At 38.6% G+C, this 134,323-nt stretch overlaps 4 protein-coding genes across 4 annotated transcripts; 1 reads left to right on the plus strand and 3 right to left on the minus strand.

Annotated features, from left to right (window-relative positions):
- Nucleotides 1-719: 719 nt before the first annotated feature.
- Nucleotides 720-39,098, plus strand: LOC119909215 (probable serine/threonine-protein kinase kinX). The gene is made up of 32 exons (XM_038727320.1): nucleotides 720-1,210; nucleotides 11,373-11,588; nucleotides 13,406-13,456; nucleotides 14,525-14,650; nucleotides 14,838-14,864; nucleotides 15,662-15,688; nucleotides 16,088-16,629; nucleotides 16,798-18,223; nucleotides 18,631-18,774; nucleotides 20,176-20,376; nucleotides 20,450-20,512; nucleotides 20,966-21,004; nucleotides 21,220-21,261; nucleotides 21,385-21,453; nucleotides 22,052-22,087; nucleotides 22,719-22,760; nucleotides 22,868-22,921; nucleotides 23,435-23,482; nucleotides 23,576-23,860; nucleotides 26,913-26,960; nucleotides 27,068-27,106; nucleotides 27,284-27,316; nucleotides 27,501-27,554; nucleotides 27,647-27,697; nucleotides 27,836-27,883; nucleotides 28,053-28,100; nucleotides 28,210-28,254; nucleotides 28,421-28,543; nucleotides 28,681-28,716; nucleotides 29,730-29,774; nucleotides 32,906-32,950; nucleotides 33,556-39,098. The coding sequence occupies exons 1-32, from the start codon at nucleotides 1,192-1,194 to the stop codon at nucleotides 33,705-33,707; spliced, it is 4,224 nt and encodes a 1,407-aa protein (XP_038583248.1). The 5' UTR covers nucleotides 720-1,191; the 3' UTR covers nucleotides 33,708-39,098.
- An 894-nt stretch (nucleotides 39,099-39,992) lies between these two features.
- Nucleotides 39,993-80,676, minus strand: LOC119908423 (clavesin-2). Its single transcript, XM_038726081.1, has 5 exons — nucleotides 79,409-80,676; nucleotides 75,924-76,098; nucleotides 51,265-51,375; nucleotides 48,284-48,516; nucleotides 39,993-46,931 (listed from the first exon to the last, which is right to left on the minus strand). The coding sequence occupies exons 1-5, from the start codon at nucleotides 79,795-79,797 to the stop codon at nucleotides 46,838-46,840; spliced, it is 1,002 nt and encodes a 333-aa protein (XP_038582009.1). The 5' UTR covers nucleotides 79,798-80,676; the 3' UTR covers nucleotides 39,993-46,837.
- A 14,494-nt stretch (nucleotides 80,677-95,170) lies between these two features.
- On the minus strand, nucleotides 95,171-104,630 carry smpdl3a (sphingomyelin phosphodiesterase acid like 3A). The gene is made up of 8 exons (XM_038726822.1): nucleotides 104,411-104,630; nucleotides 103,461-103,674; nucleotides 100,861-101,005; nucleotides 100,221-100,317; nucleotides 99,616-99,779; nucleotides 99,265-99,445; nucleotides 98,169-98,293; nucleotides 95,171-97,650 (listed from the first exon to the last, which is right to left on the minus strand). The coding sequence occupies exons 1-8, from the start codon at nucleotides 104,499-104,501 to the stop codon at nucleotides 97,345-97,347; spliced, it is 1,323 nt and encodes a 440-aa protein (XP_038582750.1). The 5' UTR covers nucleotides 104,502-104,630; the 3' UTR covers nucleotides 95,171-97,344.
- A 2,464-nt stretch (nucleotides 104,631-107,094) lies between these two features.
- LOC119908904 (fatty acid-binding protein, brain) lies at nucleotides 107,095-109,310 on the minus strand. Its single transcript, XM_038726823.1, has 4 exons — nucleotides 109,149-109,310; nucleotides 108,805-108,977; nucleotides 108,217-108,318; nucleotides 107,095-107,372 (listed from the first exon to the last, which is right to left on the minus strand). Exons 1-4 carry the CDS (start codon nucleotides 109,219-109,221, stop codon nucleotides 107,322-107,324), a joined length of 399 nt encoding a protein of 132 aa, XP_038582751.1. The 5' UTR covers nucleotides 109,222-109,310; the 3' UTR covers nucleotides 107,095-107,321.
- Between the last annotated feature and the right edge of the window lie 25,013 nt (nucleotides 109,311-134,323).

Here is a 134,323-nt window from a genome sequence, read left to right on the forward strand (position 1 = left end):
ATCTGACAACCATGGGGTTCAGAGCCTTCAGACGCTCTGCACCTCGTCTCTGGAACTCTCTTCCACTAATCTACATACACAAGTAAAAGACAGATTTCTTGAGAAGTGGGGGAGGTAGTGTGATGAGATGATGCATGGAGACTCTGATGGAAGGCTTTTTGTCCCACCTTCTTGTTCTTCAAGCTTCCTGATCAGGCCTTTGCATCGTTAAACAGTCCTGTTGTTTACCTAAATTTAATTTAACCTAGAGTTCATTGCCTGCAGTAGCCTACAGCCATTCTGATCTTCCCTCTCTCTCTCTCCACTTGATGACAGCTTTGCACTGAGCAGTGGGGTCTGGAGGGGGGGATTAGTTGACATGGTGGGGGGGGTGGAGCGGGGTTTGGTGTTAAGGTCACGCCTCTGGCCTAAAAAGGCGAAGAAGAATACCAGCGGCAGCGAGCTGGTCCAAGAATAACTCAGGGCTTCAGGCTCAGAAACATGGCATGAGAGTAACAGTACAAACTTACATTCAGAGTTTTATTCGGACTAATCCAGAAAATGTAAAACAAGAGCAATAAAATGGAATGCTAGATTTAGATCTAATACATTTTTAGTGTGTTTAGAGTGAAACAACTGTCCACACTGTGATCACGTGACTTCAGCAGCAACATTGGCTGGTGGGATAAAGTTACAGTGAAGGGCTCTCTCCCAGTCTCTCTTCTCTCTTTCCCTTACATCGTCCTTCAGTCCCCGTGGTTGATCTAATTCTGTCAGAGCGGGTGGGCGGGGGGCCAGGCTCCTCTATCTACAACCCTCACTCTAACCTGGCAAAAGGCAAGACAGTGACCACCTTAACTTGGTCTCTGTCTGTCTCCCCAGCCTCGTCCACTGGGACGGAATTCAACTCTCTGGACCGACTCGCAAACATTTGGACCCCTGAAAAGTTTTTGACTTCTGGAACACGAAGGGAAAATGCAGATTTAAGTAATGGCAATGGAAAAAGGGGTGTAGTGTTACCAGCAGTGGCCAAAGGGTTCCAGTTTTCACATATCTTCAGCACCAGTCATTCACAGGAAGTTGCTAGACTGGAATTAAACACTGGGATTAAATCGCGCGGAGGAGTTGAGGATCTGCCATAAATATTTCTTTTCATGGCAACATAATCTGTTCAAGGGATTTACTGTGGAATAGAACTTTTATTTTGAAACTATGACTGAAGCAGTTGAAGGTAAAGTATCATCATGTGATGTATTACAATTAAATTTCAACAGTTTTTTTATATAATATACATATATTCATAATATATATGAAGCTCTTGCAGTGCTTTGAATGTTTTGTTTTGCACACAGTCCCTCTGATGTTGTGCTGCCTGGTGTGTGGGGGAATTTCATGACTGGAAGTATCTAAAAATACGGCGCTATCATGTATCAGCTATTTGTAATGCAACTTTAAGACCCCTGCGACATCTACAGTGCTGTATAGGATCAGTCAGCATCAACACTGTGCCTCTTGTTGCATGAGGCCAACTGATACTGTTTTTATATGACTTTTTAACAGTTTTTGTTAAAGTTTATGTCCATGGACAATGAAATGAGACAAACAATAGCAGTCTCAAAGAAGCTGTTGTTGCTATTAAAACTTCACAACTTAATTATACATCCATGATACACAGCCCACACACAAACATGCACATATTAGAGTGGGACAATTTAAACATTTATAGTTATTTTTCCAATTTATTCTTATAAGTAAACAGAGTTTGGTCACCACAGCATAGCTCTGACCACCTTCTATTGACAAGATAGCTAATCAACCTGTAAAACTGAAAACACCTGTGTGGGTGTGGAGGCCCCTTAATTAAGATAAGGAGATAATAGCTTATTAAAAGTGGCTATTGACATTTTTCCACCTCTCTTACTACCAACAGTGGTGGATCAAATTGGACCCCCTTTCCGGCTCAGTACCTTTCACACAGCGCAGGGAGCCGGCATATTGGCATAATAATCCCGGAAAATTGGGCAGTGTGAAAGCGCCTAATGATTATCCTTGAGCTGACACTGTTTTCTTGTGATCACAACATACATGTAGGTTCCAATTAATAGCTTTTCCGGAGCTTTCAAATACATCAGCGTATTACATTGGAGATGACAACTGAGAACAACATGATAACTGAACAAACTCCCGCTGTTGATGAGGACTGTGACATCTGGTTGAAAGCTCTGGAAAAAGCTAGTGAGTGGAAAGATTTTGTCAAGCTCAAAAATGATGGTGTTTATATTTATTTTTGAAGAAAGCTTTCTCAGATAATGTAATTATCATATTATGTTAGGATATCCAATTGTTGGTTACATCTTAATTATCTCCTTATTACATGAAAACAAATGGTGGGAATAGGCTTACTTACTCTTGAATTTTTGTATGTCATCCTGTAGGATATCTCCTCCCTCTCACATGGTCTGGTATGGAGGACTGACTTGGACAGACTGTAAAAGTGTGGAAACCCATTATCCTGTTAGAGATAACATTGAATAGGTATCTCATTATAGTGTGCTTAAAAACATGTAAATATGAGATTATGGGTGACTTGAGGTAATAACTTTCAATTAAGTCAAGATCACAAAATCTCATATTTTGAGATCTCAAGATAATTAATATATTATCACATGATAACAGACATTGCGATTTTAATTCAAGAAAGATCTGAACAGTAAAATGTTTTGGAAAACCTATAATGTTTATCTTGATTTTGCTCTGGAAATATTCGATCTGCTGAAACTACAATGCTTCTTGCATTTCTATTTAAAAGAGTGTTTATGTCAAAGACAACTGAGTATATTGTTACTTGTGTCGCTTTTGGAAGTACGTCTGTTTAGGAGTAATAATGGGACTTATGACAGTTCTGTCAGTATACATGTCAGGTCAGTCAGGAGTGTTTACAAAGCTGTTGGTATGCACTTGGGGAAGTGATGTCTGTGAGGCAGAGAGCAGATGAAGTATACATTTGTGATTCCAAATTCCAGCTGTCTTGTACACTTAAAAAAATTTACACAAATAATTAGTAAAATATACATGGGATCTATACATGGAGACTTTTTCCTGTGTTGGAGAAATAAGATTGTGATGATTGGACTTTGTATGTATGTTGACTTGTAATTAATTATCAATACTCAACACTCATTACTGCATCCTAAACTGGCACTCATGCTAGTAGAGACATGGAAACAGTAGCTTGAATCAAGCTCCTAACCTGATTAATAGCATCACCATGCTCAACCAGCCAGATCGTAAAGGTCTCTGCTGCACTTAGTTCAGCTCTGTGCACTCATTAAGGAAATGTTGTGACCACACTTCCCTGTATTCTGACTGAACAGGCAACCACTAGCTCCTAATGACTGCCCCGAGCAGAGCTGTCATGGATACCCAGTGAGAGTAACAACAGAAATGTCATCCACTGTGGAGACAGGTCAGCCATAAAAGGAGGAATCGTGCATGGATGGCTGGTCAAACCATTTAGAGTTGGGTTTAAAAAATGTCAGAAACACCAAAGTAAATGGGGAAGGAAGTTTTAATGTCTAGTCATAATGTCCAAAAAGTGCTTTATTTATTTAATATCTTTAATTTTCAGAATCAGCTTTTATTGCCTGGTATGTGTACACATACAAGGAATTTATCTCTGGATTGTACATTGCTCACAATGTGCTAAGTAGCACCGTAACTAGTTTAACTGCATTTCTCAGTAGCTTGGTGGTAGTGTCACTATTTTCTGAATCAAATAGCTTTTCAGTAACAAAGCTCTTTTATTGGCCGAGTAGCATGGTAGCGTCCACACGCGCTACATTGGACTTGTATGTGCAGCCGAGCTTCCTGTGACGGTGACATCACGTACCGATCCTTGGGGTGATGTCTGCAACTTTGCTGCAGAGGAATAAAGACACGCAAGACTGAGTTTACTTTCTATTGCGATAGTTACTGTAACACCTCTTGTGAGAAGGATCAGGGTCCAGCATGGACACCTCTTCCTCTAGTGAAGAGGAAACTTTGACATGTAGTGGTAGAAACTTCCATGAGATGAGATCTCTCTCTCTCACTCTCCCTCTCTCTCGCCCATTGCCATTAATGTTTAGGTTGTTTAGGTTGCAATGTTGCCAGAGCAGAAATTCACATATAAACAATAAAAAAAAGATAATTAATTAATAATGTGATAATTAAGTTACTTTATATAAACAACAATGGTTCTCTGTTTGTTGCACGATAAAATACATTTAGCTGCAATAATATGACAGTAAGTAGGAGTTGTTTCTGTGTGTCTGATTTAGCTCTCTTGCACACACACACACTGTTTGTATATACACACTATATATATAAATAAATGACCAAACTATAAAATATAAAAAAATTAAAAGTAGTACTAAGCTACTTTTTCCACGTTGCTGTAGCTTAGCTGGCTACATTTCACTGGGGGGTAGCATCTGTGTAGTGAAGCTTCATTTAATGTAGAGTAGCTAGTAGCTTAGCTCACTACATTTTCCAAGTAGCTTGCCCAACACTGGTGCTTACTCATACAAAAAATGCAAAATCACAATAATAAAACTAAAATAAAATCAGACACAGGATTCAGTGTAGACAACACAAATATACACACTATGAAAAAAAATAATATAGACATATTGACAAATAGTGCAGTGAGCAGAGTTCCTGCCTGTTTCCTGAATGTATAAATGTATGGAGGGCAGGTTGGCACCAGTGATCTTTTCTACTGTCCTGACTGTCTGTTGTAGTCTGTCCTTGTCCTTTTTGGTGGCAGATCCAAACCAGACAGTGATGGACGTGCAGAGGACAGACTGGATGATAGCTGTGTAAAAGTGGATCAGCAGGTCCTTAGGCAGGTTGAGCTTCCTGAGCTGGCGCAGGAAGTACATCCTCTGCTGGGCCTTCTTGATGATCGTGTCAGTGTTGGGCTCCCACTTCAAGTCCTGGTAAATAGTGGATTCCAGAAACCTGAAGGATTCCACAGCAGATACAGGGCTGTTGAGTATGGTGATGGGGGGCAGAGTGGGGGGGCTCCTCCTGAAGTCCACGGTCATCTCCACAGTTTTGAGCGTGTTAAGCTCCAGGTTGTTCTGACCGCACCAGAGAGCCAGCTGATCAACCTCCCGTCTGTAGGCTGACCACCGTCCCGGATGAGGCCAATGACCGTTTTGTCGACAGTTTGACAGATGGGTCTCCTGAGGTGCAGTCGTTGGTGTAGAGGGAGAAGAGCAGTGGGGAGAGCACACACCCCTGGGGGGCGCCAGTGCTAATAGTCCAAGTGCTGGATGTGATGTTCCCCAGTCTCACCTGCAGACTCCTGTCAGTCAGGAAGTCTGTGATCCACTGACAGGTGGAGGCTGGCACAGTGAGCTGGGTGAGTTTGGTGCTGAGGATGTCCAGGATGATGGTGTTGAACGCTGAGATGAAGTCCACGAACAGGATCCTTGCATATGTCCCTGTAGAGTCGAGGTGTTGCAGGATGTAACGCAGACCCAAATTGACTGCATCATCCACAGACCTGTTAGCCCTGCAGGCAAACTGCAGGGGGTCCAGCAGGGGGCCTGTAATGTCCTTCAGGTGGGCCAACACCAGTCTTTCAAAGTACTTCATGACTACAGATGTCAGGGCGACAGGCCTGTAATCATTTAGTCCAGAGATTGAGGGTTTTTTGGGGACCGGGATGATTGTGGAGTGTTTGAAGTAGGAGGGAACTTCACACAGCTCCAGTGATCTGTTGAAAATCTGTGTGAAGATGGGACATTTACTGAAAGAGAAAACAAAATGAAAATGACAATCCCATGACAATCTGGGCATTTAGATTTGGATATTTGGATTGGAAATGTTGTCCTGATGGTGGCACCTGAGGAAAGGTTAAAGCGTCAGTGGAAAAACTAAACCATGGTTTCAAGGTTTCAGGGTTTGTTGCTGTACTATTAAAAGAGGGCTAGAAAGTGGATTTTGCCTTAGTCCAGCCCAAACTGGTAAAAACATAATATATAAACAGAAAACATAATATCTAACAAGACTTTTCACGTTGGTCAGTCGAACTAGATGAAATGTCATTCTTAAGGACTGAATACTCAAGCAGCAGTAACCCCACAGGTTAGAGGAGTACTACATTTATACAGGTAGACAGCACATGGTCAAATCTATCAATAAAAAGACTTGACCATACTACCATTGTTGAACTTGGAAGTATCCAATCAGTTTGAGTCAAAAACTGGTGTTTGTTGTTAGAATTGAACTACAAAATTTCACTTGTAGCCTAGTTGTCTAAAGTAATGTGACTGGAATCTGTAACCTTTTTTGTGTGCTTTTTAAGAACTTTACAAGCTCTTCATTAACTTGCAGAGTGACAAATGAACGTTGAACGTTTAAATGTTTCCAGAGTTTGGGTTAACAGTGCTTGAAGTGGGTCGGTACGCACCGATATGCAGTACCGGCACCTCGACAGGCGGGAGAACTGAAGCCCGGGTGCCTTTCAAGCCGCCATGTGCTGAATGTATCTCTTCTCAATGTCACTTTTTGTGAACCGACCAATCACAGCCTGGATGTGGTGAGACATTTAAAAATATTGAGAGATAGGTTTCATTTACACTGGGGACACGTCAGAACAGTGTCTCCATCACTTTTTGAAAGCTTTTGTTAAAAATGTTCTGAAAAACAGCTTGCAACAAGAAATGTTAAATAACAAATGAAACAATGCACAATAAGAACACCATCCATCCATCCATCCATTGCCAACCGCTTATCCTGCGTGCTGGGTCGCGGGGACAATAAGAAAACATGCAAAGCAATTATAATATAGAAGAAAATAATGTGCATTGTCATAAAGCTGATTACTGCATTACATTCCATTATATTTTTATATTTTGAATTGTCACCTGTCATCTTAATTTTGTTTCCCTTCATATAAATAAAGACATTTCCACTATAAAATGGTGCAGAAAATGTCTCAGAAAATGTCTCAGAAAAAAAAGTGTTTAATGCTCAAAGTCGTCCACTTCAAGCACTGTGGGTAAATAACATATCCTTGCATGACCAGTCAAGGTACACTGTTGATGTTGTAAGCTTGATTGTATGTTAGCATTGGCTAGCTAGCATGAAATCTGTCAGCTAAAGAAGCATGATATGACTTGATTAGATTGACCAGGTCATTATTACCACCAACTAAAAAAATAATGAAAATAAATAAAAATGTGCTAACACACAAAATAAAGGTACATTTATTAAACCCAGTTACTTTTATTCTTATTACATTTTAAATAAGCTACAGTAAGTGTTACACAATAGCTTGCCCAACCTTATTCTCTATACTGTCTATGCAGCTATGAGAACTACTGATGTCTTAGGTCTAAGGTTACGAAACCAGTGTTGGTCAAGGTGAAAATATCACAGTGAAGGTGAAACCAGAAAAATGTTTAGGGCTTACCAAAATCCCCAGGAATCATGTTTTCGGTACGGAAGCCCTAAGCGGCCATCCATTCAAATATTTTTTTACTCCGTTTTCCCATGATAACGGGATAATTTTCTTGTGATCTCGAGATAACAAAACAGTAGTTTAACACGTTTCTTAATGATAAAGTTTCTTAATGTTAGAATTTCAATGTGGTTTTCAGTGTTACTGGTTAACTCGAGTAGTAGAGCACAGGTCACATAACCTCAGGGTCGTATGTTGTCCTCACTGAAGACAAACTCTTTTTCATAATCCTCTTCAACAAAGTTCTTCTGAAGACACTGTTTCAATAAAGCACTTGCCGGACTATGTGCATCCCGGTGATTGGTCCACATCCATCAACCTGTGCTCTCTTCTTTTCCCCATCATTCCCAGGCAGAGGAAATTCATCTGCTTCTCATTCATGGGAATCTGCCGGCTATTTCTGAACCTTTGAAATAGCTGTCGGGAAATGTGTGATTGGATTCCCCTGAATCTTTTCCTAACAACTTTGTTGAAGAGGATAATAAAAAACACACAAAATAAGAAAAAAAAAGTTGTTGAAAGCAGGAGTCAAACCCACAACCCTTAGATTACACTCACCGACCCATCCCTGTATTCAGCTATTGTTTGTTATCTCGAGATCACAAGAAAATTATCCTTTTATCATGGGAAAACAACAGTCGTTATCTCAAGATCATGAGAAAATTTTCCTTTTATTACGGGAAAACGGAGTAGCAAAATAATATGAATGGATGGCCGCTTAGGGCTTCTGAATCATGAGACCAGGAGTATATGTACTGAATTTAATTACAGTGGGGAGAGTAGTTGCCAAAGTATCTTATTCTGGACAGGAGGAAAGACTGACATCCTTAGGCCATAGTGCTAGTGGTTAAGAAAAGAAATATCTAAAGCAGAGAGTTCATCTGTTCATTCACCATCGAGAATTTTTAGTGTTTGAGTGTTTGGTACTCTTTAATAAGCATGATTCACAACATCATCATTTTCCAGAACATTTTGTTACACTTACTCAAATCTAATGCCATGACAATCGTCCCACATTCTCCACTGGGAGGTTTCGTCACTCATATGTTGCACTGACCTATTGGAGTTAGAGTAATGAGGTTAGACAGAGGTGTGTGTCTGTGTGTTTAGTGCTGCTAAGCTGTCTGAGTCAGCTGTAACAGAGTAGCCTGCAGTAGCTGCCAACAGGGAGCTGAAGAGAGTCAACAGGTGGCCTCAGAAACTAAACTGTAACTGATTTTACGTGACAATCTTATTCCATCGTCTTGTATCTTCATGACAAAGAGTCAAAAATAGAATGACATTTTATTTTATTTTTTATTTTATATTACATTTTATTATTGTAAACAATACAACTGTAATTTTAAAGCCAGATTGCATTGGTTATAGTTACTTGGGGATATTTGTTGGAAATGTAACGTTCTTCTGATCTTAATTGGTCCTCGACCCACTTTCCACTCAGGTTTGGCATGAAATGTAACTTGAAGTGTGGATCAGAGTGCTTGATTTGTACACATACTTAAAAAAGTGCTTGTGTGCTGAGGAACCTACGCTAGCTAATTTGTTTGCATAATCAAAGACAAGGCTAGTTAGCATTAATTAATACTTATGATATTTATTTTGAGCAAAACCACTCTGCATAATTCTCTTCTGCCCTCACTCTGCACAGCTATACAACCAGCTAAACTATTAAGGATGAAAACTGGAGTTTTGCCTAAAAGCATACATTAAAGTCACAGAGGTAACCATCAGTTTTCCCTAAGAGTCCTAAGTCCTCCTGATTCTAAACACAATGCTACAAGAAACAGTAATGTCAACAGTCAACCAATTATATTATAAAAATGCATCTGACAATATATCTAAATAAATTAATCCTTTACAAGTTAAAAATACAGCCAGTGACCCAAGAAACAGCAACATCTATTTCTTTCACCATTCGACCAACTTTTGGCCCTGATTAACAGCTGGTATGCATTATCACAATAAACAGCCTTATTCTCATTCCCAGGGTGCTTTAATTTGTCACGTCCTTTGGCGTCTGGTACCAACACACATGAGAGCCTTTAGCGTTATAGTTCAACACACTGGGGGAAGTACTTTTGGCTCCACTGTTCAACTCTAAAAGTACTTTAAATAACAAAAAAGTCAGAGTAAGGAGGTGGGTTGATGGGTGGATCAGAAACTGTGCTTTCACCCAGGAGAACAGTGTTCGTTTCCATGTGAAACAAAAAGGTAATTGGTGGTTTTAGTGATTTTACATAAGTTCTGAAAGTTGCAATATTTAACATATTTTTTAAGTCACATAAATAGCTTAGTACTTTTAACCCAAACCATGATGTTTTTCCTTGAAATTGCGAAGTTGTACTTGTACTAACTGCGTGCCATTTCAAGTTAACCACCTTGCTAACTTGACTGCAGAGCCCTACACATACAGAAACAACGGCAAAGGGTACCCAGGGCGTTAAAAAGCGACGCCCAGGAGTCTTGACAAAGCGTCCATAGGTGACGCCCTGGATTGAGAACGGGTTGCAATAAATGAATATGGAACCTGTTCCATCTATGATGTACCATAGCCAAATCAATAAGTTGCTGAAGTCACAATGGCCATGAATGGATGATCCTGGTCAACTATCATAAGTAGTTAAACGGCCTGATTTTGCTAAAGCACATTTCAAATAGTCCTTCTTGCTCATGATGTTTTGAAACTCATCAAAGTTCATATCAACAGTGAATTTAATTCAACAGTTAATTTGATCCCTTTAATATTTTATGACTTATTTCTCCACAGTTGTTTTATTGTTCCCCTGCTTGGCCTTTGTTTCTCATCTCTCCTGTCTGCTGTTTACTGTTGTTTATAGTTGCCACCTGCTGGTTTGTGCAGTTTGCTGCTTTTACTCCAAACACTTTGTACTGTGATTTAAAAAGGTCAACAAAAAGGTATTTTTCTTATTATTATACCCATTATATAATTATATAGAAACTGTCTGTGTAACTGCATATTTGCAAACAGAATAGGAAAAAAGGGATATTTATTTTTCTTAAATAACAAGGCCACTTACTCATATCTACAGGAACTCATCACAAGTAGGTCTGAAAGAATTCTTAATTTGGTTTTCTTGTTATCATTAGAGAGTTATGTTCTGGTAGCTCTCTTGTGATCATAAAATTATTATTTCAGAAAAACTAAACCAGAAAAAGAAAACATGAGAAATAAACTCAGTTTCCTGTTAGATTATGTTGGTGGTTGGTGGTTGTAGTGTGTTGCTGTTGAATTGTATTCCTTCCGAGGTGTTAATATTTAGCTTACCCATATTGATATAAATGTGGTGGAGAAAAAATTAAAATAAAGACCTCTCTGTGCACCGCAACACAAGTCAACATCAGAGCAAACTACAGCCTCCAAACTTACCATAAAAATCAATGAAGGCCTCTCTTGAATAGTTTCACCAAAAATGTAACATTAAAATGTTTGTAGGATTTATCACAGGGCTGTTTCTTAAAATTTGCATTAGTTTTAGCAGGTGTACCTAAAAAACTCACAACCATAATCTTTCCCGACAACTACCACCTGTACTACTGCTACTATTATTACTGATAACAATGATAAGAATTATAATGATGATAATAATGACAGGAGTAATGAAGTAATAATATGTAGAATAGTGTGTTTAACTAGGTGACACAAACATGTTCAACATAATGTCAGTTCCCATTGTGTGACAGCAGAAGACTGTGGCCGCTACCAATGTTAATATTTGGATATGCATTAATAAGAAATAGTGTGTTGAGCATGCAGATTGACTTGATTTTCCTGGGATATTAGGAATTAAGAAAAAACTGTAGACAGGAGGCCACATTTCGTGCACTGTATTTGATCACCTTTTCTTTGTGATCTTCTCAGCGCGGTCGTCGACCACCACCACCACCATGGTCATCGACAGTAAGGGTGGCGACGCCGGCTCACCGCCTGTGCGAGGGTCCAAGAAAACTTTTACAGATGACCTCCGCTCTACCTTCAGCTCTCCACTGGCCTGGATCTTGGTTTTGGCTCTCATCATTACATGGTCTTGTGTTTTTGTCATCATGTTTGATGTGATGGACTACAAGACCATTTCAGGTAAGAAGAGGTTTATTTGCACTTCTGCCCTCTCAACTTATCAGTGTCAGGTACAGGTGTTCACTGGAAGAAGACATTGAAGAAGGGAGATAGAGGAAACTTTTTAGGCTTCTTGACTGAAATGTTTATGTAAATGTATAACCAGAACAGAGCAAACTTTGTCAACACTTTGCTCTGTTCTGGCACCAGAGGGCCAAACGTTCTGGCACCAGAGGGCCAAATGTTCTGGCACCAGATGGCCCAATGTGGGCTGGCTCTGGCTCATATAAGGCTGCCAGATTGGCTCGGTTTTCAGGGTTAGAACTGAGGTGAATTTGGAAAGGAGATTCATCTCCAATAAACAGCAGTCAGACCTTCTTGGGGCAGTGTTGCTGCACAAGTAGCTCACAGTTTAGCATCCTGGTAGTCTGGGAACCAGGCTACAAATATGATGCATATGGTGTAAGCTTATTGTATAAAGATGTGATTTTTTTTATTTTTTTATTTTTTACAGCTGTTAAGTAGATCAGTCTTCTACCGCAAAGTGCAGATTATTGAAGCAATATATTGTATATTTCTGTCTGCTGCAGTTTATTGTTGTGAGCACATGGTAACTGAAGGCAACTCAGATATGCATGTGAACATTTTTATCAACTCAAATTGTCTCTATCTATATATCTATACCATCTAGATCTCTGCAGCTGGGCGTTAAACTATAAGAATTGTTAATGTCAAAGATTTGGCTTTCAAACTATTTAAAAAGATAGATGTGAAGAAGGAAACTGTGCAAACAGCAACAAGAAGGCAGCTGTCTATGGAGGAGGTGGATTCTAGTAAATCACTAATATTTTTCTTGAACAATTGTCCTGCAAGAAGAGAGACTTGCTCCTTTTAAAGTGGCCGTCGGTCAGTTGTCCATCCAGGCTGAGCAGGTCTTTTGTGTAATACACGGAGGACTTCTCTGTTAGAGTGAATGTAGCTTTAGTTTTAATGCACCACTACTGACCAACAAAATAGTTTAGTGCAAATTAGTTTTCTGTTTGACCATGCAGAGAAGTGATCAGACTTCATGACAGTAAATGGTGGAATACTGCAACACCAAAATGGGTTCAATTAAACAGATTTTGTAGTTGTCCGAAATAAAACCAATAAACCCCTCTTTTCATTTTAACAATGTTTATAAATGTTTGTATATATAGTTTATTGCATCTTTATTTTTCTTCATTTCAGTTTGATTTGTTATCTTAATGTTTTTGTACAGGAAATTTAACTGTCCTGATGTGAAATTTACAAATTTTCTCCATTCATGTGTTTCTTTGACACTAACTACATTTCAAGCATTGGTTCCATTTCTCCTCACTACATCAAAAACAAACAATCCTTCCAGAACTTTCTGTTGTGTTCAACTCTACTCTTTTTTAACAATTGTTTCTAACCTTAACAAGAACACCTTCATTCCCTAAAATATTTCACATGATTAAAGTGAAACTGCAAAACACTGAAATAACCCAATAAAACCAACACATAGCAGTCAATTAGATACAGTATCTCTCATATTCACCATTACATCCAGAAAAAAAGGATAAAAGAACATTAGGACAAATTAATGTGCGCGCTGATATTTATATATATTAAATATAATCTCTTTTGTTCTTTCTGACACAGTATTCATTCAAATTCATATTTTGTTACCATGTCACCAGCTGAAGTCGTCATCATGCCATCACAATGTGAACACAGACATCCAGCACCTCTCTTTCATTACTTCCCCTCTCCTTTTTTGCTTCACCACTGTGCTCGTTGCCTTTGCTTATTGCCACTGTTTCTCATCCAACCAGGTCGTCCACCTCCTGCTGTCAGGAAGGTTTTAAAGGAATCAGGTCGTGGAGGCAAGGCATCTTATCTGCTACTAACTCCTCATACCAGAAGCTTTTAAAAGTCGCTTACACAAACTGATTACCTAACATTGACTGCTAATATGAGCTAACAATGTTACATTCAATCATTCAAAGCCAAGTCTTTAGTTATAGTACACCCTTCTGCATTTCTGCATTTCTGTCTAATGCTGTCTTCATTCTATTCAGATAGTAACATGACGTTAGGGATAGTTCGTAGTTTCATTTGTGTAGAAGAGACATTTCTGTAGCATGTTTATTCTGCATTTTTACGTCAGCTATATTGCGTGTGAAAAAATGAATGGTTTAAACATTTAAAAAAACAAAACAAGTATTTTGATTCCAACCAGGAAAAAAACAAAGCCTTTTCAATGTTTGAAACTACTTCAGGTGAGCTTGATTTACAAAAGTGGTCCTGGAAGATAAACCAAGCTCATCAGAAATCTGTATGCATTTGCACAAATGTGTTTTACTGCCGTATGTGTTTCTGCTCTATTGTTTTTCTTTTTCTATGTTTATTGTGCCAGTATGCTTGTTGTGTCGATCTGGTTACATTTATTACTAGAAAAACTTTGAAATATGCAAAACTCTTCTCCATGGACAACGTAGTTTAGGTTTATTAATGCACAATAAGATAATCATGTAATGTCTAAATAAGGAAAAATACTTTTGGACATTTGTTTAACTGTCCTGATTACAAATGTGTTTTTGCACGGGGAACACCGGCCCTCCTCCATCAAACTGTTTCAAACTTCTGTAGCAAAATGCCCACTATTGACTAGGACATATTAAAACATATATAATATTCTTAAATATTTAAAAACAGAGTACAACCCACAAATAATAACTTGATGAAAGAGGGTCAATGTGCTTTTTAAAATGCTTTTGGCACAGCAAAATGTTATGTACAATGCTTTTTGCAGTGGTTAAATGAGTAACAGTTCAGAAACTCTTAATGAAATTGGATATGTTAGGCCAGGAAAACAACTTCAATCAAACTAAATGAGTGAATAAATCAAGTGGTGTGTTTGTGTGCCTGTATTCACATCCCTACTCCACTAGGAGGCCTCAGCAAGATTGGCTCAGACCCCATGAAGGTGGTAAACGAAGCCATGGACAAATCAACAAATGTCTTCAGTGTAATGTTGAAATTTGCTGCCAACCTGATTGCTCCTGAAGAAGATGAAGGTACAGTGACTATACACATGGTAGAAATACAAACAATGTATCCCATTAAGCTTAAAAAAAAAAAACTGAGCTATTTTGTAAGCTTGTTGGTTTTATTGGATAAGTGAACAAATACTTTGATTACAGTTTATCTGATGAAATTATGACATTACAGTGCATTTACTCATTTTCCTCTCCTCTTCTCTAGGAAATCTATACGCAGTGAGAAAAAAAGGTTTGTACTGATGCAAATTCGGAAAACTTCCTGTGCAATAAGGGTTCTGCTGCAGATAAGGAGATGGAAAGCAGTGCTCGCTGCCATGAATGTCTTGTTCATGCTGCAGTGTGTTACATGTACAAAACAGCTCATAAAGGCATATTACTGCTTTAAAGCCATTCATTACACTGAACTGCACATGTGCTGCAATCGGTCTTACTTGACTAAGGCAAAATCTGAAATATATGGATGTAAATTCTTCAGATGATAATGATCCCACTGCAAGCATCTTCTGCATTCATGGACATAGATTATTCACTATGTTGTTTTATTAAAAGCCACAGAAATACATAAAATGTGTGGAGGGACTGTAGGAAGGCAAACATGGATCAAGGTGACAACAGTGCCAGAGACTTGATTGTTATTATGGTGAAAGATTCAAGCTGACTTGATCTATGAATGATCTCAAAGCTTCAAGATGGTTGGAGGAGGAGGATGAGGGGGAGGAAGTGGAGGTGAAGATTAAGAAAGCAAAAGGTATTTTATGATTACTATTTTTACATATAGATTAACTCTAGATGGATATAATCGGTCCTGACCCTCACCCTTTTAACAGCAGAGTAATGGAGGCAACAACAGTAAATCACTATACTAGTAATAGTCAATAGTATGTGTTTGTTGGTCACTGCTACCACTAATCTATTAAACGTCTACTAAAACTGACATTACACTGTACGTGAATCGACATCCAAACAGTAGAACGTTTTTTTTTTTTGTGAGGTTGATGATTTTTTGTTTCTCTTTCTGTGTTCCAGGTGAATTTCTTCCATCCCGGAGTAAAGGTATGTGCCTCTTGTTTGGCATATTTATATTTGAGCCTGGTTGTTAGCAGACAAGAAGAACACGGACACTTTTTTTCACATTTTTACTGAGATAGGTAGATTGGACGCTGATTTCCTTTTCATAGCTCCTTCACGAGCTATGTGTCTGTCTGTATATGCTGGATGTGTAAATAAGCTACAAAGTTTTTTTGTATTGCTTTTATAATGAGAAAATTTGTCAGTGTTTTGCAGCTGTACAATACACATGTGTTACATCACATATTTCTAGTTGGAGTAATTCCACCACTTTCGCAGATTTATATTTTATTACTTCAGTATATTGTTTAGTGTTAGATTGTTTATTGTTTATTTATATATATAAAAAAAATTATAAAAATTATATGAACATGTTTCTTACAGTTATAGAGATGCAAGCAAAGACAAAACCACCTGCGATTGAAGTCGTGGAGGAGGAAGAAGAGGTGGGAGAGGAGGAAGGAGAAGTGGCAGACGGAGTGGAGGACGCTGGGGAGGAGAAGGAGGAGGAGGAGGAAGAGGAGGAGGAGTATTATGAGGAGGAAGAGGAGTATTATGAGGAGGAAGAGGAGTATTATGAGGAGGAAGAGTATGAAGAGTATTATGAGGAGGAAGAAGAATATGAGGAGGAGGAGGAGGAGGAGGAGGAGGAGGAGGAGGAGGAGGGAGTAGAAGCTGAAGAGGAAGAGGAGGAGGAAGGAGCAGAAGTTGAGGAAGAGGAGGAGGGGGAGGAAGGAGCAGAATTTGAGGAAGAGGAGGAGGGGGAGGAGGAGGAGGAAGGAGCAGAAGCTGTGGATTTGGAGGAGGAGGAGGAGGGGGAGGAGGAGGAAGGAGCAGAAGCTGTGGATGAGGAGGAGGAGGAGGAGGAGGAAGGAGCAGAAGCTGTGGATGAGGAGGAGGAGGAGGAGGAGGAGGAAGGAGCAGAAGTATTGGAAGAGGAGGAGGGGGAGGAGGAGGAGAGAATAGAAGCTGTGGAGGAAGAAAAAGAAGAAGAAGAGGTAGGAGTAGAAGCTGTGGATGAGGAGGGGGAGGAAGGAGCAGAAGTTGTGGAGGAGGAGGAAGAAGAAGAGGAGGAGGGTGTAGAAGCTGTGGAGAAGGAAGATGAGGAGGAGGAAGAGGAAAAGGCAGAAGGAGCACAAGAAGAGGAGGAGGAAGAAGAAGTGGAAGGAGAGGTGAAGGAGGAGGAGAAGGAAGAGGAAGAAGGGCCAATAGAGGAAAAGGAAGAGGGAGTTGAAGCAGCTGCTGATGAAGAGGAGGATGAGGTGAAGGCAGAGGAGGAAGAGCAAGAGGAGGTGGAGATAGCTGCTGAGGTAAAGCAAGATGAGGATGAAGATGAGGAGCATAAGAAGGAACCTGAAGCAGCTGCAGCTGACATTGATGAAGACGGTGACGAAGATGAAATCAAAGAGGCCGAAGAAAAGGCTGACAAAGACGATGATGAGGAGGAGGGAGAAGAAGAGAAGGCAGATGCTGCTGATGAAGATGATGAAGTTTCTCCTGAACCCATCTCCACTTCTGAGGATGAAGAGTCGGCTGTGTCTCCCGATTCTGATTCTGACGCACCCGTTGACGACAAAGACAGTGACGAAGACGGAACGCTGTCTGATGAAGATGAACATGACGATGACGACACCAGTGACGACCTGTTCACTGACACCTCAGATGTCAGTGAATCTGCACTTCTTTCCAGTGAGGAGGAGGAAGAGGTGGATGATAATGACGACGATGAAGATGACAAGTTAGCTGAGGGTGTCACAACATCTGATAGCGATGACGTCATTGCGGAAGACACCGGGGACGACCTGGAGCTTGAGCTCTCTCCTATTCCTGCTGCTAGTGAGGATGATGAAGATGATGAACTTGACGATCAGAAACTCAGTGAAGAGGAATATCTTCCTCCCTTACCCGTTGTCAAAGATGATGAACACCTGGAAGAAGACGTCAAAGTTGCTGAAGACACTGATGAGGATGAGGATGAGGATCTGGACCAATCAGACGAGGACATATCCGTTGCCTCGTCTGAGCACTTTGCAGATGATGAAGATGATGACAGTGACCTCAAAGATGAGGACCTCGACTTTGACCTTGACAAAGACGTTCACGTTGACCTGGACGATGCTAAAGAAGATGATGATCATGATAAAATTGAGGATGTCATTGAAGGGGACATCCACGATGATGATGATGATGATAAAGAGGAGGAGGAGGAGGAGGAGGAAGTCGATGTCCCTCCCCTCGAGAGTACAGACAGCGGACTCTTAGGTGATGAAGATGATGATGACCACATTGCTCTTAAAACAGATGAAGAATCTGTCTTCAGTGATGACAGCTCCTACGACACAACCGATGACGATACAGATGACGAAGACGTCGATACCAGCTCACCTGAAGAAAAAGAGTTCACTGAAACATTTGTTGACACTGAAAAAGATGAAGAACGGACAGAGTCCTTCGCCAGAGAAGATGAAGAAAAAGACGACAATGATGATGATGATGATGTTGAAGAGGTCTTGCTAGCAGGTATAGTCCAGCATAAGTGATTACTTTCATTTTGAGTTATATTACAGTGTTGCATAGTCAGAGAAAACACTTGTTTCTGATTGGTTGGCAAATGATCTTCATAGACAACAAATAAAAGGAAATGTCAACAGTTAGATCATGCTTCTAAATCATTAGTAAATCAACATATATTTTATGTCAAAGTAATGCTAATAATAAATAAAAATAAGATTTTTATCAGGATAATGTAGGATTTTAAATAAATCAATGCATTTTATTTTATTGGTGTGGTGCATTTCAGTCTTTGTTTTATTTATTTTTTCTTGTGAAACTCCCTAACGTGGGCTGCGTAGCATATCACAACACATAAATAAGTAACAACACATATATTGGTGCTCTGGCTATGTAATTATTCTGTGTATTTGAAGCTACCACTGCAGCAGCGTTCGCCGTCCAGGAGGAGACAGTGAAGGCTGAGGCTGATGAGGATGAGGAGGAGGAGGAGGAGGAGGACGACATCAAACAGGCTGCTGATGAAGAAAAGACTGAGGAGGAGGATGAAACAGAAATTGGTGAGTATCACACATCCATTGCACCTGCTGTGTTTTTACACACTGTTAAACAATAAGAGCTTATCAGAACTCAGTTAACAGTCACTTCACTTTTTGTAAAACCTTTAAGATTCACATCATTTTAGCTGAAGGAAAATGTGTTTGTTGTTATTTACGGTTTTTAAAGGATATATAAAGCCAGTCATAATACAGCAATTCAAAATGTTTCTTTTATAAAATCAGAAAAACAGTTGTTACAATACAAACTAATGTTAAAAGATGGACAGTGGAAACTTGCACATGAGTCGATATATTGTATAAAATTCTACCAATTCAGAAGAAGTTTTACATATAACTTGTTACTTTGTGAGATTTCCTTTTTACAGTCAGAAAATTACAAAGAATTGGGGCTCAGATTCAAGAAGTTAATTGTCACATGCACAGTAAAAGCAACTGCAAACAACGAAAATCTTACTCTCCCTTACACAAGGGAAACAAAAAAACTGGGAACTAAAAAACCTGTGTGCAAAAGGTGAGGCGCTCTGTTCGTTGTACTGCAGACAGGGTAAAAAGTCAATAGGAGTGATGAGGAGTCGGGGAGGTAGTGTTGAATGTATTGTCCAGGAGTCTGACGGCATGTATGTAGAAGCTGTTTGAGAGTCTTTTTGTCCTCGTGTTCACACTCCTGTAGCGTCTCCCTGACATCAGAATTGTGAGGAGACTGTGTTGTGGATCTGTACTGTCTTTGATGATGCTGCTCCAGAGATGAACTGTGCAGTTTTTATCACACGTCTCTCCAGCGTGTGATAAAAACTGATGATCAAGCCAACATAATGTTTGCATTTGTTTTTCTTTCTTTCTTTTCTTTAAAAACGCTTTAGCACTACACTGTTGATATTTCTCATTCATATGTATATTACATTCATGTACCATTTATTTAAAAAAACAAATAAATGAAAGAGATCAAAACCTCGCCACGCTTATCTCTTTAACACCAAATTTATAATCCAAAACCATCAGATCCTTTTTCTTTGCAGTTTTTTGTTCATCCAACACATTTTTGTTTTGTGGTAGTGTGCGGTAGAATAGGGAAGTAAAAAAAGAAAGAAGAAGTTGTTGTTAGATTGCTATGGAATAATTCAGCTGAATTGTTGTTTTTTTGCACTTGTCACATATTTTAGACTTGTCTTCTGTGAACTGAGCCTAAAGCTGCTTGTCCAGTATGAAGAGAAGGATGAATGTCTGTAAACACGAAACCCAATTTAAAACTATTCCTTTAATTTCTTTCTTACCGCAGTTAAAATGGAAAACATGGACTGCTGTCCATTCATAGATGTATAACTATGAGGCATGAGCATAATCAGCCACTTTACAAATTAATGCAAAACTAAGTTATATTTCACTTCCTGCTTTCACCCTCAGCTATCAATCAGCCTGCTGCTCTTCAGGAGGAAGATGAGGGAGAAGATAAATATCAGACAGCTGAGCTAAAGAAAACTGTAGACGAACCCGAAGACAAAAAAGAGGAGTTCGATGAAGATGACGATGAGGAGGAGGCCACGGTGGATGTAATCAAACCTGTGCCTGCACCTGAGGAAGAAGCAGAAAAGACTGAACCCACAGGTCAGAGATAATTACAGCTATTATACCACATTTACCGTCACTGTAACTTCACCTTTATGCTTTGTGATTTCAGTGTGTCCCTGTATGCACTCTGCAAAGGCCAAAGAGTCTGTAGCCAAGACTACAGTCAAAAAAGGTTAGTGATCCTCCTCTGATGTCAGGAATAGAGTATTACATTTTTATTTTAACACACTGTAAGTGGAAGTCTAAAGGGTGTTAAGTATTGTTTAATATTTAAGAACCTCTAGTGGAGATCAGTGTGATTTCAGAAAAATGTCATGTTGCTGTTTACTGTCAATAGTGGCCTTAGAATAACAAATCAGAAAAGTGCAGTTTTACAGTACAAGTCACAATATCATAGTGTAAAAATCCTGAATTCAAAATTGTACTTGAAGGAGACCTATTATACTACATTCCCAGGCCTATACTGTAGTTCTGTAACTCCTGTATAGTAGCTTTGCTGATTCAAAGTTCAAACAAATCATTTTCTATCTTATACTGGCTCTCATTTCAGCCTCTGTCTGAAACAAGCTGTAGATGCTCTACCAGTCTGTATGTAGCTTAAAGTCTGTGATGTTTGTGTTTTCAGAAGCTCCCAGGAGGGTTTCAGCTGTGAGAAGGAGAAAAGGTACTGATAACAGTTTGAGGTTTTCATACAAAACTAATCAAAAATATTTTATTTGAGTCCAAATACAATTAAAGCTAATGTATGATAATGAAGTAGATGTTTTAATGTGTTTGATTGATGGAATAGGCTAGAAGACAATTGTACTTAAGAGACTCTAGTCGGTGTTTTTGTTTCAAGATAACATTTGTAATTTTGTTAATTTTGTTAATTTTAAGATCGTGAAGCTGTAAAGACAGATGAAAAGCCAAAGAGGAAAGGTAACATTGAACATTGTAATACACCATTTTTATGCCATTGGTCTTGGAACTAAATGTAATGTAATTAGTCCTTGTTCTTACTGTGGTGCAATGAATTGATTTATGTACTTGTGTTGTCTCCAGGTCTACCCAGATTTGCAGGTCTGGGGCCACAAATCAGGAGGATCAGAAGAACTCCTATTATTCTCGAAGGTGCTCAAACTTATGGGCATATAAAGGTCTTACTATGAATCAGAAAGTTAGGACTGAGTTTAAATAAATAGGTCAACATTTTCAGAAATACACCGCTTCCCTTATCTGTACATTAAATGTAAGACCACAAATATGAGGCTACAGACTATGAGACGAACTTTCATCAAGACCTGAAACAGGGGAGAACAGCTGGTCTGTATCTGTTCAGAGGTAATTAAATGTGCCTTACAGCAACAACAACTTTCACACATTATATCTGTTCAAAACGTACCAAATCCAAGCTGTGCAAAGCAACAATTCACAGGGGGTTGTGTGACAGACAAACAAACTAGAACTAGATATAACATGTTAATTAGAGAGCTTTTGTACCTGTGGACAAAGCCACTGTTTCCAGTCTTTATGTTAAACTAAGCTAATTGGCTGCTAAACAATCCTATGAACAATTACAAGCCGCTGGCTTTAAAATAAATATCCAGATCAGTTGTTGTACTTGACATGTGTGTCTGTCATTAGTTCATATACCTCTCAAATGACACATTTTCACAATTTCTGTCACATTTTGAATTAATGGGATATTTTCTCCTTTAATTTTCAAAAGCCAAGAAAATGGAAAAGACCAAGACTTCCAAAACAGGTAAGTGAATGAATCAGGTCACATTCATACTCATTCTCTTGTAAGAGCCAGTAAACGTGTTTTAATTGAGATGTAAACCACGTAAATACTATTGTTGTCAAATCAGTTAAATTTATTTAGCACAAATCACAAATAACAAATTTGCCTTAAGGGGCTTTACAATCTGTAAAGCATAAAACACTCTCTGTCCTCAGACCCTTGATTCAGATAAGTAAATCTCGCCCCCAAAATAGAGTAGAACAAAATAGTACAATATAAAGCATGTCCAAACTTTTAAGGAGGTTGTAAACATATGTGAAGAATGTGGATCCAGGAGTATGTTGAGCAACTCCAGGCCCTGCCAAACAGACCTGAGCCACATGACCTCCTCTCCATCATGGAGACCGGGAAGAGGACATAAACACTCAAGCACACCATTCACACAGATAGGAGCAAGGAAACAGAGAGAGAAAGAGAGAGAGAGACCTCTCAGGAGGGTCGATGGTCCAGCACAGAGAAGCCTGAGTGAAAAAAAGGAGAGAGAGAGAAAAGAGAGTGGCACACTGCTTGGACACTTGTCCTTGTGTGACCACAAATTAATAAAGTGTTAGAGAGACGTTGTTTTTTTTCATGGGGTTATTTTCTTTGACAGAGACCAAAAAACAAGAAGCAGTCTCAGAATCTGGACAAGAAGGTACAAAATCTGTTGTTTTCATTAAGACTGTAAAAATGTTTTAAAAGTACATATATAAGTGTAAATATACAGGGTATATCATTAGTAGTATATATCATTATTTTCAGTTGGCCCTTGCAGACCTGCACCGGTCTACTGCCCATCTCCACCTGGCTGGTACGGTAAGTGGCATAAAATTTGAAAAGTTATGTGGAAATAAAGTTATAACTCTGGAGATGATGATCTAATCTCTTCTATTTTCCTTCAAATGCCAACCTGCTTAAATGTCAAAATGTCAAATAAGTTGTGCATAGACTTTATTTTGTCAATTGTGCAATGCGTAGGCTATTGGATTGTTTATTATATCATTTATGCAATACGTAGACCATTAGGGGTGTGCAATATCTCATTGTGCAAGGACTGTGCTACACTTACTGCAGAGAATATAGCCGACAGGGTTGTTCAATCAAAAACTGCCATTGGAAGAAGGAGTTAATATGCTTTTATATAGGTACCTGTCTAATGTATATGAGAGCATGTGTCGTGCTGCATGAGAGTATGTGTTGAGAGATGTTTATTTTCTGTATTTTGTGTTGTCTTTGTAAAGCTGCAGAATGGACAGAGTCCAAAACAAATTTCCTTTCAGGGACAATAAAGTATATCTTCTCTTTTCTTATAAACTCTTCATCCTCCAGTTCATCACATCGTCACAGACAACCCGTACCCTCCTCCCACCATGTCAGGTATTTACACTAGTGATATCAGTAAAAGACAATTCCTTCAACATGTTTAGACTAGTGCGTTATACATCTTTCCATGTTTTTGTTTTTTTTCAGCTCCATCTGCTCCTGTTCTGACTGCTCACCCAGTCCAACCCGGAGCTCCACCACTGCAGCCTCTTTACCAGCAACCTCCACCTCCGCCGATGCAGCCTTTCTATGAGCAATACCAACCACATCCACAGCCAATGCAGCCTGTGATGCAGCCTCAACCAGAACCAGTACAGCCAGTACCACCAGTGGAACCAGTACAGCCAGAAGCCACAGAACAAGAAGCTCCTGTTAAGCCTGAGATCCAGAGTCCAGCTGCTGAAGCTAAGCCTGCTGTAACTCCAGTCCAGGGTGAGAAGATTTAGGAGATGATTTAATTTTTGATTTTTTTTTTATTATTTGTCCAAATCAAAGTCTGTATTGAATCAGATCCAAACCAAAACATACCCCTCTTTTTTCATACAAAAAACAAAAGTAGACTGACTTCATTTCCTCAGTTTTGTCACATGAGAAGATATAATCAAATATTTACAAAAATGTGAGGGGTGTGCTCACTTTTGAGAGATACTGTAGATTTCAACCTTTCAGTCAGTGTGATGTAACTATTATCTTTAATAATATCAGTGCTTGAAGTGGGCTGGAACGCCCTGGTACGCAGTACCAGCACCTTGACATTTTACTCTTTGGCGTACCGGGACTTCTTCCAAGCTGCCGGTCCTCTCCTCTGCCCTCTCCATATCAGGTTCTCTGGGCCCTATGTGACGCTCACCTGTTCCCGTTCTCGCCTGCCTGCTAATCTCTGTCGGCAGAAAGACACGAGGGAGAAGAGAAGCTTGGGTGCCTTTCAAGCAGCCGTCTGCTGAATGTAGCTCGGCAATGTCACTTGTCGTGAACTGACCAATCACAGCCTGGATGGGGCGAGACATTTAAAAGTGTTGACAGATAGGTGTCATTTACACTGGGAACGCTGGGGACAGGTCAGAATCAGAAAGACATCACCAAACTGTTGCATTCTTCATTTGTGATGCTATTCCAGGCTTTTACTGCAGCTTCTTTCAGTTCTTGTTTGTTTTGGGGTGTTTCTCCCTTCAGTCTCCCCTTAAAGAGGTGAAGTGCAGCTCTATTGGGTTAAGGTCAGGTGAATGACTTGGTCAGTCTGAAACCTTCCACTTTTCCCCCTGATGAAGTCCTTTGTTTTGTTGGCAGTGTGCTTTGGGTCATTGTCCTGCTGCATGATAAACTTCCTCCCCGTTAGTTTCAATGCATTTCTCCGTAAACTGGCAGACAAAATGTTTCTGCACACTTCTGAATTCATTCTGCTGCGACCATCATCAGTTACATCATCAATAAATAATGAGCCTGTTCCAGAAGCAGCCGTGCAGGCCCAAGCCAAGACATCACCTCCACGATGCTTCACAGATGAGCTTGTATGCTTCAGATCATAAGTTCCTTTCTTTCTTCACACTTTGGCCTTTCCATTACTTTGGTACAGATTAATCTTGGTCTCATCAGTCTATAAGATTGTGTTGCAGAACTTTTGCGGCTCATCTTTATGCTTCTTTGTAAATTTCAATCTGGCCTTCTGATTCTTGCTGCTGATGAGTGGTTTGCATCTTGTGGTGTGGCCTCTATATTTCTGCTCTCTGAGTCTTCTTCCAACAGTGGATTGTGATACCTTCACCCTGCACTGTGGAGGTCGTTGCTGATGTCACTTACTGATGTTTGGGGGTTTTCGTCACAGCTCTCACAATATTTCTGTCATCAAATACTGTTGTTTTCCTTGGCCGACCTGTTCAACGTCGGTTTCTGTCTTTTTCAGGACATTCCAAATTGTTGTGCTTGCCATGCCCAATATTTGTCCAATCTGGTCAATTTTCCTTCTTTTCTCAGCTTGACAATGGCTCGCTTTTCTCCCACAGACAGCTCTCTGGTCTTCATGTTGGTTTATCCTCTTTAACAGGAAATGTAGTCTTTATAGGTTTGAACCAAGGATGAAAACTTAGACTAGTCATGCAGAACTATTTAATGTTTGGACAATCAACCTAAAAGGCAACACCTGGGCAACAAGAAACATCTGTCAGTCACATGCTCCAATAGTTTTGCTCACTTGAAAAATGGGTGGGTTCAAACAGAGGGTGGTATGTCCTAAGTTGTTTAACACATCTGGATATGAATACCAGGAATGTTATAATATTTACTAGTTTCATGTTGTGGTTGAGGATGTGGGGGAGGGAGGGGGAGTACTGGCACCTATTTTTTTTCCACTTCAAGCACTGAATAATATAATATATAGATTTTATGAGAAATACAGCTTGCCTGCAAATTCGTGTGTCCCAAAATGTGCTCTACAATTGTATGTATGGAATTTGGTTTGACATTAAAAAATGTTTAGGAAATAGGAAAAAGCGCAGTCAAACATTTATCAGATTTGACCAGATAATGCTGCAGAGCTGTAAGATGATAAACCAGACTTACAGATGACTGTATGATGGAAAAAATGCCACGCTTTAGAGATAAAAAAAACATTTTCAAGTGTTAAATATAATGTCAAACATCAATACCAAGCAAAATGGTATAAAATCCTCTTGCTATGCACCACAGAGGTAGAACAAACTTCCAGAAAGTATAAGACTCCCCAAAGACCAATAACCAATAAATCCAGGTTAAAAACTTTTATTTACATATGAAGATTAAGCACTGATTATTTTCCACTTGGCACTTCCATCTTGACCTTAGTTTTTGTCTTTATAGTTTATAGTATAGCTTTAGCTATACTATAGTCTTTATAGTTTCTTTTTAAATAGTTTCTCTTATTTAAGTATTTACTTTAACATTTACTTAATGAACCACTTTGACTTTGACGAAATGTTTTCTATAAATAACCTAAGCATTACCTTCCAGAGGTTTAGGAAGGAAATCTAAAAACTCTGAACAGAAAAAACTGGTAACACTTTCTATGAAGGTCATCACTATAATGACTCATGCATATATTTATAACACGATATAATGCATCCATTAGACATTATAACAGTTGTTATAATCACTTACAAACATGCATTAGGCGCTATAGAAAAGTTCATAACGTATTATGACCTTTTGATTTAATGTTTTATTACTAATACCAGTTTATATCAATGTGAAAAAGTGAAAAGAGTAAATTATGTTTTATTTTAATCAAGATATTCACCAAACTGAAAATGCACCTTCAAACTGTAATGGCATAATGTACTGTTAAAAACTTGTAAACACTTTTGAAGTAATCTTTGGAAACTTTATAATTTACAATATAAACACATAGCTAGAATAGATAGAATATGAATGAATTAAATAAGAAATGTTTGTGTAGTAACATTAAATTCAGTCCTTGCTTTTGAAGATAGAACTAAAATCTTTTCTTTTAAAGAACCAGAGACTGTTGAGGAAGAAGAGAAAGCTGCTCCCACCAAGAAAGGTACAAACAATTTACAATTTATGTTAAACTCTCACACATAATTATTTTTCTCTTAATTACTGCAGTGAACAATATTTAAATTTATATTTACATAATGCATTTTCCAGCTGCAAAGAAAAAAATCAAGGCGGCTGATTCAGAAAAAGGTACAGTATGCTTCCACTTAAGGCTTCATTTGTTAGTACTAAACTGGAAAATTCTCCTTTAACAAAACACAGCTGCAGTATTTAACAGTGATGTACAATGACATAATGTGCTGTATGAATGCATCCATTCAGGAAAATTAACTCTGCATGGCCATTTCACTCTAATTATCCCCCCAGAGCCAGCAGCCGGCAAAGAGAAAACAAAAAAAGGTAATTTATGTTTACAGCTCCGTAATTTAGTGTTTTCAATTGCGTGTGAAAACACTAAATTACAGAAATTGTGTTGTTAAAAATGATAAAGACAGCAATACGAGCTGTGCTTTGCTGTAAATATACAGACAGAATCACACACTTCAGTATGATATGAATAACGTTATTGAACACATTTTGCCAGTTCTAGATGCTGCTGTTTCTAAAGACAAAACCAAAGCTGGTGCTGCAAAGAAAGGTAAATAAAAACTGTAACTTACTATGGTTATCTTATGGAATATTAATTTTAACTGAACATATACTGCACTTATTAAATATTTTGTGTTACAGAACCAACAGCAAGAAAAGAGAAAACCAAAAGTCCTGCAGCGGCTAAGAAAGGTAATGAACATTTTGTTTCTTCATCACATAAGTAAAAACAAGGTCCTTGGAAAGTTACGATACTTCAGGTGAAAATGACTTTCAGACTGTATTCATTTATATTTTGCATCTTTGAGTCAGTTGCATTTGTTTTCACAGAGCCAGCTGTAAAAGGGAAAACCAAAACTGCTGCAGCTGATAAGAAAGGTAAACCATCATTAGGCCAGAGGGTGACATGGAAATAGTAAAAGTTCAGATATGATATGCAAACTGACACACACAAACTTCCCTCCCTCATTTGAAGGAGCAGCGAATATTTCACTAACAAAACTAATTATTCAGGCCACTAATCGGATCTCTTTCCTCATTATGTTAGAGCCTGCAGCTGTACGGCAGAAGAGGAAATCAACCTCTCAAAAGATAGGTAACCACACACACTGACATTCATTCATTTGCATAAAGTCAATCATCATTCATCATTCACCGCCAGTGACATGAAGAATGATTGGAAACTAATTGCTTTTGCCTCCCAGTATCACCTGTCAGGAGCAAATCTAAAGCATCTACAGCAAGGAAAGGTAAAACTCTTAACATATAGTACATGAGTTCACATATAATAAGTTTAAGATTTGGTTTTGATAATCCAACTTAGCCCAGTTTCTCATTTGAATTACTAACATGCAGATGCCAAACCAGAATTTGGGTATATAAATATAAATCTAGGTATCAATTTGTCTTGAACAGATCCAGATTCAGAACCACGTCCTCAGCCGATCAGACTGAGAACGAGACTAGAAGCTGTGAAGAGGGCGAATGTAACCTCTCAGGCAAAGGAGGAGAAACCTGCCAGATCTTCGTCTGAACCAGGTAACACGTCAGGGAGTTGCTTTACTTATGCAGAATATCTACCTTGAGCATTTAGGATTTCACCGACCTGTGGAGCAGAGCAGGACTCTTGTAATAGTGAAACCTGCAGCTCTTCATTTGTGTCATTTTATTTTCAGCCAAGGCGAGATCAAAATTATTGGCAGAAAAGAAAAGTAAGTGTACATTTTGATATATGTATGGACACTTGTTGGTTTACTTTTGGATTAAATCAATATTTTACAGATAAAAAACACCACTGTTTTTTGAAATGCCAACGGCCACAGGCGTCACGTACTGTTTAACGTTTTAGAGGCATTTTCCTTTAATTGTCAGTTGACAGGGAATGTGTACAGGGAGAAATAGGGAGTTACCAACCAGGGATGCTACGGTTAATGTGGTATGCATTTTAGCCCCTAGACTGCTGTGATGCCTCAAAAGTTTCCATAAATGTTTTAATAAATCTTTTTTAAGCCTTTTTGTTCCAACTATGACACTGAAATGCAGCAAACAAAATCATTCATTTAAAGACTAATGGCAGCGTCATCTACCTTTTTATCATTCGTCATGTTCATTAATGTTCTTGTAAGTTGTCTATTCAACTTCCTGCATTGAAAAGACAAAATCCTGAATTAAATTTGAAGGATAATTCTACATATATTGAAATGATGATGACTGAAATGTCTTCGATTAGTGGATGCACATGAGCAACCTTTTTATTTAATTGATAGTCATGTTATAAGGATTGTGTGCTCCTCCTCAAGATATTAGAATCAATTTTCTGATCATGTTGACAGCTTGACAACATGTGAAGCAATTTTTATAAAGTGTTCTTTGGCTCTGGAAGAAATTCTAAGAAAATGAACAGATGAATTAATGTCATGAGCATAAGTCTAACAGTGGATGAGCAGGCAAGGGGGTGGATTTTTCTCAAAACAAACTATTTTATATTTGGGATGTGGTAACATTAAGTCTCTGCTGACATCTTTCAGGACAAATCACCTCTTGGAAACACAGTTGCACATTATGAGATTAAATGGGATGTTTTATGCATGATAAAGTTGTAATTAGGAACATGTCAAGCTGTATTACACCGAGAGGGGAATAATATTGCAAGAATATTAAATGCAAAACGCAATTATGGAGAGTTATTTGGCAGGCTGTAATAGGGCTGTCTCTCCTCTTGCAGACAAAGCAGAGAAGGCTGAAAAGAAATCTGTCAAAGACGCTAAAGGTATGGATTCAGAATGAGAAAGTGAATCTAATGTGTGTCCTGTACATTTGATGTTAATCAGTCTCTCTCCACTGCCTCCCACTCTCACTTATTACATAAAGAGAAACGACCAACACAATCTAGTGAGTATGAGAGCATCGAAGTTTGAAGATGTTTCATTACAAGCAGCCTCATCAGTTCTATTGATTGGCCAGGATTGGTGTCACCTGTCAGATGTTAAGATCACCTGGCTGTTATGTCACAGTCACATGATTAAGAAAGAATTAGTGTCAAACTGCCCGTCACACGGTGTGAGGCTCTATTGTTTGAAAGAGAGCTTTCTTCTCTCCTTTCAGAGAGTAAAAAACTAAAAGCTATAATGTTTCTAGACGTGCTAATTAGTGAACCTTCAAATCTCTCATTACAGCAATACACGGCTGCATAAAACTGCAACCTAGAGGCAGCATTCTCTGCTTGGCTTCTTTTCCTGGTGCCTCCACTGAACCCTGTCCCCATGAATTCCATTGATCAGCAACTATTTTGCAATGTTGTTAGTGGCAACCTTTAATTTAATTGGAGGAAGTGGTTTGAGGGTTTCATAGTGCAGCGACAACCCAAAATTCAACAAAAATAAGTGGTCTGTTTATGCCCTCCAGAACAACTGATGAAAGCATTTTGTGATCTGATGTCCTCATTAGTAGAAAAAAAAACTTTTTGAAATCTATTTTATGTTACCTGACAACACTGTGATTGAGGTTTGGTTAGCTTAAGGTAAAAAACCCTGTTAGGTTTGGAGTTCATGGTCTTGGTTAAAATAAGTACTTTGTTAAGTTTAGAGGAGCTTTGTTGTCACAGTGCAAACAAAGACTTGGTTATGATAGGGAACCATAGTGGTCATGCTTAAAGACAAAACAGCTGATATGAGATATATAGAGCTGCCTCCAGTGCTAAAGTCTGATGTTTTGGTTGACCCATCAGACTTTTGCCGAAACAACTGATGCTGTCTTCTTGGGACACAATGCCTCCAAAGAACAACAGACAATTCTGCTTAAAAAAAACTGACTGAACATGTCTGTTGCCCGTGTATATATCCTTGCAAGCTAATCAGAGAAATGACAGGTAGGTGCATAGGCAGATGGAGGTCAGGTGACTGGGGAAGAGCAGAGAGAGCTGAGGACAACTGAGGGGGAATGACAGGAATGGTTAGTGGCAGGTAAACAGGCAATGGGTAATAAGTAATTCAAGTGATTGCTAGATACATTAAATCATGCTTAAGCAAGTGCAAAAACATTGTTAAAAAAACAAATGAATGAAGAATGCTTTGTATGTGTTGATAAAAAACATAACCTGATCAATAAACTCTGTGTACTGATAAGAATGATAACGGGGTTAAGTTGTTCCACAAGTGCAACAGTATTAATAGGAAAGTTTGGAAGATATCAATCATGCCCACACAGCCCTGAGAAGACTACTCAGTGAACATAAGTGCACCTGTGTAGGTGGCTGTACAGTGCATTATGGGAGCTTTAAGATAATGCCTAATAGTTGCATATGAATGCATTTGTTTTGAGATATAGTAGTCTGTATTAACCATCAATCAATAAAACTGATAAAGCCCCTTGGATAATTATATAACCATATTCAGTACTAAAACAATGAATCAAACTTAGTCCTTCTAGCTGTACTATCACCTGGATGACTGAGAATCGGCAGAGACATAATGTAATGTTTGATTACAGTAATGTTTAATACCATATGCTTGTTGTTCATAGAGAATGGAAAAAGAGCTTCCTGTAAAGCCTAAGGTATTGAGTTAATTTCTACCATCTTTCCACTGGTTAACTCAATACGAATAGACATTCGCTTTTAATGACATTAGGAACATAAGTGATTAGAATTTAATGAGATGAGCCGATTGAGACGAGATTATGGCCGAAATTTGAGCTGCCTTGAGTCATTGCATGAGATTATGGCCTTTGATGAATATAGCAACAATAATACTTAACTGGATTGATTAAGTCCATGAACCAAAACCCATTAGATTGGGGTATTAGTGTTCTGTTCTTATTGAGTCATCCAGTGGAGCATCAACACTCCCCCACAGCCCAGAGTGACTCTACACTGTCCTTATATTAACGCCTGACACAGAAGATCCTGTTTCTTAGGATGTGATCAAAAATAGTTTGACTTCTTTGACCCAAACTTACATTTATAGGGTTGCTTTGCTGGATTTTTTTTGCTGCAACATGCGCCTGTCTGAATGAAGATGTTTATTTGTTCCTACTTTGTGGACACCACCAATCACTATTCAGATGGTCTGTAGTATTTGAAAGATTTCCACCATGAATCAGAAAGTTAAAGTCAAACTGAAATGGGAATTCTCCTCACTATTTGTGATAATATAGCTGTTGTACATTTTCATTGTATTTGTCAAAAGAGGATAAAACTGTTTTGATAAAACAATGCGATAGCCTCAAAGCCTCTAAGTGGGTGTTTCCCACTGCATTGATTGACTGACACCTAGTGAGCTGGCATTGCTAAGAGTTGGTGTGGTGAGCTACTGACTGGAGAACAGGTAGAAATGAATATTTATATTCAACATTTATCTACAATTAGCAATTTAATGGTGTCCCTGTACAGCATTCAACATTTTGGCAGACCCGTTGTGCTTTCTTTCCATTCAAAGAGTGGAAGCCAAGGTTGCTAATATTATGTTAGCACTGAATCCTAATAATTGTTACTCTTCATGCTGAGTACCATTGGTGAACTCAAACGTGCTCAAATAGGAGAACATGAAAATAAGGGACGCCGTCATTGCAGAAAAACATTATTTAAATGTTTTGTGTTTGTTAGTGGCACACTAAAAGGAAGCACACAAGTCAAACAAACATCAGGGAAAATTATGTTGACTGCTAGCAAACATTCAATTTCAGCTGGACTTTAACAGGAGAATGAAAGAGCACAAGAATACAAAAGAACCGCACAGCCTGTTGTTTGTATGAAACCCTTTCTTCTCTTTCCAGGCTCTCTCTCCTCCTTTCCCCACTTACATGCATGTCCACACTTATCTTTTGTCTTCCTTCTCTCCCACACAAACACACATACCAACAATATATCAATATATTTATATATCAATATCCTATTTCTTGCAGAAGAGCCTCTTGCTGATGACAATACTACAGAAAAGAAGAAACCAGGTATGAGTTGCTGAAATTTCACAAGACATTAAAAAAAAATTGTAAGGTGGTTACCAAAAAAGGTTTTAAAAAGTAAGTAAAGTAAAGTTGTTTTGTTTGAACTTGTGCAAACCTGTATCAAAATGGAAAGTACTTAGATGCATATGTTTTAATGATAGCTGACAGAATAGTGAGGGAAGAGAGACATGCAACAAAGGTCCCCAGCTAAAATTAAAGCAGGGCTGTTGCGGTTACATGGCATGCACTTTAACCATTCAGCTACCAGGAGCACATAATGTAGGTGTTTCTTTGCCTGAGCCATAATCTACACGTAGGCCTAATGGGGATATTCTTCTTTAAATTTTGAGTAGCTGTATTTTGTATTACTTTTTGGAACCAGGAACTCCTAGAGGTTTTGTTAAATTGTTATCTCAGTTTGGTTTCAGTCAATACTTATTTTACTTTGGGTTAGAGTTCAAAATTGACATATTAAGAGCTCCATATTAAAAAGTGGAGCTCCCCTTTACCACCAGTATAATCCACCATCATCCTCTGCCTATATTCATTTTCTTGTAAAACATCCCCAATCTGACTCATCTATCCATCTCACCTTGCTGTCTTCACAGGCCAAAGATACTTCCAGTGCATTTATGTCCCTGGTAAAAATGCACAGTACCCCTTGCGACCTTTTACCCCAGCCATGTCCCCCACCATGATCTCTCCTGCACTCAGGTCCATGTTGGAGCAGCAGAGAGCAGCGAGGGCGTCGGGGCAATAGGACAACCTGAACTCTCGCCTCATGTTTAATAGCACTGCATCTCCCAGTCCAGCAGGGGGAGATATTTTAAATCTGTGAAATCCTTAAATTCTGAGGAAAACCACAGACAAACAGTCAAGAACAGAACTATTTTGTCTTTAATTTATTTATGTTTTTTTTTTATTGTCTGTGTGGTTGAGCTCCTGGGGTTTCTGTTGATTTTTTTTGCATTTTCGTCTCAGTTGATGCTTCGTCGTGTTTTACTTCACTAGTTGTCACTGCCAGGCCTTGCTTAAGTCTTGTGTCTTATAATGTAGTATAAAATCACAAACACCCAAACATGAAGCAATCATGTGAATATTTTTTTAAGTTAGTATAATGTACATAATGCCTATATCTATAATTTAAGCTGAAAGATACATACACACTGTTGGCATGATGTTTTTCGGTTTACTTTTGCAGTCCAGTTTAATATATACTTTCTGTTTAATTTAACATTTATACTTTAGTATAAGTGAACAACATTATTTTTTAGGTTTAAAAGATATGTCTTTTCAGCTGCACATCATATGTGGAAAAGGAAAAAGAGTGTGATAATCACAAAAACTCCAAAAACTCCAGACACTATTTTAATTTAAATGTTAATGATGAATTGAACTTGTATTGGATTTGAATAGGATTAAATACTACTTGAAAAGGCACGTTGCATATTTTATCTATTTTTTTGTTTATTTTTTTACAATAACACCTATACATATCGGTCCAGAGAATTACATTTCATGAACTGTAACTCAACCACTGATTTAAAGCACCAGTATCCTGCGTACCGTGACAAGACCAGTTAGCAACGCGTTAGCATGCAAATGTCAAATCCCAGGAGCTCCCACAGTTGATCCAAGCAGCCTCCCTGTCTCTGCTCATGAGTGTGAGCGTCCATTGGTCTCATCAACATGTTAAATGTTGTTGAGAGATGAATTATGACATTATCTTCTTAGATGACCTAATATCAGGCAGGAGTAAAGCTTGAGCTTGTCTCAGCCTTATTTGCTTGAAACTGCAGTACATACTACAGTATGTACCTCACCTTAACATGCTTCGTTTAAATTAAAGGCACTTCAGTTTACTTAGTTTAAACTGATACTTTGACATGTTAAATGGAATTGTTGGGTGTTTTTCATTTCCAGACACAAGTTTTGTGTGTTTTAATGTCTGTCTTTAGAATAAGTTGCTAAATTAACTTGAAGTTTAAGTTTTCCGTATATGGTCCCCTCATCTGATATTAATAATCATTCAATACTTGAATACTGTTGTTTTTTTGATTGGCCTTTTGTTTCTTTTTCCTTTGCTAATCTTTAAACCTCAAATGTTCTTGATGATGTGTCAGCTTTATGAATGAAGTGCAGTCCATTGAATCAATGGAGCACATGTCATATTGCTGCATATTTGATCACGTAGGATCTCAAACTGTCTTAGACACAAATAGCCTACCAGTTATTTTGATTTAGCATGCTCAGAGACAGGGAGTCTGTACATGACTTTGATGTGACCAACTAATGAGACACTGTGATGTCTACTACAGTGGATAAATGTCATTTGTTTCATGTTAATCATCAGCTTCTTTACTAAGTCTGATACATTGTCATATTTTCAGTTACCTCACTCGCTCTGGTTTTGTACTTTACCAACAAGGCTCACTTGTTGTTGCTGCAAAACTGTTGCTGAGCATAAACGGCAATTTGCTGTTGTCTTACTGAATGAAAACCTCAACAGAAAAGAACCAAAGGGGGTTTTCACACTAGGATAAATCCTGTGATAAGTCCCACATTAATACAAGGCCTACTGTAGTGTTCGCCCTCAGCTAACAGTTTATTCACACTTAAAGGTCCTGATAATCCACGAGGTGTCCTGATATAATTCCTCCATGTTGATGAAGTTCAGTTTCACCTGTGAGTGACATGGTGACATATCATAAGGCACTCATAACTTGTGGACTGACTTTGAGCAGTTATTTAACTGCAGGCTGATGTTTGAGGTGTGGCAATAATGTAGGGCTACCGTACCTTTAGCCTACGGCTTACTGATACTCATTGTGTTGCAGGTCTGTCCACAACTTTTCAGGGTTATCCCCAAAAAGTCTTAAGGTGTGTTCAGACTGAACCCAAAGCTAATGTCAGAGGTGATGCAAATGCATACAAAGTCAATGGAAAAATGTGAGTGGATATGGAAAGATGAAGATTCAATCTAGGTAAAGCAAACTAAGGTGAATACGCATCTGAAAATGCTTCCACTCCAAACTTATCCTGCAGCTGCAGAGACAAGAGGAAATTAAGAGCAACTTGGGAAAAAAATAACAGAGAACTTGAGTTCCTGTTGAGTTTTAATTGGCATGAGTCCGAGTCTGAGCTTATTGCTATCAAGCTAATAGCACCAGCTAACCCCTGCAGAGTTTGTTAATTGTACAATAAAACGAGGCAAAATTGCTTTATGTTCACTCTGAATGCACCTTTAAGATCACTGGTGTGAATCTGAGTTAGAACCAAAGCAATGGGATGTCCAATTACATCTCTGCTAGTTGTTTGCTATTAGCATACTGAACACGTTAACTAAGGGCTCTGATGTTTGAGTGTGAATATTTAACCTGAGGCTTGATGTAAACTCTGGATTAATAAGTCCAAGTGTGAAATGAGGTTAAGCTAGCCCTGAGCTTTCTGTCGGTCTGCTGGGTTAATGTCAACAGGCCCAGGCAGAAATGTTGTTAAGAGTCCTCATGTTTCTTGGCCAAATGAGTTCTGCCAACCATTTACAGTGGCAAACTACTGAGTGTGTGTGGTTGTTGGAGTGGCATTTGAAAGACACCTGGCGTCTGTTTACTTCAGGTGTTGTTATTCATAGATGAATAATTTTTATAATGAATTCCAGTGGGGAGATGCAGCAGCAGGTTGGTGCTCTGTGATGTCTGGAGGTCCTAAAATGTCAGCTGCTCTGCAGCTGTGTGATATTAACAGACAGTAATTACAACATACAGCAGCAGTTTTGTGCTGTAATTATGTTTTTAAATCTTAACTAATCTAATCTAATCTCAAGACTATATACAACAGGTTTCATAGCTTTCATTAGTATTGGCGTGAACCTTAAAAGTGGAATACTGGATTTGCCCTTTACTATAAATCTGTGAATACATGTTCTAAATATAGGTGCAGAAATTTGTACATTGCTGTTATGAGCAAGGCAATTTCCCCCCTGCATGTTGTCATCTGCTGCAGTTTGGAAAGGGTACAGTGTGTGCTCTTATCAATATGTTTGATTTTAGTTTTTCAATAGTTGCTGAACAAGTTACACAGAGACCATGTTTTATTTAGAAAACATTTTGGACTGGGTTTCCCATATTTGTTTATCAGTGACTTAGTATATTTTCATAATTTTATGTATTTTCACAGTCTAACGCTCTTAAAGTCAATACTAGTTTTTACAATTCTTCAGTACTCTCCACTTAATCAACCTGACCACTTGCCATTACAGGTTTTCTCTGGAGTTTTTGACCACTAGGAGTGCTGTAGAGCAATATTTCAAGGAAGACATACAACACAAATAAAATTTAGCTTGAAACCTTTTGCTTGCTATTAAGTCAATGAATCAAAGCTAATATTTTTGGACATGCGTAACTTGTTACATGGTTACTAGTCTAACTAGTAGGTTAACTGGGTTCTCTGAGAAGTGAGTGAGGTTTGAAAGAGAAATACCCAGTTTCTAGCATGGCTTGCCAGTCACATTACCTTATGTTATAGAAAAGGTATTTATTTCCTTTTAAATGACAGAGACGAGTAATGCTCTGTAATATCCCTGATTTCACATGATTCCCATTAGAAGAAACACAGCAATAAAAGAGGAGAATACTGCAAGTTGATGCAAAGAACACAGTTTTTAAAACATTAAAACATTAAAATTATTCATTGAAAACTGTTCAAAGTATCTTTAACATACCAACTAAACCTATAGCTATATTTAATTTACTTTAACATTAGCATAAACAGATATCAATCAGATATGACATCTTTGCTATTGTTCTTTGGAGCATATGGGTCGATTAAGAAACGCGACCTGTTTAGAGCAAAAATGTCACAGTGAAATATGATCTAATGATTAAATTGGATTTGAGCATTAAGTTTTGCAGTAGAAGGCATCTAGTGAAGTTAATTTGAGACCAACATACTTGATAGAGTGATAGAATAATATAAAACCCAAATCAACTCATAGTGCTTTTTTCATTAAGACATATGGTGAAGACTAGCAGTGTAAAAAAAGGGAAACAAGCAGTAAATGTTGGTATCATGCAGTATATGATATGGCTCTTGTTTATAGCACAGTGTGACAATGATTTGCTGGTTTTCTTCCCTTCCCTAAGGAGGAGTCAGGCGATTTTAAACCAGATTCATGCCATGTGTGAACCCTGGAGGAAAATGTATTTTAGTTTCATACCTGCTTCAGAGTAAATGTTTTTAAAAATACCTTTGTAATGGGTTTCACTAAAGAGGTGTTACTAAATGTCATTTAAACTCTTCTGTTCACTTCATATTTGCTGATGTTTAATCACCAAAAACGGTGCCATCATGGGCTTGTTTTTGTGAATGAAATCTAAAGTATTAGTCTGAAAGGTTTCAAGATTTGAATTCAGTCAGAGATATGAAGATTGCATTTTAATTTCAGCACTAAGAACAGATTTATTGCCGTGGTGTTTTTGAAACAATTTATTTTACACTGAACAAATACAGTTTGAGGTTGTTTGGTTTTTTCAGAATGATCAGTTATTTTGTTAATGATTTCTTATGCAGTTTGCATGATGGTGTAATTTAAAGGAAGACAGCGTTACATTTTTGAGCTGTGAGCTCAGTTGTAATTCAGTTTCACACACAAACACCTCTCTGCAGTGTAAAATACACATTAGCCAACAGTCAGTCAGATGCTGTAAAAAGACTGTAGATAATAGTTTATTTTATTTGTTGCACTGGAGACTGATCACCTAATTAGGTCTCACACTGAAAGAGATATAGATTAATTCACTGGTTTGCTCAGAAAATTACAAGGGATTTTTTTTTGTTCAGTATCATCAGACTGTCATGTGGGTGATCATTTTAACTAATTTTCAAAAACAGACAGTATAAACTACCAGTTGCATGTATTATAAATCAGGGGTGTACGATGTAGTCACATGTTAAGCCTAGCAGCCAGACTAAATCGCAGTTTTAAACATTTCTGGAGCCAATTAAATGTCATAAGAGGCAGTGTAGGCTGCTAAAATGGCACTTAAGGGACTCTACTGAGGATGTCTGCTGTGGTAATATGTAGAATACAATCACCAAAATGAATTTTGTGAGTCATAATTTCAATAAATACTTGCCGAAATTTGTGAGGCTATTACTGTGTCTTTTGTTGTTTTTTTTTTTACAAGCTAGAATAATTATTGAAATACTGTTGTCATGGGGACACAGATGAGCATTTCAGCCATTTCAACACATTTAGTGGGCTAAACAGAACAACAAACATGACAAATTAAAACCTGCCTGGTCAGGGTATAATGATGCAACCCTGTCTCCTGTGAAATACAAATACACACCAATTTACTTTGCTGCCTGAAATACATTTTTATCAACATAATGATAAAATTTTCATGTTGACATCCACAAGCATTTAACACCAAAGTTTTAAATCTGTTTTCCCTACAAAAAGTAATATATATATATATATATCAACGTAAACATTGAGCTGAAGTGGATGCACTAAGCTTTTGACTTGAACACCAACCGCCTCTTTATGCTTATTGATTACTTCATACTTCAACAAAATATTGCTAATAAACAAACGCTGGGCAGCAATCCCTTCAGTCCACCACATATTAGCAATAGCAAATTAAGGTCATGAATGTACTTTTTGTACAAGTGACACGTCTCCCCATAAATCAAACCTATATTTCAGTGATGTTTAAAAGCCAACAGTGTTAGTGAAAAATAATAAGCTCATGGCAAAGCATCTCAAAGTGTTTGAAATTGTGGATTCAGCAGCAGGGATTGGTAGCATTGTAACGACAGAGGTTGTGTTTAAGTTCTAAAAGATTTTGGGATTAGAATGGTTTCAATATTTTTGAGAGAGAATAAAAACCAGCCCGAAACAATCATAATCACCGAGCCTTGTCACTCCAAAGGCCAATGTGGACTTGAACATGATCAAGTCCTCTTTGATGGGAAACAGTCACCAGTCAGCTTTCACAATAAACTCAACTCAAGAAAAATTTAGGTCATTTGTTTGGTTTTAAACAGTTTTTATTCTTTCACAATTTTATTTTTTCATTTGATATTTGAAAGATTTTGCACAATGATATTGAAACAATTCTAGTCCCATTTCTATGACACAGGTTTAAAAATATCAGATGTACTTTCCATGTAAATTGTGAATTATATATTGCTGCTACTACAACGACTACAATTTAACATGGCTTTCAGCCTAAAGCTGTTTATACACTGCACGATTTGGGTCCATTTTTGACCTGATTTTCGAGCCCCACTACTAATTTTAGAGTCGGGCTGAATTTCAATTTTGTCCGGCGTTGTTTGCCTTGCATGTCAGAAATTTCGGTCGGCTGTTGTCAGCCTGTCGCACAGTTGAAGCAGAGCAACGATAACGATGGACAAGCTATACAGTCCACATCATCCTAGCCACCTACGCCTCTGTTTTATTTATTTATTTTTGTACGTTTTGGCACACAGGATGGCACAGATGATCAAGGGAGTACATTTCTGCCTTGTTAGCATTATTGCTAGCAAACAAACTTCTACCTGCATCTGTATCCAACGAAGGTTAAAATCAAGGGCAACTGGACTTGGTTGAAGATACTGGAAGACGTTTCGTCCCTCATCCAAAGGACTTCTTCAGTTCTGACTGACTGGCAGGGAAACTCAGCTATTTAACCTCAGTGGGGTCTTGGCCTGCATCTGGGCTTTCAAACAAATCTTTATTGACAAATGTCAATAGCCAGATTGTCTGCAGGGCTGACAGGCTGACAGCCTATTTTATACACGTACAGTGTGAGCACTCAGGTCATGGCTTGACAATAAGATACGTATGTAAATTCTGACCTTTGGCTTTACATCACAAACAAATTACTCGTTACTTCTAAAATTGTACAGTGCCTAACTTAAGTGACTTTAAACAACGGGAAACAGGTAATAGTCTTGATTAGGGATTCACTGTAGCTGCAGGTAGGATCGTTACATCTCAAGCTCCTGTCTCTACTGCCAAATACTATGTACTGATTGTTAATGGACAGAAATAGTTGAAGTGGTGAGACAAGTCTTAAGACACCAAAATAAGAGAAATGAGATAGTAAAAAAGAGAAATGAGAAAGAAAAACTGCGTGTGTCCATATTTATTTTGCTTGTTTCACATAATGCATTTCAGCAAATTGTCTTTGAGGACATTTACACATTTAACACCTGCTAACTGAACAGTATTTGCTCCTAAAATAGACTGGCTTTCCATAATAACTTCACAATTCAGTTTTGAGTTTGGTCTCCCTGCAGCTCCTACTGTAACTATACAATCAAAGAACAGTGATATGGAAATTAAATAAATATATCACCAACCGAAAGTTATGCATTCATTTTCTGAAAATTATTAGTCATTAAAAAAATGTCATTCAGTGTCAAAATCCTCAAAGCACATATACTTAATTATGATAAGAAGCAATACATTGGATTTTTAATGGAAGAGGTGGCTTTGGTGGAGATAAATCAGACATTAGTCAATGAGAAATAAATCTCAAGTCCAATCTCTTACAAGAAACTACATCGTTGTAAAAACTGCAGTACATTGGCAAGGCTTGTGATAGAGTTTGATTCCATAATGATGCAGTATTGTGAAGATAAGTGCTTCAACATTAATTAATAAATCAGATAAATGGGACTGATTAATTGAAATTTTCCATGTGTGAAATTATTCGCACAGTTGGCGTTTTTTTTATCACCATAAAAACCTCTTCATGTGAACATTTGAACACTAACTGATCTTTCCAGTGCATGAACTGTAACTGGTGCCAGTTTTACAGTACACATCTGTCAATTTGAAAATGTAGTTCAGCGTAGTTTAGGTTGGCTGTTAGACTCAAAACAGTGTGTGTGCATGTGCATAACTGAAATTAGACATTGACTTTTCCCCTTTTGACAAATGAACCATATGAATGCAGCACATAGGATTATTACATATATATATCAGTATACCAAAATAAAGTTAAAATGAACAGAGTAATCATATTTAAAAATACCAAATCTATATTTTCAAATACTGTATTTTAATCATGTGTTAAAGAGCATGCACATCCAAAAACAATTCACAGCTCCTGGATGAAATGTAAAGTTTGTCGTTGTTATTCTCCCATACAAAGTAATTCAGTCCCACCAACAAGATATGATGTCAATATAATGTTTTGGGCTACAGTACATACTGGAGAAGGTGAGAAAGCTTTGGCGTAAAAGCAGTCAGGTGTGTTTAGATGGACCTGTTTTTATGCACATTTTCAATTTACATTACATTTGGATGGAAACAGAAAGAAATAGGTGTGAGTACTGGTCTTGGAATGTAATATTTAGTGTGGTGTGGATATTATTCCTGTGATCACGTGCTATGTTGGTCGGAATATAAGTTCAGTTTTCTGTGCTGTTTGTAGTCTGAAGGAAAGTGTGGAGCTGGAAACCTCACACCAAGCAATAACCAACAAGGCTGAAAGTTGAAATTAACATATTAGTACCTTTAGATGTGGTCACTCTGACTGTATTAAAATTAGTGGCTCGGTCTCAGAATAAAAAAAGCAATAGTTTCACACATCAAGGTGATGTATAAAAAGTTAATTTCACAATTTATGACTTAATTAAGAATTAATATTACATAAGGAAGCTAATAAGGCTTAAACCAGGCTATGCTTGGGGTGAACCTGTTTGATTTATACGTGTTTTAGTGCTTTACCACTGCTTGCTCACCACAGAAATATGAATTTTCTTGCTCCAAACAGCTGACCAGGCCCTTCTCACAAAAGCGATTTGTGAGCAGGTAAATCTGTCCTTCAGGGCTCCTGTTTGCCCATGCATGGGTCAGTGAAGCCAAAGTTAACGGAAGCAGAAATGACCTCAAGCTGCAAATCTCAGCTTGCATGTTGCATTAATATTTCTCTGCAGTCTGTACGTGATTGTGACACCTTATTTTGAATGGAAGAATAACAGTATGTCGGCTTTACATTTCCTTTCATCTAAGCTGAAGTGAAAAATCAATGTGTTTATTATAAGACATTGTTGTTTAGCTAAATAAATGCAAAGACAAAAGTTTTGGTGACAGAAATGCAGTTTCCACTCAAAACCAGCACAGAAATGCATCATTTGTGTTCCCTTTTGTTAAGATTGTTGAATCAGAATTTTAGAGAAATCATTGAGGACCTCCAGGATGGCTTCCTGGGTGGCTTTTAAAATGTGAAAGTCATCAATACTGGTTTCAAAACATGTTTCTGAAATGTGTTCAGCAATACTTTGATCCAGGGTCAGCAAGAAAGACATTACAACAGCACAGAGAGAACATTCGAAATGCTGAATCTATTTTTTGTAAATAAAAACTCTTTACATTTCATACAACATATACCAATCTGTCACCTGTGTATTAAACAAGGTAGACAACAGTTTCAATAAAATACTGACAAAAAAAACCATTTTAAAAACCTTAAAGCAAAAGCATCACCCGATAAAATATATTTGTAATAAACTTAAAATCTTTACCTGTGTGTAATTGTGTTTAAGTTCCTCTACATACAATACGTTTTACAACAGAACAAAGCAGCCTCTGATATTAACCTCTAGTACTGCAACCTTAAAATAATCAGTGAACCTGCAGGACGTTCTCTGTGAGACTCCGCTAAACTCAGTTTTGCTATATTCAAGCAATATACAGATGTTTATTTAATGTAAACTTTGCATCCTAACAACTGGAAGCATCTACAGTGGCTGTGTGTATGTGTTTGTGTCCCTGTTTATGGTACTAATCTGTGGTTTCCTTCACGTTTACTTCTGACTGACATCGATACTGTAACAGCTCAACTGAAACCTGATTTTGCTGCCTGTAAATGTTCAACTGCATGTGTGTTATAACTGGGAAAAATTACGTGTCAGATATGTACTAATGCACGGAAATCATTTTAAAACACTTGATGAACATGATTTTCTGTTTTCACATTTGACGCACAGTTTATTACAGTCTCTCTGATGTGCACAAAACTGGCAGTTCTAAATTTCCCCTACAGTAAGTGCGAGATTGATTTAAACTGAAACAGTAATGGCTCTAATGCAAAATGAGAAGCCTTTATTTATTTATTTATTTTTTTATAAAACATGAATACGATTAATCATCTTAATGTTAATCTTAATTACATTTTAGGGGTGACACTATCAGGCAAATTCAAACAGAACATTCATTTCAAGATAGTTAGGGTGGCATAAATGGTGGCCGACTCATTGTACTGGACTTATTCTGCAGCCTAACGAGTAACACAAATGAGCCAACAAGTTTCCCAAACTGCTCTCTTTCCTCAGAGGACTGACTGTATTAAATAATATGACAATATCACCATCACATGTGGCAGATTGTTATCTCCATCTCACTCTGATTTAAATAGCGGTGGAACCAGACAGATCACACTGAGCCACAGAAGGAACCACCGAGGCCGCAGTCTAACTCGACTCCGTACAGGGTAGAGCCTCCGAGCTGTTGTAAGTGGGGTTGACATGTCATGTACGCTGGTGTGATAGTTTAACATTCCAGCTGTCTGCTCTCGTTGCAGCCGGCCACCTCACCCTTCCTGCCCGCCGGCCTTTCTGTGATCTGCTCGGCTGCGTGCCTGTCAGCCTGAGTGGCTTTTCCTCTGCTGCTCTGGCCATTATTGTCGCAGTTTTCCTCTCTGCTGGCCTGTCTACCCTCTTAACATTCGGTTGTCATACCTTTTGCATTTCACAAAATAAACTTGTAGTGAAATGTTGATTTGAAGGAGCCTAAACTACACTGTCTCAAACACCTTCACCTGGTGCCAGTTTCATACACAGATGTTTTTTTGGGAAGTCAGTACAGCATAAAAAAAGTGCGTGAAGCAAACAGAAATAACGTCGGTCATGTTAAATATCCTACTCTATCTACCGTTGCAGAAGTAACGTGTTTGGCTGCAGAATTTAAATAAAAATGTGATAGTAATAAAATAGTTAGATAAAACTTAACCTAGACAAAACACCTCTGTATAGAATTAATGATAAATGCACTGAAATAATGCTGTCAGAAAGCTCTGATGTTTGAGACTTAAAGGTGCCCTGTGGAGTTTTCTTGTAAACAAACAAGTTATATTTACATACAGTGTGTTTGAGTTCAAACCAACGTGTTGAGCGCTTTTCATTCCTTGTAAAATGTGCAAAGCCGATTGATTATTTGAATATTTTAAATTGCTCAACAAGAGTTCAAAAAGCCATGTTTGAACAGACAAAGTTCTTTGTTGGTGCATTACTATGCCTCTCTGTGTGTTGCCTTGCCAACTGTCGATAACTGGAGTAGTGTGAAACTAATGGCAGGAATGTGAATCACATCACCTGATACAAAGAAAACAGAGCTGCTAGTGGTCATAAACTCCACAGGGCACCTTTAAGAGTCTGCTGCCAGAGAGCATTTGCATATTTACTATTTTTATATGCGAGTTTTCTTCTTGCACTCAAATCACTCTGGAAACTAGTTTGCCTGATGGTGGTACAGAAGTAATTTTCTTATCAGATGATGATACTACATTTTCAGTTAAATCTGTGAATTAATAGTTGAAGGTGAGATGTAGTTCAGCTCAGGAGACAGCTAATAAGTTAAGATTATAAACTAACACCAATACTGATTTGCTGCATTATGAAACACCAATAACATACTGAAATAATGCAAATAAAGGAGTGTGATTTTTAGTAAATGGTCTAAAACATGCAAAATATACCATTACAATACGTACTTCTTTAAATCTTAGAATACTGACATGTTTAAAAGCAGATGTTGATAATGTGGTAAAGTTTGACCATTTCTATTCTATTCTATTGCCAAAAATATAACAAAAGTGTCACAAAGACACAGGAGAGGGTGATATGTTTGCCCTTTCTCTGCATTTATAAAATAAAATTTTGGCTTATTTATTTGTCTGGCTTGACAAACTACCTATATAAATTTTGGTTATCTTCAGCCAAACAAATATGTGATGATGTAAGTCACTGTTTAAAAAGAGGCGGAGAGAAAATGGGCAAAAGAAAAAAAAAACCCTACATAATTCATAGAGCCAGCTCTTACAGTAAAGGGGGGTTTGCTTTTCTTAGAGATAACTGGACCAGGTTCAGATAGTTAAGACATTATTTTCACAGGAAAGACACCCACTAACCCCTCAGTAAACTCCCAATAAACCCAGTGCTTGCCTGTCTGCCAGTTTTGTGTCCAGGAGGTTAACCAAGCTTGTAATTGTCACTTCTGCTAATCCTGAGCCGTGCTTCTCGATCATATGGGGTGTTTTCTTCAAATTACTGTACAAAGAAGAAAAAAGATTGCAGCTTGGAAACTGTGGCCCCAAGCCCTCTTTGAAGCATCATTTTCAGTTTTTCATATTGCCCATCACTCATATACTATACAACTCGTAGGAAACATTGTTTTTGCACATATGTGGCACCTTCACAAGTCTTTCTCTTTGCACTTATGTTTGTTCTGCTTCCTTGCTCCACACTGAAGGGCTGGATTGTTCAAATACGTTAATTTACAGTTTTTTCGAATTGGCACTTGACAAATAACAATAAATAAATATATAGAAGACCATCAGTAGCTCTTAGGATGCTGTTCTTTGTGTAGAAACGTCTTTCCCATCTCTTGCCATCTGTCTGCTCCGTATTAGTTCATTTAGATTTCCTTGAGTTCAAGAGAAACAAGAATTTAACTCCAGCAGCAACATTTTCTGGAGGAAGGTGTTTTCAGGGCGCGCGAGTCGCTTTCAGCAGGTGCACAGGTAAGTCAGTGTGTTTGTGTGTGTAAATATTGATTTGGGTATGCTTTTGACCTGTTGTTTAATTTGTGGTTTAGTCCAGCGAGAGCAGTGGCTGCATGTTGTCCTCTTCACTCTTGACTTTGTCTGGTCGTTTCAGGACGCCTGGTTCCACCACCGACTGAGACCTGCATGGAAACAGAACGACGATCAGTATTAGTGTGTACCAGAGGTCTTCACGGCCCTGACTGAGACCAGACCTGGGACATATCGGTTCAAATTTATATACTTGTGTCCTGTTCTGTTAACTGAACCGAAGTGACTCAATCAGCTCCGGTTCATAAGCATAGAATGATTTATTTGGTGAGACGGAGAGTGTAAACTGTGAAGTGAACTGTATTATTCTCTACTGCAGTGACAGTCTGCTGTCTGAGCTCATATTGTTATTTGTCCTCCATAGTCTAAAGGTCTCCATAGTCTAAATATTTTTGAGTGAATGAGTCAGTTGGTGTCACATAGTGGTCAGATGATTTACTGTCACTGTGAATCATACTGCATGGTGGCCTATAGGGGGGAATGATACTCAGTTAAATGTCAAACATACTCACAGCAGCAGGGTGCCTGAAACCTGGACTCATCTCTCAAGTTTGTGTCCACAAACACTATAATTTAACACGCATGTTTTTTTAAAGTCAGACATTAATAGTTTTTGAAGGCCAGTAACTCATTTACATCATTCATTCATCATATTTTTAAACAGATGCTTGTAAGCTTGTAATTGTGTTACAACTCTTTATATGTGATATTTAGTGACAATATTAATGTCAACAAATGCTGAAACATTATATACCATTCAGTGTTAAAAATGATCAAAATCAAAGAGACAATAAGTAATATGTAAAAGATATGTAATATTGATGGTGTTGTTTCTTTAAGTTTCATTATCATTTAGTTATTTTGCTTACTGTATATTTATTTAAGTCTATTTTTAAATGTTTCCTTTTTAATTAGGTATGTTCTCATTGAAGGCATGTACAGGAAATCTGAAGAAAAGGCCCACAGAAGCTCATAACACTATTTAGCTATGTTTTTCTTTCACAATCAATTAGACCATGGTTGTCTTCTTCAGTCAAGCCAACGATGGCAGGTAGTGGGAGAAGACAGACAGTGAGATTAAATCTGCACATCAGCTCTATCTCACTTGTTTACACTAATAATACAAACATAATATAATTACTTTGACAATATATTGATGTTGATACACTGATGCGTACTGTAGACAATAAGGGGCTTACTGTAATACATATTTTATGCCATTTCCTGCAACACAAGCACTATATGTTCTTTTGGTTTATCTATCTATTTTTCTGCATTTGTTTTTTAAACCCGTCTGGTTCTCTTAGTGTTGTGTTTAGAAAGACATGTTACCAGAAATGAGGCATATCTTGGATGAAGAATCATTTCCTTCCACAAACATGTGCTGTGGGGCTTTACAAGATTTTTTTTTAAAAACATAAAAGTAAAAATGTCAGTAAATGACCTCTTCATGGTTTTTGGGGACAGGTTTTTCTCCAGGTCTCTCTCCAGGTCTTGTACTGACAGGGTGTAAGACTCCGGGCAGTAGTCGGTCTCCTCGTCGTAGGCGTGGTCCAGCAATGTTCGCGCCCACGTGCCCATATCGTACGGCGGCATCATCCCGCCAAGCTCTGACGGCAAGATCTCAGGATGGATCAGCTGGTGGAGGCTGTTCAGGTTGTTGCCGTGCATGAAGATCTGCAAGGAAAATTAAACACACAGGAAGACAGTTTAGATTGACCCGATGTTTGGTCTTTGGCTTTTGGTCTGACATATTCTCTGATCCTTTTCACCTTCACATTCACATTCAGATTCTGTTTTTAGTCTTTTTTTTAACTGTAAAAAACACGAAGAAAAGCTTAATAGTTTAGTGTGTAAGATTTAGTGGCATCTAGTGGTGAGGGTTGTGAATTGCAACCATCTATCCAGTCTACCACTGCCCCCTACCCTTTCAAAGAGCGCAGGACAGCTGACGGTGTCTAACACAGGACAAAAGATGTCTCTCTCAGAGTAGCCAGTCAAGAAATGAGGTTTCTTTAGGTATATTTATTAAGAAATTATATTTGCTTAATTATTCAGTAAAACCATATGTTATTGTGACTTGGCCACTGACAGATAACATGGAAAATGTAAGCCAAGACTGTCCTCACATAATCACTTCCTCTTTAGTGGTTTTGGCTACAAAATAAAAGTGCAAGAAGCTTGTGTATTGTACTGCAGTATTTGGAGTTGTCTGTAACCTGCTTGACACACCTCTGAAAGAGCCGTCAGAAATCGTGATTCCCCTAAATGTCCTCTGCCTGGAGATACTGGGGAATTGCAAATGCGTCCGTAGGCTGATGATGCGGATCAAACACCGAAACAAAAACAATGCAGCACATGCCGTGATCTGAAACATTTGCTGCAGAATCCAGTTGTTGAAGAGAAAAGTTGCCCCAAAGTAGGACTGAACACTGAACCCTTGGGTTGCAAGTTGTGCACTTTACCAACTGAGCTAACCAAATAACACACTTATGTTCGTCAATATTATAGCTTATATTCTCATCCACCATCTAGTGGTTGAAAATATTGCTCCGATGCAAAGTTATTTGCAGACATCTGCAGTATATTAGCACTACTTTTCCTTCTTCTAACGTACGTATTCAACATAGTGATGAGTGCCTGAATTGTACCAGAAGTAGAACAAGAAGAACGTAGTTTCGAAACGTGCTCTGTAGTGCTGTTTGTCCATTTTCAGCTACTGCAGAAACATGACGATGCAACATGGCGACGTCCATGGAAGAGGGGACCCGCGGTTATGTAGATATAAATGGCTCATTCTAAGGTAATAAAAACATAATGGTTTATTATGTAAAGTCTTTACACACCACTGAAAACATAGTTATGGATCTTATATTGCAGGGGTATTCAATTAGATTTCAAAGAGGTCTACTTAGAGAAAATTTCCTGAAGCAAAGGTCCAGAACATCAAAACGACGAACTTGCGTTATCATTCAGTACTATAACCTATAGTTGTATCAACACATGTTTTTAGTCAACAACGGACTGTCAAATCAAATAATATTTCAGTCAGTTTTCACATCAAACTGGAGGGATAATAAATAATAACTATTCAAATAATAAATTCTAAATTTAAGTAAACTAAAGTGCCTAATTTTTAGAAAAAATGTAATAAAAAGTGTAGCTTGAAGTGATGAAGTGTAGTCTTAACCAATTTTATAATAAACACTCAACACATCATAACAAATGAACAGCTGTAATGCCTCCTCTTCTCTTTCATTTCCTCTTACAGAGCTACCACTTTCCTACTTTCTGTTGTTCAGTGAGAAACGTGAGCTCCAGCTCGCATATTGGAGATCTATGAGATATTCTGGTTTTGAACTGCCCGTGGGAGGAACGTACATGTAAAAATCTGTAAATTCTTGATTAAAAGTCATGTGAAATCTCTTTTATCTTTCGTCTCCTCAATTCGGGTGTGTTTCCAAAACGTCTCTGGTGAATCTCGCGGACTCGACTCGCAAGCATCGGTATGCACAGATTTGATTGGCTGAGCAGCGTCACATGAGACGATTGGAGCACATGCGATTGGTCTGTGAGTTTCCTGGTCCTCTAAACCAGTACAGTAAATGCTAGAAAAGCTGCGCGGGTTAAAATAGAAACGCTCCGTCACGAGGTAGTAAGTCTCAATAATAAATGTGCTGTAGGTCGGCGGTCCGGAGAGGACGGCGGCTGGGTCCGGATCCGGACCGCGGTCCGCCTATTAGTGACCTCTGTTATATTGCATTTCTGTCAATAAATCCTCAGAAATATTACACACTGAACCTTTAAGCAACTGGGGGCCTGTTTCAAGAGCAAATGTGGGGCCCTACCCAACCTCGTGATGGGGCTGATTGGCACAAATGCACAACATGAGTTTCATGGATCGTACATTTTCGAAAAAATGTTCATGTTTTTATATTAATTTCACTTTAACATCAACATCCTGTAAATTCTTGCATGTTAGTCAGGGCCCTTTGGAGGGCAGGGCCCGTTTTTAATTTGAAATGGGTGAAACATAGCTAAGTCTGCCAATTGGCACATGTAGCTCAGTTAATGCAATTGTAGATGTTGCTGAATGGGTCATGACATTTTGAGTAAGCAATTTAACCAAATTACTTTGCAATTACAATGCAGTTCAATCTGCATCAGCAGCAATATTCAATCTCCTTGGAGCTCTGCTTTTGGTCTACACCAACCCCTGAGGGAAATATCTGACTCTTTAGCTGCTTAGTTGTGGGCTGTAAAATGAGAGATGCTATAAATACAGCAGAGCTGAGAGTAAATGTAGAGTCAGGTGATGATTCAAATTGGTTCATGACCCATTTCACATACAAGTAGGCGTGTAATCCATTGTTAATATATAAATATTGTTTATAGCTGCTTTTATGTAATGTCTTCTGGCCATACCCTCTTCCTGGTCTTGTCTTTGAGGAAGGGTCGTATCACCGTGTAGAGAGCGTGGATGTACCAGGGCTGGTTCACAAAGTGGATTCCTCCAAATCTGGCAGGAAAACTGTCCTGTTCCAAAAACAAACAAAACAATACATGTAAATACAGGCAAAGAGGATAATCCCATCCTGTTGATCCATGTTTTTTTTCTTTGTAGAGGTAACAGTAAAATGGTGAAATGGGATATGTTAGAGGTTTGCTTCATGATGATCACAGCTGCAGGTTGTATTTTACTTTCATTTTCACTGTAATAGAAAATAACATATCATCAAAATATGGCTTTAATATGAGTATAGCTGGTAAGCACATAAAAAAATCCTCAAAAACATAGTATAGAAGATATTTTAATTAAAAACAGACAACTTGCAAATCAACATCATTATAAAATTGCAAACTGGTGGTGGGTAAGCAGATGTGAAACTCAGCAACTCACTCTGAAGTAGAAAAATGCATTTTAACATGATGATACATGGAGTTTGTACAGAATGACTTCATAAAATGAAGTAAGTTGCTGACTGTTTTTTAATTATTGAATAACTGCAGAGAATGTTGTGGTTTGGCCACAGAAACAGAGAGAACTAATTATTAATTGAGAGACATTTTTAATTGTAGGACGGGCAGGCAAGCAGGCAAGTATCCAACATCTTCAACTGCAAAACTGCATATGGCGGCTTTAACAAACAGACACGGACACAAGCAAAGTGCTTAACACAACACATGCTGTATCTGATTGAGAATTTCAGTGCTGATAACGATTACTGAATAACCAAATACAAAAATGTGGAGAGGACAATATATATTTCTAGATTGACAAGATTATGTTTGTAATGAAACATCAACATTTAGAGAGCCTTCACCATGCTTAACGAATACATACATTTATTGTAAACTTGTAAATTTGTTATGACATTAATTCATCTTTTGAAACTTGTGGACTAGTTTTTGTCAGTCACTATCTTCTTACTGACAAACATACAGGCTACAAAAAACATTAGAATAACAGTTACCTATAACAGTTGAACGCCACTGTTTAGAAGGCTGCAAGCCTTTTACAATAAACTGACTAGCAGCTCTGTGGCATCATTGATCCTCAGCTCTGTGCTCCTCCCTCTGCTGCTGATATGAAGAGACAAAGTACCCGCAGACAGGTAGTAAGAGGAGAAGGGGCTGGTCAGTATCAGATCTAATTTGCAGATACATAGATAATTAGTCTCAACTGTTACCTACAATTTGCTTTGGTTTTTAGCTCATTCACAACAATTTGCTATTAGCATAACTAGCTCCGTGTGGTTATGTGGACAAATTCATTACGTACCACTGTATATGATGCATTTTTCTAACCACAGGATACAGAGACTTTATGACATGTGCAATCATTACGGCTCACGAAAACAAAGACTAATAATATCTGTGTTTGATCAGAAATAACCAAATAGCCAGTCCCAATCAAGAGGAATTTTTGTCTTCTTTAAGTTCCAGCAAATGAAAAAGTAGCTCTGAGAGTTTCCTGTCCCTTTCCATTAAATTAGTTTTTGTAAATGGGCTCTAATCTCATAGTCAATAGGAAATGGTCCGGTCTATTTTGGAGTCACCGCAGCACAACGCCTGAGGGAAATGAGTCCTTGTTCATATAGGTTAGTGTGTGTCTGGGCCTGACACAGTGTTTCCTAGAATGCTGGACACAATTATGATAATTACAGTCCACTGTGTGTGTGTGTGTGTGTGTGTGTGTGAGATTATATTGTGATGGAACAGAGCTGGCTGATGAAAAGTGGCTCGGGGCAGACGTTTATATAAAAACTGTTAGTATTGTGTGAGAGAGATGGAGACAGTGAGAGTATCTAAGGTCGGACCAGGTTTGTAAATTAGGGTTTGACCGATATGAATCACCAAGCCCTAAGTAGGTCAGCCAGTGGTTTTGCTCTGCTGGCAGGAAAGTTAGTAATCAGACTGTCCAAGGCTTTGGTCCATAGCAAGATACTGTATCTGTATCTGCGGCCATATTTACATGAAATTTTATGTGAATATTCACGATCCCAAGAGGATTTTGGTGACCCTCTGAACTTGCATCTAGCACTACTGCCTAGCCACATATTCATATTTGTTGGCTGTCTAATGCTCCACATTTTATCCAGGTAACTAGGGCCTAAAGTGTGTTTTTATTCTTCAAGTTTATGTTCTCCAAGCTTATGCATGTAACTACGCAACGTGACATACATCTATAATTTCTACCAATTAAAAATATGCCACATACAGACACACAACTTAGGAGGACCGTCAACAGTCTTACTTTAGGATTTATACCAGTTTTAACAGAAAATACCTAGATTTTCAAAGAGAAAATCAAAACAAAATATTTCCTGCTGCAAGAACACCGTTTATTTGTCAAAAACTTATTTGGAATAAACTATTGTTTCATCAGGGACTAGGGTATAAAAGCACACACGCGGGACATTTCCTTATGATGGCCACAACGAAGAATATCATGCAGTTATAGAAAACAAAGATAAAAATGTTAATAAATTAGCTGCTGATTATAGACCCTACGTCCTCCAAGTATATAAAACTAAAAATAGTTAATCCAATGATCAAATTGTCAGTCAGATTTTTGTAATATTGATTTTTGCAAAGGATTTGAATGCTACGGATGGTGGTGACCTGACCTTCTGTGTTGCTACAATCTGTCTACATTTTTCAGATTTTGTTTTTACAGAAAGAAACTTTGAAAATAGTTTATTTTTCAAAATAAATACATCCAAATAAATATAAATAAATAAATGTATATAAAACCCAAGAATCTAAATATAGATACTGAATATTGGTGCAAAATATCAGCAGGATAAGCAGGTTTCCAGACTGTCAATACTAATAAAGAGGCTTATATTGGTTAAACCGCGGTCAGGCAGCCTCTCTCCCTCTCAGCTGTCAGATCCCTCTGACTCTGAACCTCCGGCCTGCCCTCTGCTCTGATAGACATTTTCACTTTGATGAAGGGACCTGCTGCATTATATATGAAACATGAAACTGAAAATGGAATATGAGCTGCAGGGCCTCTGCTACTACACTGGAGGCACTGAAGAACGAGGAGGAGGAGGAGGAGGAGGAGGAGGAGGAGAAGAAACAGGAGCTAAAGGATTGATCTGCTGAAGGAGGATGACTGGGTATAAGGAAAATCTGTTCAAACAAAAGTGGAGGCGCCATAGTGCGAATAATAAAAAGTACAGGAGATCCAAGAGGGAATGAAAGATTAAATGAAAGATGTTAAGGAGCTGGAATTATGGAGGGAAGAGGGAAGCAGATCAACTTTAAAATGATTTCCACAACATTGTTTCCCTGAGAGGCAGCAATAGGAGGACTGAAGAGTGATTTAAAAGAAGATCATCAATACTTTTTAAATGCACCATTGTTTCCCTCCAACAAAAATCCCCTCAGAAGGCTTTGAACATTTGCAATGAACGAGCACACCAATAAGCCTCACTTATTTTGTGGTCAATATTTTCAGAAATTGAAGTATTTATATTCTCCTCCAATCTAAAACATATGCAAAACACATTAAAATTGCAACAGCGAAAACAAACAAAAGTTACTGGTTAAATGGATATTACAAATTGGCAAAAAACCTAATAGGATTTAGAGAAATTTTGTCCTTTTGTGACAAGTGTTGTAAATATATACTAGTTGCTAAGTAAACAGCTGAAATATGAAGTAGGTATAAACTGCCAATTCTAGAAACCAGCCACTCAAAACCATTTGAGCATTTTCTTTGATGTTTGGCTTCTGGAGGCAAATGTCGACTTTAAACAAATGAGCTACTGTGGGGATTTATTTTTGGACTCGCTGCAGGTCACTGCTGGGCGTGTTCAGTTACAGCGAAAGGTTGAACAGAATTTAAGGCGACAGAAGATGGAGAAATGTCCATCAACACCAAAAGGACAATGTGTAGAGCTGAGGAGTCATTTTTAAAACACAATCAGTTTATATATACATTTAGTATTTTCTATAAATCTCCCTTAAACCCTGTTGCCTCATCTCTCACCTCCCCCTCCTGGGAGCCTGTGGCTTTACTGAAGAGGATAAACACATTAGAGATGATTTTCTCTTCAAAGCTTGGTTAGCTGTAGAAAAACTGCGCCCACCTCTCGCTTTGTGACACTCCAGCAGATTTTCCTCTAAATCTGACCTCGGGCCATAACGAGTAAAATATAGTGAAAAAGCAGCAAATCTCGTTGGTGATGGTTTTTTCTCTTCTACTGTAATTACACTAATGACTCAGAATCTTTTTATTGTTTTAAAAGGAGGAGACTTCATCGAGGTGAAGAGGGAAACGCCTTTCTTTTGTCTATTCATAATCAGCTTTTCCACAGCAAATTTGGGTACCAATAGTTTCACTTCTTCTAATGTATTTCTTAACGGTGAAAATTGAGTGGGAGTGTACCGTGATTGCCAGGTGTCTCATATCACATCCTATTACCCAAATTGTTTATCTGCCTATAAATACTGACGAGATAGCAGTCATGGTAAACCTTTCTCCAGGATTTAAATATCAGAATCATATGACACATTAAAGTGTATGTTTTAGTGGCATCTAGTGGTGAGGGTTGTGAATTGCAACCAGTGGCTCAGGGTGCACACGTTCGAGTTGCAAAGTGTTCTTACGACTTCAGTGTGTGTTCATGTCGGAATGTGTGAATCAACATGGATGCCACTACAAAGATGTGTTGGATTAGCATTATCAGAGTGTATAAACAACACACAAACATCTAGTTCACTCTACATGGACTAACCAAACTAACCATTTTAGCCATATAACAAACTGCATGTTTGCAAAATATGTATATGCAATATGTGATTTTGCACGAATCAAAGGTCTGTATACTCCTTTATGTCACATGTACTCTTTATTTATCCTCTTGCATGTAATATTTAAGGAGGAAAAAAATTCTGATTGTTCCAACACCACATGAATGCACTGCTCACCCCTCCCTTTCTAGGCGCCCAGGAGAAGTTACGGTGGCCGACAGGCTCTGTCAGCTCTCGTGCTAAATAATACGTATGGGCCTCCATTTGTCCAAATGTCTCTTCTCTCCTTACTTCTAATGAACCATTCGACTACTACTACTAACGTTACTTCTTCTTCTTATTCCTATTCTTCGTTCGTATTCGATGTTGTGACGAAACCCACTCTGTTTGTCCATTTAGGCTACTGTACAAACACGGCGGCATAACATGGCGACTTCCATGTAAGAGAACCTGCGGTGTGTGTAGATAGAAATGGCTCATTCTTAGGTAATAAAAACATAACTGGTCATTATATGAGGGGTTTATACACCCCTGAAAACATAGTTATGTATATTATATTGCATTTCTGTCAATAGATCCTTCTAAATATTACACACTGAAACACACATAAAAATATGCATCCTGTTGAAATACTGTACATTATCAAGTCAGTGTGTGAGGTTAGCATTATGCTGCATTCATTATTATCACATAGAAGTTACATCACATTTATTCATTTAGCAGACGTTTTTATCGACTTACAATTGCTATACATGTCAGAGGCCGCACGCCTCTGGAGTAACTAGGGGTTAAGTGTCTTGCTCATGGACACAATGTTGTCTCACAATGGATTTGATCCCAGATCTCTCACACCAAAGACATGTATCTTATCCACTACGCCATCGACACCCCATACTATATTTATGTGTTTCACAATAACATCTGAGTGATAATTACTATCTATGGCTCATATTTTTGGTTTTATAGTAAAAGTTTGTAAAATGGGTTTCTTGCATGCATGTTTGGATGCATGGAGACATTAAGTCTAGGCGAAAGTTTAAACAATACAAAACATTTTTTTCAGTGAAAATCAGTGAGCTTTGGGAAAAGCATTATATTATATTATATCTTATATTATACCTTATTTATCCCTACATGACAAACTCATACAACCATAGCTCAATTATAATTTTAATTCATTATTGTAAATGAAACTGACAATGACAGTTGCCATCTTGGGCTGTTTGATGTCATGTCATAAACATGACAATCCTTCCATCACTTCCTTCTGTCCCACAGGACTTGAATGCAGCATCAGTGTAGTCTCTCATGTGTTGCTGGTGTGCTGCTGTTATAAAACCACACAGATCCAGAGGGGAAGCAGACAGGCTGCCACCAACACTGTGGGTTAAACACCGTGAGTCTGTTCAAAGGCACACAGATACTCGGAGGTAACAACATGTGACGCGTTGACATCCCGTCGATGGATGAAGCAAACGTCATCAGCCACAGCTGCTTCTTTACTGAAATGTCTGTCCACCAGGATTAAAAGCTGCAGTCTGACTATTCAAGCAGTGACTCCCTCCTTCAGGATACTGTGTGTGTCCTTTAACAGATTACCACGACCACACAGCCTACAAGCTTTGCTCCAAGCTTTTTTCGCATTATGATTTCTGTACTGGCTGCACAGGACAAAATACAATGTTTAAGTGACTTTAACAGAAAAGTATGACATTTTGGGAAATACAATTGTGCAGATTAAAGAAAAAGAGTTAGCTTCTGAGCTGGTGGTAGGCAGATTTTTGTTCCATTTGGACAGCGTCTGGCTCGCTGTTTCCCCCGGTTTACCAGTATTTGTGCTAAGCTAAGCTAACTGGCATCTGGTTTCATATTTGACAGAATGTTATATATATTGAAATTAAACTCTCTCCCACTTTTGTTGGGTAACAAACAAAATAAACAAAAGATTAGTTTAAAGAGAAAAGCAACAATTGATATTTGGCCCCATGAAGACCAAATGTCTTTAGATTCTTTTTTGTTTGTTTCTACACAAAGCCAGTATTTTTCTTTCTAGATCAGTGTGTTTTGCACATGGAAGTATTGTTCTGTAGTTTTTAAAGGACAAACAACTTGTTTAAAATGTACAAAATAAAAACCTGAAAAAATCAGACTGCTATTGTCTGAAATTAACTCATCACACATAAATTAGAGGCCCTGCAATGGACTGGCAACCTGTCCAGGGTGTACCCCACCTTTCGCCCAATGTCAGCTGGGATTGGCTCCAGCCCCCCGAGACCCTGTACGCAGGATAAGCGGTTGATGATGGATGGATGGATGGAGATAAATTAGATTAGCACCTCTATGTCGGAAATTTAAATAATGAGCACTGAAAAGTCATAACAGCTCTCTAGAGTGAAGTGAATGAGCATCTGATGTATGTGCAAAAAATAAAAACCATCTCTGATTTACACATATTTACAGATGTTGCCAAAGAAACAACCACTGCAATGATTCATATAACCAAACCAAACCAAAGGCTGTAATGTAAACACATTTTCTTGCAACATAAAGAACAAAATCTATTAGACCTCTGTCAGGAGGCCACCTTTCACGCAACAACAGGAGGAAGATGGAGTGAGGCTTGTCTTTGGTGTGTAAAGTGTTTCTTATGGCTGAACCTGCTGAAGTAACATCAGTTCAAACAGAGCTACAACCTGTGAGGCACCGGCTGCTCATTTATTATTTAGTTTATCAAATGTTAGGTGTTGCAGCAGCGCGAGGCAGGATGGAACCAGATGATGGGAACCAGATTCAGATTTGTCCCTCAGTAAGCCTTTATCAACCCAGCCTGTTCTCATGCTCAGGCTAACCCTACAGCTGTGCACATCGGCCGTGAGGCATCCAACTGCAGCATATCATATACACGCAAAATTGCCGTTTTGCGTACAATAGACACGGCTTTTCCAAAGAGTGCATATGTGACGCATGAGATGCGATTGATCAACCACACAGTGGGAAATATCGAGGTCGAGACTAGAGCTGGGGAAATGGGTGAAGACATTTGTAAATTTGACTCTACCACTGATGACACATCAGCTGAATGCAGGCGTGACTCAAAATGTCTGCCTGAAATCATTTCACATATTTCATTTCAGTTCCCATTTCTAGTCTGTTCATGAAGTGCACCTTACATAAGCCTAGAGTGACCTGAGCCTGACTGGATTCTTATTCCCTTTTTCCCCCCCGTACAAAATTAATTAAAGCTGCAAGTCCACTCCCCTTTGCACTCTGTTTTGGTCTCCACCAACCCCGGACAAGTTGCTGCAAGAGTCCTTCTACAGTATTTCACTTAGTTAGCTAGTCACTAACTTTGTTCACCTGCCATTTGCTGTTGGGCAGGGAGCGTACAGTCCAGGCTTATTTGATAAGAGCGGTGTAAGTGGACATCACTTTGCTTGTATTGTTGTTATGAGGTTTTCATATTCAGGTAAAAGACGGTTCCCCGCAACTGATGTGAACAAGCTCAGTGGCTCCGCAAGCTACGTATACATCTACACCGGAGCAGGAAGTGTCAAACAAATTGGCGTGTGCTGTCTGTTAGCATAAAGGAATGGGGAAGATTTGATAACGTTTTCCCAGCCCTCTGTTGAATGTTTGTACCCTTGGTAAGCAGAGGGAGGTACGTGCGTATTTTAAATGTTGTGGAAACTTGATTATGTGTAAGGCAAATGTAAGTAGTGTTGAAAGATGTATCGTTATTAATGCATTGTTTTAATGCAATGTATTTTTAAGGTTTATTGTGGCTTTATTTGTTTTTAGTTTCATGGTACTTGATGGAAAATAAAGATATTTCAACAGCTGAACTCAATGCGGGTTTATTGACGCCAAGGGCTGCTGCAAGCGGAGAGAGTGAAATGTGCCGAAAAATCAAATCAATTTAAGCTACAGTGAGTTGAAGAGATGATAATTCATCGCTGAGTTCATCGCAGTGAGTAACCCTCTTCACACAGTCATTTAATTGTTGATGTACAGAAATGTTGAACAATGGAGTGCTTTAAACCCACAATATGTCTTATTTTTAAAACATCTCATTTGGTGCTTCCAAATTAAATTGGCATGGACTCATTTTTCTACAAACAAAAAACTCAGTAATCTCACATTAAAACTCCACACACAGTGGCTAAAAAAAGCAACACTATTGTGGTCATGCATCTCAATCCAAATGTCTTTGTGTAACAACAAAAACATTTATAATCATCTGTTCTTACTGAGTGAAATGTAATTTCTTTGCTGGCACAAATTTTTCACACAACTTTATTTCTACTCCTACGCAGCTGTACCAAGTGTGAGTTACAATTAATCTTAACATGATTTGGTCAATTAACCCACATTCATGTTTTAGTGTTGTGCTGCGAGGATTTGCTGCCTTTGTGAATTTAATCTGTTTGGCTTTCAGAAAAAAAACATTTTTAAAGTTTTGTTATTAATCTTTTTTTTCCCTTTATGTATGATTTTAACAAATACACCAAAAATGCTACAAACAGAAGCCGAGTTTTTTAGGAGTCTATTATCACTCCGCTAGCAAGCAGCTGATGTTATATCATCTGACATGCGTTGTCTACCACTCTATACGTGTCTGGGTTGTGGTCATACATCTTCTCTCTCTGTCATGCTCTTTCAGTCTTTCTACAGCACATCAGGTTGATGAGCTCTCTGCTCTCTGCTCTGCTCCTGTCACTTCCCATCTACAGAAGGATGAGTAAACGTGTCCTCCAGTAAAAAAGGGGGAAAAAGTGAGTTCAGAAAAAAAAAAGGACGACATCCATTCGAGTGCTTTTCTTTTCTGGATATAAAGTGTAGCCTCGAGTGATGACATTGTACTGCTGCCGGCTTGTTCCTTACAAGAAAACACCTTTATGAGAAGATGTCTGAAAAAAAGGGGGGTAAATCAACAGTGAATCTTACAGTATGTGACAGAAAATAGAGAGCAGTGCAGCCTCACTCTGCTCTGTGTGTTGAAATTTTCCGCCACACTTCACTTCTGGTCACAAAATCCACAAAGATGTCAAAGACATGCGGCCTCTCTGATAAATTAAACCTTTTAGTTCACTTTTCCAAAGGACTAATGCAGCATTAGTTCAACCTTTGACTCTACTTCCATCACTTATTTCTCTGTAGCTTTTTATCCAATCTGTTCACTCAACCTTCCTCTTCGTCCTCCTGTTACTCCACATCCAGTCAATACATTTTCCTCTACGGCTTTACTCCCAAACCTTTTAACCAATCACACCAATTCCCTTTTCCTCTATAGTCAAATAATTGATCCCATTTGTTCCTTTCTGGGGTTATATATAGTTTTTTAGATATATATTTTTTATTTATTACAATCCCCATTACCAGCTATTCTTTATTCAATCATATATTTTCCTTCATTGTGTGGAATATTGTCTTTGGCTTCACAATGCAATGTTAAATAAATACACCATAAGGCACAATTGTTACTTGACTGGAGCATCAACAAGCATGCATACATACTACAAACATACTGTAAAAAGACAGAAATACAGTTAAATACTTAAAAAAGAGGTTGGATTTAATTCTATTCTGTCGAATTGCATTTGGTAGGAAGTATTTTCTGTTCTGTCCATTTCAGATTCCGGGTATAACTGAATCCTCATTCAGATTGATAAAAACCTGCCACAAGCAAAAGCTACTTTTATTTTTACCCATTGCTTTTTTACATTTGTTCTTCAATCAGTTTGGTGTGCTAACATTGTTTTATGGGTCTTTTTCATGACAGATATTTCATATCACTATAAGAACAAGATGACTGTAATTTATAACATAATAATAACATAATAATGGCTGCATTCGATCTAGATGTTGTGATTGCTCACTAACCGATCTCGCTTACTGAGGTATATAAAGGGAACAGAGCCTTTGTTAATGTTATTAGTAACACCTGCCATGGACATGTCAATGTCTGCCTTAGAAAAGTATGACTACATTGAGTTATATAAAAACATTTTATAATAAAAAGCTACCTATTAACATAGTGCAGCAGAAGTCTGTTTGTCAGAGATTAAATGACTTTTGCACAGTGATTACAAAATATCAGACTGCAGGTAAATTGGTTTGCTCTAAGAAATTATCCTTTGAAGTCCACAGTGCCTTTTTTAAATGTAAAGGTGCAACAAGCGCAAATGTTTTGGTTGATACTTTCCTCATGCTGAAGGCTCAGCCATCGCGAACCTCATTTAATCAGTTAACAGTTATAATGCCAGGTGCACATAATTAGAACAAATCAAATCACAGCACATAGAGGAGATAATTAGGAAAATATATGTCAGAACATAGACTGTACATTTCTCAGTAAATTAAATTAAGCAGTTAGACTGTTATCTTGTGGCTCATGCTTAACTCTAACTCTCTTCCTGTCTACATTCGAAAACAGCAAGTTTGTCACATATTTCGAGAAGGTAAAACACTTACACAGTATCTGAGGTATCAAAAATCAGCTTTCCAGCTGAGAGAGGAAAGGAGGGTCACACCAATTAAATTGCAGCCTCTGCAGGTTATTAAAATAATGCCAACTCCACTTAGGACCTCTGAGAGGGGAGGAAGCAGAAAAAAATTCTCTCCAAGGTTTCTCTCCAACTGAGAGATTGCACATAAATGTGCATATTAATTTTATTTTAACTGCCTGTGGAGTGCTATAACAAGGGTTGAACCTCCTTGTGAACTGAGCAGTCATGTGTCCTTTATCATATGTTAAGTTACGATTAACTTAAGCAAAAGGTTATGTTTTTGTTTGTTTGTTTGTCTACTAGCAGGATACATGACTAACTATGGACGAGTGACAAGCTTTTTTCTTTCATTTATTACAGGATTTCTCAACATTGCCAGGTTGCTGCCCCTGGTCTGGGTCAGTGTGTTCATCCTGTGTGTTTTGTGTGTGTTTGCTGCAGTTGACCTGAGCCTCAGGATTGTGGGCTCAACAGATCTTGTCTTCCTGCCAGGCACACTGAGCAGAGGAGAGAGATGGGGGAGAGATATGCAGTGGCAGAGGATTGATTCGGCCCATCCTGTCTGCGTCATGATCCCTGAAGCTTCTGAGCGGGAAACATTACACACCGCTCATCTTGATAGAATCATAACACTATTTCAATATTGACCCTAGCCCCTAGCTGTAGGTTTGATAACTTAAATTAGCAGTATCAGGAAAAGCGCAGGTGGAATTCATATAATGAAAAATGGCTGCATTCCACTTATGGGAGGTCCTGGCATTTTGTGTGCTGTCACACTGTCTGGGACACTTAATGGAACAGAGCCATCCTAAATGTTATTAATTCTACCTGTACTTTTCCTGCTATGATTAATCAAAATGTCTTTTGTGAAAAAGATTTATTAGGTTTAACGTTGGGCCAGTTTTTACAGGCAGGGTGGAAACACTGATCTCTACTTGCAATATTTATTTCTTTTAATTTAAATAAGAATTGATTTGATTTATTAAACTGGTTATTTTAGTACTGAATCTGAGAGAAGTGAGGACTAATACTGGGTTCACACTACGCAACATAAGCCTGAAAACAGTCTCATCTGACAGGCGTTTGGTGTCAGACACAAAAATGGATGTTGGGCGTGACAATTATCATTTTATTCCGTGTAGTGTTCATAGTGGACGACAACTGACGCCCCATCCGTGACACGGCATGACATCCCGATAAAAAGACAAGCGTGTCCAACATGTAGTCCGTCTTGTCTCTCAGCCAACTCACAGGCTAATCTGACAGTGACCATCTTAACAGACAAAACATTTGTGTAATACTTTAGAATTAAAACTGTTTGAATACAAGGTTTACATGTGCCATTTAAATTAAATAGATTGTATTTTTTGATATTATTCATCTAGAAAGTTCAGACTTCATTTCAGTAAAAGGTACTTTTCAAATGGCCTTTCAAATGAGGCAGAGTGGCCGAGGTATTTATTTATCTACATGAGCCAGTATTTGCATTGTTTTCGACAGTATATTTATTTTAAAAAGTGTGTCAAAGGCTTGATGTAAATCATGAAAGGGTAAACTTCAGCTTTCATCCAGAGGCCATATAATTTAGCAGGAGAGCCAGTTTTGGCCCAGTCGCCGCTTTAAACATTCAACATGCAACATAAAGAAACCACTGATTGAACCTGGAAGAATTAGAATTACAAAAAGGACCTTTACAGAAATAAGCACTTTCCTATCTGCTGTCTCTATTGTAGAAATGTTTGGTTAAAGGAATAGTTTGACATTTTGGAAAATACGGTTATTCGCTATCTTGCTACACACTGAGGTAGAGCCAGGAGGCAAACAGCTTATCTTAACCTGGAAAAAGGGGGGAAACATTTCTATCCAACTTCTAGCACATACCAACTTTTTCTTTAGGTTAAGGCGAGTAAAACTACTTGGTTAAGGTCAGGGTAAGATCACGGTTAAAAGCGTTGGTAGGAGACAAACAGCAGCCTCTGGTATCAAAGTCAGATACTTTGTACACCTAACCACCAACCACAAGGACCTTCCTATTTTCTGGTGAAGACACATTCAACAAACAAAATTCTAAAATAAGATGATCTTGAATATTGGCAAATACTATCAACTGTTGGCAGCTTGTCTTTAAACCGGCTTCAAAACCTCATATCAGTAAAACCATGTGAAATCTGTTTTATTGATGTGGGACAGCATTCGCACAGACAGATGGTGTCTTCTTCCAGCTGCAGTTGAAAGATAAAAGGCACAAGAGAAACAGTTTAAATCAATACTAAAGTGTTTGTAAAGACAAACCTGGCCAACCGCCTGTTTATTCACAACAAACGAGTTTCCTGTTTACAGGCATCACCTCTGACTGATTCTCATCGTGACTGATAAAATCAGCAGGTAACCTGGAAGGAAATCTGATGAAAGAAGTAAATAGTAATAGTAAATAATTTTCCTGTTAACTGATTTCCTCATTTTTAAGCATATAATGACACTGATGTCTTAATTATACTGCTTATGATAAAAAAAAGCCAAATTATAGGGTGCTTAGAAACCTTTTATTACATGGTAATGATGAGAAGGCGGATTATAATTCAGTAGATTTGAATAAATGCTCCAGGATTTCAAAGAGCTTCCTTTTATTAGGGAGGTGGTATCTTCTAAGTGATTACCTCTGAAAGAATTAAAACGTGTTTTTACACAGAAGCTGCTGCCTGAGATGGTACAGTAGGTTAAAACTCTACTTCATGCATTTTCTGCAGACACTGTTGGCACAATTATTCTGGAGCAGTCTGCATGTTACATAACAATGCTAATTCAGAGTAAATCCATAGAGAGTTCACTGACTGGAACTGTGCTACTGTATATGTTAATGTGGTCTACATATCTGCAGATATTCAGGCTCTCTAAAGAGACAAATGCACTCCTGTTGAAAGGCAAATGAATAATAAATTAATGCCAGTATTTTGGAAATGGTCACTGTTGTACATTTTTCAAAAATCCCCAAAGAAAAATCTATACAAATAATGTTAACAGTAAAAACAGTTCACTGATTTCACTACAGCTTCTTTTCATTATAGATCATATGAATATTGTTCTTTTTTATTAAACAGTTAATTATTTAGTTTAAAATGAAAACTGTGAAAAATAACTGATAATAATAATTCATCAGAAGTAGATTTTACAGTGCCTGAAGGCATAAATTAAACTGTGTAATAATCAAAGTTAATGAGAATTATTATTCGTTTAGGTTGCATTAATTGATTTTTTTGGCTACAGAACAAGCTATAAACACAACATTTACATATTATCAGCTGAAAGAAAGATGTCAAAGCAACAACACCAAAAAAGGTCAAATAAAGAAAAAGACAAAAAGCATTATGTTTGATGTAAGCTAAATGCTAAAATTAAAAATTAAATTAACACGCTCACAATGACAATGCTAACATGCTGAGTTGTAGCGGGTATAATGTTTACCAAGGTTTTCCATCTAGACTTCAGTTTAATACTTTACACTGTACTGCACGTTTACTGTCTTGTTTTCGAGGGGAAGTTTTATTAAAATCAGATTTTCCTTTTGAAACTTCGTTGGCTTCTCCTCGCTCATACGTAGTCAGACCAAGTATTAACAGGGCCAAGTAGTTCTCCTCTGTCCGGGCAGGGCCGAGTAGAGCTAAACATTTTTCTCTGCTGTTTTGACTATCTTACCAGGGCCAAGTAGAATTACAAGTACAGTTTTCGCCGCTGATTAGACTGACTTGAGGTCTGAGCAGGGCTGAGAAGTAGTTTTTCTTCGTTCTTCTTCTGTCTTGACTGCTTTTACCAAGATTGTTACACAAACAATCTGGATTCATAGTGACGATCGCAAATACGAGGAAATAAATATCGTACGATGAAGAGCATAAGATTTGACTGATTTGATAGATTGGAAATCAAAAAAGCAATCAATGGAACAGAGAAAAGCCTGAATATTCGTAACCCATTGGAATTATAGGTAAACAAAAAGTTTTATTTTCTATTTGACAATTTTTAAAATTGTATTTGAATCTCTTTTTATATATTTCCCTATGTTGCTTTTATGTAAAGCACTTTGAATTGCCTCGTTGTTAAAATGTGCTATACACCTCACAGGTGTGGCATATCAAGATCAGACAGCATAGGTGTTGCCTTAGGTTGGCCATAATAAAAGGCCACTCCAAAATGTGGTGGGTAGATTATCTCGACAAAGGAGAAATGCTAACACAGATTTTGACACTATTTGAGAGAAACATAGAGAAAGTCTTAGATCTTTGAGTTCAGCTCATGATGAATGGGGGCAAAAACAAAAGTGTTGCGTTTATAATTTTGTTCAGCGTTTAAAGATTGTCTGTACAAAATTAACAATCCATCCATAGTTGTAAATAGTACCATTTAATTAAAAAACTAGAATATTAACCTCATTGGGGATCCTAGAGAAACAACTTACATTTTCTTTGCTCTGTTTCTGTATTTATCTTCTGCAGAATTGACTGGACAATTCCCCTGTTAATTATACATCGCTCAATTACACAACACAACACTACATTTACAGCTTATTGTGGTGGACTCGCTGACCGACCTGTGAGCGTCTTGGAAGAAAAACAGAGCAAGATGGAGAAATGTGTTTCTGTCTGCGCGCACGAACAGGCAGACACACAACAAAAGGAAGCCCATCTGGAGGAGAGGGCAGAGCAGATAGCGCGGCAGTCCAACGTGTTGCCGTGGCAACGTGGCGAGGGTGGGATGTAGCAGGAGGGAGCCGGGGAGGGTGGAGGAAAAAAGAAAAGGAGGGGTGGGGGTACGACGAAGCCGAAGAAGAAGATGATGCTTCTGTAACATCCGAAAAAATATATTTTAAAGGATTTTGGATGATTTCTGTTTTAGTTTAATTTAGGACTTTATTATGTTCCATTACTGATTATTACTAATTATTTCTGATAATTGAGCTCATTTTGAAACAAAAACATGAACATAAGGAGGATGATAAGGATGATTATGTTGTTATAGAGAGAGGGGGAGGGTAAAGAAAACAAAAGTGAAAAAGGTTGGAGAGAGAGGCCAAAGAGAGACGAGGAGAAGAAGGAAAAAGGACATATTGACTCATTGTACATTACAGTTTTAAAATAAAGATGTGTCTGTGTGGCTGATGCCCTCTTTCTATATTCCTTGAATCAGTGAGTTCATTTTCATTTTTACTTTCTTATTTAACACTTGGACAGCGAAGTGGAATTGGAGGTCTGAGAAAAGGTCAAGATGTCTGTTGAAAGGGCATCGCATAATTATAACAGGGAAAGTTTTAATTCTATCCTGAAAATGTTGAAACACATCTTGCACACTTTTTTGCTATCAGATTAACACATTTTCAATCAAATGAACATGAAATATGAGATGTCATGTGATCACGAAACCCATTAGGGGTTCATCCTCTGGAGAGCATAATTGTTTATACCAAATCCAATAACAGCAGATATATTTTACTCTGGATCAAAGTCTTGGACCAATCCATCAGATAATTTTAAGTGCATCAGTGGATAGTAAGACCTGACAGATTCACATGACATACAGTTTATTTATCCGTGTCATTACTGTATAAAAAGCAGCTATGGGACCAGTTATATTCATTCATCTGGAATGAAAACCTGCTGCCCTTTCGGCTCTCATTGGGCACATGATTGACCACCCCTGTTGTTTGGGGTCAGCTAACATTCCCAAAAACATTTTAAAGGTAAATGTTCTGCACTTTTCTGCACAAAACTAGTGTAGGAAAGTAAGTAAATCTCCCTCTTTTTATTTTAATTTTATAAATGATGTGAAGTTTCAGCCTCATGTTATTCAAGAACAATCCCAAAGAGTTCCACACAGATTTAAAATTTTGGAAAAAAGAAAGGCTGGTATAGGATCAGCAGATATTACCAGTTGGAGGTATCAGGAGAGAAAAGGTCGAATTGGTGCATACATACCTAAAACGACAAGGTCCTGCATGTTTTGGAGGTGGTAAGTCTTCACAGGTCTAAAACTTTACATTTGGAAAACCAATCTTTACTGAACGTGGATGAGTTCATGCTCAGTAAAAAGAGCCAAGACCCAATCTGAGGATTATTAGACCCGTTTCTAAATGTGGCTGACCCCAACAGACCCAAATGGAAAAGAAAACGCCATGGTCAAAAAGAGCAGCACTTTCTTGCACTTTCCGTCTGCCTCAAAAAATGATATTTTCCATGATGCACCAGAGCTGATATTTCACTCGTTATACATATTAACACAGACCCACAAACAACAGGACAGTTTGAAGCTCATTATCCTCCTGATTTGCCAAAGGCACATGGATATAACTCCTGTTATCATCCCAGTAAGAAGACCCATATATTGCACTTTTCTATGAGCACATGAATTCAACACTAAGGCCATAACAAAAACTAGGGAAAAAAACCCAGATCACCACCAAAATTGAATCAACTGGCTCCTGTGTCATGGCAGAGCTGCCAGCAAATTTTAGCTAAATCCTGCCAACAGACAGACAGATGTTGCCGTAGCTCACATCATTATTAGGACAGTAAAAACTGCATCATTAAATGCAGGTAACACAAATGAAGCTGCAATGTTGAGTCTACTGGCTGTCAGCAGCTGTGCAGTTGGTTAACTTACTGTGTGGAAGGTAGCTGATGTGAGTTCAGATGGTTGCTCAAGTCTACATCCAGTATGTTCAGACATCTTGTATATTAACAGTAATAAAAACACTGTAGATATTAGATGGAATTTTAACTAAAGAATGAGAGAAAAATACATTGATTCATGCCGTAGATTTCATAACATGACTGGTGAGTTATAGTTTATTAGATGTGAATTCATTCAGCTGCTGCGTTATTCTCTACAGTATAAAAATATATATGTTGAATGCTAGCCAGTAATTGTGTTGGATTAGATCTGCTGTCATTTAGGAGAAACATGTTAACATTTAGAAAAGACAATGGTGACTGAGGACATTTAGGGCTCAAAATTGACTTTTTATCACCGTCCTGAAACCAAGGTGGGAGGGCTAACATCGTTCTACAGCAGCCACACTGACGAGGCTGCCTGCAGGTATCTGCTGATTATCTCAAAATGCAAGATAACTGTGAGATCCAGTCCAGTCTAATCTAGTGGTTGTTGTAAGAAAAAAAATATAATAACAAGAAATTTCTTTCATAAAAATAATAATAAAAGCTTTAAAAGTTCACATAGCCTTCCGTTTAGTCTTTCATTTATTTTGTTTGATGTTAGTTTTTTTCTTCTTCTTTGCTTTGATAATCCAGAAGTGAGGTTGTTTTTTGGACTCCTGAACTGCTGACATTTTGAAAACACAACTTTACCATGTAGAAGCTTAACAGAGCATTTTCTTATACATCACTTTAAATCCTGTTTAAAAACATTTGTCAAACTTGTTTTGAAAAGAACAACCCAAAAGAAGGGTTTGCAGACTTAAATCCCTTTGTAACATTGTAATCCTGGAGGATTATGACTGGATGGGTTTGTATCCCATTCTGTACACTGTCTCACCTCCTTAATATAATCTCTTTTATGAGAGTTTAAAGAAATGTAAGTGGAAAAGTGCTTTTCACACACGGAGTATGTTCTGTGTGTAGGCCTACTGTCTGGACTGTATTTAAGTTACAGTCTGTGGCACAATTAGGTGGCACATTAAGAGCGCGACTATAAAGAGGGTCAATTTAGATTTTCACTTTGTCTTGCTGTTTTCTGATATAAATTAGTGATCAACTACGAGACCTATCTTTAACTTTGTAGCAGCAGAGCAAAATGATACCAATGTAAGCCAGTCAGTTGGTTTGTCCAGAGCAGAATAATGTATCTTGACAACTTTTGGAGTAAAGTAAATGTGTGTAAAAAAGAGATTCATGATACCCAGAGGATGATTCCTAAAGCCAGGAAGACACCCCGTGGATTCGGCCCCACATTAGGCCACGCACTGGTTGCCACCTGTCAGATTTTAGAATTGGGCAGCATTTCTGCCAACTTTTCTACGAACACGTGAATGCAACACTAAAGACATAACAAAAACTATCTAATGGGGAAAAAAAACAGATCACCACCAAAATCAAATCAACTGGCTCCTGTGTCACGACAGAGCTGCCAGCAAATTTTAGCTAAATCCTGCCAACAGACAGACAGATGTTGCCGTAGCTCACATCATTATTAGGACAGTAAAAACTGCATCATTAAATGCAGGTAACACACATGAAGCTGCAATGTTGAGTCTACTGGCTGTCAGCAGCTGTGCAGTTGGTTAACTTACTGTGTGGAAGGTAGCTGATTCAGATGGTTGCTCAAGTCCACATCCAGTATGTCTAAAAATCAAAAGCCGGGGAGACACCCCATGGATTCGGCCCAGACTTTAGCCCCGCATTGGTTGGCACCTGTCAAATTTTTGATTCGGGCAACATTTCTGCCAACAATGGTTGTGAATGATAAACGATGTGGTTCTGGAACGATCAGAGTGAGCTTGTTTTAAAAGTCTTGACTGAGGCCACTGTGATATAAACTGAACTTCATTGCAGCCAGTCTGTGGCTCACAGTACCCAAAGCATGAATGCTAATGTTATCTCTGTGACCTAATCAAGCCAAAATCTATATTAATCAATTGCCAACATTTAGCAAGCTGATGGCCATGACATTTGCCAAGCACATTCACACTCCCCAGCGGATAAACCCTTTCCATTTCCAGCAGCTTTCCTCCAGTGCCACATCCAATTAAAACATCCTTTTTATACCCAAGTTTCTTATTTATTCCCCATCTTTCTGTCTCCTTAGTTCCTGTCTGCCTGTCCAAAAATAATCCTTAGAAAAGACAAAAAACAAAACAAGCAATCAAAAAGCTGTTGAATATTCTGGGGTGTAATAACCATTGCACCCTCTAAGGGGCCACCAGCAGGGATCCAGACTGACAGTCTTGCTTCGGCTGTGATCTGCACAGCATACTGTGCTAGAAATTTGGATCCCAAGGCATGTGGCCTACATGCTATTTGTATTTGCTCAAATCTAACATTGTCAGGGTTGCCATGACAAAGAGTAAATCACAACTGAGGCAGTTTGAGCTGCATTAACACGGAGGATGAGACAAAGGCAAAGCAAGCAGATGACTCAGTACAGGCAAACCTGCAAGACAAAAAAACTTGAAGGATTTTCGCATCTTTCATCACAAAAAAGGGCTATTCAAGAATGTCATATTATGTTATTTTCAAACATTTAAGTTAGGTTTTCCCTAGTCGAGAATAAATAATATTGTCAAGCACAATTTGAATTAGATTATGCACTTATTATACACAAGGTAACTAGTCCTAAATTTGTCATACTAACAGTCAGTCTCTTTTTTTGCTTATAAAAAAGTGTGAAAATAGGATTGCATAAAATCCCAGATATTAAGCAGTAACAGAAAGATAGCTGGCTTATTTTAAGAATTAAACTTAAGTCATAAAGCTTAATTAAACCATACAACACAAACCATCTTGGATGATCTTATAATTAAACAAAAACTTTAGTTGAATTTTGTGGGCTATTAAAAAATAAATAGAGTTTTGAGATTGATAGTAAATCTCTCTAGATAATGAAACATTTTGCATGTTTTGTTTTTTTGAAGCATTCTCGCTATTGTTATTTGTCACATTGCTGTCAGTTCACATAGACATCACATAATCCAGCGCAGAGATATGGAAAGTCTTTGGAAACAAAGAGAAACAAGAACAGCAGCAACAGCAAATATAAAGTTGCTGATGCACACAGACGTTAACTGAGTGATGTGTTCACTGTAAATCAGCCATCAAGCTACATCAAATCCTCATGCAGAAGATGAACGTTGTCCGACTGCCCTGCAGATGAGTGTGACTCAGCTGCTGTTAAACACTTGCAGGTTTTCAAATTCGTAACCAGACCTGCTTAGACTGAAGTGACTCACTGTGGCTGTTTTACAATATTTAGATCTCGTGTGTGGGAATGACTCAGGTGCAGCTCTACTACTCTCACATACTGTACACAACGTGAAACTTAAAGGGGCATTATGGAGTATCCAGCGGCCACTAGCGGTGTGGTTTTAAGATTGCAACCAGGCATGTGCTCGTACGTGTGCTCGGTTGAAATCACGAGCGAGCATAATCAGAAACACAAACACTTTCATACAGAAATCCTGCAATAAATGCAAAAACAACTGCACGCCGGCTGTGGCTTTTCACACAGACATGTTCAGGCTCTGTTACACCGGCATATTGGCAAGGTGCTCCCGAAAAAAGGCAGAGTGACAGCGGCTAGAGAGAGACAAGGAGACAGCTTCACACAACATGGTGGAAACTCAGGTAAACTCCAACTGCAACGTTACAGTGATATTTTTATCAGCTTGATGTTGAATTAATCCATGCTCATTACACGATAACAGTACAGTGACTGCATTTAGCCGACGTGCTACAGCATACTCGCCTGCTGCTTTCAGTCACTATCTTTACTATCTGTGTATCTTTCACCGGAGGCTCAGCAATGTCAGCACAGCTACATGTATTGGATGATAATGAAACAGTTGCTGGACTGAATATTATAGTGTGAGTATCGGTAAAAAGGCAATAAATCTAAATTGAACGTTATGAAGCAAACAGCGGCGGGTCCGAGCTAATGTAGCATTAGCTGGCTGAATCACTATAGGATAGTAAACACCAGGCTTAGACACTTTGACATAATACCAGTGGTAAACAGGAAAGTAACATGGGTTGCGTTGGTGGTGGAAACAACTAAACAACTGTGACCCGGATAACATTAGCCACTGCTTGGCGTTAGCCTGCGAGCTAACCTGACTTTGTTTTTACTCGACATCATCTGAACCTGTCTAATGGAATAAAATAAAGATATGAATCGATGGTCACCTAGGGCTTCCATAACACGCAGTACTTGTTAGTAGGATCTTGTTTTTGTGTGATAATATAAATAATAAAGATCATTACCAGCCTTAAATTGGTTTTCGCATCTTTGCATCCAGTGGAAAAATAAGATTGAATTTATTGCCACAATCTTGATGATTTTAGTAATGTGTGTTGTACATTTTATTTGTAGCATCAAATCAAATCAAATCAAGTCAAATCACCCTATTATGTGTCTTTCTTATGTTTTCAGAACCAAATGATGAGCAGCCATTTGTGTGAGCAGTTGCACAGTTGGGAATGACTCAGGGCTCAGCTAATAGCTCCCATCAATAATTCAGGCTCTAATCTGTGTCTGGAGAGCCGTCGGAAATGTGTTATATATGGACTCGTCACAGTGATGCACTGGCTTGCATCTACAGTTGTTTCCTCAGTTTGAAAAATGAGAAATATTTTTCCTTTGTCAACATATTCCACATCACCTGTGTGAAGAAAGCTAATGTTTAGAGAAAGTGGAGGAGGTGGAAAAAAGTATTAAAGCATCTTATAGACACATGATATTTTGCTGGCTGGGGCTTCTGTAGAGGACAAATTAGTCAAAGAGAGTATATTCTATCATTTTAACACAAATACATTACAATAAGCTTCTCTAATGGATGAATTTGAGAATCTCATATTCCTGTTAAAAAGGGAGGATTACTGGGCATGTTTTATGGATTGGTGGATGGATGTTAAAGGTGCAGAGCAATGTTCCATGACTGGGTTTCTGTTTTGTTTTATTGTGCTCTTTTAATTACATCATTTTGTTGTGTACTCTTCTTCTGCAATGATTTAATGGCAACCAACAGTAAACCTGAAACCAGCTGTTTATCTCTATGAACCTAACTCCTAAGATTCGTGTAACGGCTGTGGATGGAAACGCACATTCATTTGCAATGTCTTTGTAGATTTTCTTGAAATTCAGTTGAAATTTGTGCTACATTTGAATGGAAAGTCATGTACTAATCGTTACACTGGAGGGCTATTTCTACACCTGATTTCCACAACATGCTTTATTGAAAGTCACACACTGTAACCTGCATATTACCTTAAAAAATGTCCATAAAGACAGCTAGTGCCCTGGAGAAGACACTGGATGGTGGCTTTTGGTACTTCACAGTTTTTTGAAAATTTGTGCTGTGGACACACTTCATTTGGCACTAAATAAGTAATATTGACAAAATTATTTGAAATTTAAAGAAAATATATGCATGTACATATATAAATAATTATAATTGCTTTTGTTTACCCTCTAGGATAAGATCTACTGCTCTTATTTTTTCTACTTTAATACAGAAATATATGATTGAATTTAGTGCAAAATTCAAGGGAAGCAACTTTGACAGTTTGGCATCCATCACAAGCACATCAGATAATCTTTTAGACCTCGCTGCATCTTACTCAACACTTCCCTCTAGAAACGCTTCCCCTTGGATTTCACTTTGACTAATGGAGCACATCACAAATTGGCAGATGATTCACAAGGGTTGTTGAGAAAGCAATACCCCCAACACGCACGCACACACACACACAAACATCCTCTATCCCTATGGGGACATCTCATAATGCATTCCCTGGTCCCTTACTCTAACTTTAACCATCACAACTACATGTCAACCCCTAACCCCTAACCCTACCACTAACCGTAACCTAATTGTAATCCAAAACCTAAAACCAAGTCTTAACCAAAACGTGTCTTTTTATTCCCCACAGTCCTCACCGGCTGGTGTACATTCAGGTTAAAGTCCTCGCTGGCATACTAAAAAGTGAAAAAACACACACACATAAAACATACATTTCCTCTTGGGTTTGGCTGGTTACCAGAAGACAGCTGTACAGGCTGCCTGTGAGCCTTTTCTCCTATAACTCATTTCAATAATGAGGGTAAAGGTGTCCTGATGACTGAGAGAGGACTAATGTGTTTTCATGCCATGAAAAAATCCCCAATACACAGAAACACATCCAGTGAGCACTGTCACGTCTCATTTCTCTGTTTTCTATATGCTATGTGAAAGAAACTGGAATACTAACTCTCATTAGAGAAAGTAAGAACTAACAGAAAATCAAAACTGACAACCACAAAAAATCCCCTTTTTTGCATCATCTACTGTATTTGCCAAACGATCCTTGAAAAAACCACCCAGCAGTGTGTAATCGAAATGGAAATGTCATTATTCTTTTCCATTGCTTTTTAAACAAGCTCATGGATTTAACACGGTGCTTGAGTTGTTCTTAAGTGGAACATTTTTACTGCAGAAAAGATGATGGGAAAGGAGCTCTGCAGTGGCAGAACAAACCTCCAGCACTTTGGAGTCAAGTAAGGTAAGTTTTTCTTTTCAGAACATCAACAAAGTTTTCTGACAGCTGAGCGTCTTACCTGTAGCCCCTCAATGGCCAGGCGCAGCATGCTGGGAGTCAACTTGGACGCCTGCTTGAAGGTGAAGTTACTCCAGTCGATGATGAGGATGAAGCCATTGACCTGCAGCTCCGGATCTTCTATCATAGATTCCAACGACAGCAGGATAGCCCTCAGTATGTCAACAAATGTGTATCTGAGAAAAAATTATTGAAACACGATTTTTATATGCCAGCAACCTGGAGAGCAAATTAAGGCATTTAAACAAACAAAGACAAAAACACACACACACACACAATTTAAAATTATGATTGCAGCTATATTGTATTGGTGTACCTCCATGCCAATAAGAAATACAGTGCAGTACAGAAACAGAGTCACTGTTACATTATGTAATTTGTCCACCAGAGAGCGCTGATAAATTGTACACTGCAAAATGTCTTGCACAGCACTTAACTATAATAAAAAAATAAAAAATATATATGTATATCAACATTGTTTGTTTATGTTACTTTTAAAAAATTACGATCAGCCAAGAAATTGTAATCTGATTTTTCATGCTCTCAGATATCGATATCTGCCTTAAACATCCAGTATCAATCGGACTATAAAAGTAATAAGCAACTATTTTGATATTTGATTAATTGTTTCAGTCACTTTCCAAGAGAAAATGTCCAAGCTACAGCTTCTCAGACATTGACCTGGCTGCTTTTATCTGTCGTATATCATTTTAAATTGAATTTATTTGGAGTGTAGAGTTGGACAAAACAAGCTTTATGGAGACACCAACATGGGCTGAGAGAAGCTATGATGACCATTTTTTGACATTTCATGCACTCAATCCTTAATGAAGTTTAATTAGTTATAAAAATAATGATTAGTTGCTGCAGCCCTAGACAAGGGTCATAAATTGTTGATCATATATCTCATAGTTGAAACTGAATATTTAAGTCTAGATTGTCAGTAGAACTCACTGATAACCTTCCTTTCAGTGTAATCTATTCTTGAATCAATAAGGTGGTCTTTAGAATCAGTTGTTTCTGTGTCACAAGGTGATTGTGGAACAGCTAAACTGCATCTGCTGGATGTTTTTGTTGCATGTTATTGTGTAATTGCTTTCGGCATTGTGTGGTTGCTGGTGCTGCTAGTGATGAGGTTTGCTGCTTCAATGGGTTTTCATCCACCCAATTCCTCAGATACTTTGCTGTCCTTTTCAAAAGTTGTGTTTTCTCTTGTATGCTATTTGCCTCATTGTCTTGTGTCCCTCTACATTTTTCCTCTGATTCTTTTATCATGAAAAGGTTTGCCTTGCTCTTTGTAGAGATAATAAATACTTCTTTTGCAAGCAAGAGCTGAGTTTACTGCAGCTATATCCAACATAATAAAGAACAGCTCTACAAGTATTTGTAAAGTGTGTTGGATAGAAGAGGAATGATGACAAGCACGACATGAAACAACCCATTAGATTTCACAGATTGATTCATGTTCAGAGAGGAGAAACTAATCACAAAATGCACATGATCTTATGCACCTCATGGCACATTATTCCCTATTACATAATGATTTTGTTGTGTGGAGTGGAGTCTTCTGTAGTTAGTCTACATTTTCTAGAAGAATCACGATAAAGCTAGATGGCTCCATTACGGCTCCACACTTTACATGAATAATCCAATGTTTATAAATTGAGTTATGAGGAGAGAAAATGTCCATGCACTTAGCAGGCGTGATCCCTTATTAAAGCAAAACAAGGTTATGTCTTGGCCTTATTTATACCTTTAACATTATACTAAGGTACTATAAGATACTAACCCTCACCAAGTCACTGCAGTACTGTTACTTACAAGCGTGAAAAGCATCAGCAGTTGACTATCTGAATGAACAGTGAATGGTTTATTTTGTATCTCCAGTCAATCAAGATAAAAGAAAAACCCTAATATGACCGATTTAATTAATCTTTGAAAGATTTGTCATTTGAATGATTTGATATGATATAAATGATTTGATTTTTAATTCAAAACATTTGAACTCACAACAAAAGTTATAAAGATGATGCATTCCCTCCAATTTATTTTAGGGGGAAATACTGAACCTTTATAAAATTTTATTTCTTCCCCTCAACATGATGAGCAGTTTGTAGTTTAAATCAGTGGTGTGCCAACCTTGCAGTCAGGATCCCACTAAGGGGTTACAGGATAAATCTGAGCGGTCTAAAGATGATTAATATGGTAGGACAGAAGACACACTCCTGCTACACATATTAGTGGGTTTGTTTCTGACTTTTCTCCAATGTGTGCCTTTTTGTGAATCTGGTTACTCTTAACTCATTATTTGGAGGGACCACTTAAAAGTCACTGACATATGCAACATGTGATGGGTGGACAATGCTTCATTTTCAAGGATTAAAAGGTTAAAATATTGGGAAACAATTGTTTCAACTACTTAAAACTATATGAATTAGTCAGATAAGAACAGTGTAGTGCTAATTCTTGTTTATTAAAATAAAATGTTAAATGAAGGTTCACTTGTAAAAAAAGTATACTATGTGGCCAGAGTGTGGACATGCTGAAACCTGTCCACACTCTGGTCTGGGTCTATTGCTCATTGTTTGGGCTGCATCTCTTCCAATGCAACACCATGGAATGACATTTTAGACTGAAGTGTGCTTCCAACTTTGTGGCAGCAATTTGTGGAAGACCTTTTCTTTTATGTTTCAACATGATAATGCCCCCATCCACATAGCCAGGTCCATAAATAAATAGTTTTAATATTGTGATTCTGTTTCTCCATAGTGTCAAAACATACATCGCATGTCTGACCAGACTGGAAGAGTGACGTCTCCTATTTTGCTCTTCCTAAGGTTTATCCTTTTCTCCTGTAAAGGATATTTTTTTGTATCAAGGATCTAAGGATAGATGATGCTGCGTGTTGTTTGGACAGTGATTTGGGGGTATATAAATAAAATCTACTTGACTTTTTGACTGGCCTGCACAGAGCCATGACCTTAACCCCATTAAACACCACTGGGATGAACTGGACCTAGAACTAAACAGGAGCCAGATCTTCTAACCCACATCTGTTGAACCTAACTAATGCTTTTGTGGCTAAATGGAAACAAATCCCTGCAGCCACGTTCAAACATCTGGTGGAAAGTCTGAAAGCAGCAGAGTGGAGGCTGTTATACCAACAGATTAATATACAGGGCTGCTATGTCTGGGTCCTCACATATGCCTTCTTTTGGCCATGTAGTGTATTTTATCCACAACTGATTAAAGAAGAAAGATTGTTTGAAGAAGTTTGTTTTCTGTAGTTTTCTAATAAACGTGTGTGGTGCTGAATGGACAGCTCCGTCAACCAGATCCACTTAATTATAATATAGCCTATTTTTAAACACCGACTCTCCCCTAGTCTATATGTGTCATGTGTCTCTTTGTATGTCTGATCGATAATCTAAACACAGACTTCACAGCCCTGCCACCACCAGCCCCAACCCTCTGTCTCTTTATTACCTGCTCTGGTCCCAGTTGGCTGCGAACAGCACCAATATTTTCCTGCCGTATCTGTCCAGATTGGAGAGCACGCCGGGGAAACCATCCTTCAGGGCCTGCTTGATACCCGGGTCTGTGGCTTTCAGGTTTTTGAACATGTCCAGGTTCTGCTGTCGGTATTCAAAATACTGTGCCAGCAGCCGGAACGCCTCGAAGTGGTTGAATTTCCTTGCCCGGAGGAATCTGAGGATAAACGCGTCGTCTGTCCTGAGGAAACCGATGTCCGGCCGGGTGATGATCATGTCCCGGACCTCCTGGATGTCCTGGTGTAAAGTCTCAGGGTTTTCTTTCAGCTCCACCTTGGCCTTCTCCAGGGTCTCTGGAGAGAGGCCAGCCTGTAAGTGAGTCATCTTTTGCAACAGCTGTCCCTCCACGGGGGACCACAGCACACCAGCTTCCAGTGAAACAACAGAATCAATTGTTACCACCAGCAACAGGGTGAAGTATATAAAATGATTTTCTGTATTGTTTCCTGATCAGAAGCTGACTTCAGATGGAGGCCTGCTGCTCTGTAGACGTAATCCACCCTGAGCTGGCACAGATACCGCTGCTATGATGATCCAATGATGCATTATCAACAAATGGGCCATTCACTTTTACGCACAGAAACATTTCAATTCAACCTTCAACAATTCAACTTTATTGTAAAATTTCCACCATGTATATCATGACTCAGGTCCTCCAGGCTTCAGGCGGTACATCCAACCTGCAGATCCGGGCGGCCTGGGTTCAGAGCTGACAGACAGTCGCGTCCCTCCATGTCAAAGCCTCTACTCTCTTTCTGTGGCACAATGACGACGACAGCATCACCGTCTCCCCGGCGTCGCCCGCAGCGGCCAGGCAATGCGGCACGACCCTGCAGCACCTGCTATATCATCATCATCACCACCCCTCCGCCTTCACAACGCATCTCCATCCGCCGACCGACTGCTGCTGGTGCTGCTGCTGGTGGTGCCGCCGACCGCTCTGTCACCGTCAATCGAGGCAGATTTGGCTGCTTGGTTGCTCGTCTACATCCCCGTCTTAATAATAACTGCTTCTCATCGTCATCATCTTCATCATTATCCACAATTTGGGTGTGAATTTAGATCCTAAATCATGCTTAGCCCCAAAGGGGAATTACAGGTGTCCCACGAGGTTTTGTTCCCCTCCTGCCACCAGTTTCTGGGTTTTGGAAAGGGGTGGGGTGGACTGGGGGGGGGGGGATTACCGTCTCCGCTCCCCCTGCTGCTGCTGCTGTTGCTGCTGCTGCTTCCGTCTGTTCGCCGGGAAAGTGACTGACAACAAGAGAGTCTGTGCTCCGGTCGATGTACGGGCGCCACCGGCGGGGGGAAGGGAGGGAGGGAAAGAGGTGGTGGGAGAGTGGTAGGAGGGGGTGGGGTGTAAAATGAAAAGGCAACATGTAAGAAAAAAAGGGATTCAGGGAGAGAGGACAAGGTGGCAGGCAGAAAGATAGAGAGATGAAGAATAGCTAGGATGGCAACCTTAAACTAACAGGGAGGAGGGCTATAAGATGAAGTAATAAACCTGAAAGGGTGGAGTGGTTGGAGATGGGGGTGGACTGGAGGCCTGAGTTACTTAAGGGGCTCCACATCACTCTTATCTTTTCCTGTTTTTTTCTTAAAGCTTTTTAGCTTCATTTAATTTTCACAGTTTTTATGGACCATTTTAAATTGCATTCTATCGAGATTTGTTTGCTGTAATTGTTCCAACAGCTCTGATATTTCATCTGTGAGTAAAGAACCATGAAGGCATCTATCACTTGAGAAACATTCAACAGATAAAGTTTATGGTCAGTATAGAAACAAACATTTACCCTCTTGTGAGCAGTGATTTGGTGATTTGCAGATCAAACGACATCTAAATTAAAATGTTGATTCAACTGTTGTTTCCTCCTCCGCACTAAAACAGATTTGTATTTGTTTTAGTACTAAAAAGACTAAAGGTTAAAGGTTGTAACACTGATTGCACCATCGCAAACCTAACTCAAATTTCCATGTTATTTATGTTTACACTGTAAACTTCTTCATTAGTCATAAAAATCCCAAATTTTCAGAAAGAATGCTGAAGATATTGTTCTCATTTATTTGGCCTTGCAATGAAATGTATTTAAAAAGTGTAGAAGCGGCATATAATTATATCCAACCTAGATGTTTAAAAACTTTTATAGAAGTGTTAAAAATAGATAACTTAATGTCTTTTGACATACAAATCATCAGTTCACTGCCTACTCGTATCGATGACATGAAAACACTGACTGCACCTGCTTGCTGTTGTGTGTCTGGGTTCTGTCTCATAAATAAACATAAGAAAAGAGTGGTGTTGGGTTAAGTGTAAAACCATTTTGTCACTATCACAGACATGAGTTATCAATTTTAAAATTAATATATAGAGTAGCAGCATGAGTGCTAAGAACAAGCTGTTCTCTCTTTACCTTCTCACATAATAAATGTTTCTTTTTTCATGTCTACCACCAAATGCCTCATTAACCTTCCTCAAATTGTCTCTTGCAGATGCACATAAACCTTTTTTTCCTTACATCATTTTTCAGCATATGCTGAGTCCATGCCTGTTGGGGGCCCCAGGTGGGTGTCACTTCTGCCTGACGTTAGAGTCTGCTTCTGGATGGAGATGGATGGATAAAGTGACAAAAGAACTGGAGGGGGGATTAAGTGAAAGAGGAGGATTGAGTGTTGATTGTAGCTTCGGATGGAAAGATGGAGGCATGGACAATCAGGGAGGAACATTTTCTGTCCACCATCACCATGAATCAGTTAGATCATAACTCATAAAGAGAAACAGGGCATACCTACTATAAGGATTTATTAGATAGCTGCTGAGTCAGATGAAGTATGGCTGCAATAGAAACCCAGATGAAAAGGGTGAATGGCAGGCTGGAGAGAAGGGGGGTGGGGGTGGGTGTGGGTGGCACCTGCTCCGTGGTGACCAGACAGCTGCACTTAAACATGCTGAATTAATTTCTATTGTATCTGCCTACTTATCTCTCTTCTGGTTTGCTGTTATTGCACATGGCTGAGTGGTGAGCATGCAGCTTGGTTACCTTCACTGTGGTCTGCTAAATCAATATAGTGAAACTTTAAAACAAACAAGTCAAATAAGTGGAAGGAATACTGAGTGTAAATGGGCAGTTCTGTTTTTAGCCACATTACAGAGTGAAAATAAATCCTGTAGACAGAGGCACCTCTTGTCTTTTATCTACACCTCTCAGGTCGTCTGGGGCAGGTCTGCTTTCTGTCCCCAGAGTCAAAACTAAACAAGGAGAAGCAGCGTTCAGTTATTATGCTCCATATATTTGGAACAAACTTCCAGAAAACTGCAGGTCTGCTGAAACTGTCAGTTCTTTTAAATTAAGACTGAAGACTTTTCTTTTTACCACTGCTTTTAATTAAATATTTAAGATTTTTCTTTTTATTGATAACTTACACTGCACTGTAACTTTCACTGTCCTGTTTTCTTTTTCTTTGTTTTTAGCTTTTTATTATTTTCCATTTAACTCTTTTAACCCTGATTGTAACACTGTAACTTTTATTATATTTTATGTTGCTTTTAAACTTTACATATTTCCCTGTTGCTTTTATGTTTTATGTAAAGCCCTTTGAATTACCATGTTGTTAAATTGTGCTATACAAATAAACTTGCCTTGCATTGCCTTACATTAAGATTAAATAAGTTAATATGAAACTTTATTGATCTCCAGGTGGAGAAAGTCAGGTGTCACAGCAGCACAAGGACAGAAATAAGTACAGATCAATAGAGAAAAAAAAAAAAAAGAAATAAGAACATAAATAAAAATAGAAACTATGGAAGAGTAATTAAAATCAGAATCACAAGGCACGCAGTATACATGCAATACACATGGCCAGTGCTGTACTTAAACTAATATGTACTGTTTCAAGGAAAGTGACATAGTGGTGTAATTAGTAGCCATAAAATCAGCAAAGTACAGTATAAATACAGGTAATATGATACCATCTACTATAACAACAAACACCAATTTAATAATAATAATAATAATAATAATACCAATAATAATAATAATAAAATTAATAATACATGTAATTTGTAATGGACTTTATATTTAAGCAAATCCCAAAGTGCTACATGATAAAACAGGTAAGTGCTAAAAATAAAAATACATAGAGAGCACGACAAATAAGAACAGAAAAAATAAGGCAAAGGAAAATGGCAAGAGTTCAATCAAAAGCTCTCCTAAAAAGGTGGGTTTTAAGGCATCCACAGACTGGGAGCATGAGCAGAAAGGACGCTCTCCAATTGTACGGAGCTTTGTCCTGGGAGGTTTCAGGAGATACACTGAGGCAGATCGGAGGGCACGTGTGGAGGTCTGTGGGGTGAGGAGTTCCTTGAGGTAGGAGGGGGCTTCACCATGGATGCACTGGTGGGTGAGGAGGGAGACCTTGTATTCAATCCTGATCAGACAGGAAGCATGTGGAGTGATTTGAGGATGAGGGTGATGTGGTCGTGTTTGCGCACCTTCAGCAGAATACTAGCAGCGTTGTTCTGGATAATAAGTAATTTGAATAATTATACTTAGTGTTCATCTGTATTAATATTGTAGTACATTAAGTGATAAAACATATTAACACAATATAGTTTACTACAGTACAGTACAGTATTATATACTATAAAATGTAAAATATATGGTGAAATGTAGAAACATAGTATAATATAATATATACATATATAGGACAGCAATATAGTATATAATAGTAAAATATTGTAAAGTTTAGTATGAGTATATTAAAATACAAATATTACATCTATTAGTATTAGCACTTTATTATTACTCACATTTTACTTTTGCTGCTATAATTTGTTACTGCTGATGACCATAAAAGTCAGTTTTGTTAAGAAAGTTGTGGGAATATTTTTTTTATTATTGGTATTTATGAATATAAAAGCAGGAATAACAAGAGCTCCTTTGATTTTATTATGTCTTTATTTAATAATTCTTATATAATGAAATATGTTGTGGACCTTTTTCTTTCTATCAATCCTTTCCCTTGTAAAATCATCATCATAAAGAAAGTAGGAAGGACAATAAGACATGATGAAATGATCACACACACACCTCAATGTATCAGTACATTTATGTAAAATTCAGAAAAAAGATGGCATGATGGCGCTTACCAATTTCTTTTTACGTTGCCAGAGAGTGCAGAGTTTTACACAAGGAATACATGTTTCAATGAGCACCTTTCCTACTGAATTAAACACAAAAGAAATGACCTCGCGCTCACAACAGAACAGATCCAAGCCTGATATGATGTTGCAGGAGAGCGGGCCACTGTTGACATTTACTTTGTCTCAATAATTCAAAGACACATCCAGCTCATTCTTTCTCTCTAAGCAGGTCACGATGCTTTGGTGCTGTAGGACATTTCTAAACTGCATGACACTATATTTCTTAACAAATAATCACACATGATGCCTATTGTCATGCTGCCCTGCTCTGTCTGTCTAAAGCATGCATTGGGCAGTGGGTAAAGACCAGGTTTTGGATAAAACCCTGTCAGTGGGGGTGGGGAAAGGGGCAAATTCTGAATGGAGGTGGGGTTGAGAGAAAGTATCCCAGGGGAAGCTCTCAGCTCTGATGGGCTAGTGTTGGAGTGAATTAAATTAATTGTGGACATGCATTGGAAATTACCTCTGCTATTCAATGGCGCAGCTGTCATTTTCTGGAGTGCTTCTTTGATTTGGCTTTTAGTCTCCGAGGGCTGAATGGCTGATTAACAATTTATAACTGGACTTTATAGTTAACATGAGGATGTGCAGTGGATTCAGGGAGTCAGAGGATCTGTCGATGCTGCAGCTGAACATAAACAGTTCTGGTTTCTCCCCAAAATGTGTCACTTTTTATTCATTTGGTCATTCATTCACTGTCTGTTTTTTATTCCTATTCAGAGAAAAGGCCTGTCTCACCATGCACAGCTCATACACATTTACACACAGGTGCCAGTTTATTAGGTACACCTAGTTACCTAGTTATTCTGCCTTCATGAAGGTTTAGATTATATGTTTATTTAACTGTATGACAGGTGTTTCTATTATTGTGTACACTCCAATTATATCAGTGAAGGTTGGCTAAAAAACCGAACCACCTCTCTGTTTAACGCAGTGCAATTCAACAGCACAACAAACTGCAGCCTCAGATGCCTCAACATCGCTGAAACAGTTGAAAAATAAATTGAACATTATAACCTGCATGAAGTCAGGATGTCTTGCAGGACTGTTAGATTAGACTACATTGGTTTTAGCTGGTGTTGAGTGTACCTAATAAACACAGTTTAGTGTTCTAAGACAACAGTTAGAACATGCAAATGCGCCAAAGAAAGAACCAAAAACTGAGGCGCCATGCTGCCCTCTGCTGGTCAATGGTCATGCATGCAATTTACACATAATTCTCATGAAATGTTCTTATATGTTTATTTGATTATCATGATCATCACATGTAATAGTTAAAATCAGCTTCACATTCATCAGCTATACATGTTGATGCATTATCAACATGTATAGCTGGTGAATGAAACATGTACTTATTTTCTTTACCACTGTAATACATGTAAGTTTAACAGCAGAGGGAATCATTCATTTTAATATCATGTGCCATGTACAAGGTAAGAGCAAGACAGTTTAAAGTATATACAGTACTTTTGCTCTAAAATAGATACCAATATTATATTGTACTTTTGAACAGTTTTTATAAAAATCAGTCTGGATATTTTGTTTTGTATTTTAGTTGCAGGTTTAAACTGTTCTTAAGTTTGACATCATTCTTCATGCACAGTCATTTCTTAAAGCCACACCAGCAGCATATACTGTAACAGCATCCTCCAAAACTCAGAACTAGTCAAACTACTGTTAGAACAGCAGATGGCAGCACTGATGCAGTTAATAAATAAGTAACTGGCATAATAAGAGACACAACTTACAGTGGTTTTCTGGTAAGTGTTTGGCCAATTGGCAAAGATACAAATAGACCAGCTTTTCTTTATATCGCTCAGCTCTTCTTTTTGTAACAGGTTCTGCAGAAATGCCTTCTGGCCACATTGCTTATGTAACATTTAAATAATAAGTTTGTTAATGCTTCCTATTATATGCTGATGAAACTGTGTTTATGAGCTGCCCCTTAGCTTGCAACTGTACCAGAAGAGATGCTACAATAATGGTAATATTTAAACAATTTGAACATGGAACTTCGATGAGAAGAGGAATTATTCATAGGTGAGTAAGAAAGTTTGTAAAGACTGAATTTCTGCAAAGCTTTCCCTGCTCACCTCCACTGAGCCCCAGATGCATTTGTTTCTCAACTGGGGGTCGGAGCAGAAGGTCAGTACAGTGTTGATCAGGTGGAATAAAAGGGGTTGTAACCCCCATAGTGATCAAAGACACTGGTCAACATGCCACACCCCTCTACCCCTCTCTTCCTGTACAACCCTCTCTGAGGCCAAACTCACTGACCCTGCAACCAGAGCAAGCAGGCGGGGCGGGGGGGATCCTGTGAGAGGGAGCGATGGATTGAGGAAAGAACAGAGAGATTAAGCAACAGTCAGCTTAATCTCCTGGATTACCTTCAGAGAATTATTGCTTGTCGCATGTCTTTGCAATATGGCAGGCCTGTTCAGGAAAGAGAAGGAGTAAAAGGAATAAATGGATACAAGAAAAGTTCAGTAAGTTTGCTGACAAAAGTGCTTTCTCTTATGATTTCTTGCAGTTTAAAGGGATTTGTTTTCCTAACCTTAAAGGTATGAGATAATAGACTTTGAGACGGAGAGGCCTTCTATACAATCATCCTGTAGGGGCGCGGTGAAAGATTTTCTGCAGTTATTTATATATACAGTGTTGTACTTGTATACAGTCAGTTTCATTATAATGTAGACCTTCAAGAAACTTTTTATGACACCTGCCTCTTAAATTTGTATAAACAAGCCTGAGTGAGTCAGAATGCTCAAATAATTAAATATACTACAATACAGTCTCATAAAATAGAGCAGTGAGTATGTGTGTCTATAAAAATCCCCTGTGCTGGACTCTGACTCTGCTTGTACTGATTATACAGCTACATATGCATGAGAAGAACATCAGTAATAAATATGATAACAACAATCCATTCTCTAATTCTATCTATGGATAATTGCCTACCCAGCCCTGCACACTGCCCCTGCACCTGTCACTGTTTCTGGTTCTATTGTCCTTGTTCCCGAAATGCCCGATGGCCAATCTGCCCCTGGCTGCAGGTGAGAAGATTTATAGGTTAAAATTGGGCTAAATTTGGATAAAAAAAATTTATAAATCTTGATAGAATAAGGCTGTAGGAAGAGACCACAGGATCTGCACTAACATAACGTAGAAGGAGACAAGTCTGACTTGTTAAAATATACCTATGGCATGAATACGTGATCTTTATCTGGATACGTTGCCTGGATAAGGAAAAACGCATGTTAATACCAGGTGTAAATGCAGACACATGGATCCGGATAACATGTCCAGATAGAGATACAGATTGTTTGATTATAATAAAATCACTGAAATGCTGCTTAATAACCCAGTTCTTAATTAAACTTATATATTTTAATTTAGATTAAGATAAGTGGTAAGACGTCTTATTACCAGCAAATGACGAAAACCATCCATAAAGGAATAGTTTGCTTTCCGGCTCGAGGAGAAGATTGATGCCACTCTTTTGTCTGTCAATAAATGTAAGTCTACAGTCAGCAACTTCCCTTTGCAAAAAAGTAGTAAGAGGGGAAAACAGCTAGTTTGGCTCCGTCTGTTGGTACCAAAATCCACCTGCATATCCACCTCTTTGCTCAGAGCAGTTCTGTAACTGTCAGGAAGTTACCTGCCCCAACCCCAAATTTCCCTAAATGTCAAACTATTCAACTTGCTAACTAAGGAGTTGTTTTTTACTTATTTTATTTTTTATTTTACCTTTATTTAACCAGATAGAAAACTCATTGAGATTAAAAATCTCTTTTACAAGAGCGTCCTGGCCAAGACAAGCAGCAGCACAATTAACAAGGTTGCAGACATTATAACATAAACATAAAACATATAACAATTTATGATGGGAATAAATAGTGAGTTACGAGGTCATAAAATATAAATATTTCATATATATTTACCACAAGTGATAAACAACAAGGATAGGTCATGGTTAAAAATGATAAAAACGTGATTAAACAATCATTCTGCAGTCAAAACTGCAGAGAAAATAACCCTGCTCAAAACTGAAAACTGTGGGATGTGGTTGAAAACTAGAAAACAGACTTTATGCTTTGTCAGACTACTATTTCCAACCTCAAGCATGGCATCTGAAAGCCCTGAAAGTGTTTAATGCAGCCATAATCTTATCAAAGGGACATTTCCATCAGTCTACATTTTCTCAGAAGATTTGTTCATTTCATTTGCCCCATGACAGAGAGGAGGAAATAATCACTGAACAGAATGTAGAAACCTGTATTTCCTGTGCTCCATCTTTTAGATACTTTTATGTTTCATCACTCCAATATTGTTTAAAAGCACCATGTCACACGCACTAAGACAAATTCCATAACCCTTTAGTATAATGAAACTCTTTTCAATGGCCGCCAACTTTTGTGTCCATTCATAAATTCATCATCGCCACAACAATCAGGCTTTTGTATTCTCATACAATAGCTTTACTCTAGTGTGAAATGTACAACTCTCGTTTCTGGGTGAAATTTTAATTGGAACTGGAGACTCAACCTTGCAGCCAGGGTGTCAAAAGCTGGCCTCCTTCCCAGACATTCACCCTGAAAGCACAGGCATCCACCCACACACTCGCATTGACACACAACCAGTTTGATCTTTCCTAGACAGCAGCTCTCTAGAAATGATTAGGTCTTGTATCTTTTTTGGCTGTTCAACTCTTTATGTGTCTGTTTGATTTTGATTAAATAAATAAAACATAATAATTTAAACCTTGATTTTTGTTTTTTTAGGAGTTTTGTCCAAAACGCTTTATAACTCAGTCACCCATTTACACACCGATGGTGCCATCAGGAGCAGTTTGAGGTTCAGTGGGTTTAAAATTCAGGGAAATTGCCCCAAATTTTTGTTTGTGCTGTGGATGGCGCTAGAGGAAATGTCTGGGCATCATTATAAAATAAAAATCTTTTGGGGAATTTATTCAGCAATCTCACAATTATGGAGCTAGAGAAAAGGTCAAGAAGTCACAAAAATCAGTTCATCCCCTGGCGACCAAATTTCATAGAAATGTGCCTATTTGACTTTGAAATACTTTTTCATAGACCAAAGTGTTATCCACACAGTGGCACTAGCTGAACACTCAGGAGTCACAAAATGAATAAGTGTCATCCACAAGGGATGAGGGGATCAATCTGCATACAAAATTTCATGGTAGTTTTTCTGGTCACCTAAAGTACAGGTTGCCAGGTCTGTCCGTTATTTAGACGGTTGAGCCATTACGGAGTGACCAAGATGCAAAGGGTTCATCATTTTGGAAGCATGAACATCTGCACCAATATTATGTCTAATTATATATAATTATTAGTTTATGGGATTCTTTCTACTGGATCAAAACGCTGGCCAAGTGGAAAGTTTGAGCTGAAAGTGGGACGGGCAGAAAGGTCAAAAGTTACCAAGATAATTAGGGATCACCCTTAGGGACCAGAAATGTATGAGGGCAAAAGTTACTGATGGTGTGTCTGATGGTCAACTCTTCGTGACAATGACAGTCGCTTGGTTTGTACCTCATGGAGTGAAATAGTTCCTCCCTTGAAAGCAATAATATCGACAAATTTCATTGAACCATAAGGTTTTTTTTATAAATATTCTGTGTCAATCAGACTGGTCACATAACTACTGCTTATGTAATACTGATTACATCTTCAGGCTTTAGAAGCAGACAAATACTGCTTTCAGGTGTGTGTAATTATGATTTAGATAAGTTACTGGCAATGTCTACATTTATTTATTTTTATGAATCTTTTAATTAATTAACTTTATTATTCCAGAGGGAAATACATCTGCAGTGTTGGCACAAATTCATATAAACAATATATACATACACTGTAGAAAAAACAGTGATGAGAGCACGAAAATTCTATAATTGTGTCTAATGTAGACTGTTATAACAATTCCCTATAATCACCCAGGAATATTTATAAGTTGTAAAGTGAACTTTTTATTTACAGAATGACACTTTCTTTTTGTCCTGCTCTCCTGCTCTCTTCAAATTAGCATTTTTTTGGGGTGGATGCTAGTCCAACTTGACATGGCCACCATCACAGAATGAAGTAATGGGCTCTGTGGAGTCTGATTGGCTGTTGGGGAACTGCCTATGGTGGGCCCATACAAGAGTGATTTGGGCTACAAGAGGCTTAGAGCAAACTCCAATCTGAGACTGGACCCCCACTAGTGTACACACACACACACACACACACACACACACATTTCTTGTTGCTGTCTCCACTTACTGATGAAGGAGCCCATTCATGCCCACTGACAAATTACTACTGAAGCATGAGACTAAAGAGACCCCCCACCCCTCTGTCTCTGTCCCTCTCTTTCCATTATAGACTGCGTGAGACTTGGGTGTGAGAAAATATCACACGGGAGACTGGAGTTATGAAAGGAGCATTATTGTTTAGCTGTTCAGACCAAAAACCAAAAATGTGTAAACTTACAGTAAAGTTTGACTGTTAATAATGATAATGATTTAATTTCCAAAAGGTTACACATGGGCTTTAAAATACAACCGGTAAATACAGATCTGAGTAAATTACAACACAACAAAATACTGTTCAGTGCATGCAAAATGCTGTTGTTTTCTTATTTGCATATAGGTAAAAGTAAATAAATTAAAAGTAGTATAAAATAATGGCCACATTTTTCAGTCTGCCAGCACTTCTCTACCTACCTTTACAATATACAAAGAGGACAGATTAAGCCTTTTCTTTGCCTTACAAGATCTTTTAATGAGATCAGCTGCACAGTGATTAGCAAGTTATGCTAACACATGATGCAGGGTGGTGAGGGGAGTGAGAGGAGGGTATTTGGTTTTAAATGCAAGAAGGCAACATGTGGTATTCAGTGGAGACTAGTAACATTATAGTCTCAACAACAGTGCCTGCACATGAAGTCAAATTGCTTTTGTAATTGAAAATGTTGCATGTTGCTGTAGTTGTAGGCAGACACAAGTGCAAAGGTGACTCAGCAACAAACTGCACTAATCACTTTTAGTTCAATCCAGACAAGACAAGAGCAGTTTTACACAAAAGGATTAGTAGACGCTCAAAACTTGTTGGTGTCTGGATTAATGCAACAACACTCGAGGCCTTTCCTTAAATTTCTAATAAACACGTTAACTGTGTGATAAACTTACCACACTGCACCATAACCAGAAAAGATCCATCAACATGACTGATGCTAAAATAGACAGTATCAAAATGGCTGTTCCTTGTAGGATGCAATTCAAATAAATGTAAGAGACAAATTGATTGTTCCTTTTACTTAACTTGATCATAAACCAACAGAAAAGCCATGTAAGGAAACCTGGGTAACACAGAGCTTAATTTTACGTTTCATTTACTATCCAGCAGCCACACTTCTGCTCAGGGGTAATAGTCTTTGTAGCTAACTGTTGGAAGGTTTTATTGTACATTTCCACTCCACGTGAACTGGTTCAGAATAGCCCTTTTTCTGGCAAACACTTCATGCAAGTGTGCAAATGGAGAAATAGTTAATAGGGCGAGGGTCTACGGTTCATATGTGGATTGAATCATGACAGTCTAACCTAAACAAATGGGACTTTTCAGACAAATGTGTCTAAGTTTACCCTCAACATCCAGTAATGTTTTGACCTGCAATGCTTTCTGGGTCCCTAACATAGTGGATACACAAAGAAGTGATGTGCCTCTATCTAATTAGCAAAAGTTCATGAGAGGTCCAAAGTAGCTCTGGTGCTTTAAACCGTTAATTCCAACTTCTAGTCTGGATCGAGACATTCTTGCGAGGTGGGGTTTCTTCCTTAATAGCTACTAAATTCATAGGCAGACAGGGAGACATTTCATGAATATAATATATTCTCATATCTCTCTCTTCATCCTCCGGAATAACTGAGAGATACAGTGATGAGTGGCAGGTAAGGACACTAGATGCCACTGGACTTCAGTAGTTAGGAGGTAAAGTGTCTACCTCTAAGACTGCAGAAATGAAACAAATTAAATGAGAGACCACTGGCTATTAGGACTGAAGAGAAGGACAGTGTTTAAAACTTGAAGATGTTAAAAGGGATTATGTGAGCTGAAAGCCTGAAGGGTAATGGTACACACACAGATTCCAGCTCCCCAGGAGAGGGCAGTTGGATGGCTATACTGTCCTGACAGTAATCCTCAGATTAAATGGTTGTGGGGCTCCAACAGTCAGCCAGACAGACAGCCAGCCAGTCAACTGGAACAAAAGCAGAAATGTATGCAAACCTGAACATGTGGGTCAGTCAGCCAAACAGAGAGCCGGCCATTCAGACAGTCATTTAGAAAGACAGACAGTCAGCCAACCAGCTGATAATAATGTTTCTAAACGTGTTCAGCCACTCAGTCTCCTCTCTTTTAGTCATTTTTTCATGATCTTACACAAGTATGTAAACCAATTTCACCATTACATGATCTGCAAACAGGTGATGTCAATTTAATTAACAAATTAAGTGACTTTTAAAATAGATTGGCTGCACCACTGAGGATTTGTACAAACATTTATTTTGTATATTTGTAATGAATTGAGATCACTTTGCAGAGATCTGTTTTCTCTTTGACATTAAGTAGTCTTTTAGTCAGAAAAGTTGAAATCTACTATTGATTTAAAATGGTAAAAAGTAAAAACCTCCAAGGTAGGCTACTGTTTGTCACCAGTAAAACCTAACAAGCCAGCATGTTAGTCGTTGAGCAGATGGAACAAACTCTCTTTGAGATAAGTATTATCTTACTGTGTACTGTATATATAATAAAGAACAATGGTAAAACCTTTACCTCGCACCTCCATGTGAGACAGGTGCGTCGGAGGAAGACAAGTACATCAAAAGTTGAAATAAAAACTCTGCACATACCTTGCAAAAAGTATATCTAAAAGCTGGCAATCTTTTGGTGTTTGACCTTTTTTCAGGCATCAGTTTTTGCATGATAAATTTCTAGCACTGAAATGTTGCCAGCTTATAAAAATATATTTTTTCTACCTAGACAGTGTGCAGGAGTTTCTTGTAACTTTTAACCTTTTTAAAAACTGCTTAACATTACATATGAAAGTGCTTGGCATTTGAATGGAGTTTGGTGGAAAAGTTTTATTCCGTTCTAGACATTGCACAAGTTGAAATAGTCAATTCTAAAACCCAGTGGAGCTGTGGTCAAGATGAACACACACACACACACACCTTTTTTCACGGTTTCTGACTGGCAGGTCAGTGGTTAAATAATAGCAGCAAACAGTGACCTCAGATTCAGAGGACTGGGAGCTCTACTGCCGTTACCTTGGCAATGGAGTCTTCTCCTTCGCCATGCATCGCCACTAACTCTGTCTCCACGGCTACGTTCTGTCAGGCACTGAGTGGAGGGAATAATAATGGCAGTGGAGGCACATGAGGGGAAAGATTTTAACAAACACGCACCCAGAGTACAGATTCACTGCTCGAGGCTCTGAAGGAAACTCTAACGCTTTTCTCTGAAGTTCTGAGAGATGTATGTATAGAAAGCTATATAAATTATCATCACACTTCCTGAAAACCTTTTAACTGTGAGGAGTTTTTATGTCGAGTTAATGCCGATTTCTTTAACAAGTGTTATTTATTTTATTAAGCGAAGATTTCTCTGGATTTCAGTTTTTTCATCACTTCTTCTCAAGGACAGTGGTTCACAACACTCTTTGGCTCTTTGACCTCTTAAAAAGAGGGTTTTTGTGAGACATGTTACATAATAATCGGTTTGTGACCATTTTAACCAAAAAATGATTCTTCCATCTTAGTTTGGTGTATTTGAATAACCTTTAGGAGTCTGAAGAGATCAAATGATCCAGTCATTCACAATAAATAGCAACAGTGAAAAAAAAAAAACCACATCTGAAAAGAAACTGCTGCTTTATCTTGTTAGCAACCCATTGTGTGGGTCCTTACCCCAAGTTTGGGAACCAATGTTCTAGAAAACATTTCTACCAAGAGCTTGTACTTTTGCAAACATTTAATTTAAGCAAACTATGGCTAAATATGGCACGTCTATCATTTGCCTCATTTCTGTTGCAGCCCAACTTTTGGGTCATTTGGGTTGGTGCATTTTTACATCACAAAGCTGCTAGTGGAGCTTTAAGAGAGGTGTAATGAACGTTTGGGCAGGGAGGGAAAGGGACAAAGGAGTTGGGTGGAGGGGAAAAGGAGAGGGGCAAATGCTTGAGGTGGTGGCTGAGAAACAAGAGGGGTTTCTGGAAAGTTTGAACAGGAGAAGAATAATATCAGGGGGCTGATGGTGGGAGGGAGTGAAGTTGAAGTCAGAGGGTCAGATGAGGTTAGTCGCTGTTCCTTTGACTCCCCTGCAGAGACAAACTAGCCCGCACAAGTTTTTGCTGTGCCTTTCAAGTTAGCAACTCTTACAACCCTGCAGTTAAGTTCCTGTAACACACAGAGACAACAGTAGCAATAATAACCTGCACGTTTTAACATGGTCTTTGATTAAAGATCTTTATTTAGTAGAAAAATAAAATGAAAAATTTGAACCAATATACTCTGTGATATGTAACACAATTATGTTCATCATTCATATTTCATTTTTATGCAACAGCACTGGTAACATGTCCCATTGTTTCATTTGTAACAGAAAATCGCTATTATACATCCACATATTAAACAAGTTTCTGGTGATTTCACTGTACACATTTCACACTTGTATACAATATTGATGAGCAACATTTGTCAGAAGCTCTAGTGTGACGCAGAATTAAATAATTAATATGTTTTCTAAAGCTGTGTCCCAACATGTATGTTAATTGTTCATCTCATGGTGTTATTCCTTATAGTATTCAAAGATCAAAATCCCTCTCTTCTTATAAAATGTGGAATATCATATAAAACCACAGTTGTGCTGTACCTCGCAGATAAATATCAGTATCAGTAGACAAAAACTCCTCCAAGAACCCCCTCCTCCCTCTGATCTAATGTGTGTGAGAGGCGTGGGTGGAGTTCAACAGCCCTCTACCGTTCTGTGTTGTGCTGTATTCACGAAGCCTTGCACACGTTTCAGCGATCCAATCAAATCTAAAGGATCTGCTTTAAATCCTTCTCAATTAGATCATTTCAAAGATTAGGCTTAATCTATTAGTGCAAGTTTGGATACAGGGAATAAAGATGTGATGGACTGAGGAGCTTTAACACATTCTGTGGAACACCTTCCTCTTTTTTTATCAGGTGTATCCAGCTAAAAGCTATCACGCCTCAGTGATTTCCCTTATAACGTCTACACCACTGTCAAAACTGAGAAGCAGACGAGTTAGATATTTTTGCTAAATTCAACTACTACTTTACTTTGAAGTTCTTCAAAATCTATTCTGGCCCACATCTAGAGTAGATAACTTTCCTTGTCATAAAGTCTTATCTCTAATCAAATGTCACCTGAGGAATGTAAAATAGTTGTATTAATATTAGGGATCAGCAGAAGCAGTGCATGGCAATCCCTTTTTTCATTATTCCATCATTTAGCAAAAATATATATTTTTAAAACAATCATTAAAAATCAAAAACTAAATGTGACACCGGAGATAAGGCACCTGAGTTAGGCCCAGATCAGACAGAATGTGTTTTTTGCAGTGAGAGATGCCTGTTTTTAATTGTATTTTATTGACAGCAAGCGTTCTGCACCCTGTTCATGCGCCCTGGGCGCCCTCGAGTTTTCGAAAGAACGCTCAGAGCGAACGGAGTTGAAAAATTTGACTCTAAGCAGAAAAGCGCCCGACGGCTTTTTTTTCTCCATTGTCCAAACTAATGAATGGAGAGACGGGTCCATAGTTGTGGTGACGTAAGTTTACAGTTGCTTGGATTGTCTGGAGACAACTACAAACTGTCCCTGAGTCAACCTAAAATGAGCTTTAAACCGACCATCATTAAGATGAAGCTACTGGACCAGCTGGTGGAACTACCAGCGGTGTCTCCTCTTTCTGAGGTTCTCATGTACCCACACGGATCTCCGTTTAACCTGTCTCCTGCATGTTTGTACACCTTTCACCCTCAAATAACGCCAGAGCAGGCGCCATCAGTTTGTCTAGATGTTTTTAGCAACAAAAGACACAGACCTGTGAGATGTGAACAAGTTTTTGTTAATATGACAGTTTTTACTTAGCAGAAAACCCTATCAAAGTTACAGATTGCTGGCGCTATAATCTTTGATTAGACTGACAGGACAGCTGACTCGCCTAGCAACAATGAAAAAAAAAAAAACGCAGCGCACTGCTCTTTTCCGAATTCAACCAGAAAAGGCCTCACGTTTTCGAAACCTGCAAAACGCTTTCTGTCTGATCGGGGCCTTACAGGACTTTTTATACTTTGAGTGCTGCAACTCAACACTCAATTTATTAAAATACCGATCTAATTTACTTTGAAGTTCTTCAATGTGTATTCCGGACCACATCTACAGCAGATAACTTTCCTTGTCATAAAGTCTTTTCTCCAATCCAATGTCACCTGAGGAATGTAAAATAGTTGTATTAATATTAGGGATCAGCATAAGCAGTGCATGGCATACCCTTTTTCATGATTCCATCAAATTAGAAGAAAATCAGAAACTAGATATCATTTCTGAGACAAATCCCTTCACAATCCTTAATTTTGGATCCGCTTTCAAGTGCTACCATTCTCCCTTTGCGATACATTTGGAGTAGGACAGCTGGTCCAGGTAGAGCACAGCACACACCTGGCTGACCTTACAGTCTCCTTCACAGATGATGCTGCTGTTATAGCTGACCATGTAATGACTGAAATACTTGTCAAAGGCTTTGGTCTGCGGCAACCTGAAGCTCAGGCCCAGCTGGAGCAGGCTTTGTGGCTGCAGGTCAGTTAGTCCAAAAGCCTCAGTCATGATGTATTCAAGCCTCCAGTCAGATCTTTGTTTCTCGTTGGCTTCCGTCAGATTCAAATAGTACTGCCAGATATCCTTCAGAGGGAGAGAAAAGCACCAAAAGGGGGAGAGAGAGAGGGGGGAGAAAGAAAAACCTCTTTGAGTCTTTTTGAATGCCAGAAACTGTTTTTGTGCACTGATTGTCACCGTGATTAATCATCAAAAGGGACTTCTTTCATGTGTCTTTGATGGAGATAAAGGTTAGAGTAGGTCTTTTAGTACAGGACATTTTTAGTTTGAGCTGAATTTATCAATATGGTTGCTAAGCATTTGTATCTTTTCAAACTCTTTATTTTTTATTTTACAAAATAAGAATCAGGGATCTTACTAGAGGCCTTCCCAAAGAGCAGGTCCACATCAATTATAAAACTCCAGGTGGGATTTCAAGATTATAACATGCTTTATGTTTCACTATATGTGAGTTTTGCATTTCAGAAAGGTATTTATCGATGAGATTATTATGATTCAGTGTTCACAAACTTTTGTCTGTAATTTATATTTGTTTTACACCTTAATGCTAAAGTGAGCTGGTTGTGCAGCACAGAGCTTCTTACCAACATGGTGTAGTCCTTGTTGTTGTACAAGTACATGCGGAAAGCTGGGTTGTTAGAGTAGGGCTCCAAAACATGTTTGATTGGTGTAACAGCCGGTGACACAAAAAGAGAATTTACTGGTTTACCTACAGAAGAAAGAAACACAAATACAAATAATTCAGTTGCACAAAATAATGAATGCGTTCAGGTTGTAAGTCTTTTCCAAACAGCTTATTTTAAAAACAGCTGATTTGTCTGTGATTGACTGGATGTTTCCTACAATTTCTCAAAGCTGCAGTCATACCGGATGCCGAAAAAAGTAATCTGCACTTGACTAGTTTCCAGCCTTCTTTAACAGCAAAAATGGGGACAGATAATCTTTGTGTACTTAACAGACTACTTGTACAAAAACAGCTTGTTAAAATGTCTATTACTGAAACTCTTCTGGTGGATACCATAAGCACAGCTCAGCTTGTTTCTGCCTTGCCTTGTTGTTGAATTGTTCTATACAAACAAACTTGCCTTGCAACTTCTTTTGACACAATCAAAAAGCTTTTTTTTTAAACTCAGTGATGAATAGATGCACAATAAACTGAAGATCTAAATCCAGAATAATGTGTACATCTGTGTCATGTGTTTAATTTGTGTTACATCTTTGCTTACACACACTAATAACTATGCAAACAGCTTCTGCTGACGGAGTCCCTGTGTAGCTTCAGGGAAGAGCTGAGCAAGCTGATTTGATAGTAGCCACAGTTACATTGGCCCACTATTAAGTTGATTTAATCTGTGACTCATTATCAGAAGGTAACGATTATCAGTGCTTTAAAGAAAATATGATAACATACAGTTTTTCTCTCAGTAGAATGAATATCATAGTTTTGTCCAGGGTATGTCAGCTTCTTAAGAGTAAATTCAAGCACTTTCAAGGTATTTTGAGACATTGAATCCTTTACCATCACCATCCAAATTACTATAAATGCAATTGCAAAATTAAGTTATGTCTACTTTTAAAAGCGTTTTGTCAATATGTGTGGTAAAGCCAAGGTCACCCTTACAGGATCCAAGTCAACTTCAATAATAGGAATAAATAGGAGGTTTAACCACATATTTGTACCTTGTTGGTCCAACAGCACCATGATGCTGTCTCGGTGGGTGTGGCCATAGAAATGTCCCGCAATGACATGACTGTATTCCCTGAAGATGGCGACCAGCCTCTCGTTGTAGCTCTCTCCAACAGCAGTGGTGTTTCTGGCAAAGGGCAGGTACCCCACTGGTACATGGGCTATAATGTATACCTAGAGCAAGAAGTAAAGTAACATCTAAATCCCACCTCTTCAAGTGCAAACAGAAGTAAAATTGTCAGGTTTAAAAAAAAATAAGCCATGGTTTTAACATATGCAGGGTGCAGCACCGTAAAAGAGGTCAAACGTCAGGCTTCAAGATAAAAAGACAGAAAATGTTAGACCTTTTCCAGACTCTGTGCAGCTTTGTCCAGAGTTTTCTCCAGCCACTCGAACTGTCCAGCAGGGTCTGTCATGTTTCTTGTGACTTTATTAGGACCGTAATAGAGGATAGTGTTCAGGCTGAGCACCCGCAAACCAGGCTTTACCAGCTGGGAGTAAAAACCACCTGCGGGAACAAAGACAAATCCCAAAATAAAGCCCAAAGTTTACTTGATGCTAGAAAAGACCATTATCTTAACATGCTACAGATTTATTTGGGCCTTATCAAAATGTTAGACCAACACACTAAAAGTTACATACCAAACACTGAACATGCACACATTAGCATGCTAAAAGCGAATTAACATGTATAGTATTGATTACTTTGTATATGAACGATCATTCATAAACATGAGCTACACAAGACTGTGATTTACTCTCCCTTATTTCTTAATGCAGGAACTTTACAGTTTACAGACGTTTGTGCTGATACATGTCCTGTCTTTCATGTGATTTTAGAATAACAACTGTCAGTCACCTTTTTGAAAACATCAGATTAGATTAGATTACAGTAGCTGCATCATTTCAAAGAAGGAACCTCACAGTAGCTAAAGTACTAACATGTCACCTTGTGAGAGTGTGAGCAGAGCTTCAGTGTCCAACCAGGGTTTCCACAACTGGGCAACAGCTTTATAGATGGCGTTAGGGGAGGCTGGCATCTGGTCCTGAGAAAAAAAATACAAATTGTTATGTAGCAGCATGTTATATGGCAACATGTCATTACAAATGTAAAATGCAGTCTCTTCCTAGAGCTTACAAATAATGGCTTGTCATGAAAACAAAATGTCGTTTTGGTTCAGACATGATGTTGAGATCAGGTGGTATCATACACTATCCCTAATTTGTATCATATAATCAAATGCTGCCTTTATGTGCTTTTCTACCTGAACAAACACAAAACACAACAATCACATATATATTTTAAGCATGTGCCATGAAAATTAAAGCATATTCATTTATACTGGCACAAAATATTACCCAACCACCTAAATGAGTCAAACTGATTTGAGTCTGTGAATCAGAAAAGTTTCCCTCCCTCAGTTACTTCTGTAAAAGCCAAGAGTACAGAGTGAAAAGCTTGATACTCCTGCTGAGTGATGACAGGGCTACACTTTCTTCTCAACAACAATCATTTGTCCTGTAAACATCATCTTTTTTCCCCCTCAGAGCAAAGCCTGAGACACTGCTTGCCGTCCTTATAAAGTTACCTGAGGCCAGTAGTCGTGGTTTCCCAGGGCAGGATAGACTGTCAGGTTGGGGAAGTGTTGTCTGATGGTCTGGGTCATATTACTGATCACCTGGATCACTAAGTCTGTAGAGAGCTCGTCTGCAGGGACGTGAGGAGGACTGTCACTGGTAGGGAGGGAAAATAATATCCACTATCATTAATCCAGGTCAAAATAGCCACAGAGAAGCTGAAGAGTATGAATACCGTTCATGTTTATTTTAATGCCTTTAGACACATGAGTACTTTGCATAAATGGTTTTGACTAGTGCAAGTAAATATCATTCATAGTGGCAATCTGCTCAGTTCTTTTTCCACAATGCATTTCTATACACTTTCAGTAACTGAATCTCCAGTCACATGATGATCTGGAACAGCTGTTGTTGTTTTCTGGGGTTTCCCGACTTTATTTGAATCTATGTTTTTTCAACCACCAAAAATGTTGATATGACAAGAAAAGAAAAAATGTGCAAAAAGAGGATGGAAACAATGTGCTACTCAAAGGATTATCAAAGTTTATGACAATCTTTATCTTATTTTTGTAGTTTTGTTATATTGACACTGCATTGTTTTACTCCCTACTGTCCTGTTCATTTTACAGATCAAGCAGTTCCTGATTCACCTTTTAGTAACATACTTAGCATAGCTGTGTGCAAACAGACTTCCTGTTCCTGTTTCCAGTTAATACCAACATTTCAGGTGCACTAACATTCTTTAATATCCTAAAGTAAAGTTGTCTAGATAATCTTAACAGTTGGCTGGTTACTCCCGGTCTGATTGTCTGACTGCTCAAGTTTCTTTCCCCCGGCAGACTTTGTTATAGCAATGCAACTCTATTGCCACATTGCAGAAATTCACTTGGTGAGTACATGACAGAAATGACAGTAAAGTATGAAAATAAGTAATAAACCTAAGTTATGCTTTAAGAACGAGAAAGCATGCAATGTTTGCACGCTGTTACATCAAACTCAACATGTCCTGTAGATGGAAGTAAAAGACTCCCAGGAAAGATAATTAAGCATGACTCTAAAATGTAAAATAACTGCAGAAAGTGATAAAGTCATAAAGGAACTCTGATAAGCTAACCTCCCCCACCAGTCAGCACTACTAGTAGAAATCGAGGAAATCACCTATTTTGCAACACTAAATTCAAATAGTAGTTGTTGACTGTTTTTTCCAAACATGATTGGCTCAGCAGAGCTGTACTCAGCTGTATGTTCTAGTAATAACATGAATTCCACTGAAACAATAGATTCCCCTTTAGGTGAAAAGGCAAACTCATGCTACAAAGCCCGAAAACAATAGAATAAAGCAAAAAAATCTGCTTGCACAGTAACTTAAAACTTGGAAAAGACTCCCTGGGGTAGAGGATTAAGTGGCAAGGCCACTTAAGCATGTTTAATAAGCCTATGAATTCCTGGCTTAGCTGATTAGCTGCTGATTAATGAAGAGCTGTATGGAGCTACTGCTGTTGTGACTGATGCTTACAACTGTGCTCTCTGTCATTATCACAGTGTAGTGAACATTAGTTTCCAGTTCCCTCAGAGAATGCAGAGCAGAGCTACTTTTCATGGCGAGATAACTCTTGGTGTGGTGCTTCAGTGCTCGAATGGGCCTTTATATTCAGTGCCTTTAAATATATTGTTCACTGTCTGCCTGTTCCCTCTCCATCTCTAATTATAGTAACCAGCTGAGAACTGATAGAATAAAAGAATTGTTAGTATCAGCCTTACTCCCACTAAGAGCTGAGAATGTGCTTTTTTTTTTTTAACAAGTTAAGATGACATTCAGTTTTTGGGACATTTGATAAATAGGGTCCACTGGGAGCTTACCCCAAAAACCACAAGGGAGTTCATAAAGTAAAGGGAAATTGTGGGTTTTTATATACAGCAGGGACCGCATATAACAGGAGGAAGTGACACTGCTGCTTGCTGACACATTAAAGCTCTCTCTCTCTCTCTCACACACACACAGACACACAGACACACAGACACACAGACACAAAGACACACCCTCAAGTCTTTAACTATCTCTGATATCTGTCTGAGTCTGGGCTGACACAATCAAAGAGTAAAAACTGGACTCCCATATTACCCACAATGCAATTTGGCCACCGGCAGCTCCATCAGAGATTATTATTATTATTATTATTAGGGTTAAACACGCGTATAGCTGAGGTCATTAAGTTTTGCAGGTATTTGTGAAATAAACCACAACATGACGGTGGGAGATAAAAAGCCAGAAGTTATTACAATGCATCCTGTGGGGAAGAAAAAAAACCACACCCTTGAGGAAGTGTGGACCATCCAGAGTGACTTCACTTCACAGAAACATCCTTAGTCTTCAAGTCTCAAAGTGGTTTGGCTCTCACATTAAATTACAGAAAAACACACACGCAGAAATACACAAGGCACACGAGGATATGAAACTACTGTAAAAGCACAGCTATTGTTTTAATAAGCTGCTCTTTGGTTTTATCCAGCAAAAATATTCAGTGTTCAGCCCTAGTTTTTCAGTATCGGCAAGAAGAAGAAACAAGCAGTCATATGATAACATCCACCTCTCCGTCATTGGTGTACTGACCCGGTCCATATGATGAAGTCCTGTGGCTGTGTGAGCGGTGCCATGTGAGTGAAGGCTGACTGGATGAGGCGGTAGGGAGAGTCACACAGGAAGTCCCCATATAGGCCGGCGTGGGTGGCGGGAACTCCTTTGGAAGAGAAGCAAACCTTGGTGGGGTCTGGGGCCAGGTGGTAGGTGGGGTCCAGGTGGAGGTCTGTGATGTGCCAGAACCTGCCTGGATCAATGGAGGAAAAGTGAATAAGAAGAACAACTACCTTTAAATGTAGGCCTACCTGTGCAAATGTGGCCATCTGCACATTTAGAGGAATTATAGGTATTTCACATCAAACAATGTATATGATGATATGATTTTTTTCCTTATTAAATATAAGGGTTTATGCATTTATTATAATACTGTTATATTCACATTTTTTGCTTGCTTGTTGTGGGGTGATAGGCTATTATAAGACATTTTATTATTATGTAAGTCTTATTTTATGGTAGCTTACAAGACAAAACTCCAAACCTGTTTTACGATTAAAGTAAAAAACGTAAACAACTGTAGCCCATATAGATTGCATGTGGGAGTGTGTGGTTGTCTGTATAGACGTCTCTCGCCTAACTCCGTTTACAAATCTGTTAATTCTTACGTTTTTGATTAACTGCAAACCAAATCTAACTTTTACAGCAACATGTTATACTTATTATAAATCCACAATGTCTTACGGTAAATTCGGCGTGCATGACATCTACCAAGCAGCTTTACATTTAACCGAATTTCGCCTTTTTTAATTTAGCTGATTCACAAAACTCGCAACATCATACGTTTCATAATGCTAATCCCGCTCAGTGAAGTTTAGAAGATCAACCACAAGAATTAATTCATGCTGTATATTTAGGCCTCTGTAGTTCTGTGGATAGAGACACAACTGATGTCTTATTAGTAACGAAGTCCCGGGGTTTCCACTCACCTGTGTCCGGCAGGTAGCTGCTTCCAGTGGGTGCAGCCGCAAGCGGGGCTGCGCCGAATATCAGCAGCACAAAACACAAAAGATGTAACATGTTCGTATTAAAAAAACGACAGTAAGGTGTACCACATAGCCTATATATAAACAAAAGCAGCTAATTACGGAAGGTCACTCTTCTCTGAAGTAACAGAACAGGAAGTACAGTGGTGGACTGGTCACGTGATTCCCTGTGTTTTGGAGCTCAGGGGGAGGAGAGGAACTTATGAAAGTGAAAACATAAAGTCTGCAGGGTTTGTCCTTGTGCATGGTCCAAGCTGAACATTCAGTGATGTGATGCAACTAGAGAGACGTAGCCCAGGCTACTCTGCACAAGTACAACATCATGGTACCTGAACATTACTCTACAATAACATTTGGGTCCCAAATATATATAATATAATATAGCTTTTAACTCCACCACATGCATCCAATTTTATGATCTTGTGAAATAGGATGCATTGTAACAGATTTAACTACCCAGCCAAATATATAATTGTTAGAATTAGCTCCACAACAGTATAACAACAGTAGTATAACAACAGTAGTGCTGCTTATACATTGTTATAATATTCTAAAACATGTGATAGTTTAACAGCCACATGAGCCATTATTCTCTATCAAGTACTTTCATGTTTGATGCTTTCAGTAGATTTGCTGATAACAGTTAAATACTTGTACCCTATTTATGTTTCCAATGCAGGGCTTTTAAATGTAATTGAGTATATTACAGTGGGACATTGCTACTTTTACTTAAGTAAATTATCTGAATACTGCCCAATAATGAATTGATATGGTAGGCCTACTCTTGATTATTAGAAAACTCCAACATCTTGAGTTATTTCAGTTTGTTACACCAAAAGACTTCACTTACTTCTTGGTTTACATTCATATATGTAACAAAGCCTGAGTGTGTGTGTGTGTGTGACAGACAGAGAGGCCCATTGTTCGCTGCAGGCTCTCTTCTCTTTGTGATGCTGACTGGAAAGCTTTCTCTCTGAGCAGAGAAACTACATCCTTTGTGATGATAATCTGTAAAATGTGTAGCAGAACTTGTAGCAGGTCTATACTCCATATCCATCCAAGAGTAATCCGATTAATGTGGTGAAGCAAACATACCACAGACATAACAACAGATTTTACAGATTTTTAATATTTTAATCGAAACAACCTGCACACCAGACAATTTAGTCAAAACTAAGAGAACCACAAACTTGGTGTTGAAGTTACTGAACAATTTCAGAATGATGATTCAAGAGACTTGGAAGCTTGCGTGATCAAACGTGACTTCAGAAATAAACAAAAATGGAGGCAGACTATTGTCATCAGCTGGTTGCACTTGCGTGTGCTGTGTTTTGCTCAGAAAAACAAACACAAAAGAAAATAAAACTTTGGATGAACTCTTGACTGAGAACACTGAATCGGCACATTCTCATTGGCTGTTTCTGCTCAATATTCCATCGCTGTTCTTTTCACACTACAGGAAATAATCAACTCCAGTCCAGTCTGTGACATTATGAGTATGCCTGTAAGACCGTCACTCTATAGGATCATTTTGTCGGATAATCTGTTCAGACCAGCCTCGGATCGGGGACACCCTGCGATTGTCGAGAGGGGCCATTTGGTCCCAAAAACATCCCAATAATGCTCTAGTGTGGGGCCAGTAGAAAAAACTCAGTAGTTATAACAATTGTTCACAACATTTTTGGTTTATGACGCCTTCATATGTGGCCAAGCTGGGATGTAGGACTGGGCGGTGGGCGCACACAAAGACAAAGGATGTGGAGTGGGGCCCATAGAGAATGCCTATGTAAAGGGCCCAGAATTTTGTGCTACATTCCTGAGGCCAAGTCTACATATGACCCCATCATCACAGGTGATAGCTTATAGTGTGAGCATGAGTTCAGTTCAACCATTGAATTGTCTAAATTTAAGGATTTGCAGAGGGCCAAAGAGGTTAAGCTATCCAGTTTTAACAAAAAAAAGGGACAAACAAATCACACACGCACAAAAAATAATTGTGTGTAACATAAATCTTCTTTTCTTTCCTGTCTGTTTAATTATCACGTGACCCCTCAAATTTATCTTGACACAGCTTTAAAAAAAATGAAATCGAGCGGATAGAATCAATAGGGACTATTTCTTTGGTATAAAGTAGTTTCAGTGAAAACTGTTGACAGCGAGCTCTGTGGTTCACCCTGTGAATTAGGGGCCCTGTTCCTAGAAAGAGCGCGACTGCTGTTGAATAAAAACCTGGACAGTTAAAACTTCAATGATTTGCATTGCTAGATACCACATAAGGTAGGTGTTAAAATATGTTTGGGTGAACTGACCCCGTAACTTAAGAACAGTACTTCAATAAATGTACTGTCAAAGCATCTGTTTCATTACGCCACCAGGATTTGAAGCTGGGGTGAGAAATAGTTGTATTTTAAGCAAATTGTCTCTCCTGATTATCAGAAATGCTCTTTACTTGCTCAGTCTGTAATCTGAGACTGTAATCTATTATTTTATTGTGCATCTAAGGAATAATATGCCTCCTACAAGGTCAGAGGTCAAGGTTTGGAGCCGAGAGGGATTCGATGTCTGAAGCATACTGAATGATGGAACTATATTAACACAATATAAATATATTAGAGAATAGACAAACATTTAGTCTCTGTGTTTTTTATTTCATGTTTCACACAGGGTTGCAAAGATGATCCATCCAACAAGACAGAAATGTTTTCATATAAAAAAAAAACAAAATCTTACAAAACATGTGCAGCCTGCAGGCTGTGTACATGCTGAGGATGAAGTGCAAAGAGAAGCATACAGTCAATAATTATTAGAAAATCAACACTTCTTGGCCGGTTTCTGATGTTGTCAGTTGGAGCACTCATGCCTTCTCATAGCTACGCACCGCATGGATGTCTTCAAAGGTCAAATTCTGCAAGAGAGAGAAGACAGTTACCATGACGGGGAATTCAGTGTTCCCAAATCGCTCAACTCACCAACAAATATACTTTTTTATCCTTTTCACAGCCAAAACTTGTGAGGCAGCTCTTGGCAGCTGACTGGTTGGTAATTTACTTAGTTTAATACAAGCAAGCTAATTTTACTGTGAATGCGTTCAAGGGCATGCTCTTTCATTATAAAAATGAAAAAGATCCTTTTCTGCATTTTTTGAGTTTCAGAAGGACAATAAAGAAACAGTTTATAATGTGTTTGCTACATCTGTACTTTTATTGCTCTGGTTTTTTTGCAAGGAGCCCAAAGAAACAAGCTGCAGTCATTTTACACACCCACACATACACACCACAAATGATTTCTGAATCATGTATAATATGTAATAATATCCTTTCAAGATGAAGAAAGCAAAGGTCATAACTCACTGACATTATATTTTCTGGATACACCATCAATTTTAACACTTTTCTGAGATTTTACTTGTTGTTTGAGAGCACACACAATAGTGAGAGGTGTGTCTGTTCCAGTGAAATTGTACTGACAATTGAAACTACTGTGGGCTACTTTGCTTTCTGAGTAGACTGACTCCTGAAACATCATGGACATTTTTAAACTATGCATTTCTTAGTACTATATTACAATAATGCACAACAAATTTGTTGTTATCTTCTGTATCTTCATTAGGGGCTAACCAACTGTCAGTTTTGGCCTTGTGACTACACAATAAACCTTTCATAGTTTGAGTGTCCCTCTCTGCTTTGTTAATAAATGTACTATTGATAAAATCAGGACAGGAATGTGTGATCTTGGTCTAATCGTCTTACCATGTACATCTTGCCATCCTTGATTTCTCTGACGAACTTGGTCTCTTTGCCGTCCCACTTCTGGACGTGGACCAACTTGTCTCCCTCCATAGTCACTGTGGACTGAAGAAACAAAAAGCGAATAATGTGGTGAGCCGGAACAAATTAGTGCATTAAGATGCTGCCAAATGCTGGTTTATATCTAGAGTGCTCAAAATGTCAATTCTTGTCACTGACCCACAAACAGAAACAAACGAACAAACCCAACCCAACTTAATGTTTAATCAGAACTGCATTTGGAAAACATACATTTGAACTTATTGTCCACTCTACACACGGGGAGAGAACAATGGCAAGAATGAAATCTTGTATTTCTTATGAATGTCATAATTAGGATTTTTTGAAACATAGGTTTGACCGATCTTGGAAACCCCTCAAGCACTCCTGCTGTCTCCGAACTGGACTGGTGTTTTAAGCATCAAAAATACTTGTATTTGTTTGTAACCACAGCGTTTTATCTCCTCTTTTTACATTTATTGTACCTTTTTATGAACCACCAGAATTATAAGAAGAATTTAAGAACAAGAAAGTCTTTTTCTGTCAACTTACTTTGCAGACCCTGTCATCAGCGGTGGTTTCATCAAACTCCTCTCCCAGCTTGAAGGAAATCTCTGTGTTTTTGAAGGTGCTCTGGGTGCGAACCACCACCTTGTCACCCTCCTGGCTGATGATTACAGTCGGCTTGGTCACATTACCAACCTGCCTGGTGGCAAAGCCCACACCTGATCAGGGAACAGGGGTAAAATATGGCTGTTAGCGGCCTGTCATTTCACATGATGCACAGTCATTTTTCTGCCTTAGTTTGTAGCATTTGTGAGTGAACTTCAACAAAACATAACAAACAAAAATGAAACAGAAAAAGAAAAAGAAAAGAAAAAGAATATGTTACTCACCAAGTGCTTTCATGTACTCATCAAAATTCTCACTGTCAACCAGTTTCCAAGTGGCACAGAAGGCGTCGACCATGGTGAAGGTTTTGAGAGAGCGAAGTAATCTCCAAAGCACACTGAGCAAGCTGCAGCTTTTGCAAGTTTCCTCCCTTGTGTTATTATTCTACACCTTATTATTATGCATGTAGGAGGGTGGTGCCATACATCCCATTGGCTCAGCAGATTTTCTCTGAGCTGTTATTGGATATTGAAATTGGGTCATGGTTTTATGGACCCTTAGACTACAAAAAAACACAAATCAGTCCATTTTGTATGCTTAATGATGTAATTACTCTCATTCATGGGTGTCATTTGGGTTTGTTGAGGTAAAGTGTGGTGCTTGCTGCTTGCCATATTGCAGTCTTTTAACAGTAAGAGAGAGTAAAGGCCAGGAACATAGATTTAAAAAATGTAGTAAAACCTCAAAGGTAAACAAACAACACAAAGTTCCCTCTAAGCTTATAGTTTGTCACCCGTCTAAAAAAGAGTATCTTTTCTGAAAATGGGCTTCAGAGAGTTGGTGGTAAAGATGTCTCAATAAGTTATCAAGTGTTAGGAGATAATTCATATTGATGTTTAAATTATTTTCCTCATCTTAATCCCTGTTAGCCTTATGTTAGAGACAGGCCGTCTTCTGCCTGGAATGTGTCCTGTAGGGAGAGTCAGTGAAGCAGAATCAGTTTGTTTGACAGCCCTTTGTCCCGAACTGCATTAACAAACCCCCCTAACTGCAATTTCTTCATGCTCAACACACTCACTAATTACTGTCTGTAAACGTTTGTGTATGTGTGTGAGACAGTATGTGCGTGTAGGTTCTCCTCACACAAAGTAAACTTATGTTAGTGTCATATCTGCTTCAAGAGTTGTACTGAAGGAAGTTTGCTTTTCTCACTGGCGACTGAAAGAGGCAAACTCTGACTTCTATTAGGCAAGTTACAACTGATGCTGTCAACAAAATCCTTAAATCGTCAATGCCATATCGTCAGGACAAACTTCAGTTTGACACACTGTTAAAGTAAATCTACTGGAATAACTCAAATAACTGCCACTCAAGTGTCGCTCACTTTCTTGAGGCAATGAATGTTTTCTGTCAGATATCTTTCTGATAAAGGCAGGCATTGGGAAGGGGGAAATTACATCTTCTCAAACTTAATTACAAATTTCAGGTACTTTCTCTGTGTTTTTATAAAAGAGAAATATTTTTGCTTTATTCACCTTATTTATATGGTAGCTGTAGTGCACTGGGATTTAGGTACTTTGCACATAAACATATAAAATATCACTAATATAATTTTTAATTTCACTCCTTCCTTCTCTATCTTTTTCTATATTTTTCCATTTTCCCTCCTTATTTTCTCCTTTCTATAATGCTTTCACTACTTCTCATTCGAATAGCCCTTCTGCTCCTTCTTCATCGGATCTGAAAATATGAAAATCCCAAACACTGTAGTTCTTACCCAAGAGCAGGAATACGCCCTTCTTCAGAGTAAGTACTTTTACTTTATTCTTCAGTTTTACCTAAGATTTAGATTGAATAGCATGATTTGATCTTAATTTGCGTACTCTGCCCACCACACACTGCTGTTTGATTTTTTTAATGTATGTCATGCAGTTTGTCCTGTAGGCTATATGAAACTTCTAGGACATGAGCTCATCTACTGGGGCAGTTTCAGCAGCACACAGTATTACACCCACAGTTTTAGAATAGTCCACAATCTCATGAGTGGATGGCATTGGCCACCACATGTTGTGAAGGATCTCTGGCGCCACCCTCTAGTGAGAAATAGAAACGTGTTGCGCCGATCATTGTGTAATAAATACATTAATTACATCAAAAGACTTGACATTACAGAGTCATTCTCGTTCGTTATTCAGTACTTTCCCCCATATGGACAAATGTATGAACTCCACTGTTAATTAAGCACCTATCTAAATACGGACGCTTACAGAAAAAAGCTTCTTGACTTTATATTAGCCCTTACCTTATGAAAAAGTATGCTTAGATGTAGGTAGTAAAATTGCCATTTTGTTTATATTTGGATCCAAGGACATATCTTTAGGCACTTAATCTGCAATTAGTTGCTTCCTTAAAGTTCACACTGACCTGAAGTATCTGGAATTAATTGTGACACACTCAGGATGAGCATTGTCCCACTTCCTCTTAGTTTGCATTAATTACTTTAGCTTATTTTTTATGTTTTGGTATTAAACAGTGACAAAGATAGATATAGATAAAATGACGGCATGTCAAACAACAGGTGAAACAGAAATAACAGTAAAAACAAATACAACTTTAACTACAACACAGCACTAGTACATAAAAGAGACTGACAAGAGAGTTCATCAAGCAAAATGTACCATATATTATGATCATTCACATTTCAAGCAGCCATTTGGTTACTGCTACTAATTAAACTACTGCACCCTCTACTGGACAAAAATGCTTTTTACAGCAATAAATCCTGAAGATTATCATAACACAGTATAAGTTAAAAATAAAAAAAACTGACACAAGCTATAATTACACTGTGGTCTTTTATTGGTTTGGTTAGTTGATGGTGGCGTAGAGGTCGCTGGGATCAGCTGAGGCTCCAGAGCTCCTTCCTGAGGAAGCTTTCACGGTGATGTAGGTCACTGCATCATCTTCATCATCACCATCTTTACCCAGAACCTGGAAAAGAGACAAACAGCACAACACATAAATCACACAACATTAAATGAGAGAAGTGTTTTCATTCACTGCCATCATCACTAGAACCAATCAGACAGCTTACCCGGCCTTTACTGTTGGTCTTCCTGGTGTAGCTGATGGAGGCGTAGGAAACACCATCTTCAGGATCAGCCTACACAGAGAAGACAACATAATGGCTGCTCAGTAACATGTGGACTTGATTGTGTTCTGGTCTGTTCTGGTGTCGTCCAGCTGCATCATCAGACTCCCCACTTCTTCTCTTGCAGAAAGAACTTAGATTCAAGAGTCACTGTGTGTCTCATAGAGCTACATTTTGAACAACAAATCTAAAAACAGTGAGTGTAACTTTGTCCTGGGTGTAGTGTGAGGTCTCACCGTGTCCTGACTGCTTTCTGGACTCACAGTATTTTCATTATTTTGTTTGTTTTTTCCTGAAGAGACAAAAGAGAGTTGACTGCAGCTTAACAATCAAAATCCAGGTTAATCAAAACTTCTATCTGTGGATTCTGTGGTTGCTCTCACCTGTAGTTTTCTTCCATCTGATGAGTGCAACAACAGTTATTAAGAGTGCTGCTAAACCAACAGCCACAATCACGAACTTCGTCCAATCTGGAAATTCTGAAAACATTAAAAAGATTTTTACTGCACAGTTCAGTTCTGTTTGAAATCCTGCAGCTAAAGTAGCAACGATTCACATACTTTCATAACCTCACAGATATTATAATATTTTCTTAATCACTTCCTATTTTCTGTTCTATAATGTTATACTCAATGGCCAGTTTTGTCTTTACAGAAAGTAAGTAAATAAACAACAACAAAAAACAATATAAAAAAAAGAGTTAATCTGGGGGGAGACAAAGACTTTTTAATTTTGTAATTTGATGAAGTATTATTGTTTGTTTTAGTGGCTGTAACAGATTTTGAGCTGTTTTCCGTTGTTCTTGTTGATTTAGTTGTTGTTGTTTGTGTCACTTGCACAAATTAAATAACACAACCAAGAAACTGTTCAGTTAGAAAACACCTCGTGTTTACAGTGTCTGTAATTAATGATGAAGGAAGTTTAGTACGGTCTAGACCTGCTCTTTCATGAAAAGCGCTCTGAGATAACTGTTGTTGTGATTTGGCGCTATATAAATAAAGTAGTGTTACCTGCTTCTATGTTGTTGTAAGTTGTTACTTTGTCCTCACCTGAACAAATGAACACAACAAACTTGTTTTGTAATTTAATATTAAAACTTTAAATCCATAAATAAACTAATATTTTAGGTAATTATTATAATTAACTTGAAGTGATTTTAAACAGCTCATCATATTTTTACTTGTTTTCTCACCTGAGGACTGAGGGCTGAAGGTGAACAGCTGCACTTTTCCAGAGTAACCATCTGTCACTTCACACTTCAAGTTAGACTTTGATTTGTAACTAAAATGAGAATCCAGGAAAGACACAGTGGCGTAGCAGCCAGACTGTGATGTCTTCATGTCTTTGTCATCTTTGTCCACATCTTTACCCTCATACAGCCACTTCACTGTGTGTTCACACTGTTCATGTATCAACACAGAGCAGGTTAACGTCACCTTATCAGTGTCCTTATGTTCAGTCACTGGTGAAGATGGAGATATTGTGAGAGAAAGACAACAAGAGTAAAGTTAACTTCATCACTGTGATCATAATTATTGTAATGTTTCAGTATATTGTTCTAACAAGACAGTTTGAGCTGAAAACATTATGATGGAAATACTCACTGTTAATAACAGACAGATGAACCTGAGAGTCTGGAACTTGTTGTTGTCCTCCCTTTGTTATGAACTGCTGACAGTCATAACGACCAACATCCTCGACTGTGACCTTCTTTATAACCAGAGAACAGTTCTCTGTAACACTCAGTCTGTCTGATTTAGCTTTGGCGTTTTCACCAATCTGCCCAAGTTCAAACAGCTCTACTGCTGCTGTGTTTCCTGAACCAGCAAAGAGCCATGTAGTATATTCACATTTTTGCTGACCGTCTATCACATTTTCACAAGGCAAAGTGACTTCATCTCTAACTCTGACAGTGAAGGAGGGGGGAAGTTTTCCAGCTGCTGCTGTTGAGAAAATGATGAAAAATAAAGTGAAATGAGAAAATGTCTGTTATGTTCATAGTTAGTGACGATTATTTCTTTATCCTTAGTTTCCAAGAGTTCACTAAACTCACCACATTAGAAACAACAGATTTGGTTTTCTTAGTTAAATCAAATGTAGCTAATAAAGAATCTTTAATAATATTGATCAAGTTATTTTTTACAATGTGCCTTCCATTTATATATGTGATATATGTATTCTTACCTGTAAACTGAAGCAGCGCTGTAAGAAATAAAGAAATCCATTTGAACTCAACCATCATGATTCTCTGAGTCTCTCCTTCTTCTGTCTCTTGTTCTCGTGCTCAGAACTGTCTGAGTTTCTAAACTAGTGCTTTAGAAGAGACTCTGCAGCTACTTCCTGTGGTTAGGATGATGTCACTTCCTCGAATTGACTTTTAGTCTGTTTTAGATTTCAGTCTCCCTGAATTTCTCGTCGATGTCGAAACCACCAAAAACTCTGTTACAATTTTCACTTTTACATTTTTGAAATGTAGTTTTCTCTCATCTACAGTGACTGACAGAGACCCCAAATTATTGATCAGCAATTTGAGATGCAGCCATCAGAGTTCACACTGTGTATTTGTGACAATGATGTGCTTCACCTCTGGGAAAGAAGGAGAAGAGGAAGTTGAAGGTGTGAATATTCTTAGTTAAGATAAATGTTTGCAGCAATGTAACTTTTTCTTGATTATTAGAAACAGACAGGATCTATTGTGATGTTTGAGAGCACACATGAACAGACAGGTGAAGAGTCAAACTCCTTATTGACTGATGCCCATGGTGCAATATGGTGATACTGGTAATACACAGTATTATTTTACTAGTCTGAGATCTGCTGGCTCCTCTTTTTATATTTGCAGTTATTTTTGTCTGATAACTGAGGTGGAAGTGTTTTGGTGAGAATGTCTTTAACAACAGTAGCAGAGCTCTGGAGGTGTTACCCTCTAATGATGAGTAAACAAGAGAAAACATGAGGTTTTTTTCAGGCCTTGTACCGGTTAGCATTATCCTTCCATCCGATTGGTCTTTGTTCTGGACCATTGGCAGTCCTGGGATGTCTCTCTCTCTCTCACTTCTGGCTGTCGGGGCCTCATTCCAGATGTTCTGGATCTAGATCTTTGTCGTCCAGGAGATTCAGCATCATGTCTATTCTCTCTCTCCCTCCCTTGTGTGCATGTTTTCATTGTCTCTGTGTGTTAACGTCTGTTTTCCTATCTGTGTAAATGATGTGCTTGAGTTCTACCTCTTTCCAGGTCTCCATGCTGGAGATGAGTCGTCTAGCTCAGGTCTGTTCAGGTACACCTGAAGATGTCTTCCTGGATCCATATTCATCATGTTTGTTTGCAATTTATCTATCATTTTGTCATCATGGTTGTCCATACTGTAATTTTACTATGTTGTTTTGCATGTCTGTCCGCCCTGAGAGAAGGATCCCTCCTCTGTTGCTCATCTTTTTTTCCCCCCGCATTTTTCAGTTTTTACTAGTTGAGACCACCAAGATTGGCGTATGCCAAAAAAATTTAAAGCCCCATGAGGCAAATTTTGATTTGATATATTGGGCTGTATAAATAATTTGTTTTGGACTTGAGGAGATGTTTCTAAAGATGTAGCAGCAGAGGAAGAAGCTGTGGTTCATGCGGTATATAAGGTCACTTTGAGTGCATTTATATCTGTATTTAGACACATTTGAGTGCCCAATGAGAACAGAGCTGTTCAACACAACAGAGGGAAGGCTTACTGGAGAAGTGGACAAGAGGAGGGAGGTTGTACTGCTAGAGGCAGGACATTCATATTAAAGAATATTCACTTTCCATTATGACACTCTTTGTACATGAAGGAATCACAATATATACTGGATAATTAATTGGTTAACATTTCTTTATTTGCAGATTATATTGTTATCAGATGTAAAATAGAGAACAATAGAGATTTTCACAACTAATGCAGGAAAATACATTTTATAAAACTCACAGTGGGCTTCCTGATATGAGATGAAATCAAGACTTGAATGTTGTTGTCCAAAGTCAGACTGAAGTAGAAACAGCTGAGCACAAAAACATTTCTCACGTTGATGAATAAAAACAAAAGCAATCAACTACTCGTGTAAACGTGCTGTTTCTTAACAGCATGTTTTTCTTTGATGAGTTGATGCTGACGTGGAAGTTGTTCATCAGTGGAGTCTGAGAGTTGCAGAAGGGTCCTCAAAGTTTTCATAGATCACCTCATCATCTTCTTCATCTTCATCATTATTCATCTGTGAAACACAGACAGACTTACTCACTTGGCAGATGCTTTTATCCAAAGCAATTTGAGTAACAACATACAAGCATCAATTAAGTAAGGGAGTGAGAATGATTACTAGTAAGAGCTATTTGAGCGTACGGCATCAATGGGGTAAATACCAAAGGAAAGAAGTAAGAGTTAACAAAATAGTACAATCAGTAAAAAAGAATTGAAAGGAGATAGAAGAAGAGCACAGGAAGTGCATGTTGGAGGTTAAGGGTTAGCGGTATTATTTGAGAAAGTGTTCTTGGAAGAGAAGAGCTTCTTGAAGTTAGAGAGAGACGCCCCTGCTCTGATGGCGTGTGGTAGCTCGTTCCACCATAGTGGTGTCACAGATGAGAACAACCAGGACTGAGATTGCTTTGTCTGCGTGGTGGAGCGCAGTGGCCTAGAAGCAACGTAGGCTTGTATTATGGAATTTAGGTAAATGGTGCCGACCCAGTAGTCACTCTGTATGTAAGCATTATTGACTTGTATTATATTCGGGAGGCTATGGGTAGCCATTGGAGATCGCCGAGTAATGGAATGATCTTTCTGGATGATCTAAAACCAGGTGCGCTGCTGCAATCTGAACCATTTGTAGGGATTTCACAGCACAAGCTGGAAGACCTGCGAGGTGGCCATTACAATGGTCGAGGTGAGAGGTAACCATGGCCTGTACCAGAAGCTGGGTGGCATACTGAGTAAGGCAGGGCCTGACTTTTCTGATGTTGTACAGAGCAAAGCGGCACGACCAAGAGACAGCAGCAATATGGTCTGATAAAGACAATTGGTCATCAATCATGACATGCAAGTTTCCCACCACCCTGGTTGGAGTGATGGTTGAAGAGACAATTTTTTGTTTGATTTTGGGTTGCTTGGCTGGAATGACCAAGAGTTCAGTCTTGGAAAGGTTTAGTTGAAGGTGGCAAGCTTTCATCCATGCAGATATGTCAGAGAGCCGTGCTGAGACGGTGCGGTCACACCACTGACCCACATTTAACACAAGGAAAGAAGAAATAATCTGACGGCACCTGAATCAGTTACTGTTACGTGTTTCTGCCACTGAGAGAAGAAGTGTTTTTGTGGAAATGAAGAACATGCCGATATTTTAAAAAAACAAATGAAAAGAAGATATGTAGACAGTTTGTTCACCCAAAAGTGTCTCAAAATACCAGCTTCAGCTTCAGCTGAACACACCATCAATGCGTGTATGATCTGATCTTTACCTGACTGGCTGCTGGACCAGAACGCTTCACTGTTCGGCTTCTCCCTGAGTTTAAAACCTGCACAAACACAAACAATGAGACTGTCACAGTCCTGCATCACAGTAACATGAACAGTTACCGCCAACATCTAATCATCATTTACACTGACTTACAGTCCCTGATTATTCATACACATTTTTTATTTTTCACATCAGTTCTGTTCAGTTATATGTATTTTAAACTCACAGTGTTGTCACCAGGTGCTCTCTGGTTCCCTGGAAAATAAATCACAGAGTGATATTTCAGCTCTAAAGTTACAGTTTGTGTTAATCTGTGTAAACAAATGTTGATCTGACGTTTCTCACCTCGAGCTCTGATGAGAAGAACAGTAATCACACTAAATAGGAGGAGTTCGACCACACGGATAACCAACATTATGTAGTCCAGAGCAGAATGACCTGTACGAGATGTAGACACTAAAACAAGACATATTCAACATTAAACCTGCTAACCTGCGAATTCAAATAAAAATCATATAAGTAAAGGATGAACAAACTCTTTACGAGTTCCAATAATAGAAACAATAATAATATTTAAATAGTGTTTGTATTAGTGAAGGTCAGTTGATTGGGCAATGTTTTTCTGAAGGTGTTACGAGTTTGATTTGTTCTTTGGATTTTTAAAATTGAACACATCACCAAAACATCCAAGACTGCTGCTGTAAACATGCATCTACATTTGAACCAAATCAACAGTATTTATTAATTAATTACATTCACAACCCTGAGATTTGTTTTAGGTTGAATACATGTGATGTGCAACTTTGATTCTCACATTTTTGTATTGTTAGAAAAGAAAGAATATTCACTTTCCATTATGACACTCTTTGTACATGAAGGAATCACAATATATACTGGATAATTAATTGGTTAACATTTCTTTATTTGCAGATTATATTGTTATCAGATGTAAAATAGAGAACAATAGAGATTTTCACAACTAATGCAGGAAAATACATTTTATAAAACTCACAGTGGGCTTCCTGATATGAGATGAAATCAAGACTTGAATGTTGTTGTCCAAAGTCAGACTGAAGTAGAAACAGCTGAACACAAAAACATTTCTCACGTTGATGAATAAAAACAAAAGCAATCAACTACTCGTGTAAACGTGCTGTTTCTTAACAGCATGTTTTTCTTTGATGAGTTGATGCTGACGTGGAAGTTGTTCATCAGTGGAGTCTGAGAGTTGCAGAAGGGTCCTCAAAGTTTTCATAGATCACCTCATCATCTTCTTCATCTTCATCATTATTCATCTGTGAAACACAGACAGACTTACTCACTTGGCAGATGCTTTTATCCAAAGCAATTTGAGTAACAACATACAAGCATCAATTAAGTAAGGGAGTGAGAATGATTACTAGTAAGAGCTATTTGAGCGTACGGCATCAATGGGGTAAATACCAAAGGAAAGAAGTAAGAGTTAACAAAATAGTACAATCAGTAAAAAAGAATTGAAAGGAGATAGAAGAAGAGCACAGGAAGTGCATGTTGGAGGTTAAGGGTTAGCGGTATTATTTGAGAAAGTGTTCTTGGAAGAGAAGAGCTTCTTGAAGTTAGAGAGAGACGCCCCTGCTCTGATGGCGTGTGGTAGCTCGTTCCACCATAGTGGTGTCACAGATGAGAACAACCAGGACTGAGATTGCTTTGTCTGCGTGGTGGAGCGCAGTGGCCTAGAAGCAACGTAGGCTTGTATTATGGAATTTAGGTAAATGGTGCCGACCCAGTAGTCACTCTGTATGTAAGCATTATTGACTTGTATTATATTCGGGAGGCTATGGGTAGCCATTGGAGATCGCCGAGTAATGGAATGATCTTTCTGGATGATCTAAAACCAGGTGCGCTGCTGCAATCTGAACCATTTGTAGGGATTTCACAGCACAAGCTGGAAGACCTGCGAGGTGGCCATTACAATGGTCGAGGTGAGAGGTAACCATGGCCTGTACCAGAAGCTGGGTGGCATACTGAGTAAGGCAGGGCCTGACTTTTCTGATGTTGTACAGAGCAAAGCGGCACGACCAAGAGACAGCAGCAATATGGTCTGATAAAGACAATTGGTCATCAATCATGACATGCAAGTTTCCCACCACCCTGGTTGGAGTGATGGTTGAAGAGACAATTTTTTGTTTGATTTTGGGTTGCTTGGCTGGAATGACCAAGAGTTCAGTCTTGGAAAGGTTTAGTTGAAGGTGGCAAGCTTTCATCCATGCAGATATGTCAGAGAGCCGTGCTGAGACGGTGCGGTCACACCACTGACCCACATTTAACACAAGGAAAGAAGAAATAATCTGACGGCACCTGAATCAGTTACTGTTACGTGTTTCTGCCACTGAGAGAAGAAGTGTTTTTGTGGAAATGAAGAACATGCCGATATTTTAAAAAAACAAATGAAAAGAAGATATGTAGACAGTTTGTTCACCCAAAAGTGTCTCAAAATACCAGCTTCAGCTTCAGCTGAACACACCATCAATGCGTGTATGATCTGATCTTTACCTGACTGGCTGCTGGACCAGAACGCTTCACTGTTCGGCTTCTCCCTGAGTTTAAAACCTGCACAAACACAAACAGTGAGACTGTCACAGTCCTGCATCACAGTAACATGAACAGTTACCGCCAACATCTAATCATCATTTACACTGACTTACAGTCTCTGATTATTCATACACATTTTTTATTTTTCACATCAGTTCTGTTCAGTTATATGTATTTTAAACTCACAGTGTTGTCACCAGGTGCTCTCTGGTTCCCTGGAAAATAAATCACAGAGTGATATTTCAGCTCTAAAGTTACAGTTTGTGTTAATCTGTGTAAACAAATGTTGATCTGACGTTTCTCACCTCGAGCTCTGATGAGAAGAACAGTAATCACACTAAATAGGAGGAGTTCGACCACACGGATAACCAACATTATGTAGTCCAGAGCAGAATGACCTGTACGAGATGTAGACACTAAAACAAGACATATTCAACATTAAACCTGCTAACCTGCGAATTCAAATAAAAATCATATAAGTAAAGGATGAACAAACTCTTTACGAGTTCCAATAATAGAAACAATAATAATATTTAAATAGTGTTTGTATTAGTGAAGGTCAGTTGATTGGGCAATGTTTTTCTGAAGGTGTTACGAGTTTGATTTGTTCTTTGGATTTTTAAAATTGAACACATCACCAAAACATCCAAGACTGCTGCTGTAAACATGCATCTACATTTGAACCAAATCAACAGTATTTATTAATTAATTACATTCACAACCCTGAGATTTGTTTTAGGTTGAATACATGTGATGTGCAACTTTGATTCTCACATTTTTGTATTGTTAGTGGTGCTGCTGTTGATAATAAGGCATTCACACCTGACAGATTAAAAAACAAAAACCAACAAGCTAAACTAAAAGGAGAAAAGACCTCATGTTTGTAAATGAGAATGAATGATGTCATCGCAAAACTTAAAATCCATCAAATAATCACACGTAGTTTAGATGTGACATCAGTTTGAAGTGATTTTAAACACCGCATCATATTCTCACCTGGTTTCTCACCTGGCGACTGAAGGCTGAAAGTGAACAGCTGAACTTTTCCAGTGTAACCATCTGTCACTTTACACTGGAACAACTCTCGATAGTTTGACTTCTGCTCGAGATAAGAGGGAAGAAATGTCACAGTAACTGAGCGTTCAGCCTGTGATGTTTTTATGTCTTTGTTGTCTTTATCCACATCTTTACCCTCATACAGCCACTTCACTGTGTATCTACAAGATCCATATGTCCACACAGAGCAGTTTAACGTCACCTTATCAGCGTCCTTATGTTCAGTCACTGGTGAAGATGGAGATATTGTGAGAGAAAGACAACAAGAGTAAAGTTAACTTCATGATTGTAATTGTGTTTCAGTATATTGTTTTAACAAGACAGTCTGAGCTGAAAACATTATGAAGTATGTAAACACTCACTGTTAATAACAGACAGAACAACTTGAGTCTCTTCAAATTGTTGATGTCCTGATTCAGACTGTTTGCAGGTGTAGTACCCAGCATCGTCAGCTGTGACCTTCTTCATGAGCAGGGAACATTTCTCTATAATACTCAGTCTGTCTGATTTAGCTTTGGCCTTTGCTCTAATCTGGCCAAGTTCAATTAGCTGTACTTCTGTGTTTCCTGGACCACTGAAGATCCATGTAGTACTGTCACAATTGTCCCAACCATCTGTAACATTTCCGCAAGACAAAGTGACTTCATCTCCGTTTCTGACAACAAAGCTGAAGAAATGTTGTCCAGTCACCTCTGTGGAAAAGATGAGAGAAAAATAGGAATAATGACCAGATTTTATAATTCATAACAAGATATGATACTTTTAGATCCAACAGAAGTCTAATGTTTCTAACATTTGCTTCCTTACCTGTAAACTGAAGCAGCAGCCTCAGAAATAAAGACACTTTATTCCATCCTAGTTCAGCCATCGTGCCAGACTCTTTTATTTGCCCCTTCTCACCTATTAACTGCCAGATCCTGTGAACTACTGCGTGTGAAAAGTTCTTCCTGTGATTGGTAATACGTCACTTGCTCATTCTGCCTGTCTATGTCAGTAGTTGTCAGTGTAACTTTCTAAATTTATGTTGTCGGATGCTCAGCCTACTTGATCTTTTTTTTTATCTCTCTGAACTTAAAGAGCCAAAAACTGTAACCGGAGAGAGGTCATGGAGCTGATGTCACTGTTGTGATAAACTCAGGAGACAACTGACTTTGGCAATGCCTCATTTAACTGGTCCTGTACATTTTTTAATAGCATATTTTTAGAAGAAGAATTTGGTAATAATTACATTTTTCCATATTTGTCGAATAATATGCTTGCCTGTAATTTATAGTTTCACAGAAACACAAATTGCACTGATCCTTTTTAAGGAAATTATTTGGAAGCTATACAATTAAGTGTTACTAAGAATTTTTATATATACAGCAGCAGAGGCAGATGCTGTGGTTTAGTGTGGTGTTAAAAGACATGATGAGTCACTTATGTGTTATTAGAGGAGTTCCTGGGCACAGACTTTATCTAGTAGCTCTATAATGATCTACATTACCTCATGTGTGCACTTTATTTCATCGTATTTGTATCTGAGAACTGAGGGGGAAGTATTTTGTTGAGAATGTGGTTAACAACAGCAGCAGAGCTCTGAAGGTGGTACTCTAAAAATGACCAGATAAATGTCACAAACACAGGATGCTCACAGGAACAGACCCTACACACTTTACTTCTGTGAGGCTGTATTCACTACCAGTCAGGTGTGTGCAGCAGTGTCACTACATGACCTATTTGTGTGACGCATGGGCTGATTGTAGTAGAAATACTAACCAAAAATCCCAAGTTGAAGAGCGATACAATGCCAAGCGACTGCACAGGGATTTTTGCCTTTGTACTTCTCATGACAGGGTTGATCAGCACTGGGAAGATCATCACAGCAGTTTCACTTTCATTTTCACGGTTACTTAAACAGCGGATTGCAGCAACGTGCTTCTGTCTATGTATCTGTGGTCACACCGCTGCAGCCTAAATGCACAACCCACATTCAAATGAATGGGAGAACTGGCCTTGTTTTTTAGCTGATTTGATGTGATTACAGCCTAATTCACGTGCTGTTAAAAAGTTTTGTATGACTGCTCATTGCTATTCTGTGACCAATAACACTTTGGCATTTTGGATTTTCACCCATTCAGCTATTTAATATCAATATAAAAAGCATAAAAACTCATTTCAATTAAGGGATGTCACATCCCACCTCCTTTCAGTATGCTTTTGGACACTTTCATGCCAGGATATTCGTAACAAAATGAACAGAGATGCAAAAGCTGATGCATTGATTCATTGTCATTCTTCTTTCATCCACCAGATGCCCTCAGCATTACATTCTTCATTCAAGATCCTGCCCCTCATACCAGCCCAGATCCATTATTTCTCCTATCTGTATGTTCTGGTTGCAATGTGTCTTGTCTTTACTTTTTGGCTTCAGTGACTTAAACCTGCCTACCTGCCTCCCTGTTACCGGTCTGCCTGCCTGCCTAAAAAGCCTTGCTGGCTTCCATCACATCTGCATTTAGGTCCTTACCTTAGTCTTGTCTCATAACTTAGTTATTCTTAAGAGGCACTACACAAACATTGAAGGGCAGAGAGTTTGATCGCACATTTGATCTTTTATATGTCACAGGTCCAGAAGACTTCACAAGGAGCTACTTCAAATGCGAAGAGAAATTACAAAACCACTAGTAACTAAAAAGATGGCCGAGGAACACCTTTCACAGTGACAGGAATAATCTGGCGCAGAACATCAGGAAGGCAGGAGTCTTAAATCCCAGGAGTTGATCACCATCTACCGTCTGTCTTGCGGCATGTAGGTATGTAGGTAATCTTACCTCCATCCATTCATCGTCAACCACTTATCCTGCGTACAGGGTCGCGGGGGGGCAGAGCCAATCCCAGCTACCATCGGGCGTTCCCTGGTGGAAAGGTCACCAGTCCATTGCAGGGCCACACATAGACAAACAACCAGTCACACTCACATTTACACCTACACAATTTGAGAGCCGTCAATCAAACTAGTCCGTATGTCTTTGGATGGTGGGAGGAAGCTGGAGCATCCGGAGAGAAGTAACGCAGACACGGGGAGAAGATGCAAACTCCACACAGAAAGGCCGGGGCAACCGAGGTTTGAACCCACAACGGTCTTGCTGTGAGGTGAAAGTGCTAACTACCCACGTAATCTTACCTTTTTGTGAAAATTTGGATAATTGTACCCATTTGTGATTAAAATAGTTATTTAAATAAAACCATCTGACAGGTTTAGAGGGGAAAAGTCTCTTTGGTGAAACTGCCAACAACTCATAGACAAGGGGCCCCAGACAGACACTGCTTTTTGTTAAGAGGTCACAAGGTCAAAATATTTGTGAACCACTGGTTTAATATTTAAAATGTATTGTATTTTATAAGCACAATAAGTTTTTTTAAATGTAGTTCAGTAAAAAGCAGAATATTTCATTCTGAAATGTGGTAAAGTAGAATAATCAAAGTAGAATACAATGGAAGTAGTCAAGTAAAGTACAAGTACCTCAAAACTGTACTTAAGTACAGAACCTAAGTAAATGTTCAGTAAAGTGTAACTTCCTCAGAGAGACTGTCCTCATTTTTCTCTCATGTTGTTGCCTTTAATGTAGGCAGACTACCTCCGCGTTAACGCTACTCTTTCTCATGTGGCTGACATGAGCTGGTATGAAGTTCACATTGACCTGAAGTATCTGGAATTAACACCAGTGGAAATTTAACCCTTGTGTTTCCACAGTTTCCTCTCATTCAGCAGTTTAATTTGGTCAGAAAACTCAGTCAAGATGAGCATTGTCCCACTTCCTCTTTAGTTTGCTTTAATTACTTTCATACCAGAATATAAAAAATAACCTGAAAAGATGTTAAAATGTCAAACAATAACAGGTAAAACAGAAATAACAGTAAAAACTAATACATCTCTAATTACTACACAGTTCAGCTCTAGCATTGCAGCCTGACAGCAAGTTCATCAAGCTAAATGTTCCATACTGTAAATAAAAGAAGAAAATGTCCTCTTTATCACGTCCCTTTGTTTGAGGACAAGGTACCACTTATGTGCAACAAATGGGTTGAAGTGCCCTCTAGGTGCAGTGCCTTGAGTCAGCCTGAGTCTGCCACTACGCAGCCATATGATGTTCTTATTGTGCTAAAAGTTAACCAACTGCACCCCCTTCTGGACAAAAAGGCTTTTTACAGCAAAAAATTCTTAAAATCATCATTAAAATAATTACTACATATATATATATATATTTATTATTATTATTGTTCTGTTATCAATGTAATTACCTGTAATGATATGAGCTGTAACTACACTGTGGTCTCTTATTTGTTTGGTTTGTTGACGGTGGCGTAGAGGTTGCTGGGATCAGCTGAGGCTCCAGCAAAAGAAGAGGAAGCTTTCACGGTGCTGTAGGTCACTGCATCATCATCTTCATCATCATCATCATCATCATCATCATCATCATCATCTTTACCCAGAACCTGGGATAGAGACAATCAGCACAACACATAAATTACACAACATTACATGAGACAGAAAAATGCAGGTAAATGCAACATTATGATATCCAGCAGCACATAAACACAAAGCTCAATAATGAAACAGCAAACAACATTACAAAGAGCAACACAACACAAAACAGTGAGTCAGTCCAGTCAGTTCAGTTTGAAGATGTGCTGTTAAAGATCTGTTTGTACATGTACTGAGCTCCTCTGGACGCTCGTTGGTGAGATATTTTGTTCTGGACCAAAGTGTTGTATTAGCTTTATGAACAATGCGATAGGAATTATCAATTAAAGGTGTTAGGAATTTGTGGGTGTAGGGTCCATTTTTAATTTAATTTGAGATTTACGAGTTACAAACTGGCTTCTTAGAACCTGTGTAAGCAAGGTTTTTTGTTGTTAGTATCTTTTATGAATCAAACCTAAGCACACTGTCTGAAATGATCTTAAAAATAAGTTCAAGTATAAATCTAAGAACACTTTTATAAAAATGAGGGCGATGGGCCTTAATATTAAAATGTCTCTCCTGTATTGAGAAGTGTTTTCATTCACTTCCATCATCACTAGAACCAATCAGACAGCTTACCCGGCCTTTACTGTTGGTCTTCCTGGTGTAGCTGATGGAGGCGTAGGAAACACCATCTTCAGGATCAGCCTACACAGAGAAGACAACATAATGGCTGCTCAGTAACATGTGGACTTGATTGTGTTCTGGTCTGTTCTGGTGTCGTCCAGCTGCATCATCAGACTCCCCACTTCTTCTCTTGCAGAAAGAACTTAGATTCAAGAGTCACTGTGTGTCTCATAGAGCTACATTTTAAACAACAAATCTAAAAACAGGGTGTAATGTGAGATCTCACCGTGTCCTGATTGGTTTCTGGACTCACAATGTTTTTATCCATTTGTGTGTTTTTTCCTTAAGAGACAAAAGACAGTCAACTTTATCTTTAACAATAAAAATCCAGGTTCACTTGTTGTTTATAAAAGTTTCATCTGCGGTTGTTCTCACCTGTAGCTATTGTCCATCTGATGAGTGCAACAGCAGTTATTAAGAGTGCTGCTAAAATAACAGCCATAATCATGAACTGTGCCCAATCTGGAATTTCTGAAAACATTAAAAACATTTTGACTCCACTAAATATTGCTAAATTGCATAATATATTACTAAATATACATATCATAAAATTATATATACAATATTTGAATTACAAACCTGTCTGTCAGTATTTGTCACTTGTTTTTCCTGCATGTTGTGTGATTTGTGAGCAAACTAAATATAAAATAAATAATTTTCTTTATCACTTTTTATTTTCTGTTTTACATTACAATGAATAGCCTCACCTGAACAAAACTCAACAAACACATGTATATGTGGTCTAGGGAAACACCTGCACTTTGTTACCATCAGTCACTGCACACATAAATAAGTTCGGCCTTGATATGTAATTCAGAAAAGACACCGTGGCGTAGCAGCCAGTCTGATGTCTTCATGTCTTTGTTAACTATAGCCTCATCTCTACCCTCATCCAGCCACTTCACTGTGTGTCGACACTGTCCAGGTGTCAACACAGAGCAGTTTATCATCACCTTATCAGTCACTGGTAAAGGAGATGTTGTAAGGGAAAGACAACTAGAGTAAAGTTAACTTCATCACTGTGATCATAATTATTGTAATGTTTCAGTATATTGTTCTAACAAGACAGTTTGAGCTGAAAACATTATGATGGAAATACTCACTGGTAATAACAGACAGATGAACATGACAGACTGGATCTTGTTGTTCTCCTGATATGAACTCTCTATCAGTGTCTGATTCAGCTGTGCAGTTTCCACCAAGTTCGACCGGCTCTACTGCTGCTGTGTTTCCTGAACAACTGAAGATCAATTTACCAATGACACATTTTTGCTGACCGTCTGTCACATTGTCACAAAGCAAAGTGACTTCATCAACTCTGACAGTGAAGGAGAAGGGATGTTTTTCAGCTGCTGCTGTTGAGAAAATGACAAAAAAAAAAGTGAAATAAGAAAATGTCTGTTATGTTTAAGTTTGTTAGTTGTGACCGTCAGGGGCGGCCTGACCAATCGGGAGAATCGTGCCAAATCTAGGGATAGGATGCTCGATACTGACGTGTCGACGCTGTGTCAAGATCCAGAAGCACAGACGTTTCGAAACACTGCTCCAAAGTGTGGTTCAAAACGTCAATGTCACGTGACCTGGTGAAGCAAGGCTTTGGTGCGTTTTGCCTCTGTTTCGACAGGTGGCATGATTCACAGTGTTTGGAACAAATTTGACAGATGCTTTTGTCCCAAGGACACACGATCCTTTGATTTATTGGCAGGAGCAACGTGCTGTAGTATATCTGCACCTGTAGGCCTATATGATGGCAATTAATTATTTTTCTTTGCCAGCAACAAATGTTCCATGATATGACCAAATTTTTCTAATTTTTGACATATAACAAATCTGAGACATTGTTCAACTTTTCTTTTTTCATTCTTGAAACAACTTCAACTTTACTCAGTTATGGATTTTTGATCCATTACACCACTGCCAGCACCATTATTATTACACTAGGGCCTATATCTTTCCTGCTAATTATCATTACACTTCTATTAATAAACTACTGTATAATATGTAGATATCTACATTTATTATCATTTATTATTATATTCTTAGATGTGTATACTTTATTATATTCTCTACTCACTAACTTCAACCAACTATTATTTATATTCCTTTTATGCCTTGCAGCTATCTGTAACAAAGAATTCACCCTCAGAGAAGAATTGATTAGTTCACGACTCTCAACTGTGGGTCTGTTAGAGAAGTTCATTTGTCACGTGACAGCTCCTACTGTGGAGCAGGAATGAACTACTCGTTCACTGCTCACATGGGATCTCCTCAGTCTTTCGTTCATTCTGCAGGCTGAGTGACGAGAAGGGTCCGGGGTGGTTATGGCACTATGCAAAAGACACAGAGACCCGGGTTCAATTCCCCACTGTGACCCATCTACCAATGTATCCCTGGTTGCTCCAGAGGTGTGCGACCTCTGACATGTACAGCAATTGTAAGTGGATAAATGTAAATGTCTGTAGCTTAGGGGGAGTGGCGTGAGCGAAGGGGGGTGGCGTGAGTGCGAGTCTCGGTGTAGGTTTAAAGTTCATCAGACTATAGAAGCGGGATTTGAAGAAGAAGACGGTAACATTTAAAGTAATGGCACAGCAGAAGCAGCAGGTAGGTAATAACAGCTCAGTTGAATCTATGATGTTAATGGACAAATAAGTATAAAAAAGTTATTGTCATTTTTTTTATGTTGTTAACCTAAATAATCATATAATCGTTAGTTTTAGATTTTTATTAAGATCCTTACCTACATTTTTTATTGTTCTGTGTTTTCTTTTAAATCTTATTTTATTGGATTGTGGATTGTGGCTATTTGATTAATTTTGTATGTAACATTTGTGGAAATCCTCAATAAACATTTGTACCTATCTTGCTGGTTGTGTTATTGTCTTTGGTTTTCTATTTGTGCCATGCAACGGGACTGTTAACTGTTGATTCAGAATAAGAGCGTTTTGTCTGTGTGATTTTGCTGACATGTTTAGATTTTGTTGAGTTGGTGATTAGCGCTTTCTTTCTGTCCTTCTACTATGATTGATTAGGCTATATGTTTAAATTGTTTCTTTTTTTGTCTGTTTTAACTGTGTTTATTGTTGACATACGATCAGGAGTCTGTACAGGGTATTTTATTAAAAAAATTGACCGGATTCTCGCTGTTTTATGTCTGACTTCCTGTCCGGTTCATCTGCTCAGTGCTGCTTGACGGATGCCGCGCAAAAATGCACTTGTTTCTTCTCTCTGGAGCGGAGCGGGAGACACTTGTGGGACGCACTGCAGCGCTTCTGGTGTGAGCAGAGACTAGAATGGCTGTGATCCGCTCCGCCAGCCGCGACGCAGGCAGACTCAGTGAGTCCGGGGTCATGTAAATTTGGGATTAAGTGACTTGGCAGCGGGAGGGCACCATGATGAAGCTGCGCCCTCGTCTTGAAAACAATGTTCACAACGCTACTTTAATGATTAATCCCTAAAGTCAGTATGAACATGGCAAAGACGATAGGCCCCTACTTGGTTTGGTACCTGTTACATCAATAAATAGGGTTTGTCTCATAGACCAGGGGTTTTCAAAGTGTGAGGCGGCCCCCCAGTGAGGCTCCAAACTGTTTCAGGCAAGGCTCAGTGAATGGAAATGAAACAATATTACATCACTTAAGCATTAGTTATCCAAAGGAGATCACATAGAATAGCCTACATATGTGAGAGTTCAGAGATACAGTAGTTTTGGGGAACAGTTTCCCCCCATCAGATTCAGAAACTAATAAATAGCTTAGGACAGACCTTTTTTAAAACTACTTGTTGCAGTCAGAAGTTATGTCAAACAGCAATAATAGGCTATTTTGGCTGAAATGTTGAGTGTCTATGTGATAAGATAATATGATCATGATTTCATAGACAGGAATTGAGCGAATCAGTTAATTAAATTATAGATGGGGGGGCATTTCCCTAGCTTTGTAAGAAGAGAGGCCCGCAGTCTCAGACTTTGAAAACCCCTGCCATAGACAAAATAGCGGTTTGGTGGTTTGTGTGAACAAGGTGGCCTGGGGTCATAACTCTATATTGATATAGTTTCCAAGAGTTCACTAAACTCACCACATTAGAAACAACAGATTTGATTTTCTTAGTTAAATCAAATGTAGCTAATAAAGATTCTTTAATAATATTGATCAAGTTATTTTTTACAATAAGTCTTCCATTTATATGTGATAAATGTATTCTTACCTTTAAACTGAAGCACTGCTGCAAGAAATAAAGAAATCCATTTGAACTCAACCATCATGATTCTCTGTGTCTCTCTTCTGTCTCTTGTTCTCGTGCTCAGAACGGTCTGAGTTTCGAAAGTAGTACTTTAATAGAAACACTATATTTACGTCCTGTGATTAATATGATCTCATTTCCTCACTTCTCACATCTGCTTTAGATTTCCGTTTTCTTTATTTCCGTCTTGATCATCAATATGAGATGCAGCCATCACTAAAGATGTCAGAGGTTGCAGCAGCCTGAGAAAGATCCTGTGAAACTGGAATGAGACTGTAAAGACTACAATGCCGCTGATTAAAGGCCAAGGAATATGTTTCTGCATTCATTTAGTCAATCTAACACTGTAACAAGCAAACTATATTAAGTCTCATATTGAGTTTCAAGTTCACACTTCGTACAGTCCTACGGTCTATTTGTGACAATGACGTTTTTCACCACCTGCAAAGAAAAAGCTGAAGGTGTGAAGATTGTTTATTCCGATAAATGTTTGTAAAAATGCAACTTGTTTTTTTCCGATAGTGTTTATCAGAAAACAGACAGGATCCATGGTGATATTTGACAGCACACATAAACAGACAGATGAAGAGTCTCCTCTCCCACCAGAATCTGACTCCTGATGTCCATGGTGCAATATGGCGATACTGCAGCAGCTTGTGAAGAACACAGATAAGATGATATTTTACTGGTCTGAGATCTGCTGGTTCCTCATTGTGGGGGTGTGTTTTGGTGAGAATGTGGTGAACAACAGCAGCAGAGCTCTGGTGGTGTTACTCTCTAATGATGACCAGGAAACCGGAATAGAGGGTATGCGCATGACGTCACAGAACGCAGTTACGCTCACTGGCAGAATGGTGGCAGAAAGACGAGCAGCAGTGTTTGCTTGAATCAGGTAAAACAGAAACAACACATCTAAAATGGGAAAGAGCTGGACCACTGGTTCTTTGGTAAGCAGTAAGGATCACTGTCGAGTACGACTGCCCTTAACTTGAGCAAATACTCACTTGTTTTACAGTTTGCTAAACGCAGCCATGGTAACAGATGTTTTGCCACTCAGTCAAGCGTTTTCCAGAAAGGGAAGTGACATCAATGTAGACCCTATAGACACTTCACACTTTATTAGGATATAAGACAAAGATACAGAGAATTCAGATGACAACTACTTAAATTATAATAATAATAATAATCTTTATTTGGAGAGCACTTTTCAAAAACAAGTTATAAAGTGCTTTAACAAGTGTAAAGACAATAATATCCAAAAGACAGTAATACAAAAAAATACATAATAAAAGCAAGAAAACACAAACACAAAGCTAAAATACATGTTTACGATAAATATAAAATAAGTAAAATAGAATCAAATAAAAGGGATAAAATAAAGTCAAATAAGATCGGGAAAGGCTCTCCTATAAAAGTACGTTTTAAGAAGGGACTTAAAAGAGTTCACTGACTCAGCCGACCTGATTTCCTCGGGCAGGCTGTTCCAGAGCCTCGGGGCCCTGACAGCAAACGCTCTGTCCCCTTTAGTTTTCAGTCGAGACTCTGGAACAGACAACAGACCTCTGCCCGAGGATCTCAAGGTACGTGCTGGTGCGTGTGGGACTAAAATGTCAGAATATAACAAGGCTAGAAGAGCTTTAAAATAAAATTTAATAATCAATAAAATTTTAAAGTTAATTCTAAAACATACTTGGAGCCAGTGTAATGATGGTAAAACAGGAGTAATGTGGTCATATTTCTTTGTTCTGGTTAAAAGCATGGAAGTGAGACTAGTTGACGAGTATCTTTTTTTTTTTTCTTTTCTTTTTTTAAACCTGTCCTGCCCAGCAGCATGGTATAGAGTATAATGACCTGGATACCATATTGTGCCACACAGATTTTACTTTAACAAGAAAGTATTAAAATACTCCTTTGTCTGTTTTATTATTTATTTAATTATGTATTGATTTGACACCGGGCCGGACAGGGGGGCAGACACGGGGATGGGGGGGGCACAAACAGACAGCACAGAGAAAGGACAACACCTGTAAGAGAAGGGGGAAAGGGGGATGGAAGGTGGGGACAACAGGGAAAAGCTGTGGGAAACACCAATTGCAGAAAGCAACGAAACCTGCAATAGAACAGAGAGGGGGGCTTGAGGAGGAGAAAAACAACAACAACAAACAAACACAAACAAAAACAAACAATAAAAATACTAATAATAGTAAAAGACAACCAGCCGAACAGCAGCAATAAACAGCTGACATATTAAGACAACTAAGAGAACAATGAAAACAAGAAACAGTCACACACACTAAATAAGCAACACAGCACAGCCACGAGAGCTGGAATAATAATTAATTTAAATAAGTAACTGAAAGAAAGGCATCAGGAATAGTTCTACCAGGGACAACCTAAGTTTGTTTCTGTCTGTGTGTCTGTGTGCGTGAATGTGTCTGTATGTGTGTGTGTGTACGTGTGTGCGCATAAGCCTGTTAAAGAATGTAGTTGTTAGTGAGAGTGGGACGCCACGACTGTAACAGGCAGGCAAGAACCCCAGTAGCCAATAGGGGTGGGAGAAAGAAAAAGAATAAATTACATAAAAAAAAACAAAAAAACAAAACAAAGACTCCCAGATGCACTGCGATGCAAACGCAGTAGACCCCGACCCAAATGCCAGTTGACAACGTAATACCGACGGAACGCAAAAAGCGTAACCCGTGGAAGAGCAGCGCCCGGACCGACCGCGGCGCGCACACAACATAGACCAGTGCTCCCCCCCACCCAGTACCCCACCGCCGCGCAGCAAACTACCAAAATGCCCAAATGCCACGCAATCATCAACACCAATGCACAAGTGACGAGCCCAACGCGCACACTGCGCAAGCACGGCGACACCCAATGCCCAGCAGCCCCCCCAGAATCCCGCGTGCGAGGTCGGGCAAACGAGAGAGAGCAAACGGAACAACACGACAGCGAAAGCCAGCGGAGAGAAACACCAGCAGCAAGTCCCAGCCCGGCAGCAAACGTGCCGCACAGGTCACCGTGCACCCGCCAATAAAAGTCCGCCGTCCCCCCAACCGCAAGAAAAAACTAAGGCCGCCGGCGCCAGCCGACATCCCCCATGCCCAGCGCGCCCCCCGGCCACCATGCAACACCAGCCAAACCAGCAACGAGGCAAAATCAACTAGCTCAGCTGCATGCCACCAGCAACCCACCCACCCGTCAAGGGCCGAGAACTCCAGGCACAAACCCAGAACAAACCGGAGCACAGCCCTGCCCCGCACCCACACTACACATCCCGAAAACTAACTATATACCTCAGTATCCAGAGGGGTCCAACAACTGGCCGACAGAGAAATGGGGAAGCACGGATCTGAGGCCAATGAAGCAAAACAGGGATGCAAACAGGTCCCTCCAAGCCAACGAGGAGATGCCTCCTCCGGACTCCAATGCACAAACTAAATGCCCAGCAGCCATCCAGAGACCCTGCCCAGGGAAAAAGCATAATACATCAAGATGCATCGACAATCGCCCCACAATCCCACCGCAGCCCACTAAACCGCAATTGGATCAACCCGCGCAGAGACCCCCACCCCCACCCCCAGAAGCCAGGACACCCTGCGACCCCCCAAAGCGCAAAGGACCCCAGACCGCATGTCCAGGGGAAAGCTGTACCCCGCCCCAAGGAAGAACAGCAGAAAGCCATGCCGGGAAGCTCCCTGCCGCCAGGGAGCGATAACGCGGGAGAACCAGGCCAACGGTCCCCCCCAGCCCAGCCAGAGGCATCCCTCCCTACAGTGCAGGCAGTGACAGCAGCCCCCGAGGCCGATCTCATCCCCGGACAGGGGCCCATC

The sequence above is a fragment of the Micropterus salmoides genome, unplaced genomic scaffold (genome assembly GCF_014851395.1).
Source record: "Micropterus salmoides isolate LMB-PRFRI ecotype aquatic unplaced genomic scaffold, ASM1485139v1 Ms_hic_scaffold_18, whole genome shotgun sequence".
NCBI lineage: Eukaryota > Metazoa > Chordata > Actinopteri > Centrarchiformes > Centrarchidae > Micropterus > Micropterus salmoides.

Excerpts from the sequence above, each read along its gene's own strand:
- LOC119909215 (XM_038727320.1), top strand. Across the intron at positions 28,101-28,209 it reads ATCAACCTCTCAAAAGATAG|TATCACCTGTCAGGAGCAAA; the intron begins GTAACCACACAC and ends TTTGCCTCCCAG. Across the intron at positions 28,544-28,680 it reads CAGATCTTCGTCTGAACCAG|CCAAGGCGAGATCAAAATTA; the intron begins GTAACACGTCAG and ends TTTTATTTTCAG.
- LOC119908423 (XM_038726081.1), bottom strand. The coding sequence starts at position 79,797 with ATGACTCACTTACAGGCTGGCCTCTCTCCAGAGACCCTGGAGAAGGCC. Across the intron at positions 51,376-75,923 it reads TGGCCATTGAGGGGCTACAG|GACAGTTTTCCTGCCAGATT; the intron begins GTAAGACGCTCA and ends TTTTTGGAACAG. Across the intron at positions 48,517-51,264 it reads AAGACAAGACCAGGAAGAGG|ATCTTCATGCACGGCAACAA; the intron begins GTATGGCCAGAA and ends TTTTCCTTGCAG.
- smpdl3a (XM_038726822.1), bottom strand. The coding sequence starts at position 104,501 with ATGTTACATCTTTTGTGTTTTGTGCTGCTGATATTCGGCGCAGCCCCG. Across the intron at positions 100,318-100,860 it reads ACCACGACTACTGGCCTCAG|GACCAGATGCCAGCCTCCCC; the intron begins GTAACTTTATAA and ends TTTTTTTCTCAG. Across the intron at positions 99,780-100,220 it reads TCTGCTCACACTCTCACAAG|GTGGTTTTTACTCCCAGCTG; the intron begins GTGACATGTTAG and ends TTGTTCCCGCAG.
- LOC119908904 (XM_038726823.1), bottom strand. The coding sequence starts at position 109,221 with ATGGTCGACGCCTTCTGTGCCACTTGGAAACTGGTTGACAGTGAGAAT. Across the intron at positions 108,319-108,804 it reads CTGATGACAGGGTCTGCAAA|TCCACAGTGACTATGGAGGG; the intron begins GTAAGTTGACAG and ends TTGTTTCTTCAG. Across the intron at positions 107,373-108,216 it reads AGGATGGCAAGATGTACATG|AATTTGACCTTTGAAGACAT; the intron begins GTAAGACGATTA and ends TCTCTCTTGCAG.